Here is a 144,179-nt window from a genome sequence, read left to right as displayed (position 1 = left end):
CTTCCATGGCTGCCCAACTTTCCTCCACCAGCATTTCCCACCACTATCTCCTCCCTCCCATCTCCTTCATCTGTCTCTCGGCAATCAACAGCAGCCCTCGTGCCACAATCCATAAACTCCAGCTCCCAGCTGCTGCACCTTCCAGAGGATCTACATCCCTGTCCAGGTATGTATGGCTGCAACAAGGACTGTCTGATTCTCATTCCATTTAGGCTGCCACAGATCAGCTATTTTACTCTCAGCCTTAAATGTTTCTCCTCTGACTCAGACAATTGCCCTGATGTGGGGCTCGGAGCCCTGCTTCAGTTCCCCAACCTGCGGAGGGCAGGTGCAGTCCTACTAATGCTCCTGTTTTTCCCCCAGTCCCTTTGTCCTACTGAGTTTTGCGTGAGTCTATATATTCTTTCTTTCTGGTCAGGTACTCCTGTCCGCTCTCAGCTGGTGTTCTGCATGCACTCCTGTGTCTGAAGGTGTACTCCTGATGTATCTATGGAGAGAGAAGTACCCCACGTCCACCTTCTCCTCTGCCATCTTATTCTCTTCCTTGGGTCATTTTTTACAGCCTTATGTTATTTGTGTTTTTTCCAAGAATACGGGTTTTGCTTCCTTACATAGAGAGCAGACTCCTTGGTGGTAGGGATCCCACTTTGACCTCTCTGAAAATACAGTAACTGGTTCACAGTAGGTGTGGCAAAATTAATAAGGAGGAAAAATGCTTCATATTTTGTAAACACAAATGAGTTAAAAAGTGATTATAGGGAATTCCCTGGAAGTCTGGTGGTTAGAACTTGGTGCTTTCACTGCTAGGACCTGGGTTACATCCCTAATTGAGGAACTAAGATCCTGCAGGTTATGCAGTGTGGCCAAAAACCAAAAAATCATTGTAGGGATCAAGCCTGCAGGATAGAGAGGGGCTGGGAAGAAATATGTTACCACTTGGTATCTGTTTTTTTCAGCTTTGTTAAAGTATTCAGTTCAGTTCAGTTCAGTCGCTCAGTTGTGTCCAACTCTTTGCGACCCCATGAATCGCAGCATGCCAGGCCTCCCTGTCCATCACCAACTCCCAGAGTTTACTCAAACTCATGTCCATTGAGTTGGTGATGCCATCTAGCCATCTCATTTTCTGTTGTCCCCTTCTCCTCATGCCCCCAATCCCTCCCAGCATCAGGGTCTTTTCTAATGAGTCAACTCTTCACATGAGGTGGCCAAAGTACTGGAGTTTCAGCTTCAGCATCAATCCAACTGACAAATAAAATGGTAAGATATTTAAAATGTACATTGTAATGTCTTGATATATGTATGCATTGTGAAAGAATATTGAGTAAAACAAGTAGGTAATAAGATAGTGTATGGTGTGTGGCAAGAAAAATATCAAGGTGAGTGGTGTGACTTAGATTTTTTTTTCCTATTTGCTCATTTGTATGTTCTACTTTCTTTACAAGAGGCATTTTTTGTTTTTACAAAAGTAGGAAAAAATTATACAAGTATTTTTTAAATTGAATGAAATTCTGCATTCTCATGAAGAATTTGGACACTCAGAAGACTTCAAAATTCTCACCCATCTTCAACGACTCAGAGGTGTTCTTACCTGGGGAGTGGGATGTGGGTACATTCCCTTCAGTGGAGGATAAGCTGCCACTCTTCAAACAGCTCAGGAAGGTCTTAAATGAACAGGGCTCAAGAAGCCAACATAGAAGCCTCTGGGATCCTGGAAACAACCTAACGGCCCAACATTATGGGATTTTAAAAGTAAATTATGGTCCCTCCAAGTAATCAGAATATTTGCAGCCATTAAAACCTGTTGTTTATAAGAATAGTTAATAACATGGGAAATGCTCAAATTTAACATTAAATCTAAAAAGTTACATGCAGTGTTATGCTATTTCAAAAGAGAATTATATGTGTAATTTAATTTTCAAAAGGAAATAGACCCAAATATTAATAAACATTATCCCTGGGTGATAAAAATATGAATAATTTTGGCTTCTTTACCCTTCTGCTATTTTCAAAAATTCTACCAAGACTTACTTTTATAATTAGAACACACACAATATTATTATTATAGTTATTTTTAAAGAAGTTGTCTTATAGAACTGGAGAGTGGTTTATGGCACTGAAGCAGACAACTTGGATGTAAATTCTGGTTCAGCCAGGCTGGCAAGCCACTGTCCCTTTTTGCATCTCAATTTCCTCATCTTAGAACAGACATAATGATAGCATCTAATAGGGTGACTATAAGATTAAATGAGTTAGTTCATGATAAAGTACTTAACAATGCCTGGTAGAAAGCACCTACCAATTAGATACCAATTAATCTATCATTACTACTATTATACATGAAACAATGGAATGGTTCAAAACTGGGAAAGGAGTATGTCAAGGCTATATATTGTCATGCTTATTTAACTTCTATGCAGAGTACATCATGTGAAATGCTGGGCTGGATTAACTGCAAGCTGGAATCAAGATTGCCGGGAAAAATATCATAACCTCAGATATGCAGATGACACCATCCTAATGGCAGAAAGTGAAAATGAACTAAAGAACCTCTTAATGAAAGTGAAAGAGGAGAGTGAAAAAGTTGGCTTAAAACTCAACATTCAAAAAATGAAGATCATGGCATCTGGTCCCATCACTTCATGGCAAATAGATGGGGAAACAATGGGAACAGTGACTGAGTTTCTTTTCTTTGGCTCCAAAATCACTGCAGACAGTGACTGCAGCCATGAAATTAAAAGAGGTTTGCTCCTTGGAAGAAACGCTATGATCAAACTAGACAGCATACTAAAAAGTAGAGACATTACTTTGCCGACAAAAGTCCATCTAGTCAAAACTATGGTTTTTCCAGTAGTCACGTATGGATGTGAGAGTTGGACCATAAAGAATGCTGAGTGCTGAAGAATTGATGCTTTCAAACTGTGGTGCTGGAGAAGACTCTTGAGAGTCTCTTGGGTTGCAAGGAAATCAAAGCAGTCAGTCCTAAAGGAAGTCAACCCTGAATATTCATTGGAAGGACTGATGCTGAAGCTTCAATACTTTGGCCACCTGATGTGAAGAGCTGACTCATTGGAAAAGACCCTGATGCTGGGCAAGACTGAGGGCAAGAGTAGAAGGGGGCAGCACAGGATGAGATGGTTGGATGTCATCATTAACTCAACAGACATGAGTTTGAGGAAACTCTCAGAGATCGTGAAGGACAGGAAAGCCTGGCATGCTGCAGTCCATGGGGTTACAAAGAGTTGGACATGACTGAGTGACTAAACAGCAACAACAACTACTATTATTATTGTAGATTGAAAGTTTCATCCTCTTACCTATTTATGAGTTTAGCTCTTTCAATCAAGGCTATTTTCTGAATATAATCACAGACCTCCAAGACCAAGGGGACTGCATACAATATTTATTGCAAAGAATTATAACAATTTCCTTGAGGATTGGGTATTTAGGTGTTCAATTAGGCAACAGAGAGCAAACTGTGGCTAGAGAGCAACTCCAGGTGCTTTTTCTCTTTCTCTGCGACTTTAATGCTCCAGGTGGGATCACTGAGTTAAACCTGTTTATTCAAAGAGTAGAAGGCTAAAGGAGCTCTGTCTGAATTTTTCTTTGGTAGGCTCTAAATTTAGAGCTGTATCTCTGCCTCTCAGAATTCAGTTCAATCTCACAATCCAAATTTGGGTGAAGAGATTCCCTGCTCTATTACCCTGCTAATAAGAGGCAGATCTGGAATTTGAACTTATGTCTATCTGGCTCCACATGTCAGTATTTAATTTATATATTATACGGGCTACCAACTGAAACATGAGACATTTCAAGAAGGCCACTTTATCCAAGACCCAACAGTGAGACATAGAGAGGATCAGTTTGTTTCCCACTTCTCATTCCTAAATGTCATCAGCATAAAACAAATCAAGATCTAGCATGGCATTTGTACAAAAATCAGCTCCTGACTCTAAAATAGAGCATAGGGCAGAAGGAACCTACTTTATTCATAAAACAGAGAATGGGTTATAAAAGAGGCCCCATGCATACCATGAATTGGGCTAGAAACCTGTATCCCAGTGTCATTATCTCAGGGAAGACAACAACTCAGGTGACAGCTTAGGAAGGGAGGGGTTGCTTGGTGGTCTGACAGCCTGGAGTTTCCCTGGCTCCTTCAGGGCTTACAGTCCGTGTGATCAATCCTCATCTGTTGTCTGTATCTCTGCCTACCGAGTGGTGATCTCTTTCACATGTCTTGTTACTGCTTAAAAACTAGAATATCACCACCTCTGTGAAGCCCACCCCTACTCTCTGAGGACAGCTAATCATGTCCTCCCTACTGAGCTCACTAGTTCTGGGCCTGTTCCTTCACATCTTTGCTTCTCACACTGTGTATTCTTCTTTGTCCTGTCACAATCCCAGTTAACCCTCTGAGGTCAAAGACTACAATATTCTTTTTTAAGGTTGAAGGGAGAATAAATTGAGATGATGTAAGTAAAGTGATAGTGTCTGGTGCATAATAGGTGTTCAATAAATGTTCCCTCACTTTGTTCTCTCACTTGTTGCAGTACTCAGAGAAATTCCTTCAAGGTCATGGTTTCTAAGCATATTTTTCTTGAATAAATGAATGAGTAAATTAACAAGTGCATTCCACCTCTTGCTCCAGAGTAGGCATCACATCTTATACTGACCTATATCTCCTTCCCTATGTTTGTATCCTCTAGAACATCTGTAACAATAATGATCACTTGACTGGGCAGAGTATATAACTTGACTGGCTTTCTCTTCTTGCAAAGGATATTGATAGATTGAACAATTACCTCTGGGGCAGTTGCAGGAAAAATATTTTCTATCGTCTGTTTCATCTTGAATAAGTGAGATTGCCAGGGGTCTTATAGACAAAAACTTTCAATCTTGCTAGTAAAACTCAGCCCACTTGCCAAAGAGCGGGCTGATTTCCTTTCTTTCTTTCTTTCTAAACAGTTAACAACCAGTATAAACTACAGAAGGATAAGGCCTCCAAAAGTAAGAACCCTGATGAAATCCAAGTGTTGACTGTTATGATCCTAAGTAAGGTCTGGAAAATCTCATTTATTTCCATGTCCCCATGCCAACTTCACAGGTACTCAAAAAGTCTTTCTTTAATAAATAAAGTTCCTTTTAAGGAGATAAAGAGAAGGAAAGTGATGATTTTTGCAGTGTGATTTTGTGATGGTCTGTGGCTTTAAAGGCAAATAGTCCATAGGAAAGATGGAAAAACTAAGAATTCACATATCTGGATAGCATTACACAATTGTACAAGCATTTTCCCCACATGTTATATAGTGTTAGTTGCATAGCATTAATTGAACCCTTACTCTACAATAGGTGAGTTAAATACCATTGTGTTTAATCCTGACAACAAATCTTGAAATGCTATGGCAGTGCTCATCTTATAGTTGGAAAAAAACAAGCTTGGACAGACTAAATGATTTGCCCAGGGCCACAGAGGAGTACTGATTACCGTTCTCCCCATTAAAATATGGGCTTCATGAGGGAAGCATCTATAGCTCCTAGAATAGTACCTGGCATATAGTAGATGCTAAACAAGTATCTGGTGAAGAATTAACCTGGTTGACTGACTCCAAAACCTTAAGTCTCTGTAATGTCATCTGTTACTTTGTAAAAAAAGTATTTTTTTTTTTTTGAAGAATCCAGAGGTACCACCCTCTTTACACCCATGAGAAACTGAGGTTCTGGGAGATAAAGTTAATCTGCCTACAGCTAACAAGAATAGCTGTGCTGGGACTGGGCCTTAAGGTTCCAGAGTCCTGGCAGTATTTTCTGCTGGCTAGTCTGCCTGAAGACCATGGGACAGACACAACCTGTAGCCCACTTTCTCCCTCCAGGAAAATCCAAGGAGCCTGGCCTGAAGAGAAACAGTTAAGAAAGAGTTAGGGCAGGGAAAGGATAAATTAGGAATATGGAATTAACAGATACACACTAACATATATAAAATATATAAACAAGGATTTACTGTGTAGCACAGGGAACTATATTCAAAGTCTTGTAATGATCTATAATGGAAAAGAATTAGAAAAAGGAATATATATATATGTGTGCATGTGTGTTGAATCATTTTTCTATATACTCAAAACTAACACAATCTTGTAAATCAACTGTACTTCAATTAAAAAAAAGTGATATTCAAGACTTTCTGTCTAGAAACTGAAAAACAGCTTGATGCTAGAAGAAAATTTTGTCCTCCAATAGATAAATGGACATTTGAGAGTTACTTTCTTATTATACCAGAATTTGATGTTTTGAGATAGGGCTAGTCTCATGGTAATGTCTAGCCTGGTTAGACCTGCCTAGTTAGACAACAAATACAGTAGCTACTTCATCACACAATTGTTTTTTTTCTCTTAATCATATTATTTAAGGCTTCAAATGGTCTACGGGCCTTAAGTTTTTCAAAGAAGAGATATGTGTTCAATTAAACATTTCAAGGTTATGCAAACATCATATAAATATTTTGCCAAATACTTTTTTCTTTTCTTTTTTTATTTTGAATGCCAAAGAAAATGTCTATATGTATATCCCAATGTTATAAGTTAGTAGCACGCCAACTCCTATATTCATTTGTTAAGTATCCAGTTGGGTATGTCCCTATGCTAGATATAGTGTAAAACAAGTAGGTAAATATATACATAAGTAAATAAAAGTTTACAATATTCTATATAGCAATAAAGAGGTCATGAAAAAGGAAATGAACTTATATCAAACCCACAGACAATAAAATAAACCTTTTATTATCTGATATAATAGACAATGAAATATTTATAGCTCTAAAGGTCAAGGAACTAGCCCATCTCACCTGCCATTCCTTTTTTGCTTTCAGGCTATCCTTTCTCTTTCTTTTCCATTAAAACAAACAAACAAACAAACTTTTCAAAGCATCAGTATCAGTGGAGACAAAGCAATGCCTATTCTGGTTACATCCACCTCAGGAATCCCCAAACCTAAGTATCTGGCAACAGCTTGCGGAACAGCCATACAAAGTACTCCTGGTGGGGACAGAAGTCATCGACCTGCTAGCAGCTCATGTGCTGACAAAGCCCCCACAAAGGAGATTATACGTGGGCATAATAGCCACATGGATATGCAGTTTGTAGCTGACACATCAGTCCCTGGATTCTCACACTGTGTCTGCTGTATGCCCTGGCAAAGCTCACTCTGAGGAGACTGTGGAGCACGGCAGCCATGTTTTCCTTGGCTATTGTCCCTTCTCTCATCTCCACATTTAATAACTCCACGTTGCACAGTGAAATCCTTGGCAAGGTAAGAAAGAAATCAAGCCCGGAAGTCACAGGAAGGGATCTGTGACTGTCTCTTGCCCTTCTCTCTTCTCCTGAGTGCACTTTTGCTCTCCCCTAATTTTTCCATCTTATACATCGTTTGCTCTTTTCTAAATATAGACTTGCTAAAAACCACAGTGGAAAGATCATCTATTGAAACCAGAGTGATAGCAAGTAATGCACCCAGCAGGCAAATCGCAAAACAAATAGAGGGTGCACTCAGCACTTTTGCTTCTGCTGCACAAAGAACCCAAATAAGGCTCCTGGAAACACGGGTTGAGTAATCAAGTCCTTTTCCTGGATGTACAACAGCACAGCTTTGGGAGATAACCAATTCAGCTCATGTAATTGTACACTCATCTGGAAGAGCAAAAGGAAGCACAAAAAGAGAGAAAAAGGGAGTGGGCCAAACTTCAACTGCTCACCCCCCTTCTGCACCTGCCATGACTTGCAAGCATAGTATCATGTCCCAGCTGGCCACTTGTCCTGAATTCTGAGACCCCAAGACACCCATTGCCCTTGGAATTAAAGAATTACAAATGGAATTTTTGCACCTGCAAATTAAAAAAAAAAAAAAAAAAGATAGCAGTGAGAGAGCTTAGGAAAGTTCCTTTGAAACATTTCTATCACTCTTGTCAGGCTGTGTTTTCTGCCCCTGGTGAATGCTAGCCAGACATATGAGCAAAGGACCCTTGAGGACCATTTGGCTGTTTCACTGAAATTAATTTTGGTTCCTACAGATTAACCAAAAAGACATGCACTGGATGCAGGTGTGCCAAAGCTTGTGTTAGGAGCAAACCCAGCAAATTTTGTGGAGATGGTTAATGACTCCTGCAAAATTAATTTAAATTGAAATAGGATAAGAACATATGGAAAGAATCAATCATTCCCCATTTTGAGTGAATATTATTTTAGCGTGCATAGATTTCTGGTATAATTTTCTTTCTTTCCCTTAAAGGACTGGGATGTACTCACACATGAAGTCTTTTTGCAAAAGAAAAGATTTTTTTCCCCAGGAAAGAGGAGATATGTGTTTCATAAATCTTTTTCCTTGTCTGATGCTGAAACATATATCTGGGGCTTCACAGGCACTGATAAAAGCCCTTGCAGAAAACACAACTGTTCTCGGGGTAATTGTGCTTTCCTAGTGTCTGGACACTGGCTTTGGCTTCCATTTAGAATAAGATCTGGACCCACTTATTATGCATGTCCACATTAATTGGACGGTTTATAGCATTTAAATGTGAAATGAGGAGAAAGCACAGAGGCAATGGCAATAGAATGGAAGATATAAAAGAAAAATATTTTTCAAGTGTTTGGAAAGAAATGACTACATTAACAAAAATCCCACAGCCACATGTTCACACTCTTGTACTCCCATTTCATGTGCAAAGCCATTTCCAAAGTTTGGCTCCAGTTCTTCTCAAGGGGAATAAGACAGAAGTAGACACACCCATTTTAAGGGATAGGTTCCCAGAGTAGGACTTAACACCAGTGTAGTCTCTTCTTCTCCACAGATATTCTTCTAATACTATTTATATTTTATTTACCTAAATTATTTATGCCTTGTTCCCAAAAATATTTAAGGAAATATTATTTATACAAATCCTCATCCACATCAACCAGATATTTAATGATATTTACTTAATGATATTTATTCATTCTTTGTTCAATAAACACAGATTAACTTTCTGTTCTGCACCAGGTATTGTGTTGGGCACAGGGTAGGGCAGGATTGGGGCTTCCCTGGTGGCTCAGAGGTAAAGAATCTGCCTGCAATGCTGGAGACCCAGGTTCGATGCCTAGGTCAGGAAGATCCCCTGGAGGGGGGCACCGCAACCCACTCCAGCATTCTTGCCTGGAGAGCTCATGGACAGAGGAGCCTGGCAGGCTACAGTCCATAGGGTTGCAAAGAGTTGAACACAACTGAAGTGACTGAGCATGCACACACACAGGGAAGGATACAAAGAAGATGGAAGATAAGTCCCTGGCCTTAAGACCACATAATTCAGGGATGAAATGAACACTTATCCTCCTAAATTTAAATATAGAAACACTGTTCATGCAAAAATGATCTGATTTTTTCTCTGTTTTCACTTTGGATTTATTTTCACATGTATTTATTGGAGGTCAATTATGTGGCAGGAAGTATGCTAGGAACTGGGACTATAAATTTGGATCCAAAAATCCAAAGAACTATAAATCCAATCAACTATGGCTGATTCATGTTGATGTATGGCAGAAACAACAACAACAAAAATCTTGATTATAAACCTATTTTTTCAATTAAAAAAAAATCCAAAGAAGAATTTCAAAACAACATTCCACAATTCTAGGGACAGTAGAAAAGAAGTCAGAAGACATCTATTTGAAATATTGTACCAATGGAGGTAGAGCAGAGAATTCAGAAAATTAAAAAAAAAAATCATTCCTATGTGACTTTGGAAGAGATCCTACATTTTGTGGAGAACAGGGGAATAGGGAGTGGTGAAGGATTAATGTTCATCTAATTCAGCTTTCCTTAGGCTAATGTTACAACTAATCCCTGTTCCCTGAGGAGTCATCAGCTGGGGGTGGGGGAGGGGGATGGTGGCAAAGATGAATCCAGATTCCAGTAACCAGGTTTCAAATATCAATTGTAAAAAACCCACAAAAGACATCATCTGTAATCAGCTCTAGTACAAATAGTTAAAAGTAGGGAAAGAAAGCGGATGTGAGGTAGGCAGAAAAGGAAGTTCTCAAGAGAAAAGGCAAGCTGGAGGAGAGTAAAAGAAAAGACAAAATCAGATAGTAACAGACTGAAAGAATATCACCCTTCTTCCAGCCTTGCTGACTAGAATCCTGGTGTAAGCACTTAACCAATTGGTGTAACCAGTTTATGTGCTTCATCTGCCTAACTGATCCCTTCAGCTGGGGGCTGTGACCACTTTCTGGTCCTCTGTATTGCCAACCTTAGCACGGCGCCTGGCCCATGGATTGGCCAGTAAGTGCTGGTTAAATAAGAAAATGAATCAAGTGAAGGAGAGGTCAGAAGTAAGTTCTACAAGCCTATGTATTCTGTACTCAGTGTGCTGTATCTTCATTTCCATCCATCTCAAAGTAGTTTCTGACTTCTTGTTTGACCCACCTTGGTTATGTAGGTGCATTTTGTTTAATTTCCACATATGTGTGACCTTCCCAGATTTTCCATAGGAAAATGGTAATGTAAACTGCTTTAGTCTGGGAGGCGGAGAGGATATAAGTGTACAGATTAGAAAAAGCACAAGGTTTCCTGGTAACCTCTGCTCAAGATGAACACATCTATATAAAACTGCGCTCCAGCTCTCCACCCAGAGAATCCAGATGTGTTCATCAGGTGCATATGCTTCCAAAATATACATCAATTACATGTTCAATCACACAAGATCCTAGACACAGAAGACGTGGCACATGGCAGAATCAGGATTCTGGGAAGGCCATAGATCATCATGGTTAAGAGTTTAAGTTCAAATCCTTATTCTGCCATGTTCTTGGATGCATGATCTTAGGAAAGGTGCTAACTTCTTCAGGTTTCAATTTCCTCCTTTGTAAAATGGGAAAGATTATAGTACCATAAGATTATTGCAATAATGATAGTAACCACATAAAACACAGCACCATAGGAAGCTTTCAATAAATGTTAGCCAGTGTTACAGTTAGTACTTAGGGGTCTGGAGTCTGAAGCTTTTAGTGTCAAATATGCTGCTGTAGAGGTTTCCCAGGTGGCACTAGTGGTAAAGAATCTGCCTGCCAATGCAGGAGACATAAGAGATGTGATTTTGATTTCTGGGTAGGGAAGATCCCCTGGAGGAGGAAATGGCAACCCACTCCACTATTATTGCTTGGAAAATCTCATGGACAGAGGAGCCTGGTGGGCTACAGTCCATAGAGTTACAAAAAGTTGGAAACGACTAAAGCAACTTAGCAGTCTGCATGCTCCTGTGCTCCTGGGCTCGCACTGAATAAAAGAACTGGAGCCAGATTTCCTGGGTTTGAATCCCTGCTCTCCCACATAATAGCTCTGTGACTTTTATCAGATTACTTAAACTCTCTGTGCCTCAGTGTCCTCATTTCTAAAACTGGGATCAGAAAGACCCTCACAAGGTTTATTGTGAGCAGATGAATTAATGTAAGCAAGCTCTTATAATAGTGCCTTTCCCATACTAAGTAGCCAGTCCCCGCAATGATAAGACTTAAATTTTTGTTAAGGAAACAAACAACAGCAACAAAGAGACAATTAAACAAAATTACAAATTGTGATAAGTGCTATGAAGGCAATAAAATAAGGTTGGACTAGAGAATGGGAAGGGACACCTAATTAAGGTATCAGATGGTCAGGGAAGACTTTCCTGAGGAATAAATGTCTGAACTGACAGTTAAAGGAGGAATATCCCAATCTTAACCTTGTCAAGACCTGAAGGAAAAGCCTCTTAGGTATAAGGAACAGAAGATACAATGGCCAGAAGAATATTTCAAATTGACTTCCTAAAGATATCCATAATCATAACATTCCTTAACATAAATGTGTTATGTTTACAGAAACATGATATAAAATGATGTATGATGAGATGTGAGAACATGTGCCAAATACACATGACTGAACCTTGCTGGGCACTTGCTTGAGTTATGTGTGCTACAGTGTGTACTATTAAATTATGTGTGCTACAGTGTGTACTTGAATTAAGTGTGCTACAGTGGCTTACTAAAGTGCACCATTTTATATAAGAGAACATGTGTAGATCTGAATTTTTATAAAAGACTGATGCAGACCTAAGCCTGCCTGATTAGTAATCATTTAAGACATTCAAATAAAAGTACAGAAGAGGCAGGAGGATTCTTACTCTGAGGTTTGCACAAAACCAGATTTACCTGGCAGCACAAGCTGATGATGATTTATTTCCAGTGTGTTCACAATTTTGATAGGCAACATGTGTGCCTGTGTGCATGTTGTATTTTAGCAGTCTTTTAAATAGTTAGGAAATAAATCCCCTTATTTAAATGAAGAAATGTCTGTGGAACCCCTAAATTCACTAAACCCTTTAGTGCCACAGAACAATTTCAACAGTACTATTGCAAAAATATTCCACGTGGGAAAAAATTAATATATCACTGTTCTCCATTGTCTACTTTTATTCATTCGTTCATTCACACATTTATTAAGCTCTATGCTGGTTATTCTTCTACCTCTGCCCTCTTCCTGCTCTAACCTATGTAGCTTCCACTTTTCTCTGTGCTACTCAGGGCTCTGGAAGGTGCATCGCTCAGCGTCCCTTGCCCTTAGGCTTTAGGTTCCTTGCAGTTGGTGGGAGCAGAGCTGGAGATCAAAGGTGAGTTCTCTCTCTGCTTGGCTCCTGGTTCTGGTGGCAACTGGGTCCCTCTGTAACTAGCGGTGGTGTTAGTCACTGAGTTGTGTCCAACTCTGTGTGACCCCATGAATTGTAGCCCGCCAGGCTCCTCTGTCCATGGAATTCTCCAGCAAGAATACCGGAGTGGGTAACCATTCCTTTCTCCAGGGGATCTTCCCGACCCAGGGATAGAACCCGGGTCTCCAGCACTGCAGGTGGATTCTTTACTGTCTAAGCCACCAGGGATGCTAAGTGAGCCTGAGAGCACTTCTAGTGATCTAGTAACATCATTTCCTCCCCTTCTTTTGTAGGCTGAGTTTTAACTTCTCCCCTCTGTTGCCAGGCTCTTGGTGCTTCAGCCTCTTTTGTGTATTTCTTTAACCTGCCCACACTTTTGTAAATTGTCCCCTCATTAACATCTCTTCAAAACCCAAACTGAGTATATCTTCTTTTTCTTGCTAAAACTCTGACTTGAACAAACTGCTGCTATGTTCCAGACCAATGTTCCTGTCCAATTGAAATATAATTTTAAACTTTTTAAAAGTAAAAACAAACATAAAATTTTAATACTATATTTAACTCATATCCAAAATATTATCATTTTAATGGGTAACCAATACAAAAACTTATGAACTATTTTACATTCTTTTATTCATATGTCAAAGCCTGAAGTGTATTTTACATGTCTCAATTTTAGTTAGCCACATTTCCCATGCTCAACAGCCACATGTGGCTAGTGGCCCCTGTACTGGATAATACAATTCTAGATATTGGGTTGGGACTGGAGATACAGATATGAAAAATTTTTATCCTTCCCATCATGGAGTGGATGGCCCAGCAAGAAAGGTAGACAAGCAAACTGTTACAAAACAATGTAGAAAATCCATAATCTGTGTTATGTACAAAATGCTATGGAAACAGCTCTCTCCACCAGTGGGGTTTAGAGAGAGAAGATAATAGGAGACATGTGAGGGAATCCTGAACACTGATGAGGATTCCACCAAGGAAAGGAGGGTGGAGACAGCAATGCAAGCATATAGTCCTCACCTTTTCATCTGCCCTGGCTGTGTCTGGTGTTTTTGGACTGACATAGACAGTCCCCAAAAAATGGACCTGAAATGGACATGCTGACCACTCAGGGTGCACTTGAATCTCCATAGTTATTCGGGTACAGATTTGGGTAGACCACTGTGGTCTTAGGCTCTGGGATGAACAGTTTTCAGAGGAAACTCAAGTAGGCAATAATGGGGAGGGTGCTGGTGAGATACATGTGTGGGGAGAATGTCTATACACTTTGAGAGAACCTGGATCCATTTTCAGAGGTAACAAAGCTGGCCACTGATTAGCTTAGTTGGTTCAGGTTCCTGGGCACAGAGCCCAGATTTACTTTCCTTAACTGTTTCCTTTGCTTTAAGAGTTGTCACCGGACAGATATTAAAACTCATTGTTTCTATCTTTTGGAGATGCTTTTTTTGCTATTATTGTTGTTCATTATGAACCTCACTTCTTCTTCAGTGGTTCTCAGGACTTAAGGCCCAAAATCAACATGTCTTAAGTCTGTGTCTCATATGAAAATCCTACTGCCTTTTGCTAAACATATCTTTCTTTTTCCATTTCAAAATGCAGACTCCCTCTGAAGTGAAACTGAAAGTCCCTCAGTCCTGTCTGATTCTTTGCAACCCCGTGGACTGTAGTCCGCCAGCCTCCTCCGTCCATGGGAGTTCCCAGGCAAGAATACTGGAATGGGTAGCCATTCCCTTCTCCAGGGGATCTTCCCCACCCAGGGATCGAACTTCTGAGTCACCAGGGAAGCCCAGACTCCCTCTAGGAAAGCTCAAAAAGTTCGTGCTTCCTATCTGAGAGATCCTGCTGGTTCTTTGCCCTTTGAATAAAGGATATAACTTAAGGGACAATAAGGAATGGCCACATCTTTCCTGCCTCAGCATACTTTAGCAGATATTTTTGTAAAAGGATAAAGATTTACACGATCTGAAGAGAAATCAGAGTGTGATCATCAGGTATTTTTGGAAGACTCACCTGACTCTCCTGAATTCACCAACTTGTTTTCCAGCATAAAAATACCTCAGGGACTTTCTTGGTGGTCCAATGGCTAAGGCTCCATGCTCCCAATACAGGGGGCCTGGGTTTGAGCCCTGGTCAGGGAACTAGATCCCACATGCCACAAGTAAGACCTAGTGCAACCAAATAAACAAAAAACAAAGTAGTTTACACATGTAACAATAACAAAATAGAGCTGCTCACCTTTCAAGCCTAGGGCCTTGTGCAATGTTCCTCTGATCCTGTTTGGGATGTAATAAGCACCCCACGGATCTGTGGGTGATTCCACAATACTTAATAGCTGGTGAGGATTCTTAAGGATACCCAAACAGTAATGAGAGAGGAAAGGAGGATAACTATTCTTAGATACTAAAAAAGAAGTATCCACTTAACTCAGACAAACATTCTGGCGCCTTTCTGTGTGAGCAGAGCTCTGATTTCCAAGAGGTTGGAGAGCTATGGCTGTTTATACATCCTTTGTCTGCAGCAGTCAGAAGGTATATATACTGTAGCCTTATTTTCCTTGTCTCCTCCTTAAGTCAACCATAAATCATTTTCAATACCGAGCTTTCCACAAAAATTCCCTGTGGTTTCTTTCGGTCTCACACTCCAACTATCACGTTGCGATTTCCATTGGCAATAATGTCAGCATCTGTTCTCCATACTGGCGCTATTTGCAAATACTTTGAGACCAAGTCCTTGATTACTACTCAAAAGTTCAACTTCTGTCTTCTCAGAGCCAAAACACATACTGTATTATCCAGTTTAAATAGTTTCCAATCCTCATTTGCGCAGTGGGCTTCTTCAGTTCCTCCCACTACTCATATAACTGTTTTAAAATTTCTCTTTATCCTTTTCTTTCAGTTCATTCACTGTGTAGATGATTAACCTGGGTCTTGAACATGGCTAACTTTGCTCTTCTGAGCTCCCTATATCCCTCCTGAGTTCCTTCCCTAGGGATTTCTTCCATCCATGCTGTTGTAGGCTGAGCTCGCGTACTCCCAAAGGCGATTTATTGATGCTGCCTTTTTGTTTTTCCTCGGAGTGGTGTATTTCAGATCTCTGTGTGCCAGGAATCAGGCAATGATTGCACACGGAGAATCAATTACTCTTAAAGAGAAATTTCCATGGCTTACATCTGGCTGTTTTCTCTGGCTTAAAACCCTCACGGTTTTATTTGTAATGTGCATGTATTTACATGGCTTGTTTTTGATTTTGGTTTTATAAGTGAGTGTATGTATGCAGTTTGATTTCACTTCTGGTTTTGTTTATTTGTTATTTTTCTAAATGACTTGGTTGAACAGTTCTTCAGCTGAGCTGGGTGTGCCATTCTAAGCACTGTCTGCAATCAACATTTCTATGAGCTGTCCCTTTTGCACAGACACTGTGTCTGGATTTGTGAAAAAGTACGTATTCATATGCCTGTGTGTGTACACAAACACATGCAAAACTAATACAGAAATTAAAACAAGAAAATAACGAAACCCAGCAGGCCAAAAAAAGTTACATCTATATTACATAAATAGGTTTCCCATTAATTTATCAAAGATAAGTATGCATTTATACAAGGACTAGAAGAAATATTTTAATTTTTGATATAAATTATAAAGAAAATCACTAATATCTATTAGATAACTAATACCAATGCTACTACTAGCTCTAATTCTAACATTTTTTTTGAAGGTCCTCCATGTATCAGGTACTATTCTATATGCTTTACATTTAGAAACCCATTTAATCCAACATCAACTCTATAGAAAGGTACTATTAATTATTAGTCTGTTTACAAATAAGAAAACGGAGCCACAGAGAGGTTAAGTGACTCATCCACAGTTGCACAGCCAGATAAATGGAAAAAAGTACAATTAGACACTTCACAATTAGACCAGTAACGCTGAAGAAGCTGAAGCTGAATGGTTCTATGAAGACCTACAAGACCTTCTAGAACTAACACCCAAAAAAGATATCCTTTTCAACATAGGGGACTGGAATGCAAAAGTAGGAAGTCAAGAAACACCTGGAGTAACAGGCAAATTTGGCCTTGGAGTACAGAATGAAGCAGGACAAAGGCTAATAGAGTTTTGCCAAGAGAACACACTGGTCATAGCAAACACCCTATTCCAACAACACAAGAGAAGACTCTACACATGAACATCACCAGATGGTCAACACTGAAATTGGATTGATTATATTCTTTGCAGCCAAAGATAAGAAGCTCTATACAGTCAGCAGAAACAAGACCAGGGGCTGACTGTGGCTCAGATCATGAACTCCTTATTGCCAAATTCAGACTTAAATTGAAGAAAGTAGGGAAAACCACTAGATCATTCAGGTATGACCTAAATCAAATCCCTATGACTATACAGTAGAAGTGAGAAATAGATTTAAGGGACTAGATCTCATAGACAGAGTGCCTGATGAACTATGGATGGAGGTTTGTGACATTGTACAGGAGACAGGAATCAAGACCATCCCCAAGAAAAAGAAACGCAAAAAAGCAAAATGGTTGTCTGAGGAGGCCTTACAAATAGCTGTGAAAAGAAGACAAGGGAAAAGCAAAGGAGAAAAGGAAAGATACACCCATTTGAATGCAGAGTTCCAAAGAATGGCAAGGAGAGATACGAAGGCCTTCCTCAGCAATCAATGCAAAGAAATAGAGGAAAACAACTGAATGGGAAAGACTAGAGATCTCTTCAAGAAAATTAGAGATACCAAGGGAACATTTCATGCAAAGATGGGCTCAATAAAGGAGAGAAATGGTACGGACCTAACAGAAGCAGAAAATATTAAGAAGAGGTGGCAAGAATACACAGAAGAACTGTACAAATAGATCTTCATGACCCAGATAATCATGATGGTGTGATCACTCACACTTACCTAGAGCCAAACATCCTGGAATGTGAAGTCAAGTGGGCCTTAGGAAGCATCACTACGAACAAAGCTAGGAGGTGATGGGATTCCAGTTGAGCTATTTCAAATCCTGAAAGATGATGCTGTGAAAGTGCTGCACTCAATATGCTAGCAAATTTGGAAAACTCAGTAATGGCCACAGGACTGGAAAAGGTCAGTTTTCATTCCAATTCCAAAGAAAGGCAATGCCAAAGAAGGCTCAAACTACTGCACCATGCACTCATCTCACATGCTAGTAAAGTAATGCTCAAAATTCTCCAAGCCAGGCTTCAGCAATACATGAACCGTGAACTTCCAGATGTTCAAGCTGGTTTTAGAAAAGGCAGAGGAACCAGAGATCAATTGCCAACATCTGCTGGATCATTGAAAAAGCAAGAGAGTTCCAGAAAAACATGTATTTCTGCTTTATTGACTATGACAAAGCCTTTGACTGTGTGGATCACAAAAAACTGTGGAAAATTCTTCAAGAGATGGGAATACCAGACCACCTGACCTGCCTCTTGAGAAACCTGTATGCAGATCAGGAAGCAACAGTTAGCACTGGACATGGAACAACAGACTGGGTCCAAATTGGGAAAGGAGTATGTCAAGGCTGTATACTGTCACCCTGCTTATTTAACTTAAATGCACAGTATATCATGAGGAACACTGGGCTGGAAGAAGCACAAGCTGGAATCAAGAATGCCAGGAGAAATATCAATAACCTCAGATATGCAGATGACACCACCCTTCTGACAGAAAGTGAAGAAGAACTAAAGAGACTCTTGATGAAAGTGAAGGAGGAGAGTGAAAAAGTTGGCTTAAAGCTCAACATTCAGAAAACTAAGATCATGGCATCTGGTCCCATCACTTCATGGCAAATAGATGGGGAAACAGTGGAAACAGTGGCTGACTTTATTTTCCTGGGCTCCAAAATCACTGCAGATGGTGATTGCAGCCATGAAATTAAGACGCTTACTCCATGGAAGGAAAGTTATGGCCAACCTAGATAGCATATTAAAAAGCAAAGACATTACTTTGCCAACAAAGGTCCGTCTAATCAAGGTTATGGTTTTTCCAGTGGTCATGTATGGATGTGAGAGTTGGACTATAAAGAAAGCTGAGTGCCAAAGAATTGATGCTTTTGAACTGTGGTGTTGAAGAAGACTCTTGAGAGTCCTTTGGACTGCAAGGAGATGCAACCAGTCCATCCTAAAGGAGATCAGTCCTGGGTGTTCATTGGAAGGACTGATGCTGAAACTGAAACTACAATACTTTGGCCACCTGATGTGAAGAGCTAACTCATTTGAAAAGACCCTGATGCTGGGAAAGATTGAGGGTAGGAGGAGAAGGGGACGACAGAGGACGAGATAGTTGGATGCCATCATCCACTCAATGTACATGGGTTTGGGTGTCTGGGAGTTGGTGATCGACAGGGAGGCCTGGCGTCATGCAGTTCATGGGGTCGCAAAGAGTTGGACACAACTGACTGACTGAACTGAACTGAACTGACACTTCACAGAAGCTAAAATGCAATCACAAATGGAAAAATGTTCAAGATTGCCTATAATTAAAGAAATGTACTTTGACATTAAATGTCATTTCATACCACACCTTTGGTGAGACTTTGGTTAAACTGTCACTCTCAGATTTGGTGGAAATAATGTAAATCATTGTAAGGTTTTAAGCCACTTGTCATTGCTTATAAGCAACTGTAAAGAGACTTTCTTGAACTCACTAATCACATCTCTAGAATTTATTCTTAGAAAATTATTCAAAAGAAGACTCATATGAATACAAAGTTTGCTGCAGCATTTATCAAACATTAAAAGCAATCTAAATTTACAAATATAGAAATACACTATGGTACATTAATGAAATGGAATATTATGTGGCCACTTAAACTATAATTGTGAGTGATAATGATAATATAAAAATGTTAGATAATGTTGAGTAAGGTAAGTCAAATATAAAATTTTACCTATTTGGAATTATATAAAATTATGTATCCATATATTCAAGGCCCAGAATGGAACATAAAATGAAAACACTTTTAAATGTTGGGATAAGAGAATTTTTTTCTGAATTTTGTTTTTATTTCTGTTATTTTCTACATGATGGCAAAACCAGGAGCTGGGAAAGATAGAAGATGTTGTCTTTGCCTTTTGATAATATATACTTTAACTAAGAATTTATAGAATCACTGACATGTAGAGCTGAAAAGGACCTCATTGGACTCTTGGTTCAATTTCCTGATTTTACAAATAAATACTTTGAGGCAGAAAAAGATTGACTTTCTCAGTTGCTCATATTTAATTAGGAGCTAGAAATTACAACCTCAAAATGACTCACTTTCATTTAGGGTACATTTGTTGCAGAGAAATTAAGATGCTAGGACCCTATCTTGAAACATATCATATCCATAAAAAATGACTATTTTACTAATTCTACTTTCTTATCTGCATTATCAACTGCCTCTTTCCCCACCTGAAATAAGCTTTATGCCAAAGCAAGAGCTCTAATTCTCGACTGTATGGTACACATCATGCATATTTTTGGCATTTCAAAGCATGTCAAAATATTTATCAAGAAGATGAGTATTTCAATAACAATGGAGAAGCTGCTAGTCATTTTCCCCTGATGGTAACAGCATGGATTCAATTAAGATTTGATAAATCAATTAAATTGAATTTCACTTTAAAGCACTTAAAATATGTTTTCTAACACTGACTTTAAAAAATCTATTTAAATATCTTAAAACTAATTCCTGGGATAGGAATGAAGGGTATAGGTGAATATATGTTTACACAGGCCTTGCAAAGAGGCCCCCATCTACTTACCCATGACCACAGAAGAAAAGCATATCTTCAGGAAAAGTAGACGCACCTGGCTGGTGAAGTTCTCTGCTCTCAAACCCATTCAGATGATGATCAATTCTGACTGAGCTCTCTGAAAGGACAAATAAAAATCAAAACACATGGGAAGAGGCTAAAGAAATTTTGGAAGCTGTAGGTTGGTGTGGTGATACTAAAGTTGTTTGTGTGTATGTGCTGGATGGTTATGCTGAGTCCCCACAGCTGATTTGCAAGAAGTGTATATGAGGACATTTGAGGTCACAAGGTCTTCACTGCTGGGATTCTAGCATGCCTGAGCCATGTGCATTAGTACAGTGAGTTTCTGGAGTATTCAAACAAATAGTACCAGCAGCCAAACTGATAGTGCTGGCTGCTCCCCCCAGTACTTTGTACCTGAGCCCTTGACAGCAGCACCAGCTTTGGTCCGTGGGACAGAAGCATGGGCTTGGTGGAAAGCCCTTGAAACATTCTAATGAGAAGACAATAAGACACAAATAAGGAATAAGAGTGTGTGTGTGCTTAATTGTTCAGTCATGTCCAACTCTCTGCAGCCCAGTGGACTGTGACCTGCCAGTCTCCTCTATCCATGGAATTTTCCAGGCAAGAATACTGGAGTGAGTTGCCATTTCCTACTCCAGGGGATCTTCCCGACCTAGGGATCGAGCCCATGTCTCTTGTGTCTCCTGCACTGGCAAGTGGATTCTTTACTAGTGCCACTTGGAAAGCTCAGGAATAAGAGAGGAAGACTTTAAAAGTCACTTATACATACAATCTCTAGTTTCAAGTTAATATACATATATTTAGATTCAAAACCTATTTATACTTTACAGTCTGACTCTACTGTTTTGCAGCTCCAAATCAGTTCAAAAGTCATGGAATTCTCTGTGATATTTTAAGTCATACTCTCAATGGTTTTCCACCCTGGCTAGGCATCAAAATCTCTGAGAATCGAAAATAAACACCAATGCTCATGGTCCCCATGGATGGATAAAATCAGAATAAAGTTGTAGGACCAAACGATCAATATGTTTTAAGAGCCTCCCAGGTGTTTCTAAGGCACAGCCAATGTGGAGATCCATTGCTCCAACAGGAGCAGCTAGAGGCTTTCTAGAACAGTTGTTGTTCTAATATCCATATGAATTACCTGGAGATCTTATTAAAATACAGATCCTGATTCAAAGCATCTGGGGTGGGGACAGATTCTGTATTTCCAACAGACTCCTCTGGTGGGCAGAGATAGTAACAAAATAGTATACATTTTTAATAAAAAAGGGCAAAATAGAAAGTGTATATGGCTTCATTTTATATGACCAAAACTTTTGACTTGGTCACCTAAACATTCTTTAAAGTCAAGAAGATACTGAATTTGATAGCATGTACATTTCTATATTGCATCCTACCTCACAGGGGTGCCATGTATGTCATGTGTGACACTCATCAGGACCAAGCCTTAGGGAGCACAGTTGAAAGGGATCTTTGGATTGAAATAGCAGGGAAGCCAAGGTAATAGGTAAGAAGATGAACATGAACTCTGAAGGGGGATGTAAGATCAGGAAAAGGGAAATGAACATTTTTGTCTGAAGGCAGGCGATGAAGAGTTGGAGTAGAGACAGTGCCTAAAATTCTCATTAAGACCCTCAACAAATGCCAGGGCGGCTTCTTCCTTTTGTGCCAGCACACTGTGTGGGGAAAGTCAACGTAACACCTTTGCTTTAAACACTCTGTTTACCTATCACTTCCAGCCACAAGGGTTGGTGGAAGGTCTGAGATTTTTCCAGGTCTGCTTGGTGAAGGGTTTGATGATTCTAGAGTATTCTTAGTGGTGGGCATTATGAGAAAGTACTGTGGTGTTAGAAGCCCAGGATCTCTTGTACTTAACTCCTCTCTCCATGGAGTGGGCGATGAGAGTGTGTGCAAAGTGCCAGGCTGAGTCCAAGTGGGCTGGGAATAGTAAACAACAGTGGTAGACAGGGTGATGTATATGGAAAGTGGGTGGGAAGAATAGAGCTAGTGATAGAAGGCCGCAAATTCATGATTTGGGAAGGCCAGGCTCAACACAAGGGCTGGTTTTTAACTGTGGTAAAAATACACATAAAATTTACCATCAACCATTTTTAGTGTACAGCTCAGTAGCATTATGTACATTCACATTGTATTACCATCACCACCATCCATCTACACAACACTTTGCATCTTGCAAAACTAAAACCCAGGCAACCCCAGCCTACTTACTCTGTAAACTTGAATATGGTGTCATACTCTAAGAAATCATTGCTATATCCAGTCATGAAGCTTTTCTGTCTCTATGAATTACATGTATCCGTAAGTGGAATCATACCTTGTCCTTTCGTTATTTTAGCTAGCATAATGTCCTCAAGGTTTATCTATGTTGTAGCATGTGTCAGAATTTTCTTCCACTTGAAGACTGAATAACATCCCTTTGTATGTATATACCATGTTTTGTTTACCCACTCATTGCTGATGAATGCTTGGGTTACTTCCACCTTTCAGTTATTATGAATAATGCTTCTATGAATATATACCACTTTGGGCCCCCACTTCTAATTCTTTTGGATATATATCCAGAAGTGGGGTTGCTGGCTTACGTGGTAATGATACCTTCAACTTTTTGAGGAACCACCATACTGTTTTCCATAAGTGGCTGCACTGTTTTTCATTCCTACTAATAGGGCACAAGTGTTCCAATTTCTTCACAGTCTTGCCAACACTTGTTATCTTCTGCTTTTTAATAGTGCCATCCTAATGGGTGTCAGGTGCTATGCCACTGTGGTTTTGATTCGTAATGTTGAACATCTTTTCATATGCTAACTGGACACTTTTCATACCTTCTTTGGAGAAACGTCTATTTAATTCATTTGTTCATTCTTTTAATTGATTTGGTGGTGTTGAGTTGTAGGAGTTCTTTCTATATTCTGGATATTAACCCCTTGTCAAATACAAGGTTTGCAGATACTTGCTCCTGTTCTGTGGGTTGCCTTTCCACTCTGTTTTGTCTTTTGATGTACAAAAGTTTTAAATTTTGATGTGTTCCAGTTGATCATTCTTCTGTTATTATTGCCTGTGCTTCTGGTGTCATATTCCAAGAAATTATTACTAAATCCAACATCTTGAAGCTTTTCCCATATGTTTTCTTCTAAGAGTTTCATAGTTTTAGGTTTTACATTTGGGTTTTTTTTTTTAAAATTCATCTTGAATTAATTTTTCTATGTGATATAAAGTTAGGGTCTAACTTAATTCTTTTGCATGTGGAAATCCAGTCTTCCCAACATAATTTATTGGAAAGACTGTCCTTTCCCCACTGAACGGTCACAGCACCCTTTGGAAAAATCACTTAAGCATGTATGCAAGGGTTTATTTCTGGCCTCCACAGAGGCTAGTTTTTTTAATTTATGTGATCAGGTGATGATTATAGCAAGAGATGAGCCAAATCAGGTTCTTTGGTTAGATGACCAGCTCAGATGAATCATGTATAGGGTGGGGTTTTGCAGCACTAACAGAGGAATACAGTTCTCTTGAAGGCAGCCCAGACCTCATCCAATTGTGACTTGTTTTCCATGCTGTTTGGTTTTTGCTGGGTAGCACATGACTAGATTTATTCATGGAGGGCTTTGAAAAGCGTCTGAAAAATTAGGATGCCAACTGATATTGTTTGGGTTGGGTAGACCATGGTGGTCAAATGGTAGTGGCCAGCTAAAGCCAAGAGACTTTAAGTAGGAGATAACCACATCTCAAACAGATGGGCATCCATCCTAAGTTGTGGGCATCTAAAGAGCAAAGGCCACGTCTTAGTCATCCCAGTATGCCGTGTCCAGCAGTTTCTGGCACATGGTGGACAGATGCTTAATACATGCTTGAAATGAACTGAATGTAAGCCAAGGAGACAGCAATAATTTGAATAAGAAAATTCTTTATAGTTAGGAAAAGTTTCTTATGTCTAATTTACAATATTTATATTACAGGAAGAGTACATTTCTCCTCCTTTCAAAAAGACAAAGACTTGATCACCATCCTTTGTTTTTAAAAATCTATTAATTACCACTTATTAAGGACCAATTATCTCCAGGCATCATGCCTTTGACTTGATGTGCATTGTATTTAGTCCTTGCAACAAGCTTCAGGTAAGCACTATGATCTCCAATTACTGAGGCTCAGAGTTGTTAAGTATCTTGTTTAAGGTTACACAACCAGCAGGACAGAGCTAGGATTTATATCTAAACAGGTCCCATGTTTCTTCTCTGAGAACTCTCTGTTTCTACCTGGAAGCTATCATTCTCATCTTCTAATGTGATGTTCTTCCAGGGTTAATAAACACATTTTCTTCATGGCTCCTATTAAAAAAACTATTAATAATATTTTATCTGTCTCTGGCCTTCCCCCAAGTTCTCCATGTTCTTTGAGTTTGGCATCAACCCAGCATTTAAATACTATTGAGTGGGGGGAAAATATCACAGGTTTTGACTTCAACAAAAGAACTGAATCATCTCTCTTTCCATTTTACATCAGCATAGAAACTACTTTGCACCAATTCACATATTCACAAAAAAGTCAAAAATTTAAAAAGCGAACCAATAAAAACCATATGTAAAATAGATAGCCAACAGGAATTTGCTGTCTGGCTCAGGAAACTCAAACAGAGGCTCTGTATCAACCTAGAGGGATGGAATGGGGAGGGAGATGGGAAGGGGGTTCAAAAGGGAGGGGACATATGTGTACCTATGGCTGATTCATGTTGAGGTTTGACAGAAAACAGCAAAATTCTGTAAAGCAGTTATCCTTCAATAAAGAACAAATTAAAAAAAAAAAAAAGAACCCTGGTGACAGCAGGGTGGTGAGGTGTGGTTTTGTTCACTTCACACAGACAACTTGATGAGAAGGATGGCAGCACAAATCACTGAGCATTGGACCAAACATTTCTAGGTGCAGGAGCCTAGGTCCTGGCACGGTACACTCTGAGGTAAAGAGAGACAATGGGGTTCAGGAGGCAAAGTCAGACAAATACTCTGACATAGGTTTTTAGTCTCCCTGTGGCTTATTATTTTTCTGGCCGTGCCACACGGCATGTGGGATCTTAGTTCCCTGACTAGGGATGGAACCTGCAGTGGAAACGTGGAGTCTTAACCACTGGACCTCCAGGGAAGTCCCCTCCCTATGGTTTACAGCAGGGCAGGTCAAGGGGTGGGTTGTGACTCGGTGCTGGTGTTTCCTTCCCGGTTCCTGATGGGGTGGGCAGAGAGACTGAGTAAATTTGTGTCCATGTCCTAACTTTACCTTTTCCTGTTCACCCCTTCATCCCCCACACCAACAGGGATGCCTGACACATAACTGGTACACACTGGCTGTAGTTGTTCTTGGTTCTTCAGTCGCCAAGTCACGTCCAACTCTTTGAGACCCTACGGAGTGCAGCCTGCCAGGCTCCTCTGTCCATGGGACTTCCCAGGCAAGAATGCTGGAGTGGCTTGCTCCTTCCTTCTCCAGATCTTCCTGACCCAGAGATTGAACCCGCATCTCCTACGTTGGCAGGAGGATTCTCCACCACTAAGCAGGGAAGCCCTCCACACTGCCTGAGCGGGCAGTAACAAGGAGATCGTGGGGAGAGGGCAGGAAGGAACAAGGCAGCAATGCCAGGAACTGGAGTAATTTTTTTTTTCCTATTAATTTACCGTTACTGTGTTTTATGAAACTATGGATCTGGGACATGTGAAAATTGGTAAAATAAAACAAAAAGCAACCAGTGGTTCTTCACCTCAAATAGCTTAAGAAGTGTTGGTATACAGTGAGTCAGTGTAGAAGTGCTGCTTGGCAGAGCTGTGAGACCTCTTGGCCATTTATTTAGCGATGTCTAGTAAAGGTTTAAGTGTAGTGGGGCTCCCAGAATAAGTCACTGGTTATAACTTTGGAAATTCATTTTGTTTGCAGTTCCCAGTATTCTAACCATGTACAAGTGTCAGAGCATACTGTGTAGATTCTACCCATCACTAAGGCAGATGCTTACAGACCAGGTAAGCTGCCACAGCCTTACAGGTAAATGCTGAGCAGATGGCTCAGCAATTGACAAAACAACAAAGTCGAGTCCACTCCACACTGTTCTAGTCTCAGTAGATGTGGGGTATGTTTTATCTCAGCACTTACAAGACGTTGAGGTAATTTCCACTCCTGTTGTTTCTTGCCATGTGGAGGGACAGCAAACGATCTCTTGAGTCCTGTCTTCCTCATTCCTGGGAGAGGTGAAGTGACTTAGATGAAAAGTGAATCTGGGAAGTGAATTAGGCATGTTTAACCTAGTCCTTTTTCACTGTCTCTTGGAAGCCAGGCACTCTGTACAAGGTTGGGGGCATTCACTCATGGGTAGATTCTTGTGGCCTGGCTGTCCAGCTGTGGGTTTTGATTCTGGGGTTCAGTACTAGGGGGACAACTGTTTCCATGCACCCTGAGCCATTCTCTCCAGTATCAGCTTCACGTTTTAATTTTCATCTTTTGGCACTTTGGTCTTTCTCAGTTGGTTTAAAATGTGGGCAAGCAACACAGGGATACTCTGGGGGCCTCTTGAACTTCATCAGATGGGGGTGACTACATATTGTGGTGTTGTATCACAGGCTATTCTGGCCTGTATTCACTTGCCCTCCATTTATTTCCTTGCAGAAGGCCAGCACATCTTAATCATTTGGTGACTCTATTATACTGATACCTAATCTGTTCCCTTCTGCAAAGTAGGAGCTAGACTTTCCTCTGTCACACTGGGAAATGAGGACAATCTTCTGGCTTGGCCAACGTCCCCGTCTGTCTGCACCTTTCTGGGTGTGTTTATTCTAAAGCTGTACCCCATCTTTCCAGATTTATGGATATCAATAAACTCATACTTTGTGAAAACACACACAAGGCTCTGAAATAAAAAGAATCAGACATAAGCAAGTCTTTGTTCTTCTAAAATGTATTAAGAACGAAATGTCTTAATGGCCATTTCTGTGATATAATTCAGGTAAACAGAAAAACAGCTCATGGCCTCTGAAGCCTTTGGTTCTTCCTGGGCCAGGCTAGGAGGCATTTAAGCTTGCAGTCTAGTTCTCTGAAGTTCAATTACAAGTCACTCTTGCCACTATCTTCCCTGGCCTTGCATTTTTCTTTGGGTCACTGGAACAGTATTTGGCTACTCTGCCTGTGAACACTGCCTACGTTCTCTGGGCCAGAGTGCCAGCTGCTTCTACTGGTAGCCTTTCACAGTGGTGACTGTCTGTATGTGCCTGACCCTAGATTCCTTGTCATCATCCTGACACGGTATGCTTCCTTAACTGGACCTTGTCTATGCCAATAACTTTGTCTGTAACTCCCTCCCCATATGGTATTTTATTTGCCATATTATTTTATATTATAGATTAAGTCCTTAAAGACAACACCCACCCAATGTAATGAAGACCTTTATCAGTCAAAGTTTTCTATTTTTATCATTCCACTATTCTAGTTTAAACATCTTTTAATTTAAAAATGCATCAGTATATTTAAAGTATAGGCTCCAGGTTTGGAAAGTTACTGACACCTCATAACAAACTATGGATAAATTCCCCATGGTAGAATGAATGAAGAGTAACTTATACTCATATATAACCGTAACTCTAGTATAGATAAAGATACACAACTAGAATCAAACTTAATGTAAACGTGCCCAAGCGAAGAAAGCACAAGATTTACAAAGCTTACATGAAATAAGAAAATGTAACTGGGTGATAACCAAAGCTTTGTTGACTCGGCAGTCTTGTGGACTTAGAAAGGGAGGTGGCTCAAGCCAGATTCTTTGGGTGTCACAGCTTCTTTCCGAGGTCAGGCAGTTGGGTACGGAACTGCATGCAGTAGGGGTAAACACTGCATGTGTTGTACATCATTTTCATTGTAGGTAAAAAACAGCAAACAGGGAATTCTTCATTCTTGAGAGTTTCCTTGTACCCATGATCAGCTTCTGAATGCACTTGGAGGAGAAACAATCCTACTAAAATGTCTCTCAAAAGCCAAAGCTAAATGACTAAACATCAAAACTTTGAGGAATGGAAAAAAAATCTATGAGGAAAGCATCAGCTTGCTTACCCAGGGAATGAGTAGAATTTTAATTCTCATTCCAGCATGGGGCCACTGGGCACCAAGCTCCTTTCACTCTGGGTAGAAAACAAATCCCCAGGTTGCTACTGAGCCAAACTTTAAAGGCCAGTCAGGAAATGAGCAGCACTCCCCCAAATGGGAAAGCCTGGATCAGTGTTTTTTTCTAAAGCAAACAAAAGATCTGCAGAAGTATTTCCTTGCACTATTTGGCAAGAGAAAGAAGCACCTGGAGAGTGAGTTAGGAAGAGAAAGCCTGTAAGACATGGGAGTAGAACAAGGATGGTTATAATGAAGCTTTGTCTCACTAATCTCCAGAGCCCGAGTGTTCTATTACGAAACAAAGCAGCAAATGAAGAGACGCTTAGAAAGACTGGTTGATTAAGAATACATTCATGACAGGATAAATAGATGCCTTTCTGGATCCTGAATTTCATCTTTCATTTGGATTTTTAAAAAACCTTTAAAAAATATCTTCCAGAGAGTCAAAATGGAATATATACATTAAAATAAATGAGGGCTGTGAAGGAAGATGTATGAGCAAGGAGAAAAGCTATTATCCTCAGAGGCAGAAATTTCCTTGCTTCAATGCGGCATGTGACGCTGGCAATTTCAGCCATTCTCTTTCAGGCAATTTTCAGTGCAAGTTCCAATGCTGCTTAAGGGGACGCTGTCTCAGCTCACCTGAAGGAGGAGGGCATAACTAAAGATGTATGGAGAGCTATTACGTTCTGTTCAGCAGGACAGACTCAGGAGAAAGACAAGTTTCTCTCAAGAGGCTGGAGGTGAGAGAAATGAGGCAGCAACCACAGTTGCTTTTGTTAAGTACACAGGATTAAAAAAAACAAAACAAAACACGACTGAGCGACTGAACAACAAACTAATGCAAGAGACTCAACATCTCATTAATGCCAGGAAGTTACACAGTTTTAGAGCTTTTCACCAATAAAGTCTTAAAAGACTTGAAGGGTGATTGTCCTTCCCTAAAGTGTTCTGAAACAACCAACAATTGATATCTAAAGATTACATAAGAAAGAAAAAATTAACTTCTGCTTTTCCTGCAAAGAACTAGAAGTCTCATGTAAAGGAGCAATGGGTTGAAAACACTGCCAAAGAATCTGTGTTAAGGATAATAAAACTCATAGTTTTCTTGAGTAGGCCCAAGTAGGAGAGACGTTTGGGCCTTTTTTAGGAGGCAATCAATAGCTCACCTAATTTGGCAGGTAACAGCTGATAGAAAAGCACATATTTTCTGGAGTCCAGGCTCTACTTAGTGCCTATCTGCTGAAAAAAATCAAAGGTAAGGACACAAATCACAGGGGTGCCAAGGACACTGCTAACCAAACACTGTGTGTGACTACTTGACATCTATGTGCTCTTAAATATCCTTTTTTGCTCCTTATGTAATGTTAACATTATTTATCTCTTCACCTGCCTCTAGCTCTTCCTGACTGAAGGTTGAGTGGTTGTGAAACCACATGCACCGCAGAATCCAAAGCACCTGTTTTAAACCCTTGGCTAGTGGAGCTGCCTCGGAGTGTGCTTTCGATGAGCTCTGGGAGCAGCTGAGGGTGGGCTGCTTTGAGCCATCTGGAGGTTTTAATGTGCCCCGTGCAGCTCATGCCAACCTGGCTTGCCAGAGTCCGGGTCACTGTGCCGAGACACTTCAGAATGGTGCTCAAGGGAGCCATGCTCTGCCACCACCTGGGCCCTCTCGCAGATGAACTTGCACTTTCAATTTGATGCTGTTTTTCTTACCCTCTGCAGGCACTTACACGCAGAACTATTATTACTTGCTTGTTACTGCATGTTGCTGATTCATACGCAGAGGAAAATGTAATTTTGTCTTAACACCTCTTCCCTGTCATTTAAGGCATATGTTAATGAAAGACAGATTTTGGCACCCAGTCTCCTCTGCAGCTTTGAGGCCACAGTATATATTCATTATAAATGAAGATGCAACTGTTATTTTATTTCTATTTGTATTTATAACTACACCAAAGCCATCTTGCAGGTACCTTTGTGCCTCTCAAATCCCAAACCATATTCCAAGAAATGCTCAGTATTTCATGCTTGAATTGGCATTAATGTGGCATTCATGTACATACAATGTTTTAAATAAAGATGTTTTCACTCATATTTTATTATTGACACTCTCTGATCACATATTTTAGATTATGCTGGAGCTGAGCCCTTGAGGACACTTAAGAGTTTTTCTTTCCACTTGCAGTACAGACTGACTTTTTTTTTTTAAGTGAGGAGTATGCAACTGATGGGTGCTCTGCTTGTTTGGAGGGGAGCCAAACAGAAGTCTGAAGCCCCGAGGGGGTGGGGCCAGAGCAGAAGTAAACATATGCAGAATGCGAAAAGAGCTGACTGCAAGCTTCTGCTTTGTCATTCCTCTCCCTTCCTTTCCTTCTCTTTCCTTCCCAGTGTGGAATGTGCATAAGTGCTACCTACTTATTTCATAGAATCACTGGATCTAGAAGGAGCTATCTCCTTGAAGATCGTCTGATCCACACTCCCCCCTACTGCAGTAATTCTCCGCTTGATTCAGGAGCTCTTTTTCTTCTCCAGCAGCATTGTAGCCTATCAATTAAAAGTGGACTGGTGAGAAGCACAGTTTTTGGAATCAAGACAGTTCTGGGTCCAAACTATGTTTCTGCCACTGACTCGTGGTGATATCCTAGGCAAATTACCCAATACCTCAGTGTTCTAGTCTCATCTGTTAAATGGTTACAATAAAACTAATTTGTAGGAGTTTGAGGATTAAATGAAGGAATAATGTGGTATATAAAAGTGTAGTATATAAGAGACTTAGCACTCAGAACTAAATTAAGAGCAGCTAAATGGTTCAATAGGAACCAGGACCCATGTTTCCTGACAGGCAATACTTCTCCACACATTTTACTGTCTTTCTCGCAAGGTCTCATAAAACCATGGAAAACGTTTCTGTTGCTGGAGTACTCTGTATGCGGCCTTGTAGACTGCAGATGCTGTTATTAATAACAACATCGCACACATATTCAGCACTTTAGATTTTACAGTGCACTTTCACAAGCGGGGGGTGAATAACCCCGCCAACATGTCTACTGATGACTAATAGAGGCAGGAAGCAGAAGGAGCAGAGGCTCTGAAAGAAGTCTATTAATGATGCAAATGTGAAGTTATCTGCACTTGTGAGAAGCATAACAAACATTAACACCAACTGGAAGTAACAGTGCATGATATATTCTGGCTTCAGAACTTGGTTTTGATGAGTTAGAAAAGAGGAATACAGCATAGGAGTTTGGGGGCAAGAATTTAAGTTACCTGAAATTTAATGGTCTAAATGCTTCAGAAGTCCAAGAGGGCAGCTCTTCACAATAGGTGAATAATTTTCACATACAGATGAGTATAGCAATGATTTAGATCACATGATGGTAGAAACCTCAATGTGTTCGTAATTTAGAGACAAAGCATATGGAACTGAGACAAGTAAAACAAAGAAGTTCTCAGAAGTCAGTGTTAACTGGGTGTTTCAATACTACAAACGTGTCACACCGAAAGGCAAAACTTTTAATAACAGAAACTGTTACCTTGGCTTTCTCACAACCTTCTGAAACAGTACTTCATGTGCGTGAAAATTTTTACATTTGGAAAATGCTCAAAAGTGAATTTTTAGAAAGGGAGGAAAATGCAGGGTGCATTTTTAATATAGCATATTTCATTGTTTCTGTATTATAAAATGAATGAATACATCTTTTTGTTAGAAAGAAAACGGTCCTTTTGAAATTTAGCTCCCTCAGCAGATGAATTTTTAAATATCAAACTCTGCCTAACTAGTCCTACCTCTATGGATATGAGGGAAAAATGAGAATTTCATGCAGCTGTCAATTATTTTAAACTAATACCCAAGCAGATATATTTGCAACATTTCATGATTTCTTAATATCTATAGGCAATATTCCAAATCAGGTCTTTTTTTTTTTTCTCTGCCAAAAATCTATATTTTGTCTGGCAGCAAATTCAAGGTAGGGGGTTGATTCAGGTAGGCTGAGGAAGAGAAAGCAGAAGACACTGATAGAAATGGCCTGATAAGCAGCCATGTGGAATAGGAGGTCTATGCTAGACAGAGCCCAAAAGAGCCCAGTTTGTGTCTCACAGTCCAAATTTGGTTTGATGTATTTTTGAAGTTTCTAAAGGTTAACTACATGCTGTAATACATTATAGAAAGACACGAAGCAGAATTTTACTGTGCCAGTCAAGAAGCTGGCTTGAATCTGCTATTTAGGACTGAGAGAGACAGTACAATTTACATGTGTGAGAATGTGGGAATAATTTTACCTTCTGTTGTTTTTAAAACCACCTTGGGCCATGATTTTTAAATTGAGACACAAGAAGATCTGCGGGAGCGGGTGGAGGGGGTGGGGGGAGTTCCCATAGCAACATTAACTTATCTAACTGCCCTTGTTGTATGTAATACTTTCGATACTAGTTTGGCTTTAACATACACACTTTAATTAGGAAAAACAACTGAGTTAAGAGTCTCAGGCAAATTTTGACTTTTATATTTACTGCATGTTTAAACAGAAACCTTGATATTGTACTTCTGAGGATTTGCTACCAAGGCAAATGTATGCAGATACCTTTCATGATTTTCCTTGCCCCCATCTCTGACCTCACTGCATTCCATTCTATTGACGACTCCTCGATCAATCTCTCTATGTATATTTAAAGCAGGCTGTGGCTAGGATAAAACAGAAACAAACCAATCTTGAATGGCTCCAGTCCAGAGGTTAGAACCCAACGCACCCTCTTAATTAAGGCTGTCTACAAGCTGGTGCCCTCCCCATCTTTTCTCCACTATTCTGAACCATGAACAGCCCTATCAAACATACTTGTCTTCTCACCATCTTCTGAGAGCATACGTTCTAGGACTAGTCTGAGACCTACCTCCTCCCACAGCCCTAATTCTTTCCTTCCATCCCACAGCTGATCTTTCTCTCTCTTCAGAACATTATTACTACTGCTGCCACCACGCAATGTCTGACTGGGCAGCATCCCTCCTGTCTTTTTTTTACCACAGTGTCCTCATTTTCCTTCGAGGAACTTTCCTCCATTCACTATGGTCTGGTGGAACCATCAAATAACCTGCCCTGACTCAGTCTGTCAAGAGAAGAATCCATGACCCAGCTTGGATTAATCACCTCCTGCCAGGAAGTTGAATTTTAAGTGAGTTCAAAAAGGAAAAATTGTTGGAATGATCATTCTAGGTCCTTTCAAGAGATTGTCCATGTCTTTCAGATGTCTGTGGCTCATAATCAAAGTCTGTTAGCTGAAAAGCTCCCTATTTGAGTACTTGCTCATATATTATCTTGGTCATGATTTAGAGGCTTGGGATGCACACATTTTGCTTTGCCAGCTAGAGCCTACTTACGCTCTCAAAAGACAGGGCTGGGACTTTATTTATTTACTGTATTATTCCATATAATCCAGCACAAAGTAAGTACTCAGTATACATTGTGTAACAAATGAAAGCCCAGTCTTAGAAACTCCATTTTTACCAAATGCAACTTGCAAGCCAATTTATATCTTTTTTGAGGCAAAGTGGTAAATACATTTTTATTTTTTTGGATGCATGGGTCTTGGATGCAGCTTATGGGCACGTCATTGTTGTGTGAAGGCTTTCTCTAGTTGCACTGAGCTGGGGCTGCTCTCTAGTTGTGGTGTGCGAGCTTCTCATTGCAGTGGCTTCTTCTTCTTGTGGAGCACTAGGGTGTGCAGGTCTAGTTGCCCCATGTCATATGGGACCTTAGTTCCTGGATCAGGGATTGAACTTATGTCCCCTGCATTGGTAGGCAGATTCTTAACTACTGGACCACCAGAAAATAGTAAAACATTTTTAACTGCTACAATTTAAGAATTTTCCTGGGTAAGTAGTCTTCTTAAAGAAGGCTTCCAACTTGTACACCAAAGAATAGCCTGAAAATAATGTTAGCATTAGTCATACTTCCCCAATTTCAGGAAAGGAAAGAGAAATTAAAATTCTGTTTCAGACATTAGTCTCTAAGTTTAAAAAAAAAAGGTTTGGGGATGGACAATAGACAATAACAAAACAAAAAAATAGGCCTTTGCCTTGGTCTTGTGACTTTCCTTGGAAACAAGGCGAGCTGACTCTGCTATCAGTTAACAATGGAGGAGAGTTCAACTGTGTTAAACTAATGTATAAATAAAGGAGATGGTTTTTTTTCACTTCTAAAAAAATGGCAGGCTTTGGTTTCTCAGAATCATCTGACTTATATCAATAATTTACCTAAATGCTTTTAAAACTCAGAGAACAAACAAAATGGTTAAGACATAATAAATCCAAACAAGCTTGCGCATATTAAGTTTTGAAAACACAAAATGTTGTGCCCTCTTCCAAGTCATGCACAAAACAGTTCATCCAGGACAAACAGCAGGATACATAAATTCTCTTCTTCTGACTGTCATTTCAAAAATGAAAGATTTACCGAAGACTCTGAATACTGTAATCCTCTGATTTGTACCTTAACATGATACATAGTTCAGCCATGAGAAAGGACTGAAAATACCAAGTTGGAGCTTTTTTGAGTCAAGTGTAATGGCTTCTGGAATTTGCCTTGAACCCACACTCGGTGCATTTTCACTTTTTTTTTCCTATTAACTTGTAAGCGACGATCAACCAGATTCTGCTTCTCATCTAACCCAGCCTTGCAGAACATGTTGTGGACTTCCCCTGTGAGACAAAAATGGCAATCAAATATGACATGTGATTTGGGGGGCAAGGGGCAGACAGGAACAATGGAACATTAATGGAATGATTGACCACATGAATTTCATTTATACCAAGAAACATTTTCTAGTACAAATTGATGAAGGAAACCTATGAAACCAAGTAGGTTTCCTCTACTTCACACAAACACACCAAGTATAAAACAGCTGAACGCAGTAGGTATAAATAGATACACAACACTACTGGCTGCAGCTTTCAATATTTTGAGACATGCCTTAGGTCTGAATTCTTGCTGGTTTGCAGAGATCCCAAATGGCACATTATAAAAGTACTCATGTAAGTTTGGGGAAAGTACTTGAATGCAGAATTCATTTTAAATGCTTTTTTAAAATGAGAAATTGACAAGGGATAGGTAATTTTCTATGGACTCTTAAAATCAAACTCCCTCTTTTGACTGTGGCATGTCATCAATTTTTTCATAACTGGGCTAATGGTACCTCCAAAACAGAAACTTCATTTGGGCATGAGAATAAAACAAGTGATTCTTTAAAGCAGTTTCAACTGGAAAGAGATTAAAAGGCAAAAGGCCACTTTCAAGCTTTTACACACAACAGTTATAATCACTAAAGTGTAAAGACATCTAATGTTTAATCAGCTCCTGAAGCCTCATTTTAGAGCTTTTGAGTTTCTCCCTGCAAATAATACCCAAGAAAAGTTTCTACAGCTAATTATTTCCTCTTATAGATATGCATACCTTTTGTAAAGAAATATGCTCTGGTGCCATCTCCTCGAACATAAAAATTTTCAGATAAACAATGTCCTAAAAAAAAATTGTGACAAGAGAAACTTAGTATTCCTTAAAAAACCACCACCCACAACAAAACTGACATGAAATGTAAACACAGCATTATTTAAAACACATGAAAATAATTCCAAACTGAATATAACATTACCCCTTTTAAAACGAAGCTGAGTCTTATCATATCTTCCATAGTCCCGAAATAACAGCATTCCCCCAGGTTTCAGTAACTTGGACAGTCGGTTTATAACACCTTGCATCCTTTGAAAACAAAGCAGGAGGTTGTGGAAGTCTTGTTTTCTATGCCACATTTAACATTCTTTAATGATAAAATAAGCATAGCTTGATAAGGCCAAAGAAATCTATGCCACAAACATAAGGGCACCAAAAACAAAAGTATTTTGTATAGAAAGAAAAAAGGATACCAATTTGCTCAATAATCAGATTCAAAAAGTCTAGGATATCAAGAAATCACCCAAATGACTAGAGTGGTAAGTTCACATAGCTTGATGTATGATGTCAAAACTGAACTGCAAAACTATACAGACATTCCTGATATTTACAGCAAATTAAGGTAGTTACAAGGCAGAAAAAACCAAAGTCGTTTCATTTTCCTTGCATGACAAAAAATATGCCAGAGCTGTCTCAAATCAGATAGATATACCTAAAGAGGGACATCTTTTCCTCCAAAACAAGCTGCTTTTCCTTCTGACTTCTTTATTTAGTTCAAAGGTACCATCATTCACTGAAGTGTAACACCTCAGAAAAATCTTTGACCTCTTTTACTTTTCTCTTCTTCTACTATACTCTTCACAACTACTCAGGCATCAAATTGTACGTCTTTTTATTATCGTTATTACATATTTGGTATTTTCTCTCTTTTGTTTCCATTAGTACTTCCTTAGTACAAACTCCAAAGTCCTCTGGCTGGAAAGAGAATTGCTTCCTAACTAGCTTTATTATTTTCCCTGCCAATACTTCCTGTATATTATTGATGAATTATTCTGTTTAAAATGATGGTTTTCTCAAATCATCCCTTTGCTCAAATTTTCATATTAATCCGTAGGATAAAAATCTTAGTTCTCTTAGTTTCTTAGTTGAATCCTTAAGATCACCCACAACTGGGCTCAATTAACCTTTCCAACATCTTTCCCACTGCTTCTTAACCTAAGCATGGCTAGCCAAACTGTTACATGCTTGGTTCTGAGCCGCCCATGCCTGTGCTCGCGTGGCTCCCCTGAAAGAATTCTCTCCTCCTTATTCTCTGCCCATTTAAATTCTATTCACACTCTAATCTCCAGCTCAATACTGGGAAGCCTTTCTTTCTTTTACTGTTTATTCTACCCATCTGGCTCCCAATCAGACATGACCTCTTGTGACTGCTCTTGAGTTAATGTTTTTTGGTTAAGTGTTCAAAGCCTTACGTGTGATTATGGTACAGAGATGGCAAAGATTTCAGATCTCATAACAAGCCAAGTGACTGACACTGGCTGCCAACAGAGCTCTATTAAGAAGGACTCAAGACTTGCTGGGAATGACAATCTACAAAATCAGTTATCACTGTCGGCCCTGGGCAGAGAATGGTAAATGGCAGCCTTTCTGTCTCTGCTTTATCCAAACTACTTAAGGCTTCTGAGCATTTCTTATTTAAAAAAAAAAATGAAAGGTCTGGATCACATAATCTGTAAATTCCTTCCAATTAAAACACTGTTCAGTGGAATAATGGGGTGAAAGAGTATGTCAGGTAATGAAGGAAGTAGGCAGTGAGAAAGTGAAAGTAACTATGAAAATAAGAGACCAAAAAAAGTGGCATGACCAGGAGAAAATCTCATTTAAACAAACTGGAACATAAGTACATGAAAAAGAAAACTATTTTTCCTTGTTTATTTTATTACAGGTTATTTTCACACTGTGCTTATATCCTTAGGATCTGGCAATTAAAACCATATCTAAAGCTTAAAATATTCACTTTTAGGATAAACAGTTTAGGTACAGAGAAAAATCTCTTTCTGCAATTATCAGCAAGACAAGCATGAAATGAAAACACAGAAAAGCAAAGAGCCAAATACTTCAAAATGTAGTCTCCTTTTGCAAACCCTTTGCTCCCAACTGTCCTTTAAAGTCTGCAGTGTGGGTCAAGGCAAGTGGTGGGGAACTGCTTCTCTTATCAGTCCATCTTGGCTCATAGTGCAATTCCAGAGCCAGTTCCTGAGAAATGCAGGTGGGAGTGGGTTGGGGATGAGAAGGACAAGACAAGAATGGGGAAAGCCCCTTTTCTCTTTTTCCATCTGACTTGGGCCAATTCTGCTATCCTCACCTATCTTTGGAAGGAGGAAGATGAGAAAGAAAAGAAGAGATTAAAAAAAAAGTGTTTATTGACAATCTCTGTGTAGATCTTTAGAAAAGATATTATCTTTTTATTTCAATGATAAGAAGGACAGTTACTTCTTGTTTTGTAGCCTTCTATGGTTTACTTCCATTTAAGCTGGGACCCCCCTAGACTCAAAGGCTTGCTGAATTGCTTTTCCAAGCTGGCAAGAAGCTACTTTTCTAGAATTTTCCTGGGGCTAAATCTACTATCACAGTGCTAGATGACCTGAAAGATAACTGCCTCACTTTTCACTTACTATTATACAACTTCTACTCACTTACCTCATTTTTAGATCATTTCCATGTAGGTAAGAAAGTACCTATGTTAATGTACTGACATGATACATCTGAATCTATTTTAAAATAAATAGAATGAATATATGTACTATAAAAACAATCTTTTCAAGACATCTGCTTCCCCTTCTCCTTTCCATTCAATTCAAATCATGAAAAAACACATAATCTATACTAATATAAACAGCCTTCTTGAGGGTTTATTTTGAATTGAAACATTTCCTGTTATACGTGTTAGATAGAAAATCTTGTTCATTATCCACCTCCTCTATCCTTTTAGCTGTGAAACAAAATATAGATGACATCTTTCTACTAGTACCTAAATAATGCCAATAGCCTAAACAAGTTAGCAGAAATAGGTTACAGAAACTGGGAGGAAGTAACTTCACGGAACTGGATAGATCTCATCAGGTGCAATTATATATTTCATTCATTATTTGGAAATCTAATTATTTTTTCTACAAGTAATCAAAGTGAACATCTCTGAATGAGAAGTAAAAGGCCTGTAAAGGATCCTAGTGATCTTATAGCAAAGAAAGAAGTACACAATGCTTGATTTCTCTGGGAAAGAGTAACACTCACCAAAGTGGTTGATGCCAAGTCTGCACCTACTAACCAGAAGATCACAAAAACCCAATTTTAAGACACATTCTGAAGGGACAACTCCAGACATTTAGCACACATGTGTCTTAATACATACAAAGTGGAAAAATTTTAAGAAAAGTGATCATTTTAATTGCTGTAATATCTCTTTGTGCTTCCTCTTTGGAGAAAAGCTATATTTATTATTTCAGAACACTATATGAACAAAAATATTTAAGTCATAAATACTTAAATGATGGCACTAGACCAACCTTAGATTATAAAGGTCCAAGGTTAACCTGAAAAATCTTGATAAACCCTAATTCCCTAGTGGGCTTCCTTAAAACAAGTATTTTAAAGACCTATGTGAAGCCAGATTCACAGCCCACCTCATTACGAACATTCAGCAAGAAGCTAAATCAAAGATGTTTGTTTCTGATCACCAAGTACAGTTTCCCTCTTGGGAGTCTATTAGGCTGTTCTGAATTTGTAATTTTCTTGAAGCACTGTCACTTTTAATAGGTATGTGTCTTGCCAGAAGATGCTCGCTTCTTTCTGACAGTGACAGAAAGCTCACTAATGAAACAGTTTGGCCAGTCTCTTTCTAAAAGTCTGAAGAAAGGAAAAAACTGCATTTAAAAGGCTGCATATTACATGTAATGTAGTTCACTAAATAATAAATTCAAGAATTGTCTTTTTGCTTTGATAGATCTGAAAGCCACTCCTGATAAAGGGGCTGTACATATTTGCTCTGCCCTTTTGTCGTCATTTACCTGTCAGGATGAATAGAAGACAGCACAAAGACGAGGAGAATGACATCCAGGGTCCCATTCGGAAAAGGGTAGGGTAAGCCATGGTCACAAACGTCATGGACAAAGGCACAGCACTGGGATGCTCTGTACGAGGCATGAGACTGTCATGATAAAGGAATGAAAGTTTTTAGCAGACTTCTAGTATTTTTTTTCCAAATCAAAAAGGTTAATTTAACTTCTCCCAAAGGCCTTTCTTCTATAAATTTGATTTTCTGATTAGCTTATTTCAAGCTGTCATAAAAAATTAAGTCTAGCACTTGGAGTTGATAACAAATATTCTTTTGCAGCCCTTCTTTAGCTTTTAAAGTGGAGTAGGGCAATCTTTCTGGGTCAGCAGGCAGCAGTGCTGGAAGCTCACCCTATGTTACTTTGCAGGCACTGAGACGGTCCTCTGCGCTCTCTCTCACTGCTTGTTCCATGTCTCCTTTGGCTTAATACGTAAATATCCTATAGTGTGTAATCAACATTAGGTAATGGTGATGACTGTATAACTCTGTAAATATACTTAAAAAATCACTGGATTGTATACTTTTAAATGGTGAATTTTATGGTACATGAACTATATCTCACTAAAGATGCTATTTTAAAAATGCATTAGAGTACACACATACTGTTTGCCTATAGAAACAATACTAAAAGAATATATACCAAAATTCTGAGTCACTCTAGGACTCTAGAAAGCATGACTATAGGTAAATTTTATCTTTCCCTTTAGGCTTTTCAGTACTTTAGAAAATGTCTACAATGAAAACCTAGTAACCCTTATTACCAGAAATTATGTTCCATGTGTTTACCAAACATTTTTGTTAGCAGAATTTCCATTACTTTTCCATTTTCTAAAATTACCTCTTTTTCCTATGATAATGCTTACTAGAATTTGGGGATTGGTCAAATAAAACCAAGTTCCAACTGTTTTCCTTATAGTCAAGGACATTTTAGATTTGTGATAATGCCTTTTCAGACCTTTTTTTTTTTTTTTTGCAGAATTTTTAATTTAATGAGTGCCTACCATGTGCCAGGCTATGTATAAAGCTCTAGGGACATAAATATAAATATCACCCTGTAGGAGCCACTCCCCTGAACTCTTAAGTCCCAAACAACTTCAGTTGTTTTGATGATATGATTTGCAAAAGAGTAAAAGTTCAGTTAAAAATGGTCACAGAGGTGCTTCCCTGGTGGTCCAGTGGTTAAGAGTCTGCCCTGCAATCACGGGTTCAATCCCTGGTTGTGGAAGATCCCACATGCCATGGGGCAACGAAGCCCGTGCACCACAACTACTGAACCTGTGCTCTAGAGCCTGGGAGCTGCAACTACTGAAGCCTGCGTGGCCTGAGCCTGTGCTCTGTAACAAGAGAAACCACCACAATGAGAAGCCCACGTGCTGCAGCTAGAGGGTACCCCCCACTCTCCACAACTAGAGAAAGCCCATGTGCACAGCAACAAAGGCCCTGTGCATCCAAAAAATAAGTAAATATAAAAAAAGAAAATGACATATCTCAAAAAAAAGGGGGGGTCACAGATAACATTTGATGCAGTTACATCAAAAAAAAAATCACTTCAACAGTAAATAAATTAGATTTTTTTTAAAATACAGCTCTCTTTAAAGAAAATATAAGGCATACCTTTACTAGCTCCACAGCTCCAGAAGCAAAATCACAACAATAAAGAAAGAACTCTGGCACATTCCTATGAAAATGGAAGAAATATTTAAATCTAGAGTTCAGATAAGCTGAAGCAACACAAGAAAGAAACTGTAAGTTGGAATTTGTTAATAAGTACTTAACAGAATTTTGGATGACGCTTGGCTTGTTGTTTCTTCTTTTAAGGTACTGTTCTCTATAGTGGTGTGTGAATGCCTTCATGTTGTTTCTGAACCAACACTGTCTCAAAACACTTATCATTTACAGGGTAACTTTCAAGTTCCTGATCTGGTTTTAAGGCCCTCCCTTTCGTGGGCCTACTTGCCCTATATTCCAGCATACTCTCACATGAGAAACCTCCACAGCCATCCATCAGCATTGCTCAATCTCGCTCCTACCCCTCCCAGGCACTCTTTCTTGTCTGCCTCCAGCTGGCATGGCCTGTAATTCCTCTCAGCTTAGCCAAGTTCTATTCTCTCCAAGGACCCTCAACCCCATGTCCGTTGGCACCTCATTCCTTTTCCTGTGTGTATACTCATTTGTTCCTGGGTCTCTCACAGAGGCTCTAATGCTCCGATGATGATGTATATACATATGAAAAAAATAAAATAAATATATATATTTTAGAAGTTGTAGTTACATGCTATTAAATATGTTTATATTAATACCATGTACATACAACATCTAAAAATAATAAAACATTTGTATATTAATTTTGTTATCTTTTCAAATGATTTTCAAACTTTTACTGAGCCCCATATATGGACCAAGCATTAGAATACAAAGTAGTAAATGAAACTGTCTAATAAAATAGTAAGAGTATGGGATTTGGGAGCCAATTACACGTGTTTTTAAATCCTGGATTTGCCACTTATTAACACGGAATTAGACTTAACGTCTCCAAGACTCAGTTGCTTTATTTACAATATGCAAAGAAAGTGTAAATTAAGGGTTTTTTTTTGAGGGGGTATGTTTATCCATATGAAAATCTTGACTAATTTTAACTGGCCTCCACTGAACTTAGATAAGTTTTTTACCTGAAATTCAGTAAGGATGGCTGAGCCATGGTTACTAACAGGCAGGGACATATAGCTGACCCTTAAACAACATAAGTTTGAACTTCTAGGTCAACTATACATGGATATTGTTCAACAGTAAATACTAAGTACTATATGATCTGTGGTTGGCTGAATCTGCAGATATGGAGGACTCACAAATACAAAGGGATGACTATAAATTTTTGTGGATTAATCACCTGCACTGTTCAGTGGTCAACTGTACTTTGAATTTCGTGGGTCAATAATCTTCCTGATCATATCTTACGTGCTATTATCAAAAGAATTCTCAAATCATCTTGCTTAATTTTGTGTCTGAATGACAAGAGATTAGTATGTCCTTAAACAGTAATTACAGGTATGGTATTGGTTTTTGTGGACTTTATAGCCTAGATGGGGACATAATTTCCATAGAAGTGTGGATAAGGCAGGCACTGTCAGGCCAAAGTTTAAGAATTTTGAAGGGGGAGGATGGCATTGCTAAGTGCAAAGAGGGGAAAGGTTTATAGGTGTGAGTCACATGCCAGGGATGAGAAGCAGAGGTGATTTAGAATAGAAGGAAGGATATATGGGCTTTGAAGCACATAATTAGAACTTCTAATCTGATTCAGGAGGCATATTAGGCAAGGAGGATTTCTAAATAAATATGGAATACAAGCACAAACATGCATTTATTAGCAAAATCTCACCCAGGCTGACATTACTCTCTTAAAGGCTACTCACTGATGAATACTACATTAACATATAGTATTCTCATATACAGTACAGTTTTCACATACAGTGCCACTCTGTGGCACTAGGAATTTTAATTCAAATTAAGATCTGTCCAAATAAATGAACATATGATGAATAGGATTTGGTTATGAAAAGTTAACCAATGCTGAATCAAAGTTAAAGTTATGCTGCTTTTCTTTTTCATTCCACCCATTTAAAAATGCCTCCTTGGTGGCTCAGACAGTAAAGAGTCTGCCGGCAGTGCAGGAGACCCGAGTTCGATTCCTAGGTTGGAAAGATTCCCTGGAGAAGGAAATGGCAACCCCCTCCAGTATCCTTGCCTGGAAAATTCCATGGACGAAGGAGCCTGGCAGGCCACAGTCCATGGGGTTGCAAAGAGTCGGACACGACTGAGTGACTTCACATATAAAAACAGTGCTTTATTGCAGCACGCACCTTTGTTGTTTCCTATGAAATCCCTATATTTGTGACTCGTAATTTCTTGGGTGGTCACACATGTTTGAAATGTCTCAGTAAACACTCAGATACATATATTATTAGTACTACATGATATGCTGGCTAAGGGCAAGGGCTCTGAAACCAGACTGCCTAGGGTTGAATCCCAGTTCTACTGCTTAGTTGGGTAACCATGGATGAGTTACCTAAGCTCTCTATAATTGGTGTCCTCATCTTTATTTTTTAAATTATTTTATATTTGAATATAGTTGATTAACAATGTTGTGTTAGTTTCAGGTGTATAGCAAGGTGATTCAGCTATACACATACATGTATATATTCTTTTTCAAATTCTTTCCTCATTTAGGTTGTTACAGAATATTGAGCAGAGTTCCTTGTGCTATATAGTAAGTCCTTGTTAGCTATTTTAAATATAGTAGTAGTAGAAATGTCAAGCCCAAACTCCTAACAGAAATAAAATATGGCATCTAAGTTGGTTGTTGAGGATAAAATGGACTCAGATAGTAAAATTTATAGAAAAATGCCTGACTCAGAGTAAGCACCTAATAAATGTTAAAAAAATATCATTTTTATTATTCTTGCTATCATCATCACAATCATCATTGTCAAAGGAATATCTGCCTCTGACTTCCAGGAACTTAAAAACTTAAGAACTTAATATGCTTTTGTAAAAACTTCCATATAGCTCAAAATGCTTCTCTGGATACTGGCACATCTAGCTCATTATGACAGGCATGCAGTCTACCCTTGTGCAGAAATTATTAAACAACCACAAGATATAGAACACTCTAGCAGCTAAAGGAAAGCTTGTGCCATTTGCCATGTGTCCTACCAGATAGCAACATGACCTCTGAGACTGAATTCCCACTGCATCAGCAGCCCAACTTGGTCTTGTGACCACTCAATGATTTTCCAGGGCTTTTCTTTAAAATCAGCTGACTGTCTTGGCCCTTCTCCCAGGAAACAGGTGTAAATATCACTACTACTACCACACCATCAAGCACTCTCTTGGCAGGAGGTTTAAGAATTAAATGATCCTTGGAGAATGATATGACCTCTCAATTCAGGGGGTCTAATTATGGTAAAATATTCTGAAAATGTAAAGTATTAATTCTATGATCTCCAAAAGTAATAAAACATAATTTCTTTGGTGGGGGAAAAAAGGTTTAATCCTCCCTTTGGAAGGCGAATCACTAGTTGCCTTTTAAAGATTAATTAATTATCTCAGGTTATTGAGTTACAGTGATTTCTAAAATATGAATATGAGGCCCAAAAAAGACCCAGTCACAAAGAAAGAGTCAGGGGGTGAGGAGGCAAGAGCCTCCAATTATTAGTCAGATGGAGAAGTAGAAGGGGGAAAAAAATACAACTAACAAGTGGGGAATCAGAGATATTAACCAGTCAGCATGTACCAAGCTCTGTCTAACTATCTATATTATATTGTTAGGCTACCTGGAAAACCAAATTAGAATACATTATGCTCTCTTACCTCAAGAAATATATAAATAGTAGCTGAAGAAAGAAGATATAAGGAAATGACTTGCTAAATAATAATTTGAGATGAGTCACAGAGTAACACATAATCAACTACCAACGTAGTAGATTTACGTGTATTACAAGTTCAGAGAATACCAGGGTAAAGGAATCTGGCTATGTGGTATAAGAACAGGAAATTTTGGCCTAGAAACGGGAAAAGGAAAACAAAGAAAATAAATCCTGAAAGAAAAAGGCCATTCAGAACTGCAAATTGGCCAGTATCACTTCTGGCCAGACACTTTTAACTGGTAATTTGATGATATTATGGAATTACTTTTTATTATGTTAGGTTTATAACAGCAACTAGGAATGTCTTGCTTTCTGGAGATCCATCATAAGTTCATAAAAATAATGTGTCATGATGTTGGCCTTATGTAAGTAACTGCTGAAACAAGGTGGTGGCTATATGAGAATTTACGGTACTACTCAATTTTTCTGAATGCGTTTACATTTTCACAATAGAAAGTTTAAAAAAAGACTTTAATAAATTTTAAAATATGCATAGTGAAAAGACTGAAAGGAATTATAATAAAAATTCTGTCAGCAGCTATATTTTGATGTTTTGATGGTGGGAATAACGGGTGATTCCTTCCCACCCACTTTTCCTCTAATGGGAAAGTTCTACAATGTGCTTATGTTAATTTTATAATGGAAAAATGACAATCAGAAAGCTATTGTGTAAACTTAAAAAACATAGGCACTTGACAGACCAGCCATAGGTAAAAGGAGTAAAAGTTTTGTAAGATGTGTCTTCTTCATCACCTACTAAAACACACTGGTGAGGTGTTGAACAGGAAGGGCAGGTCAGGAGAACATCTCTGCTCCTATTACAGACTTCACCCTTTATGAATCTTAGGGTTAGGTGTGATAACTCCAAAAATTTCAACTCTAGAGAGTCATTTCAACTCTATAGGAAGGTTTTATCCTGGGTGTGGCTCCAGAAGTGATGACAAAATAAAATGAGTTTAAAGCTTACACAAAATAAAGTGTAAGCTTTAAACTCAATTCTCTATGTGTAAAATGACACCTAAGTAACCTGGAGGAGTAAATAAATGTCTAAAGTTCAGTAATTCCCAGCTTAGCAGAAGGATCAAATCTCTTGCTCATTTCTTACTCTCATCTACATAAGCACAAACTTAAAAAAATTACTTCAACTCATGGTGGACAACCTATGTCTGTGAAACATTATTTCCAGAGTAATTATCAGTTCACATGAAACTAGATACAAAGACCAAGCCACTGCTTTTGAAATTTGGCTTAGTCATTGTTTATATGGGAACAAGAACACTATTGGTATATATACGACAACATTTTCCAAGTATTTCTCAATATCCCATACATGTGCAGAATTTTGTAGGAGAAAATTCTAAAACTCACTGCAAAGTGTTCAGAATTGGAAAAACACTATTCCCAGCACCGCAGCCAACCTAAAATCAAAGAATAAATAAGTATCATGAAAAGAAAGTTAAATTTTCCTCATCAATATCAGATTTTTACTTTAAAAAACTAAAAGAAATGTTTTGAATCTTTGGCTATCGGAGAGTTGTATAAGCTTAAAATGGAATAAATCACAAAAATAATATGTACTGAGAAATTTGACTAAAATTTTTACATACCAAAACCCCAAATGAACCAAATTAAAAGGTGACAAAAACACTGTGAAAAAAATATTTGAATTAAATATGATAAAGGGCAGAGTTCATTAAAAAAACACAACTAATAAATAAAGGAAATAAGTAGATGACAGAAGAACAAATGGTTTCTAAACATCTGAAGAACTATATGACCTATTTAACAATCAAAGGAATCAAGTTAAAATATGGTTTTTGTCTAACAAAGCAGAAAGCAATAAAAATAAGATTATTCCAATCAATGAGGGTGTGACGACACAGACCTACACTGCTGTAAATTGGTATTAGTACAACTTCTTAGAAAGCAACTTGGCAAAATATTTTAACAATATTAAAAATTTTAGTAAGTTATGAACAAGCCAATTGAACTCAAATAATAAAAGAAAATACAGAGAAGTCTATACCTGAAGATACTTGCTGTACAAAACCTGAAAACAATTTAAATGCCCAGTCAAGTGAAAACAGATAAGTAGAATCAGTATTTCACTTAGTATAGTAATTTTTAGCCATGAAAATGTTTATAGAGAATTTTTAAAGATAGGGAAAACTGCTTATGTTATAATGTTAAATACAAACAAAGAAAAACACTAAAATGCAGATATAGTATAGCTCAACTATATAAAACAGTATAAACAAAAGGAGAAAAAAGTTAAATGTTAACACTGGTTAAATCCTTTGTTTATGGGATTGTTTATTCTTTCTCTTTACCAAATTCTTTGTAATCAGCATCTACTATGTTTATAATCAGAAGGAAAAGTTTTCTTTTTCTAAAATAGAAAATCAAGGTCTACACCAGATTATAGCAAGTTACATACGTCACTTATTTCTATTTCATCTACAAGTGGGTAACAACAGAAAGAGATGGAAATTGAGGCCAAAACTTCACTGGTATTTAAAACGGCCTTCAAGTTAGAAATTAAAGCAGACAAACTTAAGAAAAGTTTTAAATCACAAACTTAAAACCTGACTGATTAAAGATATGAGTCCCTTACGTAATTTTTATGCACAAAAGTACACAGTTATTTGATCATTTTCCCTCTAAAGAATCTGGATCATTAATAAAGTAATATGTGATGTACATTAAAAAATTTTTCCCATGTAGTACCATACCTCGAGGATTCTGAAAGCAGCATTGCTACCAGGAAACAATTCAGTCTTCAGAGGTCTTTCTCTGTATTCTTCTGAGTCCAGTTTAGAAAAGTCAGATCCTGCTTTGCTTTGACCATCTGATGAGCCAGAACTTTCTTTATAATGATTTTTTTCTTCAGGCATAGTAGGGCAGTGCATTTTTGAGAAAAAACTTTCAGTATTAATTTTCACATGATTCCATGATAATTCTTTCACCTTCTCTTCAGTTTTCTGACCAACCGGAAGAATTTCAGGGAATTCCCTCAATAGCCAATTACGATCTTTGAAAAACTTATTCTTATGAATCTTATAAAATGTGTCCCAATATTTACTGGCTTCACTCTCATACTTAACTAAAATAAAGAGAAAAAAACATTTATTTTATTATGAATTATATGTATTATTAGTTACTATTTTAATAACTAAATATATTAAAGTCACTCAGTCGTGACTGATTCTCAGTGGCCCCATGGACTGTGACCCACCAGGCTCCTTTGTCTATGGAATTTTCCAGGCAATAATAGTGGAATGGGTTGCCATTTCCCAAGGGGATCTTCCCGACCCAGGGATCGAACCCGTGTCTCTTGCATCTCCTGCACTGGCAGGTGGATTCTTTACCACTAGTGCCACCTGGGAAGCATTTAATAATTAAATACTACTGAGTGTATTACATATACTATTAATTTATAACAATTATTATTTACTATTGAATAATATTACAGTAATTTTTACTTATCTGATTCTTTTTGAACCTCTTAAAGGTTAGAACTACAAAGTATTAGTCCTCTCAAAATGTGTCAATGTGTGGGGTATTTGGGCTTTTCCTGGTAAACCTGCTTCTGTCTCAATTGTTTAGCTGATAAATTTTTGTGAGGAATAAAATAATTGCAAACTACTTTCTAGAGTCTCTTCTTGAAATCTTAATAATCACATTTTTACCAATAACCCTGTAAGTCTCTTTATTATCTTGGAGAAATGATAACCTCACTTTTTATGTTGCTATAAATGTAGTTTTAACATAACAAGTGTCTGTGCAAACTGGTAATCAAACAGGAAATTGTGGAATAATAAATGATGTAATCTTGAGCTAGAATGGTGCACTGAAATAATCTACTCCAACCTCCTTGTTTTGCATTTGAAGTAAGGACACACAGAGGGATGAACCCACTTGTCTGGGTCCTGGAGTCCTGTCATAGTAGAACCAGGACCACACGTCCTGACTCGTGGGGTTTAGGGGCCATTCCACAACTCCATTCTTCACCCACCTCCAGAGGCATCTCTTCATACTGACATCTCCTAATATGAAGGCTTAAAGAGAATTTCTGATGCAATTTAAAAGGAGATATGCATTTTGTGATGTCATTCCTTAGATCAATCCTGGGTCCCAGCATCAGGATCAGGTCAACAGTCACAGACCTTCCAGCAATTCTTAGCTTTCTGCCTCTTTCTATCTGTATGTTAAATTAACATAATCACTAATTCACTTACTTTCTCATTCACTCATTCAAGAAGCATTCCTTGGATACTATCATGTACCAGATGTAAACCCTGGCTTAGGAATTACTTTCAATCAGTGCAGCAGCCATGAAATTAAAAGATGCTTGGTCCTTGGAAGAAAAGCTATGACCAACCTAGACAGCATATTAAAAAGCAGAGACATTACTTTGCCAACAAAGGTCCGTCTAGTCAAGCTATGATTTTTCTAGTAGTCATGTATGGATGTGAGAGTTGGACCATAAAAAAAGCTGAGCACAGAAGAATTGATGCTTTTGAACTGTGTTGTTGGAGAAGACTCTTGAGAGTCCCTTGGACTGCAAGGAGATCGAACCAATGAATCCTAAAGGAGATCAGTCCTGAACAGTCATTGGAAGGACTGATGCTGAAGCAGAAACTCCAATACTTTGGCCACCTGATGCGAAGAGCTGACTCATTTGAAAAGACCCTGATTCTGGGAAAGACTGAAGGCAGGAAGAGAAGGGGACGACAAAGGATGAGATGGCTGGATGGCATCACCGACTAAATGGACAATGAGTTTGAGCAAGCTCCGGGAGTTGGTGATGGTCAGGGAAGCCTGGCATGCTGCAGTCCATGGGGTTGCAGAGTCAGACACAACTGAGCAACTGAACTGAACTGAGACACATGACATTTTTAAAGTGCTTTCAAAAATTTTAAAAAATATTCTGTTGCTATAGAATAATTTCCAAGACTTAATGTTATGTGAGAAAGCAAAATGTAGACCAGTATGTATACGATGCTATTTTTTAGGGGAAAAAAAACTATTTTTTAGGGAAAAAAGGAGGAAAAACGCATGTGTTACATGAACAGAAGACTTTGGGCAGGATAATCACATCAGTCATACTGGTTGCCTCTCAAGAGTAGAACTGAGTGGTTGGGGACCAGGGTTTCAGAAAGAATTTTCATTTGAATTTTGATCCACGTAAATTTTGATTATCTATTCCCAACCCCCTCCCAAAAAATTAAACTAAAACTTAAACAACAGACTCTATTCTTTCATAATTTTAAAGAAGCCCCTATCCTGAGAACAAGCAGTTGCCTACAGTCAGTTTTGTCTTTGTTACAGAACCCTGTCCTGAAACCCTTATAGTTTTCCTTTTCTTTCCACTTTTATCTTTATGGCCTTGTACCATGGATCTCCACCCATTTAGCCACAAGACTTCCTTCCCATCAAGGCTGAATTGTATCTGGCAGCAGGACTGCTTGAAAGACAGAAACTCCTATCTTTATTTAAGGTCTGAGAAATGAAAGTAGATCTCTGTAACAAAAGAATTATGTGATGTTGAAGTCCAAAACATGCTTGCTCACATCTGTAAGGTGGTTTAGTTGCTAAGTCATGTCCAAATAATGGGAAGAAGGCTATTTATGGTTAATCTAAAAATGTTGTATTTTTAAAAATAGTTCTATCTCAACTCAAAAACACTGGGAACGTGCCTGATATACTCTGTAAGAAAACAAAACAACATTCTGAAAATCAGACTCAGGAGGAATTAGGAAACTGTCAAATTTCCCCAGTCTTTTCATACCTTCTCTTCTTCCTCTTATCTTAAAAACTTGCTTTGTAACTCACTCTGTGCTAATAAAAGATTCTTCTGCTTAATAAAAAGTGACCCACCTAAGAAGACCTATATTTAGTCAAATCTCTAGTATCTGAGTTTCCAATACCAAGCTACTTCTGAAGTGAGTTTGAACCTAACTATTAGTAACTAGAATGTTAACACTACAAGTGATTAATTTGTGGCACTATCCCCCTTGGAATTAACTGGCAGAAGAAGGGATAGACAGCAGGGGAGTAACTTGAAAGAAAAGATGTTCCTAGCAGTATTACTTATAACATGAAAAATGGGAAATAACTCAAACAGCCTCAACACTGGAATGATCAGGCAAACCATGCATGTCAAAACAGAGTAATCTTATGCAGCAATTAAAATTTAAAGGATAATAATATTAAGAGAAAAACTTCACACAGAATGGTCTGCAACTTTAAAATTGTACTGGCTGCACTTTAAAATTTATATTCATTTATAATCATCAGATGGAAATTTGGAGTGTTAAATTGTTAAAATAATTTAACAATTATCAGGTAGTCCTTCCTTGGCAAAGGTTTTTTTGGCTTTTTAAATTGGAGTATAGTTGCTTTACACTGCTGTGTCAGTTTCTGTTGGCAGCAAAGTGAACCAGCCATATGTACACATATGTCCCCTCTCTTCTGGATTTCCTTCCCATTTAGGTCACCACAGAACACTGAGTAGGGTTCCCTGTGCTGCACAGTAGGTTCTGATTACTTATCTAGTTTACGCGTAATAGTACATATACGTCCATCCCAACCTCGCAATTCATCCCATGCCCTGCACCCCTTCCTGCTTGGTATCCATATGTCTGTTCCCTATGTCTGTGTCTCCATTTCTGCTTTGCAAGTAAAAGTATGTATACCATTTTCTAGATTCCACATACATACATTAATGCATGATATTTTTCTCTTTCTGATTTACTTCACTGTGTATGTCAGTCTCTAGGTCTATCCATGTCTCTGCAAATGACACAATTTCATTCCTTTTTATGATTGAGTAATATTTGCAAAGTTTTATCTGCATCTTAAACAAAGATAAAGAATCTTGGTTGAATTCTTCATTCTACTTTCCTAAAGGATATCTCTATGTTCAAGTTCTAAAAAGTCTATGTACTTTCCTATTAAATCCCATGAATTTATGGAGAACATTAACAAATGGCACCCCACTCCAGTATTCTTGCCTGGAGAATCCCACGGACAGAGGAGCCTGAGGCGGCTATAGGCCGTGGGGTCACACAGTGTTGGACACGACTTAGCGACTAAACAACAAACATTATAGTTCTACAAACTGCAAAGTGTTGGATCAGACTGCTGTAATAAATATGAGCTTGTACTACGTTTAATTTCTACAATTTATCATGAAAATGAACCTGCAGTGAGGTGACTAGAATCTGATTCAGATACCAAATATATCAAGCACCTAAATTCAATCTAAGCTTATCCAATCTTTAGAAGGATCTGATTACTATTAAAAGATGATGGTCAGGTCTGCTAATATGTACACTTTCAAGCTTTTTCAAGTATTTCTCACTCAGGAATTAGGAGAAAACAAACACATAAATCAATAACAGCAGCATTAAAAATAATAACAATAGTATATACTGAGTGTTTACTTTGTGCCAGGCACTATGTCAAATGCCTTACTTGGATTTTTTCCCCATTTAATCCTAACAATACCTCTCAGACATACATATTATTATAGACAAAGAAGTTCAAGGTTAGAGGGGATAAAAAATTTGCCCATGGTCATCACCAGAGCTAGGACCTGAACTAAGTCTATCAGACTTTATGCTCTTAACCATTATATTGCCTTCTAACACAAAATCTAGATTAACCTCCTCCAAAATACCTCTGAAAATAACCTGTTTTCCTGATTTTGTACTTTCCTCTTATTATGAAGCATCAAGTTGAAATTAAAACCTCAGTATGACTTAAAATCAGTAAAACAGAACAGTAAAAATAATGCTGATTGGAGTGAACCTACATAAAGGCAGATCAGAAATACAGAATTAATTAAACTTCATTTGAATTATATAAACAATAAACTATGCAAGGTTGCATGATGAAATTATGATGAGCAATGGGAACATAAAATGTTCTATGAGAATAGATGGGTTTGTCGGACAGCAACAAAACAGAAACAAAACAGAATTGGCTGGGATAAAGGCTAATGGACTGGAACTGGGTTTTGGGGTTGTTTTTTTTTTTCAAGTTGTGCTTTCAGCAGTACCTTCAATCAATGCTGGCAATTCCACAGTTCCCAGCAATGTATATAACAGCTTCTGAGACCCTAAGGAAGCTCAATCAAACTCATAATTATGGCTGTGAGACAAGGTAAACACATCCAACATTTAATTTAATTTTGTGAACTTCAAGAGTATCTGTGGTATCAGGGGAACTGGATGAGCAACTTTCCTGACCATGAGAGAAAAGTTTAGTTTAAACCTCTGTTTCGCTCACAGTCAGTCCAATAATGATAGAAGAATACAATGTGGAGAAATCAGCCCTGTCTTTATCTTGTCCAGCTGACTTTCTAAACAGGTATATCAATTTTTCCTGGAGGAGAAAAATTTCCCTTTACTTTCCTAGGTTACCAACTCAGAATTAATTGCTCTATGCCAACGGCGATAAAAGGGGTGTAGTGATCTGTTTAACCACAGTCAGATGAAACAACTTCTCAATTATTCATTTATTAAATTCAATACTGCTGAGGGGAAGAAAGACTATGACACACTAACCATACTTAAATATTCAGAATTCACTCTGAATCACACTGAATATCACAACTAAAAAAACTGAATTAAACCATCTATGTATTTGACATATTAGTACAAATTATGAAAATTTATTCTAAATTGCAATGTAACAAAAGTCATTTTAAAGCTGTTTTTGTACATCAATTACACAAACACCTAAGCTCTCAAAGTTTGAAATTTCCACATGTCATTGATAAAGTTAATTGTCTAATAAAATAAAACTCTTAAAGTTATGAAATTTAAAGTCTGAGCACAGTATGAAATTAACAACCAAAGCTGACCTATAAACAAGTACTCTAAATTTATCAGCACACAAAACTTTAAGCTACTCTATTTTTTTTCTCACATAGGACACTCTCAAGTGGCAAGGTATTCACAAAGGAAGGTATAGTGGGATTCTTTTACTATTTTTCTTGACATAGGCAACTCACTCTAGGTAGATAGTTATTTACAAGGGTATTTTAAAGTAAAAATAGCAGCTGCATTTGTTATTAAGTTTAAAAAACCGAATACATTTGCTAAATTACCAGCTGAGATATAACACACTGGAAATGTTTTTAGGAAATTAAAAATATAATCATATTAACTCAAAAACTGCCAAATGTATCTTTCTCATTTCTCTGAATTAATCTGTTTTAAAAAGAAATCTGAGCTATTATAAAATTTAAAATAAATTACCAAAAGGAAATGTGGAATCACAAATCATTAATCTGAGCATCTAATTGAAAGAAATGTTGCTAATGATAGCCTAGATGCTTTACATTTTAATCACAGGAATGAAAATGTCAGCCACTGTACAGCAAAAGACTGTCTCATCTGTGACGGATAAGTTCTTATTTTCAGAATTGTGAGGGTGTTTCCGGACTTCAGTTCTCACCAACAGCTGAGACAATAGATGAGAAATGGGAAATGGGAGTGACAGGAGAGACTGACATACACAGAGACCAAAAGGAAGGTGCCAGAGAGCTGGTCAGCATGGGAGAACCAGCAGTACCTCCTCCTAGGGGCATTGAAATAAGTAAGATAAAATCAATAAGCAAGGCTCATGCTATATACTATTCTGTAAGTGGAATACTTTGCGATGAGAGAAAATTGGCTTTTTCAAAGATTTAGGACTCTCCTGGATAAGAAGAGATGGTAGGGACTTCCCTGGTGGTCCAGTGGCTAAGACTCTGTGCTCCCAATGCAGGGGGCCTGGGTTTGATCTCTGGTTGGGGAATAAGATCCCACATGCCACAACTACAAACTCATGCAGCCAAACAAATAAAAATAAATATATATTAAAAAACAAGAGAGACTGTGGTTAACAGGGGCAGTGGGAGAAGAACCGGGTCACAGCTTCCTTTGGGCTTTCACAACGTTTGGGAATAGAGCTTTTAAACGGATCTCTTCACCTTGACCCATATTCATCAGAGACATTAAATATCCAATGAGGAGCCTCACCAAGGGCTTCTGCAGACCTGCAGGTTGATGATCCCTAGTGGAGACTGGAGTGGGTAGCTGAGTATGTACCTGGTCTCACTGTAACGTTCTGTCACTCAACATGGTTCCTCAGGACAGAAGTTTTCTCTCTTTCTTTGCCATCCTCAGCAGCTGCCTTGGTTGCTGCTCTGGGCAACCTTGCTTAAGTGTGATGTAATGGCCACCCTCATTGTGGGTTCCTCTCCTTGTAACGGTTCTATGACATGTATAAAGTCCACTGCACTGAGTAGTGTTATGCGGGTAGGGACCCAACAGAAGCCTCGATCACTGGGAGGAATTTTTAAATGAATTCTTTTGTTCTGTGTCTCCACAGCAGCCAGAAAACTTGCTCAGAAAGAGACTGGACATGCTAACAAGCAAACCAAATGCTTCAAAGGAGTATCATCAGTCCTCTCCAGCTTGCTTTTCCTGCTTCTACAGAGAAAGGCCAGTCACCACCTTTCTATTTCAGTCACATTATGGTTCTGTGGGAACTGTCATTTTCCTTTACTGCGGTTTCCAAGGCCCGAAAATAACCTCCTCATTAGCTTCACTCAAGTTCATTGTTAACATAAATAGGCCAAAATAGGCAGCCACATATAGAGCACTTTAAGGGAACATTATCAGCACTGCTCATCTATTTATGTTCTAAACAGAAATACTCAAAAGAGCATGAAAAAAATCCTTGGTTTTTCATATTCTCAGGAAATAAACTATGGATAATTTTTAACTTCCTGGAAAAGAATTAAGATGACTGATATCTTTTAATTCTGTTTAGGCTTGATTCTCTCTGTCATATCCAGGTGGCCACTAGCAGAAGCTTGAGTAATGTGGAAAATATGTCTGTGCAGCTGCTGGCAAAGAAGCAAAATTATACTTCCTCAGAAACAGTGTGACAGAGTTCCTGCAAAGGAATGCAATGTTGGCTGATTTGTAAGCAGAATTGCCACTGGTATGCACTCTCAAATCCAACCCCACCACTCCCTGGCCACATCCCATTCTGGGACTGCATGGCTGGAGCTCATAAAAACAGAATGGTTCCACTGTGGATCAGGTGCTCTTCCCTCCTGTCCATCCTTCAGGACACACTCATGCTTACGGTAAGGAAGGGAAACTAGCTCTGAGGGACAGCAAATGATACCAGAGGATAAGATAGGGCCACACTGCCCCCTTCACTGGGAAAGGGCAGTTAATGAGGGCTATTTCACTAGCTCAGTTTCAACAGCACCCTTTGCTTCAAACTTTAGCCTCAAGTGTAGACTAAAGTCACCAGAACAATAGTTAACTACCAGTGGGATTAGTGATTTTTACTATACTTGGCTTGAATAGAGGAGGAGTGCAAACATTTTTCCCTGGGGAGTTTCAGGACAGCTGATCAATGTGGAAACAAAATTCTATCTCAGGGGCTGGCAAACTTTTTCTGTAAAGGGCCAGACAATAAGTAGTCTGTGTCGGCTATATAGACTCTTTTGCAACTATTCAACTCTTTAGATACACCTCTAAAGCAGCTATGGGCAATGTTAACAAACGAGTATGTGCTCCAATAAAACTTTATTTATAAAAACAGGCAGTGGGCTGGATTTTGACCCATGGCCCCAGTTTGCTGCCTCTTGTTCTATCTAACAGGTACACTGATATTGTTACATGAGTGATTGAGAAATGATGATAACCAGAACCAAGTTGCTCTGGAAAAACTAACTTATGGTATTAGAAGCCAGAATAGTGGGTGCTCTTTGTGGAGTCTTAGGGGTTTAGGAAAGTAATTGGGACACAGCATGAGGAAATTTCTGGATTACTGATAATTTTCTGTTTCTTAATAAGGGTATTGGGAAAATTCACTGAGTTTTGTGAAAACTCATTTATAAATTGTGTTAATTTCTGTGGGTATTCGGTATATCAATAAACTGTATTTTCTTTAAAGAAAACAAAACAAAACAACCTGTTTTAAAGGAGAAATCATTTAAGAAAAACAAAGCAGAAAATCCTCTCTAGAAGAGTGTAAGGGTTGGGCCAACTGTCTGTGGGTTCCCAGCTACTCAGTGAGAAGGACAGAGGCAAAATTTTTTTAGTGTCTTTTTAAAAAAAAAGAAATGTGGTTAAAAAAACACATAACATTCACCATCCTAACCATTTGTAAGTGAACAGTCCAGCAATGTTAAGTGTATTTACATTGCTGTGAAACAGATGCCCATAACTTTCATCCTGCAGATCCAAAACCCTATACTCACTAAACAACAACTCTGTTTCCCATTCTTCTAAGCCCTTGCTAACCACCATTCAACTTTCTGTTTCTATGAATCTGACTACTTTAGATACCTCATATTAGTGGACTCATATAGTATTTGCCTTTTTTGTGACTAGCTTATTTCACCTAACATAGTGTCCTCAAAGTTCATCCAGATTATATGGCATGGGACAGGGATTCCATTTCTTTTAATGGCTGAATAATATTCCATATGAATAGGCCACATTTTATTTATCAATTTATCTGCTGGACATTTGGGCTATTTCTACCTTTTGCCTACTGTGAATAGTGTTGCTATGAACGAAGGTATACAAATATTCCTTCAAGACCTTTTGGGTATCTCTTTCAATTCTTTTGGCTATATATCCAGAGGTGGGGCTGTCAGATCATATGGTAGTTCCATTTTTAATTTCTAGAGGAACTTACATATTGTTTTCAGCAGAGGTTGTACCATTTTATAATTATACCATTAGTGCACAAGGGTTTCATTTCTCCACATCTTCACCCATACTTACTATTTTCTGGCTTGGTGATTACACAATAGGGCAATATTTTAGAGACCATTTTTGAAGGTTGGCAATGCCTTACCTAAATTAAACTCTAAATATCAAAGGCCTCCAAGAAAAATAGCTTAAATCGTTATTGAAACTTTGTGTTCATCTTAAAAGATCAGCAACATTTTGATATGATTTTACCTTCTTTGCTCAAAGTTTTGAATTCATTGAATATTCCCAGCAGTTGAAATGCACAATAGCATACTAAAAGATAAGAAGGAAAATTTTTAAATTGTGTTCTCCTGTGTTCTCTCTCAAACATTTCAAATGTTTGAAATGCCACCTTTACCTATCTCCCACAGAAAGCAATAATATGACTATCAAAAGAGCAAGTACGTATAGGGTGAGTATGCAATTTATTTCATTAACTTTGGTTTCAGTACACTGGAATGACTGGGAATTCTCCTAAAGGAACAAGTAAATTAGCATAGGCAGAAGCTAAGGACTCTCTAAAACGGTGACACAGTTAGGAGGAAAAGAGACTGCGGTGTGAACGGAGTCAGTGGGAGGTCAAACAGAGAAGCAGGCTCCCGGAGCTACATATAGCTGCTTACCTTGCTCTTCCGAAAGGACTCGCACAGCTGAGTTTTCCTCTACTATTTTTCTGGCCGCTTCTTCTTCTTCTTTTGACCATTGCATGTGATCCCTTTCAAAAAAATAAAGATTATAAAATGTGTTTTATAATTGAAGAAGGCAGAAAAAAGAGTGCTAAGGGATACATCTTTCATTCTAGATTAGTCAAAGACAAAGGATACAAACAAATCCCATATCAAATGAATATATTTTGTGTCAGATATTCCTTCTGATAGTGCTGGTATAATCCTGGAACTCCTACAGTTCTGTTTAACTTTGGTTGTGTTGCAAGCCCCAGCCACCTTTTGGAAATGATTGCTGAAGTAATGTCCCAGGAGCACTATGGTGCCTGTTTATCTGGGTGCTGGTATGGTTTCCTGTGTTTTATTCTAAAGCTTAATCTTTTTGTTAATTTATGAACAGGGCATTCTTTAAAAGTTTTTTTAATATTCCTTTTACACTTTTCTTATTAGCTGCCTTAATTTCTGTGTATGGATTTACTTATGTTTAAATGATAGACTATTTGACACAGCATATTCGAAGGTTATCCTTCTAAGATCTGGCACTTTCTAGAAATAAGTATTTTCAGGTTCATAATTTACTCTATATGAGAGAATATTATTTTCTGCTACTAAAATACCTTTCTTTAAATAGAAATAACATCTTTATACAAAAAAAAGGTGATTTTTTTGTTTTGTTTTTACAAAATCTGCATTTTTTTTTTTTTTTTTTGCAATAGGTAAGACTATAAGTAAGTGATGCAGTTTCCTGGAATAAACCACTTTTCTAAGCAATAAAATCACATATGCAAAATTCAAGTCTGTTGCAGTGGTACAGAAGTAATGAGTCTCAGGACTAAGGTGGCAGTAATGGAAAACAGAAAGGAAGAATACAGGGAGTTATGATCTGGAGATTAACTAGATATTGAGGGGAGAGAAGACTGAGAGTCAGGAATGATTCTAAGGTATTAAAACTGAGTACTGAGGAAAGTGCAGGCAACAATGACAGAATAAGGGGTTGCTTTGGGTGGAATGATGACAAGCTTGGTACTATTTTAAGTCATGCTTATACAATTAGATATGACAGGGTATAGTCTAGTGACCTGGTTATAAATACACCTGTAAAAGGTGAGAAATTACTTATTAGACGAATCAGAACCAATATACTGAAGTTCCTAGGAAAAGTATATGATAATGTAGAAATTACAGTTTCACAGACGAAAATTTAACCACAGTTATTTAAAAAACCCAATTATTTACAAACCAACTAATCACTTAACAGCTTTATCACTTGCTTTAATGAATGAGATTGGGACAAATTTTTCCTTTGACTTATTTTAACATATGTGAGCAACATATATATATAACTTGGAGCTGATAAGTACATTTTATATTCTGTACATAAAAATTACAGAGAATATTATTAGATGACAGTTACGACATTAAAAGCAAGAAATCATTTGTTGAAAAAATAGTATTACTAAAGCTGGGGATAAGTTTCTCATCTATAAATTTCTAGGAAAATAGAACAGTCAATTTTCCTGTTAAAGAAATCAAGCTCTGAGACAAAGAGAGTATATGTGGTTTTTATCTTTACACATTTGTTTTAAATTGTAAAACTTGCTTCTTCCAGAGTATTTAATAGATTCAGTTATTTCTTAAATTGCTCTAACTTCCTTACACTGTTTTTTATGTTGCTTCATTTTCTTAACTGCTAAGTGAGGAGAATATTATACCCTAAGCCCCAACTGAACAGATTTTCCACTATATAGTTACAGAATCCCCTCAGAAACCTATAAAATGTTTCTACTGTATTTATGGGGACTTCCTCCAGACCTGCTGCTTTATGGCTGTTCTTATATTAGAAGAGTCTGATTCATGTATACCCAAGCCCAACAGACAGCAATAAGAATCATTCAGGTTTATAATAAATATAATTATAATAGAATTTAAGCATAGAGACAGCTAACTAACAAACAAACTGAAAATAATCAGGTATTTAACAACCACCACCACCACAACTGAAGGAAGAAAATAGTTTATTTGTTTGACTTGCAAATTATATTTCTGGGAATTTATTATAATGAAGCCACTAAAACAGAGAAGTACCTATACAACAGTATTCACTGGAATACCAAATATAATAGCAAAAAATTGTAAACAACCTCAGTGATAGGATAATGGGAAAATTATTGTAACTCAAAGGAATATTATGTAGACATTTAAAATGGCACATATGAAGGTTATTTAACAATATGGAAAAGTGTATATGAAATAACATGAAGTTAAAATGCAGGTCCCCAAACTGTATATGTATTATAATCACAACTACACACACACACACACACACACACACACACACACTGGATAAAATAAAAACAATTATAGTAGAATTGTGGAATTAAGAGTAACTGCCTTACAGCCTGGAGGGGAGAAGAGTCTGGGGGAGAATGGACATATGTACATGTATGGCTGAGTTTCTTCACAGCTCACCTGACACTATCACAACATTGTTAATTGGTTACATCCCGATACAAAATAAAAAGTTAAAAAAAAGAGTAACTGCCTTAAAATTTTCTTAATATTTTAAAGCTGCTTCAATTAGAGATAATTAAAAAATATTTATAAAAAAAACTATACTGTATGTTTAAGATATGTTAATAACAATGGTCATTAAAACTTTACATTATCCGTTGGGGGAAAACCCAGCAATCTTTATAATAAAAAAGAATATATGTTTTCCTAAAAAAGAGAACTGAGAAGAAAATATAAAACATATTGAGTATTTTTCCTGAAAACTTGAAATTGAGAAAAAAAATCTTAAAAAAGACAGGATTTTTAAAAAGAAAAGTTTCACAACATGGCTAGTAGAATAAAATCATAATTTTGGAGTAGTCGTAAGTCCTATGAGTTCAGTTCATATGTGTCCGTGTGTGTGCGATTTTATATTCCTTCTATATACATAGTACAAAGCCTCTGACTGTGTGGATCACAAGAAACTGTGGAAAATTCTTAAAGAGATGGGAATACCAGACCACCTGACCTGCCTCGTGGGAACTCTGTATGCAGGTCAAGAAGCAACAGTTAGAACTGGACATGGAACAATGGATTGGTTCCAAATCGGGAAAGGAGTATGTCAAGCCTGTATATTGTCACCCTGATTATTTAACTTATATGCAGAATGAATCACGCGAAATGCCGGACTGGATGAAGCACAAGCTGGAATAAAGATTGCCAGGAGAAATATCAATAACCTCAGATATGCAGATGACACCACCTTTAGGGCAGAAAGTGAAGAAAAACTAAAGAGCCTCTTGATGAAAGTGAAAAAAGGAGAGTGAAAAAGTTGGCTTAAAACAACATCAGAAAACTAAGATCATTTAAAAAAAAAAAAAAACTAAGATCATGGCATCTGGTCCCATTACTTCATGGCAAATAGATGGAGAAACAATGGAAACAGTGACAGACTTTACTTTCTTGGGCTCTAAAATCACTGCAGATGGTGACTGCAGCCATGAAATTAAAAGATGCTTGCCCCTTGGAAGAAAAGCAATGACCAACCTAGACAGCATATTAAAAAGCAGAGACATTACTTTGCTAACAAAGGTCTGTCTCTTCAAAGCTATGGTTTTTCCAGTAGTCATGTATGGATGTGAGAGTTGGACTATAAAGAAAGCTGAGCGTCAAAGAATTGATGCTTTTGAACTGTAGTGTTGGAGAAGACTCTTGAGGGTCTCTTGGACTGCAAGGAGATTAAACCAGTCAATCCTAAAGGAAATCAACCTTGAATATTCATTGGAAGGACTGATGCTGAAGCAGAAACTAAAATACTTTGGCCACCTGACGCGAAGAACTGACTCATTGGAAAAGACCCTGATGCTGGAAAAGATTGAAGGTGGGAAGAGAAGGGGACGACAGAGGATGAGATGGTTGGATGGTTGGACCGACTCAATGGACATGAATTTGAGTAGGCTCCCTAAGTTGGTGATGGATAGGGAAGCCTGGCGTGTTGCAGTCCATTGGGTCGCAAAGAGTTGGACATGACTGAGTGACTGAACTGAACTGATACATATTACAACTGAATGATGGTTCCTTGATTAGCTTTAAGTTGATGGGAATAACAGTCTAAATAATCATGCATTTGGTTTGGTTTCAAAAAGTTAAAACACACACACGCTCTCCAGTCACTTAGCTGGGGTACTAATGTTTTTGAGGATCCTACTTACAGAAAACTCTGCTGAATGTGGTGCCACTTCCTATTATAATTTTTAACAATTAGATATAAAACAAAGTACCCAGTGTAAACTATGCATATAAAATGTTTTTGTCTTTGTCATTTACTGTGTATGTAAAAGTGTTATTACAGAATAGAATTTAAAGATAAATTTAAGGAATGTATTAGGTGCCTAGTGAAATTAAAAATAAAATATTCTAAAGTAAAAGGAAGAAATAAAGTTAAATAATTTCAACCTAAAACTATTTCAATAATCTTTAATTCCATAACAAAGTCATTTTTATTACACAGTCACAATTATGGTAACAGAAAAATCTGAAATCTGACCTTTGGTTTAAATATCCTAATCAATTAACAATTCTTAATTTTTCAAGTTCCCTTCCTGTATGTTTGGATACACACACACAAACACTTTTCTATATAGCCAGAAAATCTTCATAATTATTAATAGGACTTAAAACTGTTGTATAGAATCTGTGATTTGGACCATGACAGAGTACCTAGAAATAGGCTTATCCTTCTGCCATAAAATACAATAAATCTGGATAAAATAGTATATGAAGCAACTCTTTTTTAGGCATTGGACTATATACTTCAGACAGCACAGGACTGTGATCCTTAAAAGAAGAGAAACACAAAAGGTCATTCCCCAATTTACTCTGGCTTTCTGTCTAGGACATGTTCTAGACTCTGGTGCAGAGGGGAGTCCAAGAAGAGCCTGGCTGTCTCACTGAATGACAGCTTTGTGAGTTAAGAAGGCAGAAATCAGGGTTCAGAGCCACTGAGATGGTGAGGCTTTGTGTGGCGGAATACTGAAGAAGAGAGGGTTGGACAAAGAGGAGGGCCACTGAAGTCTGCATAGATTGTGCAGTGCAGTGCTTGGAGATGCTAGAGTTCTGGCTAAGCCAGAGATCACCCTGAACACCTTGGGCATTCAGTTAAGACCTCCAAAATGCCATGCTATAGAAATAAGAACCACACTAGATTCAGAACAGATTTAGAAAACAAACTTTTATGGTTACCGGGGCGGGGCGGGGGGGGGCGGCGGCGGGAGAAGGGATAAACTGGGAGACTGACACATACATACCACTGTATATAAAACGGGTATCTAATAAAGACCTACTATACAGCACAGGGAACTCTACTCAATACTCTGTAATGACCATGACCTATATGGGAAAAGAACCTAAAAAAGAGTGGATATATGTATATGTATAACTGACTCACTTTGCTATATACCTGAAACTAGCACAAAACTATAAATCAATTATACTCCAATAAAAATTAAAAAAGAAAAAAAAATTTTAAATGCTGAAAGAAAAAAATATGTCAACCTTGATTTCTATATGTGGTGAAGATATCTTTCAAAATTTAAAAACAGAGATATCTTCAGGTATATAAAACTTGAGATAATTTGTTACCAGCAGAATCTATATGACAAAAAATTTTTTCAGACTAAAGGAGAATGGTACCACATAGACACTGAGGTAGACTAAAGAGACCACAAGCGATAAATATGTGACTAACTATAAAAGACAATATTAAAAAAAATTCCTTCTTAATTTCTCTTAAAAATTACTACCTATATACAGCAAAAATAATGAATTACAAAGTTTATAACATGTATAGAAGTAAAAGTGTGTGTTAGTTGCTCAGCTGTGTCTGATTCTTTGCGACCCCATGGACTATAGCCCCGCCCAGGCTCCTCTGTCCCTGCGATTCCCCAGGCAAGAATACTCGAGTGGGTTTCCATTCCCTTCTCTAGGGGATCTTCCTGACCCAGGGATTGAACCCACATCTCCTGCATAGCAGGCAGATTCTTTACTGTCTGAGCCACTAAAGGGCTATAGAAGTAAACTGCTGCTGCTGCTAAGTCGCTTCAGTCGTGTCTGACTCTGTGTGACCCCATAGATGGTAGCCCACCAGGCTCCCCTGTCCCTGGGATTCTCCAGGCAAGAACACTGGAGTGGGTTGCCATTTCCTTCTCCAATGCATGAAAGAGAAGTGAAAGTGAAGTTGCTCAGTTGTGTCCGACTCTTCGAGACCCCATGGACTGCAGCCCACCAGGCTCCTCCGTCCATGGGATTCTCCAGGCAAGAGTACTGGAGTGGGGTGCCACTGCCCTCTCCAATAGAAATAAACCATATAACCACAATAAAGCAAACACTGCATGAATAAGTAGAATCACACTGTTGTAAGGTTTTTACATTTTACTGACATATAATGTTAGCTGAACTGAACAGAATGTTGTAAAATATTAATTCTAAGTGGACTTGTATCAAGTTGAGGAAGCACACTGCAATGTCTAGAATTGTGGTTCTCCAAGTGTGATCCATTTTCAGATAGTTCATTAAGTCAAAACTATTTTCATAATAATACTGTTATTTGCATTTTTCACTGTGCAACATTTGTATGGATGGTATAAGAGCAATGATGGGTAAAACTGCAACTGCCCAAGTATGAAACGAGGCAGTAGCACCAAAGTGTATTGATGATCTCTGATTTATGATGGTTCAATTTGTGATTTTTTGACTTCATGATGGTACAAAAGTGATATGCATTTAGTAGACATCATACTTGGAATTGTGATCTTTTTCTGGGCTAATCATAGTGCTATAATACTGTCTCATGATGCTAGGCACTGGCAGTGACCTGCAGCTCCCAGTCAGCCATGTGGTCACAGAGATAAACAATCAATGCACTTACCATTCTGTATGAATACAACCTTCTGTTTTTCACTTTCAGTACAGCCTTCAATACATTACACAAGATACTCAAGAATTTATTTAAAAATATGTGTGGTATTACATGATTTTGCCCAATTGTAGGCTAATGTAAAAGTCCTGAGCACAGGCTAAATTCTGTTTGGTAGGTTAGATATTATTAATTGCATTTTTGACTTACAATATTTTCAACTTATTTGTACATAACCCCATTGTAAGTCAAGGAAGATCTGTACTAGCAGTCATCAATTCTATACCACCAGTCAGGGGATGATAAAGAATATACCAGTTTTTGTTTTAAAAAATTCGATTCACTGGAGAGTGTGTTGGTAAGCATGCAAAAAGCTGCACACTGAAGACAGATGACTGACTCGTAGAAAAGCACTTGTACGACTGTTTGCACTGTGAACTGAATTAGGTGCTTTTTTCATGGAAAGCCATTTTTACTTGAAAGAGCAACTGTAGACAAACTACAGCTATTCAGACTTGAGTATTTGGCATCTTAAAAGTAAATGAAATGAGCTTATCTATCACTTTAAGGAAAAAAAATGACAGTATTTGCTGTCAAAGATAAATTTTGTGCTTTCAAACAAAAATTTGAATCTTGGAAAAACTGTGTCCACCACCATGCGTTTGATAGCTTTCAATACTTAAGAGATTTTTCCTGATGGGAATAATGGTGTATTAATAAATGTAATTTCTGATTATTAACGAAATGTGTCATTTGGATCTACATAAAACAGGGAGCTAAACTTTCCAAATTATCCATGTGTGATATTATAAAATGATACCTAGGTTTAAAAAAATATTCATTCAAAGTATAAGGTGCAACAATGGTTTATAATATAGCAGAATATCAAAAGTTCACTGATATGGTTTCATATTCCATATTTGCTACTAAGAAACTGCTACTAATAAAATTATCATGCTTATAAACTTATCATAAAAGGCTATTATAAAACTCTTCTCCTTTACAAGTACATATTTGTGTGAGGCCAAATTTTCTTTATATAATTCAACCTAAACAGCATGACATAACAGACTGAATGAAGAAGCAGATATAAGAATCCAGCTTTTTCCATTGTCAGATATTAAAGAGACTCTCAAATATTTAAAACAATGCCATTCCTTGCACTACATTTTTTGGGAGCACATAGATATTTTCATTAAAATATGTAATTTATATGAACATGTAATGAATTTATTCTTGTTTTAAAATGAATTAATACTTTTAATGTTCAGTTTCAATGTCTAATATGGAACATATCAATATATACAGTCCACATAAATAAAAAGTTTTGGGGTCCTCAATAATTTACAGTGTACAGGGGTCCTAAGACCACAATGTTTGAAACTGTTGCTCTAAAATAACATCTAAAAAATAATTTTAATATGTATAGTCAAAAAGTAGAGAAAAATAAAAGAACAGATGAGTCAAAAAATAAACAGAAATATAACCAGATTGTATCAACTTACAAAGCTACCAGGATTGGGTGTAATCTTAAATTTCTTGCTCTTTTTCTTTCATTTTTGACATTATTTTAGTAGATCTAAAAAGATACCAAATTGTTTCGATTTGTATTTCTTTTACTGTTGTATATTTTCCCATATGTTCACATGTACTTCTTTCTGGGTCAACTTTCTATTTCTGTTGCCAATTTATCCACCTAACAAAAGGTTTTCATGCTTTTCTAACAATATAACAAATACTCAAATGTTAATCTTGATGTATGGCAGTGGAAAGTAATTTAGATTTTCTGTGTCTCAGTTTTACTATTAGTAAAATAAGTGTAATAGTTCTCAAAACAGTATACAACTAAGATTATGTACTTTGAAATTATAATTATCCTATTTCATCAAATCTAAAATACCATTATTTTCTGCTTAAAGCTCAACATTCAGAAAATTAAGATTATGGCATCTGGACCCATCACTTCATGGGAAATAGATGGGGAAAGAGTGGAAGCAGTGTCAGACTTTATTTTTTTGGGCTCCAAAATCACTGCAGATGGTGATTGCAGCCATGAAATTAAAAGATGCTTACTCCTTGGAAGGAAAGTTATGACCAACCTAGACAGCATATTAAAAAGCAGAGACATTACTTTGTCAACAAAGGTCCATCTAGTCAAGGCTATCGTTTTTCTGGTGGTCATGTATGGATGTGAGAGTTGGACTGTGAAGAAAGCTGAGCGCCAAAGAATTGATGCTTTTGAACTGTGGTGTTGGAGAAGACTCTTGAGAGTCCCTTGGACTGCAAGGAGATGCAACCAGTCCATCCTAAAGGAGATCAGTCCTGGGTGTTCATTGGAAGGACTGATGCTGAAGCTGAAACTCCAATACTTTGGCCACCTCATGCGAAGAGTTGACTCATTGGAAAAGACCCTGATGCTGGAAGGGATTGGGGGCAGGAGGAGAAGGGGACGACAGAGGATGAGGTGGTTGGATGGCATCACCGACTCGATGGACATGAGTTTGAGTAAACTCCAGGAGTTGGTGATGGACAGGGAGGCCTGACGTGCTACGATTCATGGGGTCGCAAAGAGTCGGACACGACTGAGCGACTGAACTGAACTGAACTGAGGAAAGAAAAAACACTTCCAATTACAATGGTAAGATGCTATCAATTTTAAGAAATATCCTGATTTCAGAGATGTTAATTGGTGAAAAAAATGTCTCAGGCGGATAAAATATAGCTGTTATAGATATATCAGACAATAACTGAATTAACTTCAATTAAATCTTTTCTACTACTGACACTAATTTGTATTTCTGACTCCTGGATTTCCACTTATCTTTTTGACTGTAATAAACATTTAAATTGATTGTTTTTTATTAATAGGTCAGTTTCTCACTTAGGAAGGTGTGACTTACAAAAGATACACAAAAGAACCAATGCCTTCCCATTTCTGCATAAAATGAAATAGAGCTCACAGTTGCTGGGGAAAAAAAATTCACTTCTCTCATTAAACATTTATCGACAACCTGTATCTATTAGCCTGTGAACTGGGGATTTGAAGATGAAGATTTGGTATAACTCAGAATTGTTAAGATGAGGAGCTGTAATTGATTATTAAAGAACAAAGACCGTAAGATAGACAGTAAGATGGGAATAGGTATGGGGGGCATTCTTTTTAAAAAATCAAAATGCAAATAATACTAATGCTTATAAAGTTTCATCTCTACCCTATCTCTTATCCCCATGCCCACCCCTGAGATAAACACCATTATCAGTATGATGTGGACCTTTTCAGACATTTCTCTGAGTATATAAAAACAAAGATATGAATATACATGTAGTACACATATAGAAATTCCTTAATAAAAATGAGGCCATACTAGAGATACCTTTCTGCAATTTGTTCCTGTTTAATGACATATCATAACCAACTCTTGATATCAATACACATGGATCTTTCTTATTTTTATTAACTGCTACATTATTTTCCAATGTATGAATATAAATCATATTTTTAAAAGCCTTATTGAGATATAATTGACATACAGCATATATTTAAAGTGTACGATTTGATAAGTTTTGACAAATGTAATCTTCATGAAACCATCACCACAACCTAGATAATGACTATTATCCATCACCCTCAAAAGTTTCCTTGTGCCCTTTTGTAACTCCTCCCTTCCACGCTTACCCTTCTCATCACACCCACCTCCTGCTTCACCAACAAACACTGATCTGTCGTCTGCCTGTACAGATTAGTTTGCATTTTCTAGTCTAGTAAAAGTAAAATACACATTATTTATTTCTATCTTCTTTCACTCAATGCCCTCCTCCAGGGGATCTTCCCAACCCAGAGATCGAACCCAGGTCTTAAACACTGCAGGCGATTCTTTACTGTCTATTACAATTTGTTTATTCATTTACTTATTGAGGGATATTTGCATTGTTTCCAAATTTGGTTATTAACAAATAAAGCTGCTATGAACAATCATGTAAAAGTATCAGTATGGATATATGCTTTCTTTTCTCTTGGATAAATATCTAGGAATGGAATGGCTAAATCACATACAGGGTACCTGTTTAATTTTTAAAGAAGCCGCCAAGCTGTTTTCCAAAGTGATTATATTGTTTTATGTTCCCACAGCAGTGTATGAAAATTCCAGTTCCTCTAAATCTTCACCAACAGTATTGGTACAGTATTTTGAATTTTAGTTATTCTAATAAAAATGTAGTAGTATTTCACTGTGATTTTAATTTGCACCTCCCTAATGACTAATGGTGTTTGAGTATCTTTTCATATGCTTGTTACCTGTGTATGTTCTTAGGTACGGTGTCTGTTCAATATTTTGCCCATTTTTATAAGGTTGTTCATTAACTGATTTTTGAGGGCTTTTTATATATTCTGACTTTATTAGCCATAAAATGAACAGACTGTTGATATATGCAACAACATGTATAAATCTACAAACATCATCCCTAGTAAAAGAGGTCAGACAAAAAAAAGAGCATATATTGTGATTCCCTCTACATAAAATACTGGAAAATGCAAACTAATCCATAATACATGCTATGTTCTTTCTCCTTCATTCCTCCTTTCCTTTCTGTTTTGCTGGCAGATAAATTCTCTTTTATCTTTCTCAGTAAGCTTCAGTTTGAAGGCTAGGTATTATGTATTTTCTGCACTCTTCTGGTACTCTGAGGGTGTCAGAGGTGGGGGAGAAGGGGAAACGCTACTGAGTAGTGGGCAGACTTGATGAGGGTCTGGGTCTGCTTTCTTCTTTTTTGAGATTAAGTCCTATGCTAGGTCTCACTTACCTAGTTAGGATGTGCCCTATTCCTAAGGTGGTTTCCCCTGGGCTTTGGACAGTTCCCTCAATTCAGCATGGAACTCTGGAAAATGGTGAGACCCACAATTTCCCCTGCTCTGCTAAGACCTCTTCTTCTCTAATAGGTAAGAATGTTTATTTTCAAGGATTTTTTCTCAAATTTTGCCAGGGTTGCCTAGTGAGTATTAGAAACGACTTGTCAGCTGATCTTTCCGTAGTATTGCTTCTGAGGGATAGAGGTAGGTTAGGAGCCACTCTGAGCCACATACGAATCTACACTTTCCTTCCTTGGTCACTAATTGTCCATGTTCCTGAACTCTTAAAGTTGCTGTTGGTATAGTTTTTGCTTTTTTTTTTTTTTTACTATTTCTTCTCATTTTGTTGGAGGAGAAATACTTTGGTTTTCAAATTCAACCAATTTCCTCTCCTGGAGGACTCAGGCTTATTCCTGAAACAGACCAGAGCTCCTTTAGAGCAATGATCATCTCCTACTCCTCTCCTGAGTACTCCTTAGAATCTAGCCCAGTGATGGGAACATGTGAATATTAAAAAAATGGGGAAGAAAGATACCACTTCATGTTTTACAATGGTAATTCTAAGTGTCCTGAACAACAGAGCTTTAGTCTCATAAAATACTCCTTTTGTCACACCATTTACCCAGTTTCAAAATGTGAAACCTCTCTTCCAAGTGGGCTGGTCTATTTTTTGCTTTGAAAAACACCTTGTGTACAAGACAGATCTTTGCTTGTGCTAATGTCTAGAACAAAAGGATTTTCACTGTTTAAATCTTCCTCCTTTGGTGCACAGGTTAAATCCTACCTACTCTATCAAGTCTTATTGACTCTTCTATATCCCCATCTCAAAAATCTCTTCCAATTCTTAAGACTATCCCTATGATCTTTACTGTCTTCACTATATGACCTTGCATAGTCCTCTATACTGTTTATGTATTCATTGGTATATATCTCAATTCTTATATCAAGAATGATGCCTTTCAGTGAGCACTTATTCCTACTAAGTGTTTTATATATTTATTTCCTTTAACACGCACAACACTTGATGAAAAAAAACTTGCTCAAATTCCTATAGCTGGAAAGGGGTAGATTCAGGACTTAAATTGAGATGTTTTTGATTCTAAAGCCCATGTTTAGCTACAAAATTAACTCAGACTAGCTGTAAACTTCAAGTACACATAAACTGGATCTCCTGTTTCTCTACATTGATTCACTTATTCAAATATAATTATTAACTGCCTATAATATAGAGAATATAGCAATGGGACAGATAGAAACTAAGATCTTCTCTGAAGAGTCATATAATCTAATAATGAAGATGAAACAAACATATAAGTAACTAAAGTGAATGTTAGGAAACAGTAATAATAATATAGCTAATTCTTACATGCTGCTTACTTGTTATACAACTACATACTAGATTCAATCCTCACAATGACTCTATGAGGTAAACATTACTATTATTATCCCATTTTAGAGATGAGGAAACTGAGGCACAGATTAACTTCCTAAAGTTATATACGCAGACTGTCTCTTTCAACATCTAGATTGCCTCCCATGATAAATTACTGTATAAGGAAAATTCAGACTATATAATAAGAATTTTTTATATCTAAATTCTAGTGGGATTCCAGAAACAGTCAATTATTTAAATGAGTTTCATAATAGAAATTCATGTTGCAGGATATAGATCCTACCTTGGACCTATAGAGAATTATTTAGTTCAGTGTTTTAAACTAAAGGTCATGACACTTGCAGTCAGTCATGAAACCAATTTAGTCTACCTACACTTAAAAAGAGAAATAAACAGAAATGGAGTAGAAAAGAATAAATGGAAACTATAAGTACATTGTAAAATTGTAAAGGAAACTTCTGTTCCTGTTTCATACATATGCATGTGTTATATGTACATGTACTGGCCCATGATGTAAACTATTCTCCTTACACTGGATCATGCCAAAAACCTTGAAAGCTGCTGGCCTAGCTGATTTAGTTATATGACAATACAAGTGTTTACTGCTTCCTTATAAATTTTAGGGAACCCCCTGAAAAGTTCCTATACCCTTAAACCAGGAATAGCATGGAATAAGAAATGATTTTTCCAAGTAACTGTAAGTTGCTCAATATAGACAGATGTCTGAGCCAATTCTCACGAGCAATCTGAATATAGTTTCATGTCAGTGGCTCCCAAATGGATAAATGTAATAAACATAATTAAAAGACTATAAGCAGAACATAAAATGGTTTGGTCACTGTGGAAAAGTTTGGTCGTTTCTCAAAATTTAAATAGAGAATTACCACATGACCCCACAATTCCATTCCTAGGTATTATCTCTAAGACTTGAGAACAAAGACTCAAACAAGTACATGTATACACATGTTCACAGCAGCTCTATTCACAAAAGCCAAAAGGTAGAAACAATTTAAATGCCCATCAGTGAATGAATGGATAAACCAATTGTGTTGTATGTGGAATATTTTTCTATCATAAAAAGGAATGAGGTACTAATACATGCTACAATATGGATGAACCTCCAAGACTTTATGCTAAGGGAAAGAAGCTGGACCCAAAAGACCACTTGTTGTATGATCTCATTTATACGAAATATCCAGAAGAGGTAATTCCGTAGAGACAAAACACAGATTGGTGATTGCCGGGGGTTGGGAACTGTAGTGCACGTATAAGCTGCTTAATGAATCAGGAATTTTACTTTAGAGCGATGGAAATGTTTTGGAACTAGACAGAGATGCTGGTTGCACAAAATCGTGAATGTAATTTATGCCACTGAACTGTTCGCCTTAAAATGGTTAACTTTGTGTTATGTGAAATTTACTTAATTAAACTATTATTAAGAACCTATAGGCAGATGTAAATACTAGTTATACAAATTCTAGAATCTGGAGGGCAAATATTACTCAGGATATAGAAACTGAAAAAAAAAGGGCTATTTTCATTCTGTCTCCAAAAAATTTTTAAAAGAGGTTCATATAGAGAGTAAATAGTTCTTATTAACTAAATCAGAAGCTAGAGGAAAAAATAAAGTGTACACAATTCTGAGCCACATCTCTGAGAGAAAATTGACATGTATTTTTTAAGAAAAATCTTAAAAGGACTTCCTGGTGGTCCAGTGGTTAAAACTCCAAGCTTCCAGTGCAGAGGGGCCTGGGTTCAATCCCTGGTTGGGGAACTATATCCCACATGCTTCAACTAAGAACTGGCACAGCCAAACAAATAAATTGTTAAAAAATCTTAAAAAGATAAAAATTCAGCATGAGAAAACATTATTCTTAAATATAAAGAAAAAAATAAGGAAGGAAGCGAGAACTTTTAGACAGAACTTTGTACTTAAAGTAAGGAGAAAGTAAACCAGTCTTCTGATTTTCAGTTTAATTTATGTATCTTCTCTTCAAGCAAAAAAAGGTGGGGGGCTCGGGGAGATGTGGGGAGATGATGTGAAGCAACTACTTCTCTCTTCCCTTGGAGGAAATTATTATTATTATGTTTATTACAGTACATATCTGCCTTTGGAGAGAGTTCACTAGAGGTATCATGGCACAGGCAGGATAACCTCTTTCAGGGGTATGCTATGGAAGAGGATGGCTATAGAGACCAGATCAAGGTTTTTCAAACTTTCTCTAGGCTGCTAGAGTGAGGGAGCAGTGGGAGAGAAAAGGGGAGATGGAGCTGTTGATGTCCCAAGCCTCTATGCCCACTTCACTCAGAAGAGGTTTGTTTTTTACCTTTTAAATATTGGGGTTTTACATTAAGATTTCACTTGGAAAAAAAAATTCGGCTGCTGAAGAAATATTTGAAAACCACTGGACTGGATCACGGAGAAGGCAATGGTAACCCACTCCAGTACTCTTGCCTGGAAAATCCCATTGGCAGAGGAGCCTGGTGGGTTACAGTCCATGGGGTCGCTAAGAGTCAGACACGACTGAGCGACTTCACTTTCACTTTTCACTTTCATGCATTGGAGAAGGAAATGGCAGCCCACTCCAGTGTTCTTGCCTGGAGAATCCCAGGGACGGCAGCGGAGCCTGGTGGGCTGCCGTCTATTGGGTTGCACAGAGTTGGACATGATTGAAGCGACTTAGCAGCAGCAGCAGCAGGACTGGATCAAGGATTCCTAAACCTGGTAGCTCAAAAGAATGACTAAAAGAGCTTTTTCAAATTACAAATTTTCGGGCCATACCTGCAAAACTAGTGAAATAACTCCCAAGGGATTCTTGTGCAGTAGCCCTAAGCTAGCCCATAGTGTTTGAGAAGCACTGAACCAGATGACCTTTGCTTCCCTGAGAGCCTATGACAAAACAGAACTTAAAAGGGCAGGCGGGAATCTTGGGCAAAAGAGCTGATGGTAGAAAATAGAAAATGAGATGTAGACAACTAAATAACTAGAGTCTACTGACAAACACAAATACAAACAACCAGAAACATTTGGCAGACAAAGAGCTTGCCTAGTACCAGAAGTTCCTCTGGAGGTTTAACTGCTTGGCAATTATTTCATAGCCTATTATAACTGTTCAAATTGGTGATGATAGTCAAAATGGTTTAACTCAGCAACAAGAAAGTATAATGTCAGCCAAATATATAATTTAAAATTTTTTAGTAGCCATATTAAAAAAAGTGAAAAGAAATAAAATTAATTTAAATAATATACTTTAGCTCAATACATCCAAAATAATATCATTTTAACATTTAATTAAGTACAAAAATTACTAATGAAATATTTCACAATTTACTTGTATTCAGTCTTCAAAATGTTACAGCACATCTCAATTCAGACTAACTAGGTTTCAAATGCTCAACTACTGCATGTGGGTAGCGGCCACCATACTGTATAACGCAGGACTAATTAGTAAAAAGTCAATCTATTTCTTTTTAAAATTGATATTGTTTCAATATAGAAAGTCCATTAATTACTTTCCTAGCCCTAGAGGTCCTGCACCCAAGGCTGAGGTAACAATTTTGTCTGTAAATGTTATACCCAGCCTCTTATCTTCAGACCTGACCCCTCTCTCTCCTCCTAGCAGAGGAATCTGTGTTCCGGACATTTTTCTCAGAATGTCTGGCTCCCAAAACCTATTCAAAATATCTAAAACTAAATGCAACATCTTTATTCCAAAATAAAAAATCAATTTACTGTTATTTTGTCAAATTCCTCTATCTGTTATGAGTATTCATACGTGGACATGTTTTCCTTTATTCTGGTAAATACCTGGGAGTGGATGGAATTGCTGTGTCATACGGTAAGTGTATATTTACCTTTATAAGAAACCACCTGTTTGATATAGAGAACAAACTAGTGTTCTAGTGGGGGAGTGGTTACCAGGGGGGAGACAGAAGGAGGGGGAGGATTAAGAGGTACAAGCTATTATGTATAAAGTAAGCTACAAGGATATATTGTACAACACAGAATAGAGCCAATGTTTTATAACTATAAATGGAGGATAACATTTAAAAATTGTGAATTGCTATATTTTATACCTGTAACATATAATATTGTACATCAACTATACTTCAATTTTAAAAAAAGAAAATAAACCATTTGTTTTCTTCTAATATATATATATTTTTAAAAATCAATTTACCTCTTGATTTTCCTATTTCTGTTAGTCATTTGGGATTAAACCTTCAGAGTCAAATGTTTCCTTTTCCTTTATTACAAAAGCACCAAGTTCTACTTTTTCTTTCCTTACAACCTCTCATTGGCCCTTTCCTGCTTCTAGTTATACCTGCTGATCTCTGGATATACTGTTAACCAAATACTTAATATACCATGTATAATGAATGCCATTTCTCTTCAGGGACTCTGTCATATCTTTCACTTCAGGTGTGAATTTAAGACCACACAATCTTGCTCCCACCCCTACATCTGGTCTATTATCATTCCAACTTTATCATTTTCCAATCTTCTAAAAAAGCCTTTATTTTAGGCAAACTATCCTGTTCTCCTAAATAGGCCTTATACTTCCTCATCTAGGTGGGTATGGCTTTCCACCCACCTGGAATGCCCTTACTCCTGCTTTATGTTAAGTCATTATTCCACAAATATTTATGTGCCTGGCACTGTACTGGGTACTGGAGAAAGAATAAATATCTCAGTTTCTCCAATTAAACCTTCCTTAATATGTCAATTATACCTCAATAAAGCTGAAACTAAAAAAAACTGAATAAAAAAAACCACAACTTCCTGACTATGCCAAAATAGAAGTGATTCTGCACTGTTGAGCTGTTCTTATATGGAACTAGGCCTGGTAAGAATACACTGAGCCCTTATAATTTGCTGCTTTGTATTCCCAATTATCAGTTTTCTCTATAAATACCAGCCTATCATCACAAATAGAGGAGTGGATTTCCTAAAAGCACAAATTAGGGTCAAATCAGTGTGTTCTCCCTGGTGCTTAGCTGTAAAAGAGACAAGTGGAGGGCTCTACATAGAAAAGAAGCCCCTTCAGTGATATGTTGCAAAATCAGGATCAGAAGTGAGCAGGGAGGGCCTGCAAACACCCAGAGAAACTCAGAACGGGTAACACTTAAGCAAGGATCCAGATCCTTACGTGCACTAGTGGTAAAAGAACCCAACTGACAATGCAGGAGATGCAGGTTCAATCCCTGTGACGGGAAGAACCCCTGGAGGAGGACCTGGCAACCCAGTCCAGTATTCTTGCCTAGAAAGTCCCACAGACAGAAAGGAGCTTGGCAGGCTACTATACATAGAGTCGCAGAGTCTGATACAACTGAAGTGACTTGGCACGCATAGAAGTAAGGATCAATTACCCTGGCTTTTAGACTTCAACAACATAGGGTTGAGTTTTAAAAATCTTTTTCTGGAACTAAATGAAAATAATAACACTGGTGACACTTAATGTACATACATTATATCACACCTAAAAAGATAACTCACCACATGTTATGTTCAAAAACTTTTGTTGGATCAGTTAAAATCCTTGATCCCAGAGGGGCCACTGGGTGACAACCACTTTGGTATCTGTGAGGTACTTTTCTTATCCTTGGACAGGAAATATAATTTCTCCAAATCACATTCATCCTAATCAGTACCTGGAAAGTTTCAAACAATTAATTAGTCAATATGGATTAAACAATGTATTATTTACCTAAGAGCCAAAAACTGGTGTAAAAGAATGACAAACAGAAAAAGGACATGAAAACGAACCACTTTTAAATGAAAGATGGGCACAGTAGCTTTTCTCCTGAAGCATTTAGACTTAAGAGAAAGGAAGAGAGTATCTGGAGTGTGCAACACTGTCTGGCATTCTTTATAAGTCACAGCCTTGACCAACTTCGCTTTCTCTGGTATTTGCTTATATAACTCTTAGCACATGGCCAAAGCATGAAAGCCCAGAATCTGGATTTGTATATTAAAAAGTTTTTTAAAGTTATTATTTTGCTTTGGGACTTCTATGCAAATGTATTTCTGGGAAATATTGGATGACCACTAGACCAAAAACCCAAGTAGAGGAGCAAAATAAGAAAACAAACATTAATCTCATTCTCTGGGTTGAGCTGAATAATATAAACACTGGTAAAATAAACAAGTAAATACTATATTAAGATCCCATCAGTTAATTCTAACAATCATAACACATACGTACATTTTTAAAGAATCATCATCAATCCATCTGCAAAATAGATTTCCCTGTACAAAAAACATGCTTAAATCCCAGCTCAAAAGGAGAAATATCATTTGATTAGCCAGATCTATCTCCATTTCTGGAGAATAACTTAAACATTTAAAAAGTATGTTACTTTAATTATGTACCAGCATATATGTCAGCTTAAAAACCTTTATGGAAAAGTATTAAAATAAGCTCCAGAGAGTTTATTTTTTCTAGTAAGAATCCATTGTAACACTGCTTGGCATTTCACCCTCATTCAGTTGTTCATTACAACATTCAGCCAAATGCTGTAAGCTGTCAGGTAGAAACAGATGTTAAAAGGTGTGTATATATAATATGCATTAGATACTATTCAAAGTGCTATTAGGCATAAAAATGACATGTATTGTACACCCTTTACCACCTTATGAAAGTCAATAGGTTTTAAGACTGCGAATTCCAAAACAAACTGCAGAGTGTCAAAAATATCTCATAGTGCTTTTACACATAAAATTCAAGATATTCTTTCCAGAAAAAAAAGGCTTAGTTATACACACCAAAAAGACTGCAATGATTCCATTTAAATGCAACTAACAGTGATGAGAAATGAAACATTCAATAGCTAGTGCAGATTTTCTGTTTCTTATTTGTTTTTCCTTCTCTAAATACAAGCTCTTTGGTGGAGGCAAATGAAATCAAATGCCCCGCCTACCACTACCTTTCCACTGCTGTGCCTTTGTTCTTTTCTCTTGCCACTGCTCTACAGAAGACTAACAAAACCCTACCAGCACAATTATTTTTAGAGCTCTCTTTCTGCACTGAATATTATTCATAAAATCTTCCGTATGCTGAAGAGCAAAAATGGATTACACCTAGAAAAAGAGGCAATTCATGTTCAAAAGTATAAAATGATGTAAATGTTTCTGCCCAGGAAAGCAAAATCAAAATGAAATTTCAATCCTTCAAATAATCATGTGATACTTATCTGTATCTACTATATATAGAAAAGGAAGAGAGGGGGAAAAAAGATATGAGTTTCTCTCACTATAAATGACCAGGAACCTCTATAGACAGCTGGAGACAAAAAGCTATAACCAGATTGGGTATTAGGCAATTCAGGAAAATGTCAGAGAAGCGTGTGCCTTGCAGACTGCTAGTCCATAGAAAAAACATGATGTGGCCAGCTCCTAAACATGTGGCAATTTGTCCTGCTTAGGCAGCTGCTTCTCTGATTAACCACACAAACATCTATCTATTTCATTTATGTATTATCTGCAACAATCTTGCATTGCTCTTTATCTTGATTATATAAATATACAGTGCATGCATGTGCATGCTGTCACTTCAGTCGTGTCTGACTTCTTGTGACTTGATGGGCCACAGTCCGCCAGGTTCCTCTGTCCAGGGGATTCTCCTATCTCCTTAGGATACTGGGAGTGTGTTGTCATACCCTCCTCCGGGAGATCTCTTCAACCCAATGATCGAACCTGTGTGTATTACTTCTCCTGCACTGGGAGGCGGGTTCTTTACCACTAGAGCCACCTCAGTTCAGTTCAGTTCAGTTACTCAGTCGTGTCCGACTCTTTGCAACCCCATGAATCACAGCACGCCAGGCCTCCCTGTCCATCACCAACTCCTGGAGTTTACTCAAACTCATGTCCATCGAGTCAGTGATGCCATCCAGCCATCTCATCCTCTGTCGTCCCCTTCTCCTCCTGCCCCCAATCCCTCCCAGCATCAGGGTCTTTTCCAATGAGTCAACTCTTCGAATGAAGTGGTCAAAGTACTGGAGTTTCAGCTTCAGCATCAATCCTTCCAATGAACACCCAGGACTGATCTTTAGGATGGACTGGTTGGATCTCCTTGCAGTCCAAGGGACTTTCAAGAGTCTTCTCCAACACCACAGTTCAAAAGCATCAATTTTTCGGCGTTCAGCCTTCACAGACCAACTCTCACATCCATTCATGACCACTGGAAAAACCATAGCCTTGAGTAGATGGACCTTTGTTGGCAAAGTAATGTCTCTGCTTTTTAATATGCTAAGTTGGTCATAACTTTCCTTCCAAGGAGTAAGCATCTTAATTTCATGGCTGCAATCACCATCTGCAGTGATTTTGGAGCCCAGAAAAATAAAGTCTGACACTGTTTCCACTGTCTCCCCATCTATTTCCCATGAAGTGGTGGGGCCAGATGCCATAATCTTAGTTTTCTGAATGTTGAGCTTTAAGCCAACTTTTTCACTCTTCTCTTTCACTTTCATCAAGAGGCTCTTTAGTTCCTCTTCACCTTCTCCCATAAAGGTGGTGTCATCTGATATTTGATATTTCTCCCAGCAATCTTGATTCAGGCTTGTGCTTCTTCTAACCCAGCATTCTCATGATGTACTCTGCATATAAGATACATAAGCAGGGTGACAATATACAGCCCTGACGTACTCCTTTTCCTGTTTGGAACCAGTCTGTTGTTCCATGTCCAGTTCTAACTGTTGCTTCCTGACCTGCATATAGGTTTCTCAAGAGGTGGGTCAGGTGGTCTGATATTCCCATCTCTTTCAGAATTTTCCACAGTTTGTTGTGATCCACACAGTCAAAGGCTTTGGCATAGTCAATAAAGCAGAAATAGATGTTCTTCTGGAACTCTCTTGCTTTTTCCATGATTCAGCGGATGTTGGCAATTTGATCTCTGGTTCCTCTGCCTTTTCTAAAATCAGCTTGAACATCTGGAAGTTCACGGTTCACGTATCGCTGAAGCCTGGCTTGGAGAATTTTGAGCATTACTTTACTAGCATGTGAGATGAGTGCAATTGTGCAGTAGTTTGAACATTCTTTGGCATTGCCTCTCTTTGGGACTGGAATGAAAACCGACCTTTTCCAGTCCTGTGGCCACTGCTGAATTTTCCAAATTTGCTGGCATACTGAGTGCAGCACTTTCACAGCATCATCTTTTAGGAGTTGAAATAGCTCAACCGGAATTCCATCACCTCCGCTAGCTTTGTTCGCAGTGATGCTTTCTAAGGCCCACTTGACTTCACATTCCAGGAGAGCCACCTAGGAAGCCCTAAATATATAGTAAATTGATATAATAAACATAAACACATAATAAAATTACATAAATGCTTTCTCAACTAAACTGCAAACTTCTAAGGGTGGTATCAAAGCTGCTCACAAATTACTTGTTTGATTACACAAAAATGATGCTTGTCTGACACAAATTTAATTGGAAGAAAGTTACTTCATATTTCTCAAGGTGGCTCCTTATATCCTAGTAGAGAGGAAGAAGGAAGTGACTGAAGAGTGTGACAGTATACAGGCTATACTCCCGTTAGAGTCACTGCAATGACAAACAAATATGTACTTTATGTCTTGACTACTGTGCTGCTGCTGCTGCTAAGTCGCTTCAGTCGTGTCCGACTCTGTGCGACCCCATAGACAGCAGCCCACCAAGCTCCCCCGTCCCTGGGATTCTCCAGGCAAGAACACTGGAGTGGGTTGCCATTTCCTTCTCCAGTGCATGAAGGTGAAAAGCGAAAGTGAAGTCGCTCAGTTGTGTCCAACTCTTAGCAACCCCATGGACTGCAGCCTACCAGGTTCCTCCGTCCATGGGATTTTCCACGCAAGAGTACTGGAGTGGGGAGCCATTGCCTTCTCCGTGACTATTGTGTTAGCTTAACATTTACTGGGTCATGGTTCCATTTTGTGATGGAAAAGAAGTGTAGGGTCAGCTTCCAAAAGAGTTTTGGTAGGAACGTTTGTTTCTGCCACCAGAGAGCCCCACTCTCATTATGTACCCTCTATTAAGTCTCTTTTGGCAACCCTAAACTGAATACAAGTTTAACTAAGGTATTATTTGCGTAATGAAATTATATGGATAAGTGGTATTTTATTTGAAGTAGCACAAATAAGCACAGCTAAAAGTATTCTAATTACCCAAAAGAAGTCAGGAAAGGAAGGAGAAACTAAAGATCTAAACTAAAGATGGAACAATTAAAAAAACAAATAGCAAGATGCCATATTTAAATCCAACCATATCTGTAATTATATTAAGTGTAAATGGACTCCAGTTAAAAGACAAAGGTTGTTAACTTGTATGAAAAAGCAAGACTCAACCATATACAGGTCTCCTCCACTATCCGAAAGTAGAGCATTCCTGTGAAAACCTTTTGTAAGCCAAAATGGCATAAAGCAAAAAAGCAATTAGCACATATCTTGCTAACAGATGCACAAAATAAATCAAGGTAAAGCAAGGTGCTCAAAGCTATGGTGGCTTGATGTTGAGTGCAGTTCCCAGGGAAGGAGCTCAGAGGTGCCACTCTCGATGGTTAGAGTTTGCACTGCCTCTCTACAACAGCTCACTGCAAAACAACCACTGAAAGCTATTTTCACTTTTCACCTCTTTTTGTATAAGTGAAAATCCTCTTCAGATTTCTTTGATTTAGTAAAAACAGGTACCAATATAGGTCTTTCATCAAAGTGAAGTAGGTAAAGCAAACTTTCAAAAAGCAGGGCATACCTGTACTGTCTGTAAGAGAAGCACTTTAAAGATACAAATAAATTACAATTAAAAAAGAGATACCATGAAAACACTGCATGAAAAATACCAGTGGAGGTATAATAACAGACAAAGTAGACTTAAAAAAAGACTAGTACACTTAATAATGATGAGCCAATTCATCAAGACACAACAATCCTAAATGTGCATATACCTGATACCAGAGTTTCAGAATACATGAAGCAAAAACAGGAATTTTAAAAGGAAAAATTAATTTCACAGCAATACTTGAGACTCCTAAAAATTTGAGTATAAATGCTTTACAATATTGTGTTAACTTCTGCTGTACAACGTGAATCAGCTGTAAGTATATATATATCCCCTCCTCTGGAGCCTCCTTCCCACACCCACTTCCATCCCACCCCCCGCCAGGTCATCACAGAGTACGGAGCTGAGTTACCTGTACTACACGGCAGCTTCCCACCAGCTATCTACTTTACACGTGGTAGTGTATATACGTCAGTGCTACTCTCTCATCTCCATCCTCTTCTTTCTCCACTGTGTTCACAAGTTCATTCTTTACATCTGTGTCTCTATTCCTGCCCTGCAAATAGGCTCATAAGTACATTTTTCGAGATTCCACATATATGTGTTAAAATACAGCATTTGTTTTTCTCTTTCTGACATACTTCCCTCTGTACGACAGACTCTAGGTGAGGTTAATAGCCCTCTCTCAGTAATAAACAGAACAGCACTCAGAAACAAATTATCAAAAAATCAATAAGGACACAGAAGATGTGAACGTTATCAACTTGACCTGAATGACATTTATAGAAAGAGCAATATAACTAATAACAGCAGAAAACACATTCCTTCAAGTGAACATGGAACATTTGCAAAGGCAGACCATATATGGTGAGTTATAAAAAAAGCCCTAATAAATTCCAATGTATTAAAATCATATAAACTATGCTTTCTGACCACAATAGCAATATAAATATTAATATTTTTGATGAACTGACTCATTAATTCTCATTAATAAGTATCCCTCCTTATTTTGAGTAATAGTCATTTTCTTGAAGTCTATTTTGTCTCATATTAATGTAACCCCACCAGCTGTCTTGTGCAGTGTTGTGTAGGGTATATCTTTTAAAAAATATTCTGTTTACATTTAAAAGAAGGAGATTATTGATTCTTGCTTTTTTATCCAAACATAAGATATCTAGAAAAATTCTCAAATGTTTTGAAGTTAAGCAATGTACTTCTATACAACCTATGAGTCTAAGATTTACATGAGTTAGTAAATCTTAAGGCAAATCAGAAAGTATATTGAACTGAATCATAATCAAATCTTAAAATATCAAATTTTATGAACTGTATCTAAAGCAATGTTTAGAGGAAATTTTATAGTTTTAAATGCTTTTATTAGAAAGGAAGAAAGATCTCAAATCAGTGATCTCACCTTCAATTTCAAGAAGCTAGAAAAACACTAAATCTGATGAAAAGTATGTAGAATGAAGGAAATAATCAAAAATAAAAGCAGAAATCAATGAAATAGAAAATGAACAGGAAAGATCAAGGCCAAAATTTGATTCTTTGAAAATATGAATAAAAGTGACAAACCTCTGGTAAGACTGATACCAAACATTTGTGTTTCAGAAAATAAAAATTTCTAATAACAGGAAAGAAAGAGGAGACACCACCATAGACCCTATAGACCTGGAAAAACGTAACAGGGAGATATGGTGAACAATTTTATTTTTATTAAATGGGATTAACGCCTTGTAAAATACAGTTTACCAATTATAACTTATATAGTACAAGAAAAAATTGAAATAGCCCTAAATTTATTAAGTAAATTAAATTTATAATGAAAAGCAAGCAAACATCACACCCATTAGAATGGGTATATGGGCTGCAGTCCATGGGGTTCCAAAAAGAGTAGGACCTGACTTACTGACTAAACAAAAACACATTTTAAAAAGCTCAGAAATTAACAAGTGTTGGTAAGGATATGGAGAAACTGGAGTCCCTGTGAGCTGCTGGTGGGAATGTAAAGCGGTACAGTTGCTGTGAAAAATAGTACAACAATTCCTCAAAATATTAAATATGGAATTACCATACAATCTACCAATTTTATTTCCGGATATATACCTAAACAAAGTGAAAGTGGGGACTCAAAGAGATAACTGCACACCACATTTATAGCAACATTATTGACAATAGACAAAAGGTGGAAACGATCCAAATGTCCATCAAAGATGAATGGACATCCTTTTATGATATACACATGAAATAGAATATTACTCAGGCTTTAAAGAAGGGAATTTGGAACATGCTGCAACATGGATAAGTCTTGAAGGCATTATGACAAGTGAAGTAAGCCAACTGCAAAAAGACAAATGTTTTATCATTCCTCTTATATGAAGTTCCTAGAATGATCAAAAGTTCATAGAGACATAAAGTAGAATGATGGTGTCAGGCACTGGGAAAAGGAGAAAAAGAGTTCAGTGTTTAATGGATATAAAGCTTTAGTTGGGGGAAGATGAAGAAGTTCTGGAGATGACTGGCTGTGATGTTTGTACAATAGTGTGAATAGGTGAGTGCCACTGCACTGTACACCTGAAAACAGCTAAAACAGTAAATTTTATGTATATTTTACCACAATGAAAACAAACCAAAAAAACCTTCCTACAAAGAAAACTGGAAGCTCTGATGGCTTCACTAATGAATATCAAATGGTTAAGGGAGAAATAACACCAATCTTACACAGACTCTTTCAGAAAATAGAGGAGAAAACACTTAGCAATTTGTTTATGAGACCAGCATAATGTGGTGGAAAAGCAGTATCCCTGTATGAAATAAGGCTTTGAATACTGGCAACATTGTTACAATTCAGTTTTCACACAGACTTAGGACTTCTCATTATAGTTCCGAATTATCTAGTGTTTGTCAGGAATAAAACTTGCAGATATTCCAAAGGGGGAAGCCTGGTACGAGTTTTCCAGGCATGTCTTGGTGTGCAATTTTAACTGCTAAGGCTTATATTCAGTTTGAGTTACAAAAGTCCGGAGCAGAGAAATACAAAGGCAACAAGAATCTCCACAAATCCTTGTCGGGTGTTTGAGAGTGTTTTTATTTACTCTTGGAAGCCCTTGAAAAGGTTTGTGGTTTTGACCTTTTACTTCACTTCGCTCAAACTAATTCTGCCATATCAAATTCTTGGCCATATATAATCAAGTGGTATGTCTCTGACGTACTTTGCCTATAGGTGCTCACGTTCAGCTTACCATCCTGTAACACAGTTCTTCCTCCCACGTCCTGTCAAGGTCAAAATGAAACACAATCAAGAAAGAATATGGCTTTAGGGCCATGACCCTCTGAGATCTCAACACCATGACTCAAGTATGAATAGTCAAGTGGCTAAAGCAATTACTAAGGAACAGATCCAGAAAGGAACTGAAGCTCATACAGGTATCAAAGTGACAGAATTTCATTATCAGTAGCATTTATTATGCTATAACTACATTGGTATGCCATGAAGAGCTGACAGACTTCCTGCCAGCTATCAGATGTAGGTAAGAGTGCACCCATTTTAGAATGCAAGGAAATGACCAAACACATAAAATGACTTGGATTCCACATATATATATCATATGACATGCCAAGGAGAAGATGGTTTTAATACAAGTTTTCTGAGTTCACCATTAACACCATATTACACTTGGCACAAAAGCAAGTGTAGAGAATAGATCTCTGCCCTACCTCCAAATTGTGGCTAAATGCTTTTTGCTTTCCACTAAAATGGAGCCCTTTTCACAGAGACTGACAGCCCTTACCGTACCAACAAACTATATTGTATTCTTCCAGTTAGGTAAGATGTACACAGGATATTTCATGTTACAAACATGAAAAAGTGTCTAAGTACTTGAAAATATTATTTTTGTAGAGTAATTGTTTTAAGTACTTTTTAAATAAAGAAAATGATTTTAGTAAAGGGAAATACTCCATACCATACTTTGCAATTTGAACAAATATTTGAGGAAGTAAACCAGCAATCCCAATTTATCTTTCATTTAAATTTTAATTTTAAAAAGTTAAGCATTTACGATGCTTGAGGCCCTGTTCTAAGCATTTAGTATTATCTTAATCTCTATTTACCTATCAAAGTAGTTCTACTTTTATATTCATATTGCAGAGTAAAACCTCATACAGAATGAAATAAAGGAACATGCTTAAAGTTACCCCACCAAAAACTAACAAGGCTTCAACTTGAACCCAAGCAGATGAATGAGAGAGCCTATACTCTACCTTTTATTTTTTTTAAATCTTTATTATGCATATACATACAATATGCATCCTAGTTTTGTATACTATACATGCAAGAAGCATCACAGTACTCATTCCCCAGTCTTTATTGGGGTTGCTAATTTGTTGTACTTGACATAAGGAGGCCCAGACTGTCTTTCCTCCATCTTTCTCACTTCTGTTTTTTCTCTTGGGCCTTAATCAAATAGCAAGCAATGCCACTGGCAAACACCAGTGCCCTGATATAGGAAAGCAGAGTCATTCTCTTTTCAGTACTCAAATCTCAAGATATAGGCAAAGAGTGCTTCTATCACCTAAATAACATAAGATTGTTAACACCCAGTTCTTCTCACTGGCCCTCTACTTTTACCCAGCTGAGGAGTAGAAGCAAAGAAGGGCTTCTTTCCTTTGCTCTCAGGCTTGAGCCTAAGATGGCTTTCTCCGTCTCAATGCTATCGGGAGAGCACCAAAGACCCAGAGCGAACAGCGCTGCTGTCTGTGCGACTCTGTAATGGTCATCCTTGGCGCACCTGGCTGACTCTGAGTTGCCTCCCTGAGAATAATTCCCTGTAGTCTCAGCTCACTGAAATCTCAAGGAAAGAAACTGCCGTTAATCATACACTAAATGCTTGCCCTTTGTTTAAAAGTTAACTTCCCTTGGATGTTTCCTGGGCTCTGAGCATCCTTTAAATGAATAAATTAGTGAGACATACATGTTTTTACCTCCGTTACTATTTAGCTTTTCTTCTCAGCTGGGAAGCTGGTACAAAGGTTTCATTCAGAGGAACAAACATCATCTAGATAAACCTGTGCTAACATTACCTGAGAGGTTACCATTAATGAAAGCAAATTAAAGTGCTATTGTTGTACTGTTTTAAATAGTGAAAGCCGACAGGTAAGAAACATTAAAGTATCAACTATACCTGAGTGAAAACTGAAGCTTCAATTAACCCTGGCAATTTCAGGGAACTCTTTAAGTGTGACCATCTGTAAGGCAGAGATCAGGCAACACATACATCTTGTTTTAATCTTTCTTTGGATGATTATAATTTCAAAGTATAAATAAGGTTATTAGCAAGAACAGAACAATTACAGTAAATATTTGCAGAGCACTTTGATCACACTATGACGTCAGTCACGCTGCAGCTTCAAAATGAGAATCTCATGCTGTGCTTGCTCTGCATGGCCACCCTTGAACGTGTCACTATGCATACACGCACACACAGAGGTTACGGGACTCGCACATTGTATGAGGAACTTCATGTAAACCCATCTCAAAGCTGTCCTTATACTCAATATCTGAAGGATATACTGTTCTAATTGCTCTGGAATTTGTCTCCCAAAACATTATGCTGGACCAGAATGAAATCTATTTTAACTTACCCGCCTGGCATTTCACATTTTTGTGCACTACAGTAACTTCTGGAAGTAGTAATCAGACTTGGTGGACTGAGAAAAGGTATTAAGTTACAAGCATACTTTATGTGTTACCAATCCTTATGACTATTAGTAAAAAACTCACATGGATGAAGTTAATGGAATTCTACTCTTAGTGAGGCTTCTCCTTTCTGATTCATTGCAAATGTCTCTAACCCTAAGTACACTAGATAGCAGGAGATGCTTATACCTGTAGGCAAGATTTACCCAGTCATGTTTGGACTAATGTATCAATAAGGCTGTCCTGGAACAAAATGGAGCATTATAAAGAATTCAAGTCATAAGTGAATGTTATCCATAAAAAAAATCTGAAATGTAATAAGAATAAAAAGCACCCAAATGAATGTATTTCCATAATTTCAAAGCAATGTGGGGTTTAGGTAGGCAGAGATTATAGCACCATGCAAACTCTATTTTAAAGAACTATAATTAGCTATAACTTGAAAAAAATCAAGGCAAAATGCACCATAATCTATCAGGTAAAATTTTGACTGTCACATCATAGGAGGCATGACACAGTCAGTAAAGGCGCCAGAGAATGGAAAGTAAAATTCACAAGAGTGATACAACTTCTACATGAAAACAGAAAAGCTGAAAGTTTCCAGGGAGCAATACAGAAAGCTATAGATTATAGAGTGGGTGGACAGAGTATGTTAGATTCCTCATTAGGTGCGCTTGCGATTTCCACCAATTAAAGTTAGATGTTGCTCCCACGGGGATCACCCCCTTTTCTCCTTTTGTTTTCAAGAGTCTTCTCAGCCTGGTCGTCTTCTACCCTCAGGCCTTTTATCAAACAGAAAACAGATCCCTGATTTCCTTGTAGCCTTGTGATTACCTGGAGCTTAATTCCTACATCTTGATCTTACTGAAAAGATTAGCCTTCCTAAAAATTCACCGTCTCATCTGCTCTTGCAGTTTTGTTCTAGATGACAGAAATCTGTTAAATGGCAAAAGTCTTGCTTCCATACAGAAGAGAAAGGAGTTGAAGGATAGCTTGCTGGCATCCTCAACTCTGCCTTTTTCCTGAAAAGAAAGTGATGCTGTGACAGGAGAGAGAAAGGGCCTAGTTCTTGATGGTATCACTGAACAGGGAAACCAATGATAGTTACGACTTTCCTCTGGATTTCCTACTAGATGAGAAAAATAAATCCTTATATATTTTAGCCACTATTAGGTTTTCTGTAATTATCACCCAAGAGGAGCTAAACATAACATCCATTACTGGATCCATTAGAAATTCAGGGACAAGTCTTCTTGGTTCCTACCCTCAAGAATCCTACTACCATGTGAAGAAGAAAAAGATGCAGAGTCCTGTTAAATGTGTAATAGAGGTGAGTATAAAGTGCTATTAGAGTACAGAGGAATGAGTGATTAAGTCTCTTGCTTGTGGTTAGGGAAAGCTTCTTGGTGGAGTCAACATCTGTACTGGGTCTAGAAGAGTGAGTAACAACATTCCAAGGAGATAAGAATAAAAGCCAGGGCACCTCAGACAGAGGGACTAGCAGAAATAAAGACAAAGAAGTGTGAAAATATGTGGTATTACATATTCAGGGAATCAAAATAGTTTGAAAAAAGATGCTAAGTAAGTCTGGAAATGAGTTGAACCTGTTACACTAAGGGCAGTATGAAGAAGCTACAATACAAATATACTGGAATTGGACTATTAAGAAACAGATGGTAGGAACCAGGTTTCTCACCAGGAGTGAAAGGTTACAGATAAGTGAGGGGAGAAAATCAGAATAATTCACATGGTGATGAATTAGAATTGGAAGTCATCAGTATGAATTCATATTTAGGTAAATCTAAATATAGATGTTACATACAGAACTATTTGGAGATCTGTGTATAAACCAGGGTTAGCATACACACATATATTTCCTTATTCTGCTAGTTCTGAAGCAACGAGCACACCAGGGACCCAGATCTTGGTTTCTAATACCATTCTCTAATAAAAGCAATCAGGGCTCCTTGGAGAAAACATCTGATGCTAGAACTGGGGCAGGGAATATATGAAATGAGCCTGTAGCATGGTGCCAGAAAGTAAGGAACTGCTCAAACACAAACAAAAAAACAACCCACAACAAAAAGGATGTGTCAAAGGGACATATAAGCCACCTGAAAGTGCTCCCAAAGGCCAAAGCTGAAATACTTTGAGCAACGAAATAATTTTGACTTATAACCCAAAGTATAAAGTAAACATCCATGTGTTCATATTGACAGAAATGACTGAATAAATGAATAAGTAAATGGGGAAGAAGAGACAAGCCTTCCGAGACTTTCAAAATAATTGACGTAGACATTCCACTCTCAAGGAGGTGGAACATAACTCCTCATTCCTTAAATGCGGGCTATGCATAGTTACCTCCGCTAAAGAGCACAGTGTGGGATGTGGGGGAGTAACTCTGCAGTGGAGAAACTTGACGACTACCTCAGTCAGGTGATCGAAGTTAACATCAACAATAAGTCAGGTTGATAGTATATATTCTTTATATGGTGTTTCCCAGGTGGCGCCAGTGGGAAAGAACCCGCCTGTCAATGCGGAAGTTTGATCACTGGGTTGGGAAGATCCCCTGGGAAAGGGCACGGCAACCCACTCCAGGATTCTTGCCTGGAGAATGCCACGGACAGAGGAAGGAGCCTGCCAGGCTACAGGCCATAGGGTCTCAAAGAGTCAGACATGACTGAAGCGCCTTAGCACACACACATTCTTCACATGATATGATGAGAACAGCACTTTGCCTCCAATCTAATCTGAGAAAAACATCAGACAAAGCCCAATTGCGGAACACTGAACAAAATACCTGACCATATTCCCCCAAGCTGTCAAGGTCATCGAAAACAAGTTGAATCTGAGAAACTGCCAGAGCCACAAGGTGTCTGAAGAGACATGATGACTAAATGTAATATAGCTTCGATGGGATCCTATGACAAAGCAGGTTATTAGGTAAAAACTTTTTAAAAACCTGAATAAACAATGGAGGCAGATAGAAGAATATCTGTTTAGACACAAAGAATCCCAAGTATCTTAGTAGGATGAGAGAAAAATAATCCAATGTTTGAAATAAAACAGACTGGAAGATACTGGAAAGAGATGAATTGATAACAAACAAGTTTCAAGAAGGGGGAGGCAGGGAGAAGTACACAGAAAACAAGTTACCCATGTAAGTTGTCAAGCACATTCTCATCTTCTGATGAGTGAGAACAGGTGTGTTTGTAGTGGAAGGGCAGATTGTTAAGAGAGCCCTTTCCCAAAGCTCTCTTCTCTGTGAAGTAAGAGGCTAGAAGGTATGGGACCTTGAGAAAAGAAGGAACAGTAAAAAAAAAAAAAAAAAGAAAAGAGAGAGAGAGAAAGGAAACTAACAACACTTGAGTAAACGGATGTTAGCAACATAACTGGGCCATATGAAGTCTCAACTCAAATTATGATGATTTATTGTCTGCCTCCTGAGTACTCACTCCCAATGCCAAGAGCTCGTGGACTTGGGATCTATGAGTTTGCAGAGAAGCCACAGTGGACCTGTCGAAGCCAGAGACGGACTGCACAACCTACACTAAGCCAATCAGTAGATTCCAAACTTGTGGGCACTGAGGCTGGTTCAGAGGTCAGCATAAGACTAAGTCTGGCCAACAGAGTGCATCTTTTAGGTCTAGTTCTAGAGATTTCGGGACAAAGACGATTTCTCATACCTGTTACACATAAAAGAGGAAGCATGAAGCCCTGGAGCTCTTGAAAGCTGTATTAGTCATCTCAGGCTGCCTTAAAAAAAATACCAGACTGATTGGTTTAAACAATGGAAATTCATTTTCTCACAGTTCTAGAAGCTAGAAGTCCAAGATCAAGGTGGCATCAGGGTTGATTTCTGGTGAGGTCCTTCTTGCTGTTTTCTTGCTGTGTCCTTACATGGCCTTCCATCTTGCATGCTTGTGGAGAGATTTCGGATATCTCGACTTTTCTTACAAGGACAGGGTTCTATTGGATTAGGGCTCTACCCTTATGACCTCAACTTTTATTTCCTCTGTAAAGGCCCTATCTCCAAATAGAGTCACATGGCGGGTGTGGATCTTCAACACCTGAATTTGGGGGGAGGGGACACAATTCAGTAGATAACAAAAGCTATCTTGAAGCTATGTGGCCTAAGAATGATGGCATGGTACAAATTTAGGATGAAGCCAACTCTGAAGAAAGAAAACTGGGAAAATTAAAAGAAGTTAGGTTCCACTATTAGAGTAAGTTTCATTTGAAGCCAGTCCCACATCTGGCTTTTTCAGTTATTGAGCCAATATATTACCTTAATTGTTCAGGCCAGTCTGAATTTTCTGTTATCTCCAACCAAAATTAACCTAAATAATAAAGCAGTGTGTGATTTCCCCTACCACCAGGCGGTCTGAGGGAAAATACTCAGTTTTAACTATATTAGGCCTGTCTAAGCTGGTAGTACAGAAAGCAGTGGTGATTTAGGATGTGAAATTGAGGGAGAATATAACTGAGGACCATAAAGTAAGTCCAAAATGACTGGAAATTTAAAAATAAAGAGGAGAGAAGAAGGACTAGGGGTAGGGGAAGGTTGATGGACTTGATGTGGCTGAAGTCTGGGTCTAACAGGAAACAAGGTGAAGTAAAGACAGATAGAAGGTACTGGTTAGTAATCAGGCCTTCTGAGTTTGCTAACCAGTATCACCTAGTAACAAAAACAGTAACACTGTAATGAGGAGATGGAAATCTTGCTTTGAATGAAAGTAATGTGGGAGAACCACAGGTCATGAACGCCTAGGGGAAAAAAAAACTTCTTAGCATGGACAAAAAGCTGAAATACAGACTCCTATCCACTACCTCATTTTAACATTTAGCAGATCATTATAACAAATCTCCATCCTTTGCTCCTCAGGATCAATCCCCCACCAGACACATCTAAGACTCTATGACAATTTTTTTTAATTGTATGATAACCCAAAAATAAAATCAATACGAGCAAATGTGTAAAAGCTACTTGATTTCAGGGCCTATATGTGCATTTATGATCTTGTTGCAACAAGCAACACAGATGGAAATGATACATCTGAGTACACGGCACACTGTAAAAGATTCTGCAGTATTCGGAATCGAGACAAGTGGTGAGGGAATTAAGAAGACACACAGTGCACACAGAACAGATAAGATGAAGTCAAAAGAGCCTACGTGGTGGTGGTCAGTACCTTGTTTATAATGACAGCTGCAATTTAGTTTTGGTAAAACATCAGCAGTCACATTAAAATGTTGCTAATTTGAATTTTATTGGCTTTGTGGTTGTATCTGTGCTTATTTTGACTTTATAGTTGAAAATGAGCTCTGCACAAGGAACTTATATCCAGATTTATGCAAGACATTAACTCAGGGAGAATATTTTTCCTTTAAATGGAGGCTTATATATTTTTCAACATTGAGTAATACAGTATTAGAAGATTCTGTTCTAGAAAATTCTTCTCCCACTTCTTCTTAACAGCAGAAATGCTCCAAGTCAGGCAGAATCACCTCAATTCTCCTTTGAAAACCATTTCAGATGAAGAGAAAAAGGGTTTGGATTAAGTTGAATCCAGGCTCTGCCACTTACTACCACATAACCTCTGACATGACACTTAATTTTGTTAACCTCAATTTCCTCAATAACATGTGACTAATAAGTTTACTGCAAAATATGAGAAGGTCAATCAATTGGAAAAGTAAATGGCAACCCATTCCAGTATTCTTGCCTGGGAAATCCCATGGACAGAGGAGCCTGACAGGCTACAGTCCATGGGGTTGCAAAAGAGTTGCACACAACTTAGCAACTAAATAACAACATAGGAGGTGATCTACCTAGCATATATGTAGCACACTGCTGGGTGATGTAAGTGCTCAGTAGTTGATACTACCGTTGTTACTGTTAGTCTGGCTCTTCTTACAGTCTCCATATGGCTTTATGAATACTACAGGGTCAAGTCTTCCACTATGTTTATTATACAGCCCTAAAGTATCCCCAACTTTCCAAGAAAGTGAAAGACTAATTTACCAGCGAAGTGGGGTAGTAGAGTAGAGAGTGCTGAACTGAGAACAGAATAAGCCTCAAGTTTAAATCACTGGTCCAACCAATCCATTAATTATGATTTTGGGGAAAGTCACATAATTTGCCTAAGGCTCATTTGTAAGATGGAGACAATTCCTAAGTCAAAAAGTTTATACAAAGAACAGTGAAAACTCCACTGTGTTTCACAAATGTAAAGTCAAATTGAGTGAATTCCAGAAACACTTCTAAAGGGCGAAATAACGAAATAACAAAATAACGAATTAGGAACACCATTCCCACTTTCCACTGTGAAGCAGGCAGGTATTGAGGTGATCCGTTAGAACAAAAAGACAAACTGAAAGTAACAACCAAGTCTTTTACTTACTGTAACAGTGCAAGCAAGAGGAAAAAGAGTCCCTAGCTTCCTTCCCAGTGTGGAACGGCACTAGGAAAGGATCAAGTGGATGCAACATGATGGGAGAAACTGTCTCACCACCCAGGACCCCTGAAAAAGAGACTAATGCCTTTCTGTGGGCCCATGGACAGTGAGTGGGTGGGTCAGGAAGAGGGAGAGAGTCCAGAGTGTCTCCTCTGAGGCTCCCAGTAAGGAGTCCTCTGAATGCAGGCATCTGGTCTAGGAACTGTCAAATCAAAAAAACTAAAACAATTCACTAATGAGATTGATGTCTTTTTTCAAAGGAAAATCATACATGGATTGGGGGGTACAGTGCCTCACAAGCACTTCTGTGAGTGCTTGCCCAAGTTGTTCTGGGCAAGAGCTGGTTTTATAGCACAATAGAAGAGGCAATATGGAAACAGGGCATGATTGCCTAGGAGGTCAGGGATTTTGTATAAGGCTAGCAGGTCCTGTTTTCTAGTATACAGCAAGCTAGCTAAAATTTAATTCAGTTCAGTTCAGTTCACTCAGCCTCGTCAGACTTTGTGACCCCATGTACTGCAGCACAGCAGGCCTCCCTGTCCATCACCAACTCCCAGAGTTTGCTTAAACTCATGTTCTTTGAGTTGGTGATGCCATCCAACCATCTCATCCTCTGTCGTCCCCCTCTCCTCCTGCCCTCAATCTTGCCCAGCATCAGGGTCTTTTCCAATGAGTCTGTTCTTTGAATCAGGTGGCCAAAGTATTCAGCTTCACCATCAGTCCTTCCAAAGAATATTCAGGACTGATTTCCTTTAGGATGGACTGGTTTGATCTCCGTGCTGTCCAAGGGACTCTCAAGAGTCTTCTCCAACATCACAGTTCAAAAACATCAATTCTTTGGCTTTCAGAGCTTTCTTTATAGTCCAGCTCTCACATCCATACATGACTACTGGAAAAACCATAGCTTTGACTAGAGGGACCTTTGTCGGCAAGCTAAAATTAGGTTGGAAGATTGTGATTGGAGTATGTTAGGTTTCCTCAACAGGTGTTTCCCATAAGTATAGGCTGACTGGGTTTAGAAACGTGACCTTAACTAGGCCACTGAAGCAACATACATGAATCAACTTAATCAGAAGGCAGATGTACATAAGACAATGGCCACACACACGAGGTGAGTTGGGGGACGGGGGCGGGGGAGGGGTCTTGACTGAAATCCCTCCAGAAAATGGCAATGCACTGGTTGTGTACTGATTCTGGTGTGCACACTGGTATGCACCAATTCTTTCAATGAGGCCTTGCAGGAAAAGACTTATAATTGCTTACAGTCAGGTCTGAAAGATCACACATCCAATTCCAACCTAGAGCCAGACTCCTCACCCACCCAAAGGAAAAAAAAGAGAATACAAGCATTCTTTACTTAACATATAATAAACTTATTCCAAGAAATTATATATAAACTAAAACATCAATACAGGGACTTCCCTGGCAGGTGAGTGATTAAGATTCCACGCTGTCAATGCAGGGGGTGTGGGTCTGATCCCTGGGCAGGGAAGTAAGATCCCACATGCCAGCAGGGTGCAGCCAAGAAAAGAAAAAAACAATACATTTAAGATGATTAAAACAAACAGCCCATGAATAATAATGCCACAGCAAGTTGCTTTAAGAATAAATGAGAATCTTAATTATAGTCTTAACTTTTAAGGACCACAGCATGTAGAGAAACCTCAGTAATCTTCAACATACAAAAGGTCTTATTTCTAAGACCATCTACAAGTCAGTTGTTATGAGCTCAGAATCACATTTTCTACAGGAGCATTTTAATTGATGATTAAGGTACCAGGTTAGACTACACATGCTTTTGAAATCCATAATGTGGATGAAAAAAAATTTGTTTATTTTAAATGATCTTAGAAAACAGGCAAATTCCAAATTCCATTTTCCCAAACAGCTGAAACACTGCCAATCCATAATGCCTGGGGCAACTGAATCTTATTTAATACAGAAAAACAATCTGATTAAATGATTCTTTTACAACAACAACAGCAAACACATAAAATCTGTCAACCATCTCTGACACCTGATAACATAAGGCATATCTACAAAGTTATGTTGCTTAACTAAAAATTACAACTCCACATCAAAATAAAGGTTGTCCTTTCAAATAAATCATGTTAAGAGATTACTATTTATTCCAATAACAGTAAAATATCTTTGAAAACATTATTTCAGATAACGTCCTCATAGCAAGTTAATTAATTCTTTCTCATATTCTCAGCAGTGGTAATTTTTCTTACAAGAATATATATCCTTTGTTGTCTTTAGAGTAAATTGTTCTTGTTGTCATAAATGTATAGATTTCCAACATAACCAGCTTGGAAGGATCATATTCATTAATATATAGTTTCTGGTATGTTCTGTTTCCTTAAACAGTCATACCTCATAAATCACATAGTCCACACTATACTACCACAAATGATAGTATCCTTTCTGTTTATTCTGTTTTTGAGAAGCCAAAACTATCTGGAAACATTGAACTAGATTTAAGGGTTTTTTTTTAATTGATAATCAAAACAAAATATACAGAGGGAAAGATCCTTCTTCTGATTGTAACAAAAAAATATGAAATATCTAGGAATAAATTTATCCAGAAATGTACAGGAATGATAAGAAGAAAGCTATACAATTCTACAGAGGGGCATGGAAGATAATTAAAAGGAAGACAGTGGGTTTTTGGAATTGAATACTCAAGATTGTGAAAAATGTAAATTCTGGTCAAAATTAAACTAATTCCAATCAAAGTTCCAAAAATGTTTGGGGAACCTGAACAAATAGTTTAAAGTTCATCTGGAAGAACAGACATATAGGAAGAATCAGGCAAATACTGGAGGGAAAATGAGTGTTGCTGACTGTCGTGGGGTAGGGTTAAGGAGGATGGGAGGAGTCCTTGTCCTTTCAGACACTACAAAACTCTACAAAGCAAAATGGCCTGGCCATGTCTACAGTGCCAGGATACACAGTCAAAGCAGTGGAAGAGATCAGAAAGTCCAAAAACGAGCCAGAATTTGTGGTTCAGTTGCCAAGTCATGTCTGACTCTCTCAGACCCCATGGACTGCAGAACGCCAGGCTTCCCTGTCCCTATATACAAGAATTCCATTTGTAATAAAGTTAGTTTTCAAATCAGTAGGTTAAGGTTGGCCTATTCAAAGAAGTGCATTAAGAAAAGGGGCTACCTGGGCTTCCCTGGTGACTCAGATGGTAAAGAATCTGCTTGCAATTCAGGAGACTGAGGGATTGAACCAGGAAGATCCTTTGGAGAAGCAAATGGCTACCCACTTCCAGTATCCTAGCCTGGGAAGCCCCATGGACAGAGGAGACTGGTGGGCTACAGTCCATGGGATCACAAAGAGTCAGTCACAACTGAGTGACTAACACACACACCCACACATTTAGAAAAAATAAAGTTACATCCTTACTCCATCTAATACCAAAATCAATTCCAGATGAATTAAAGTTTTCAATGTAAAAATACTTTTTAATAGACCTAGAAAAAATATGTGAACACTTACTAAAAAGTGGGGTAGAAAAGACTCTTTTAAACATGATACCAAAGCCAACATAAAGTGTAAAAGAAAAAAGACTGATTGCTTATAAGAATGACATACTATGCAAGACATTAGTGGATGTAAATACAAAATGTTATAATGTGTTAATATGATTAATATGTAAGGAATGTTTAGAAAATAATTAAAAATGACCTCTGTAGAAAATGTGCTAATACCATCAGTAAGCATTCACAAAAGAAATGCAAATGGCCACTAAAAATGTTAATTTTTGACACTTAAAAATGTTCATCACTCATAAATATTAATACCTTCTAGGGATGCTTTTGACTGCAAGTAACAGAAGACACTATTCAAACTGGCTCAAATAATAAGAGAATATTCTCTCTCTTAACTGTAAGTCCAGAGGTTGGGCAAGTTCTCGGTATGGCTTCAGTTCTATAATATCATCAAGGACCCAGGTTCATGTCATTTCTCCATCTTGCTCTAAACGGCATCACCTTCATTCTAAGGCTGGTTGGCTTTGTCAATTACAAAATAGTTGCAGTGGTTCCAGGCATCACACTGGCATGACAATATGCACAGGAAGAAAAGGACCATCTCTTTCTTATGTCTCTTTAGCAATGAAGAAACCTTCTCACAAGCTCTTCAATAGACTTGCTCTCAGATTTCACTGGCCAGGATTGGATCACAGACTATCTCTAAATCAGTCTCTGGTAAGAGAAAGAGTTCCTATGACTAGTACCTTAGACCAGAGGTTCTCAGAATGTGGTCCTCAGATCCCTGTGGCTCCCAAGACACTTTAAGGGGGTCTGCAAAAAGTCAGAAATATTTTCATAATACCATCAACATGTTATTTGCATTTTTTACTGTGGTGACATTTGCACTAACAGTGTGTAGGCAATGGTAGATAAAACCGCTAGTACCTTGGTCAGAATCAAGGGAACAGCACCAAACTTTAGGGGAGGTCATGCCTTCTTCACCAACCACACATTTGAAGAGAAAAACCCAAAAGGCCAATTTTACTTAAGCATATCCTTGAAGAAGCAATAAAGACTGTTTTCGTGGAACACCATTTTTACTTTAAAAATGTATTTTCTCAGAAACAAAGTAAGCCTGTCAAGAAAACAATGGACAGCATTTGTTGCCACTGATACAATTCAAACTTTCAAGCAAAAATTAGAATTTTGTAAACCCTATGTCCACCACTGTGAGCTTAAGAGCTTACTGACACTTAAACACTGTTCTTATGAGAATAAAGTATTTTTAATGTTGTATAATGAAACGTGTCAACATTTGGAAGACCTGCACAACTCAGTGAACCAGTATTTTCCAGATGGCCAACATATGATGTCACAAAAACATGCATGGGTAAAGGATTCAAAGTGCAAGGTAGACCATGGATTTTAATGTAACAGTATTAAAAAAATGCACAGGTATGATTTCAAATATTATATTGCAATTAACATTTAAGAAACTACCACTTACTGGGATCAGTATAGGATCAAGGGAGATTCTTCATACTTATCTGAATAGACTATTCAAGCACTCCTTTCTTAACTAGAAAATTATAGATCTGTGTGAGATCAGCTTTCCTTCATATATATCAACCAGAACAACATAACAGACTTAATGCAAAAGCAAATATAAGAATCTAATCATCTTCTTTTAAGCGATACATTAAGATTTGCAAAAATATAAAACCATGCTACTCTTCTAATTTTTTTCTTTTGAAAAAAATAGGTACTTTTAATAAAAAGGGTATTCATGCTAATATGCAACAGGCTTATTATTGCTATTTTAAAATGACTTAAATATTTACATTTTTTCTTAGGTTTAATTTCTAATACAGTAAATAACGATAACCATGATCCACATAAACAAAAGCTCTTGGAGGTCCTCTATACTTTTTCAGAGTGTCAAGGGGTCCTGTGACCAAAAAACTTGAGAACTACTGCCTTAATTTTCTGGGGTGACGTGGAGAGTGGAAAGTTCACCAATTTTTAAAAAATGGTGCAATGTGTTATTCACTATCATTCTGGCAAAGGTAAAATGTGGTGATCAGTAGCATGCAGTAAAAAGCATCCTCAAACATTGTCAGGGAGACTACCCCAAGAGACCTTTCCTGAGAGAACTGTGGCAATACATGAACATTTTTAAATAAGAAATCTGATAGACACTCTACTTCTAGAAATATATCTTAAGAATATAATCAGAAGAATATATTAAGGATTTATCACAGCATTATACTGCAAAGTTGCAAACAATCCAAATACTCATCTTTAGAGGACCGACTATGTAGTTACTTAAAATGTTGGTAAAAACCTAAATTTGTTGATATAGAAAGAAGTCCATGACTTATTAGGTAGGGCTAAAAAGGTACAAGATTCATGGGGTCGCAAAGAGTCGGACATGACTGAGCAACTGAAATGAATTGAAAAAGGTACAAAAAAGTACCTATGGTATAACCTCTTTAAAAAATTAATATATATATATTAATCAGTGTGTATATATATATGTATACACACATATGCACACCAACACATACACATATGTATGCACAGAAAAAGTCTGGAAGAGTTTACAGGAGTTTCCTCTGATTCAAAGGTTCAAGGATATCCTTACATTTTCCTAATGTGTCTAAATATTCTTTTCAAGAAAACTCAAAGTACTTTTATAATCAGAATAAAAAATTATTTTTAAAACCATTACGTATATACACGGCCTTCCCTAATAGCTCAGTTGGTAAAGAATCCGCCTGCAATGCAGGAGACCTGGGTTCGATCACTGGGTTGGGAAGATCCCCAGGAGAAGGGAAAGGCTACCTACTCCATTATTCTGGCCTGGAGAATTCCACGGACTATACAGTCCATGGGGTTGCAAAAAGTCAGACACAACTGAGCAACTTTCACTTTCACTTTCAAGTATATACATTCTATGTACTATCCACGTTTGGGAAGGAAGAGGAGAAAAGATGATACGGGCAGTGAAGTAACACTAAAAAGTTAACAAATTTTCTGACGGTCACCCATTTCCATGGAGGAAAAGATGCTATGGAATCTGTAAGAGTTTGGTCAGAGGGACCCTGACAGGATGCTATAGCTGACTGGATTCAGGACCCAAATACCTTAGGGTCAAAGAAGTCCAGGGAAAGGTTACTTTTTAAAAACCCCAACTTTTTAGACCAGGTGAGGCAGATAATTACAGATGCTGAGAGGGTGAGGCAAAGAACCTGGAAAGAGAAAGAAGTTCTGAAATGACAAACAGTAGCAGGAGGAGGTGCCAATCAGACAAATAACCCACCTTAGAATATCAAATTCCAATTATCCAGAAACTTCCTATTCACCAACTAGGGCAGGTACTTCCTACATTGCTGTGTGACATTATGGCTGCTGTCTCTTTCCATTTGGTAACTGTGTTTCTGATGTGCTAGAACCTTTTCATTTATAGTACTTGTTAATCATCACACAGATGGCTCCAGTCAGGTCTGCCCAGCCTAGCTTCTGGGAAAGCTCGTGCACCCTCTACTGGTCAGCTCCACATCAGGACAAGAAGGTCTCTATCTGGAGGAGACAACTTCCTAAATTACAGGGACACACTTTTGTGTTCTCTATATAGGCAATTTCAGTGAAGAGTTTGGAAATCATTTCCTCAAACTGCCACCTTAAAGAGACAACTCCAGATTAAAATAATGCCTTCCTTTGTTAGGCCAAAGAAAAACATCACAAAAACTAAAGTCCTGTGAGAAAATATACCATCTAAAGCATTTTAAAATCAAATGACTTCAGTTTACTACATAATAAGTAAGTAAAGGTATATAGATGACTGCCAACACTTAATATGACTATCAAGCTCCATTAGAGTTGAACTCTGGTTGAAAACCTGAGATTATTATAACAAATAATACTTGTACAGGTTTTACAACTTACAGAAGCCCTCACATTCATTTTCACACCTAATCCTTACAACAAATCTATACGCTAGGGAGGAAGGCAGGACGCATTCCTGTTATTATTGTTTTACAGATGGGACTAGAGGCTCAAAGGGATTAATGAGCTGCCTTGATCACACAGCTACAAGAACCCACACTCCAAGTTGGTCTCCTGATTCCAAATTCTATGTTCTACTCAAAACTCTATTCTACCTGAACTGCTGATCTACAATGGGTTTTCTGAAGGGTTCATATGTATTCTAGGCAGAGAAGTAAAAGGCCTAAAAACATGTTTCTATAATACATTCATTCCATTTTGTTTCAAATATTACCAAAATTTTAGCTGCTGAAGCCTAAATCTAAGGAGTTTGTGCTGTAGGCAGTGCTTTGTAAAGAACACCAGTTTAACAAGGGAAATGGATATTTTAATAAGGAATCTTACCATCTTGATGATTTCCCCCTTACACACAAACTATGAATAATGTTTTGTCAGAATGCCAAGCTAAAACTCAGTATGCTGATGGATAATCAGTGAAATTCAGCTATAATCAGAAATCCCCCAAAATGAAAAGTAAAGAAGTAATGATATTAATAAATACACTCAAACAATTACATAGTGCTGAATGTGTATGGCATTACTCTAAGTGCTTTACATACATTAACTCACTCAGTCCTCTGAAGAATCTAACAGATAAGTAAATTGAGGCACATAGAGATTAAGTAATTCTAGTTAATTAGGGTAACCAGGTTCACATAGCTAATGAGTAGTGAGACTGAGATCTGAACCCAGGCAGACTGGTACCTGAGCTCATCTTCTTAACCACTAAGGCAATGTGGCCTCTATTCAGTGGTGGTCAGTGCTGCATTTTTAAAGTAAACTTTCAATTTTAGAATGGTTTTCGATTTACAGAAAAGTTGCAGATAGTACAAAGAATTCCCATATAGCTGACATAGTTTCCCCTATTATTAAACTCTTACATTAGTATAGTGTATTTGTTACCATTAACAAGTCAATATTAACATATAATTATGAACTTAAGTTCATAACTTATTCAGATTTCCTTCATTTTACCCTAACATCCTTTTTCTCTTTCGGGTTACCATCCACGACACCACACAACACTTCGTCATCAGGTCTCCTTAGGCTCCTCGTTGGCTCTAAAGTTTCTCACACTTTGTTTTTGAAGACCTTGACAGTTTTGAGAAGTATTGATCAGTTATCTTTAGAATGCCTCCCAGTTATCTTTAGAAAAACATCATCAGATGCTTTTCCTCACGATTAGACTGAGGTGACAGGCTTTAGGGAGGAAAAAATGTCATTCTTATCACATCATATCAAGGGTACATGATATGAACATGACTTACCACTGCTGATGTTAACCTTGATAAAGTGGTGAGTTAGTGACTGACAGGTTTCTACTGTAAAGTCACGTCCCCCACTTTCCACACCATACTCTTAGGCAGGAAGTTACTATGCACAGCCAACCTTTAAGGAGGAGAGAGTTATGCTCTGCCTTCTTAAGGGTGGAGTGTCTACAGAAGTTATTTGGAATTTTTTTGCACAGATTTGTTTCTTCTTCCCATTTAATTCAACCACTTGTTTGTATCAGTATGGACTCACAGATATTTACTTTAAACTTTGGGTTATAACCCAATACTATTTGATTTTGCTGTTCAAACTTTCCTGCTGTGGCCATGAAAAACCTCTTTCAGTTGCCTCCTATATCCTTTTGACACATTCTCATCAGTGTGTTTTTGAGCACTTCCTTACTTTCTGGCACTACAAGATGTTGTAGACTCCTGTATATTCCTTGACCCAGTCCTAGAATCAGCCATTTCTCTAAAGGATGTTTGTTACTTTTATTAGAGAATGGTCTGGGCATTGGGTGTGCTCTTTGCTATTAGGTTGTCCTCACTTCTGGGCCCTCTCAAGTGACAAAGCAAGGAAATATGTGTGTGTATACTACACCATGCATACACAAATATCTTTATCTACAAATGTTTCCATGTATATCCATCTGTATCTACAGTTAAGCTAAAGTAGAGTTTATACTTATGTCTCCAACTCTAATCCATTACCACCTGATCATACTAGCCTTCCACTCTTGGTTGTCCACAATCTCCTACACCAACAGTAAGAAATCTGGCTGCCATCATCCACCAGGCAGTTATTAATTGTTCAATTCCAGTACACATGTGAAGTAGTTTCAGAATTATTAACCCGTATCTGTGGGAACCTTTTATCGACTAGAGGACAGTACTTATGCAGTTCCTACTGCTTTTAGTCTCGCAGCCTCAACGTCACTTAGGTCAGCAACTTTCCCTGACCCCTTTCAGTGAGGTCACTGCATACTTTTGTTATACCGCTAGATTCTTTTGTCTCAGTATGCGTTATATCCTGGAACCCCCTCTTCCTCTTGTTTTTAAAATTTTGCATATATTAAATTCTACTCTTTGTGTTATAAGGCTATGTTGTTGTTGCTGTTTAATTGCTACGTCATGTCCGACTCTTTTGTGATCCTATGGGCTGTAGCCTGCCAGGCTCCTGTCTGTGGAATTCTCCAGGCAAGAACACTGGAGTGGGTAGCCATTTCCCTCTCTAAGAGATCTTTCCAATCCAGGGATCGAACCTGCATCTCCTGCAGTGGCAGGTGTATTCTTTACTGCTGAACTACCAGGGAAGCTCACTGTTAAGCTATATGAGTTTTACTAAATGCATAGTGTGGGACTTCCCTGGCTGTCCACTAGTTCAGACGCCACACTCCCACGGCAGGGGGCACAGGTTCAGTTCCTAATTGAGGAACTAAGATCCTGCAAGCCATGTGCGGCACAACTGGAAGAAAGAAAAGCGTGGTGTTATGGATGTACCATCACAGTGTCACACGCAATCTCCACCCTGAAAAACCCTCTGTGCTACTTAATCAACACCTTCTCCTCCCTAAACTCTCTACAACAGTGTGTTCATGTTTATAAATAATGCGATTCTCACTTCAATCCTGTTTCCACTTAGCAGATGACTGAAGGATATTCAGAGAGAGTAAGTGGCTTGGTCAAGACTTCAGTAACTGATGCTGCTGGTGCTGCAACTTGTGCCATCTGACCCTCGATGTCAGGCTCTTTCTACCGTACGATTCCCCTTCCTTGTTTTCAGCAAGGAGGGGCATGACTGTGCACAGAGTCAAGAACGGAAGACTGAAATGGTGGTAGGTGATCACATTTTACATTAATGGAAGCTTTTTACATTAAAAATATGAGGAAGTGGAATTCTAGTTCTGGTAATTTGGTGAACCTGATACCTCCAAAATCTTTCTGCTATTAAATATTCCTAAAAGGCTGGACAAGTACATTAGATACACCAGTAAACCAGCTAGATAGAAAGAGAAACCCTCAGAGCCAGCAAAGGTCCAAGGAGCCAAGAGAGCAATGAAGCCAGTAGTTGACCAACTCCCACAGTGTTTAAAAAACAAAATACATCACAAAAACTTATCTAAACCCAACTTTGGTTTGACATTAGAAAATATATTTATGTGATTACCACATTATCAGACTACAGGAAAACACTATATCATCACCTCAGCAGTTACAGAGAAAGTTTTTGACAAAATTCAATACCCATTCATATTTAAAAATAAAATGAACAAGACTTTTAGCAAATATGGAATGGATGAGAATTTCATTAACCTGACAAAAGGTAGCTATCGAAACCCTCTGATGTCATCCTTAATGGTGAAATATTAGAAGTATTCCATTTATAAACATGAATAAGACAAAGAGGTCCACTATCACTGGTTCTATTCAACACTGCACTGGAGGTCCTGGCCAACACAGCAAAAAAAAAAAAAAGAAAAAAAAGAGGAAAGAAGGTAAAAGAATTGAGAAGGAAGTTAACAAAACTGTCAGTTTCCAGAGGACATGATTGGCTATGTAGAAAAATCCCCCAAACCTTACAAATAACAATTATTGCTATTAAAGATAAACATTGGCAAGCAAAAGATCAATATACAAAAACAATGTTGCTAAATATAAGATCAATATACAGACAACTGCATGTTTATATACTATCAAAAATATAGTTAGAAAACCTAAACTTAAAAATATACCATTTACAATTTTGACCAAAAATACACTGTACTTAGAAAGCTGCAAATTATGCAGTAAAAAAATATTATAAAATTTCATTAGTGAAAGTCACTCAGTCGTGTCCGACTCTTTGTTACCCCATGGACTATACAGTCCCATGGAATTCTCCAGGCCAGAACACTGGAGTGGGTAGCCTTTCCCTTCTCCAGGGGATCTTCCCAACCCAGGAAGCGAACCCAGGTCTCCCACGTTGCAGGCAGATTCTTTACTAGCTGAGCCACAAGGGAAGCCCAATAATACTGGAGTGGGTAGCCTTTCCTTTCTCCAGGGGATCATCCTGACCCAGGAATTGAACCGGGGTATCCTGCATTGCAGGCGGATTCTTTACCAACTGAGCTAAGACATTAAAAAAGATCCAAATAAATGGAGAGATATACTGTTTTCAGAGATAGGATAATTTGATATATGGTAAAGATGTCAGTTCTCCTCAAATTGACAGGTAGATTTAATGTCATCCCAACCAAAATTTCAATAAGGTTTCTGTAGAACGTAAATGGATTTAAAAATGTATATGAAAGGGCAAGTGCAAATGGCAAGAAAAAAAAAAAAACCTAAGTAACACCCTCCTAAAGAAAAACAATAAAGTAGAGGTCTTGCTCTACTAGCTCGAAAGCCTAAAAGTGGTCAGGTATTCATTAGCCTGGGGATAGAAAAACAGACCAGAAAATAGAGCCTAAAAATAGACTATGAATGTAAACTTGATAAACAGAGTTAGCACTACAGATCTGTGGAGAAATGAGGACCCCCTTCGATAAATGATACTGACAAGTAGTTATCGGTGTTATGAGGAAAAAAAAAGAAGACAATAAATGGGTGTTAGTTAAGGTGCTTAGTTTGGGGTAATTTGCTACATAGCAATAGAAAATGAATGTGTGTACCAAAAGACAGGTTTAAGGTCTATAGCAGCACTTTTCTAGGAATAAAAAGCCCAAAAGAAGCAAAAGCCCGGCCAATAGAAAATGGATAAATAAACTGTAGAAAATTCACACAATGAACTACTATATATTGGTAAAAATAAATGAAATTAACCAACAGGTACTTTGTCAAGTATAATATTGAAAAAAAAAAAAAAGACAACCTGTATAAGAGTACATATATGCAGTATGATTCAATTTACATGATGCTCAAAAACATTCAAACCTTAATGTTTTATTTATATTAAGAGAAAAGAGGAATCCAAGAACCAGGATTGGCACATAGATGTCAAAATTTTAGGTAATGTTCTGTCTTATTAAGGTTAATAATAGTTACCTGGGTATTCACTTTATTTATTATTTATATGTTATGCCATCTTAGCTATACATATTCTTTTTAATAAGTAAAATACTTTTTAAAATAAATAGCTTTCAAACTTCAGTGTTTGAAAGCCAAAGGTCTCCCTGTTGGCTCAGTGTAAAGAATCCGTCTGCAATGCAGGGGACACAGGTTCAATCCCTGGGTCAGGAAGATCCCTTGGAGAAGGAAATGGCAACCTATTCCAGTATTCTTGCCTGGGAAATCCCATAGACAGCGGATCCTTTAAACCTAAATCTTTCTGGATTTTGCATATGAATGAATGTACCACATATTTGTACTACAATTTGTACTATGTACAACTATATCATTAAAATATACAGAGAAAAATAAAAACCAAATTTAAAGTTAAAAGCCTCAATTAATTTCAAAATAAATTTCCAAAAATGATTCACTCTCACCCAAACTACACAATTAACGTGCTAACTGGTCTGCTTCACTCTTGCCCTGATGCTGTACACAACTATCTCTTAAAGGGAATATCACATCACTCTACAGAGATTTTTTTCCATCACGTTGCCATGGACCAACAAGCTCTGACCCCTGTCTATTTCTGGCTTGATTTTGTTCCTCTCTTTCCACATGCCCCAGCCATAGAACAGATCCTAACATTCTCCAGCATTAATGTCTATAATGCTAATGTGTTAAGTTAATAAAATCTTTGTTTCCTTCATTGACAGCACATCAAGTATTTCCCTGCTTTCCATTTTTTCTTGGGAGTTTGGGATGCTTGTGGTTCTGCTTGCTGAAGCTGAAACTCCAATACTCTGGCCACTTGATGTGAAGAACTGACTCACTGGAAAAGACCCTGATGCTGGGAAATACTGAAGGCAGGAGAAGGGGACAACAGAGAATGAGATGGTTGGATGGCATCACCAACTCAATGGACATGAGTTTGAGCAAGCTCTAGGAGTTGGTGATGGACAGGGAGGCCTGGCATGCTGCAGTCCATGGGGTTGCAAAGAGTCGGACATGACTGAGTGAGTGAACTGAACTGAACTTGACTTTTTATTTAATATCTTTAATATTTTTTATTTAATACCTTTAATATTCAAATCATCAGAAGTCCTGTCAATTCTACTTTTAATATAAATATATCCTGAATCTGTTCCCTTCTTTCCATCTCCTCCTACCACTCTAGTTCATTTACCATCTTTTATCTGGACCAGTGCAACAGCCACCATCTCCTTGTTTCCATTCTCTTGCCACTGCAGTCTATTCTCTACACTATAGCCACAATGATCTTATTAAAACAAATTAGATTATGCTACTTTCCTTCTTCAGAGCGTCCTATGGCTTCCCTTCACCACAGAATAAAATCCAAAACTCCTTACTCCCGACAAGGCATACTAGCCTTACGATAGTTTTAGAATAATCCAACGTTGTTATTGCCCTGGGGACCCTGCTTTGGAACATCCCTCTGCCTGAACTACTCTAACTGTAGTTCTGTGCAGATTGCCTCATCCTTATTTCAGGCTCAGTTCAAAACTCCACTCTGCAGAAAGGCCTTTCCTGACCATTCTGGGTACAGCAGGGCTCCCGACCATTCACTATCAAGCACATCCCCCTGTTTTATCTTCTTCACAGTACTTTATCACTACCTGAAAATATTTTTAAAATCTATTTACTGTCTATCTCCCTGGACATGTGAGGATCTTGTTCTCTGACCAGTTAAACCCTATGCCAGAATAGTTCCCAGCACATTGTAGATGAAAATAATTACATGTTGAATGAATGACCTCTTGTGGCCTTGGTTCAAATTTTTTTGTCTCTGAGCAAATGTTTAGGTTTAATAACCAGAGTGCTTTATATATTTATTCTGTTATCCCTCTTTAAACAAAATATATGAACAAAAAGCATTTTATTAACTTCTGAACTCTTATTGCCTCTTCTTCATCTTGAAAGTATCATGGCAAGGATGGTTAAGTATTCTCAAAGCATCATATAGACACAGAATAAAAAAAAAAAGAATTAATGTTTGTTCTATGCCCCAAATTAAGAGAAGTCATTTCCTAATCTTAAGCTAGGGGTTTATGCCATTTTACCTTCAACAAGAAAATATCCACTTTATAGGGAGAACTGTTAGGGATAAAAGTTTTTTAAAAAATTATTTCTTCTTATTGGCTGGGTCTCCCTGTTGGCTCAGTGTAAAGAATCCGTCTGCAATGCAGGGACACAGGTTCAATCCCTGGGTCAGGAAGATCCCTTGGAGAAGGAAATGGCAACCTATTCCAGTATTCTTGCCTGGGAAATCCCATAGACAGTGGAGGCTGGTGGGCTAGTCCTTGGGGTTGCAAAAAAGGCAGACACAATTCAGCGAATAAAACATCATTTCTTCTTACTAATATTGTGGTTTCCTACATTTAAAGGATAAAGACTAAATATAATTCTATGTTAAAAGTACTTCAGTTCAGTTCAGTTCAGTCACTTGGTCGTGTCCGACTCTTTGAGACCCCATGAATCGCACAGCACGCCAGGCCTCCCTGTCCATCACCAACTCCCAGAGTCTACCCAAACCCATGTCCATCGAGTCGGTGATGCCATCCAGCCATCTCATCCTCTGTCGTCCCCTTCTCCTCCTGCCCCCAATCCCTCCCAGCATCAGGGTCTTTTCCAACAAGTCAACTCTTCGCATGAGGTGGCCAAAGTACTGGAGTTTCAGCTTCAACATCAGTCCTTCCAATGAACACCCAGGACTTATCTCCTTCAGGATGGACTGGTTGGATCTCCTTGCACTCCAAGGGACTCTCAAGAGTCTTCTCCAACACCACAGTTCAAAAGCATCAATTTTTCGGCGCTCAGCTTTCTTCACAGTCCAACTCTCACATCCATACGTGACCACTGGAAAAACCATAGCCTTGACCAGATGGACCTTTGTTGGCAAAATAATGTCTCTGCTTTTTATTAGTTAATGATAATAGAATCTATACCTACATTGTTTTTAGAAGAGCCCATTCATTCAACATGGGCTTCCCTGGTAGCTCAAACGGTAAAGAAACTGCCTGCAGTAGAAGATCTGGGTTCGATCCCTGGGTTGGGAAGGTCCCCTGGAGAAGGAAATGGCAACCCACTCCAGTATTCTTGCCTAGAGAATCCCATGGACAGAGGAGCCTGGTGGACTGCAGTCAATGGGGTCACAAAGAGTTGGACACGACTGAGTGACTAACATTCATTCAACATACATATGCATCCATAGCACAGTGCCTAAAATGTGGTTAATGCATATGGATGTTGAATGAATGGACCTCTCTAAACAAATGTTGGGAAGACAGACAAACAATTCTAATATAGTGCCACAGCCAGTGAATGCAGAGAAACATGAGAGAAGAGGCCACTAAGATGGAAGGGTCAGGAAAAGTGTCTGAGAGGAACTGAGATACCTGACATGTGTCTTGAGATAAATGGATAAGAGGAGAGGAAGGGAGCTCCAGATAAGGAAAAATTTAAATGTAAAGGGACCCTGGCGTGAGCAAGGAGGAAACATGTCAGAACCACAGGAGCAAATGTGAAGGATGGGCAAAGCTGAGGCTGAAAATGTGGGCAAGATGCAGATAACAGAGTGCCCTGTATACTACACTGAGACTTACAGACTTTGTCCTATAAAGCACCTATACAGACCTTGAGGGATTGGTACATGTAGTCTCAAGATGATATTTCCCTAGGGATACTTTTTATTTTTTCAATTTGATAAAAATCTAAACAAAATTTTTTTGAACAAAAGGATACTCTGGATCATCCCTTTGATTGATTACTGTCACAAGATTTCAAATCACGTTTGTGTTTAGCACTGCACTGGCTAACAAGTAGGACTATTTGTCATTGGCACAGGTTAATGAGAGACATGGAGACTATTTTATGTAAGTGATGTCTGTCAAGTGAAGGTCAAATGAAATCTTGACACAAGGAACAAAGGAAGGTTTTTACAGTGGTTTAAATAAAGAAAAGAGGTGAAGTCACTGGGTAATCTCTTAGCCAAGGGCAGTAAGGGCAGGTCTTTCTGTAAGGAATTTATGCCCCCAGACCAGTGAAGCATGGCAGGTCGGGCAAACAGTCTCACCAGCATCAATGAATAAGCATTGTTTCATAGTTTTGCTTCATTTAATGTACAACTGTTTGAGCATTATAGTTGTTCATAAGATACAACATAAGGAGTTTATATACAGTTTTATATTTGCATCTATCTAAGGTACTGAACATATTTTAAGTTCACCATAGAAAATCCTAGGTATCTACTTAGGTTTGAGAAATTCTGCTCTGGGTGACTGGAAGCCACTGAAAGATTTAATAGGGAAATGACAGATTTGTGCTTTAGAAAAATCACTCTGGCAGCAGTGTGGAGGGTTGGAATTGAAAGTATTTAAGGCAGGCAGAGAGAAGGCTACTTAACATAATAATGTGAAAAAATGGTGAGGCCCTAAATTACTTGGGGGGGGGGGTGGGATATGAAGAGGGGATAGATAACAGAATCAAAAGTACTTGGTTGAAGGCGATGGAAAAGAAGGCAGCTAGGACGACTGTCCCTTGGGTGGCTTGGTTGTGAGACCACTGAAAGACAAGCAAATGGGGGTGAAGGGAAAGCAGAAAAAAAAGATGAATTCAATTCAGCAATGATTTGAATTTCATTTCAGCCAAAGAAAATCCAGTTATCTTTTCTGGGTCTGTTTTCCCAGTGACAGCTGCATTCATGAATTACCAAATTAACTATTATAGCGCGCTCTAAAAATATACAAAGCACTCCACAGTATGCTGTAAATAAGTCATGAAAAATCAGCAAAAGCCCAGGCCCCAAAGGAAATTCAGCAGGGTTAAAAAGTTTTATCCTAAACGCTTAAAAACAGCGCATTCACACAGTACTATACTTTTTGCCCTGTCAGTCCGATGCAATCACACCCTAGCCCATGTCTGAACAAGAGGCCACGTGGGAGTCGCAAAGGCACCACGCTCACGGGACTTACAGGCAAAGCAATGGGTCTCGTCTGGGACATGCTTACTGAAAACTTAGTGTGGCGAGAATGGCACATCCTCAGTGACACAGCCCCTGAGGATATGACAGGAAACCTGACCCGACCGGGACGGCCACTCACAAAGTTATCTTAGAGGAATCAACGTGGAACATCTTAGGCAGTCTACCAGCAATGTAAATATTTCATATTTCATTCCCCAATAAAGAGGAGGGGAAAAAGGAGAGAAGGAAGGAAAATGCAGCAATTATCGCAAAGCCAGCCTGAGTGTCCACGGGCCACGGAGGGGCGGGCCTCTAGAAAAGAGTAATTCAACTCTGGTAGTAATGCCAGCATTTTCACCACTAACTCATAATTACAAAGCATAGTGTTCAAAGACCCAAAATGTTTAACCATCCACAACATCCAACGTTATGACTGAGGGGAAAGCCGAGGGCGTACCTTTCTTTTTCACAGGACGCTGCCTTGCGGGGGGGTGGAGGGGCGGTCGCACACGACCCAGCCCCACTCTCGGCACCCAGCCAGGGCTCCCAGAGCGAAAGTCGGGGACTGAGAAGCGTGGGGGTACAGGGACGGACCCCTGAGTGCACAGAGGGAACACGGAACAGAGACCAAGAGGTGGCAGCACAGCGCCCCCACAGTCCTCCCCAGGCTTCGCGAACAGAGCCGGAAACCCACGCCAACGCTACGGCGCAGCCTCCGCCCGGCCAGAAGAAGCGGGGTGAGGCGGGGTAAGGCGGGGCCGCGGCGGGCTGGAGGCGGGGCCGCGGCGGGTTGGAGGCGGGGCCTGGGCAAGGGCTCGTTCCCCCTTGCCTGATGGGGATTGTAGTTCTGGGTACAAGCCAGGCTCCCTCTGCGGACACTGGGAACTACGTTTCCCGGCAAGAGAACGGCTTCGGTAGACCGCGCGTTAAGTACGTTGCAGTGTCTGCAGCTGGGTCCGGAGCTTGGAGAGCGTTAGCGGGGCCAGCCCGGAAGGGGGTTTCTTTTCCTGCCCAATCTCCGCTCTCCGGCAGCCCCGGCTCTGTCTTTCCTCGCCCCACAGTTGTGCGCTTCCGGCCCCGGCTCCCGGTGTCAGTTTTTCTGGGTTCCTCGAGGAGTTGGGGCCAGGAGGTTCGGAGATAGTGGCCGCTTCCCGGCGCGGGAGTAAGGGGCGCGCCCCTCTTCCGCTCTGCCAGTCCCGCGCCGGGCCCGCGCCTCCATGGGCCCAAGCCAGAAGCCCAATGTGTGCGGCCGGCTCAGTCGCCGGGCGCTGGGCTTTTTCTCGCGCGACGCGGGCATGGTGCAGAGGACGAACCTGGGCATCCTGCGGGCGCTGGTGTGCCAGGTGACCGCCTGCCGGCCGGGAGGGCAACGAAGGACAGCGGGGCGACGCGGTTGGGGGGCGCAGGGGAGGGTCAAGCTTACTGCTGGGGTACAGTTTTTACGCAGTATAGTTCCCTTTTAAGAAGATAGCAAGTGACGGGCAGGGCGATCGCGGCCTTGAATCTGGGGGATTAGTAAATAGCCATTAGCAGAACCGTCACATGCTTTTAGACTTTCTTATATCTTGCAAACAATTTTTCTAAAAATTAATTACCCCACTTAAGCCAAAATGTGAGGGCAGAGTGAGGAAGAATTGAACATACTATTTTTTAAGAACGTACTTGAAATTACTTTGAAAACTGTAAATTTAAATATACAATTTAAGGTTGGTGCACAGAAACTTATGAGTTATTTCCTAAACCGAAATTCATTGTGTTTTTCAGGAAAGTACTAAATTTAAGAATGTTTGGACAACTCATTCCAGATCACCTATAGCCTATGAGAGAGGAAGAATATATTTTAACAATTATCGGTGCTGTGTCAGCAGGTATCTTGGTGAAAATTTTTTATGTAATTCATTTGACTGTTGACCTTTAATTTTTATAGAAACACATGCCTTCATTAGTGCTTAGTGTAACAGAGAATGGAAAAATGGGTTCAAATAAGGGTAGGGTATAAAATGCATGTAATTTAACATCTTGTTAAACCTAAAGGCTGAGGTTTCATCTGTGTAAATACCAATTTAAAGAGAATTTATAATGCAGGCAAAATGACAGATTGCTGAGTACAGTGTAGTATTTTATTCTTCCTAAGGGATACCAGATGTCAGAAAATCCAAGTACCTACTAATTAGATGCTGTTTTAGAGAAGAATTTCTGTATTTTGTTTTGAAAGTACTTGCCTTTGTTTTAAAAGAAAATTTTCAGACTTGCTCATGTAGTATATATATAGTACATATATAAATAGTATAGTGAACCCCCATACATTCATTATCTAGACTCTAAACAAGATTTTGTCACATTTGCTTATCTGTCCCCATCTCCTTTTCCTTTATGCCTTTGCTAAATGTTTTAAAGTATATTCCAAACATGCTGTACTTAAGGTTGCTCCTCTAAAAAAGTACAGTTATTTTCTTTTTTAACAGCTTAATAATTCACCTATTTAAAGCATATAATTCAATTTTTACATCCTTGAAATTCATATTCAGTGAAAATGATTTGATGAACCATTGATGGTTTGGAAAAGACCCTGATACTGAGAGGGATTGGGGGCAGGAGGAGAAGAGGACGACAGAGGATGAAATGGCTGGATGACATCACCGACTCGATGGACATGGGTTTGGGTAGACTCCAGGAGTTGGTGATGGACAGGGAGGCCTGACGTGCTGCGACTCATGGGGTCGCAAAGAGTCGGACACGACTGAGTGACTGAACTGAACTGAACTGAACTGATGGTTCATATAGGCAACCGTCACTACAGTTAATTTTAGAACATCTTCATTACCTCACAAAACCCCAAAACACTCTACCCTTTAGCTGTCACCACCATACCTTCACCACCCTCAGCCCTATGCACCTGCTAGGCTACTTTGTTTCTATAGGATCAACCATTGTGGACATTTCAAAAAAATTGAATAATGTAATACTTGATTTGTATGTGTGTGTGTGACTTTTTTTTTGGTGACTGGCTTCCTAGTAGATAACCAGTTTATTGTAAAACTTTATAACACAGGAACAGCCAGATGGAAGAGATGCATAGAAGCAAGGTATGTGGGAAGGAGCACAGAAATTCTATGCCCTCTGAGCATGTCACTCTTCCTGAATCTTCAAGTGTTCACCAGCCCAGAAGCATTTCTCCTTTTCTAAAGTATATATTAAATGCCATACATTTCCCTCTAAGCACTGTTTTTCCTGCATCTGACAAATGTTGAAACATTGTATATTCGATGTAAAATTTCTGGAGACATTTTTCTACTTTTTCCTTTGTGCACGCTCAGTCCCTCAGTTGTGCTGTCTGCTCAGCCATGTCCGACTATGCAAGAATACTGGAGTGGGTTGCCATTTCCTGCTCCAGGGGATCTTCCCTTCCCAGGGATCAAACCTGCACCTCCTTCGTTGGCAGGTGGATTCTTTACCACTAAGCCAGACCCCTGTGTCAATTAGAAATGTGTCATTTAAGCTCTAAATATTTTGAGATTTTACAGCTATCTGTTATTGGTATCTAACCTAAATCCATTGTGGTCTGAGACCATATTTTATATTTTTTTCTAGTCTTTTAAATTCTAGTATTTTATGACCCAGAGTGTAGTCTGTCATGGTGAACTCTTCATATAGGCTTGAGAAGAATGTATTGTTGCTGAAGTAGTCTAAAGATGTCAGTTTGAGCCAGCTGATTGTCAGTACTGGTCAGTTCAACTATATTCTTACCGACTCTACTTGTTGGATCTGTCAGATACTGACAGGTTGTTTTGAAGTCTCTAACTATAATGGTGGATTTGTCTGTTTCTCCTTGTATTCTATCATTTTTGTCTCAATATTTTGACATTCTGTTGTTAGATGCATTCACATTATATAATTCTATTCTTTATCCCTGATAATTTCCAGTGTGGAAGTCTACTTTGTCTGAAATTAATATGGCTACTCCAGCTTGCTTTTTTTTTTTTTCTTAAGTTAGTATTTGCATGGTATATCTTTCTCCATCCCTTTGCTTTTAATGTATCTGTGTCTTTATATTTAAAGTGGGTTACTTGTATATAACATATATTCAAGTCTTGTTTTTTATTCACTCTATCAGTTTGTCTTCTGACAGGTATATTTTAGACCATTCACATTTAAAGTGATCATTGATATAATTGGTTTGATACCTCCCACATTTGTTTTGTTCTCTTTCTTCTTCTTTTGGTATTCTCATTATGTGTACATTACACATTTTCTAATTATCTCACAGTCGTTAGATGTTCTATTTTTTTTAATCCTTTTTTCTTTCTGGTTTGGGAAGTTTCCCTTTTTATCTTTTTCATCTACTAGTTTTCTACTACTAGTTGAAAGAAAGGATCTCTAACTAATTTTCATTTCACAATTTGGAATAACAGATTATGAAGGTGGAATTCAACAGTTACTGGTAGTAAATGTTAAAAGGTAAAGAAGCAATTCAATATGCTCTGATTTTGGAAAATGATCGGCAGGTGGGTATAAGTATATAAAGAAAAAGTAGAGTGAAATGAGTCAAAATATTAATAACTGAACCAAAATATTAATATTGGATAGTTTTGTGCTTTTATAATTTATTACATATTTGATATTTTTTCTATGAATGTGTATTATGAATTTTGTGATTAAAAAATAATGTTGACATTTAGTTAAGAAGAGGAAAGCAAAGCAGCAAGTTGTATTTTTGGTGTTCCAAATCTCTGAATTAAAAAAATCGCTGAAATCCAAGCAAACGCTATCTTATTTATGAAGAGGAATAATCTTTTTTCCCCCCCAGTGTTGCATCAGAGCCACGAAAACTTTATGAAATGCCAAAATGTTCCAAATCAGAAAAAATAGAAGATGCTTTATTATGGGAATGCCCAGTGGTAAGATTTGCTTTTGTAGTATGTTTCTAAAACATTTGTAGTCTAGAACTGCTTATTGTTAATATATTGTATAAAGAAATAAAACATTTTAAGTATCATAGTGATTCTTAAACCTTGAAAGGAAGCGAAAAGAGAGCATATTTTTTATTTTTATTTTTCCTCATGAAGTAACTTCTGTCTTAAAAAATTATATGTTAATACTATGAATATACTTTTAACTTTTAATACCATTTTTAAATCTTGAAAACTAGAAAGTGTTATGCACTGATTAAAGGTTTCATAAGCAATATATGCTAATTTGTAGTTATTCTCAGTGTTTAAGAGATTATTCTACTTAATATATTGAGACAATAAAATATTTAGGGCAGCAGTTATGTTTCATGACTCTGAAAGTGGATTCTTATGTGTTTCCTCTATTAATCTTCTTAGGAAATAATAAGATAAAAATGAAAAATAAAATAATAGATAAGCTCATTCCATCAGATCCGTATTGCCCCTGTGTGTATTTTTCAGAACACTTTTTTCATAAAATATAATGTCTTATCCTTGCTAGAAGAGTTGGGAAGCAAATTTATTTATAGAATTACTTCACAGAGCCTTTAATACTATTAATACTTATAATAATACTAATGTGCATGGTTATTGTCAAACCATTTTCCCAACTCTTTTGATCATAGAACTTCCTATTTTGAGTTATATTTCTAAATATTAATTTTCCATGGGATCAGTGTTGTAAGAAACATGTAAGGAGTACTGCAGCAAGTTAATCAAGTCTTTCAATCTGGCTGTTTTGTTTTTTAGGAAAAATAGAATATATGACCAAAAATAATGTTTAAAGTTAATAGACCATGCTTTGCATTTATTATTAAAATTCATTAAAAGGAAAAAAAAATTTGTTTGTACATAAAATTGTAGTTTTTCCCTGGATAGTTATTGTCTTTTCATTGAAATTTTCCTTTTTAAAATAAGAAGCTTTAAATCGACATTTTCTTCCCCAACTCCTTATTGAAAGTTAAAAATAACTATTGTGCCCCCAACATCTAAAATGTTCTAATCCACTTTCATTGATGAGGGGAAGAGGATGACAGATTTCTTAATTGAGAAAAATTTTGAAAGACATCAATGCAAAGCAACACAAATTTAGAGCAATCTTTACAAAAATAAAGTTTCTAGTAACCTAATTCCTAATCTCACTTCTCTTTGAACGTTTTGTTCTTCTTTGAAGTGAACCAAGATTTTCCATTGAGAAAAACAACAAAGCATATAGTATTGTTGTTAATATACTGATTGTGAAACTAAATTTAAACTAGCACCCTGCTCTTCTGAGACAGTGTGTGAAATACAACTTGCAGTTTAGGAAAATAGCTCAAACCGATAGGTTTGCTACCTAATTTTTTTTTTAATAGGCAAGATATAGGTGATATATTTTTTAAAACTTTAAAAATTCCTTGAGATAATACTTATGCAGGACATCAAAGGATAAAAAAATTTACATCATTGCCTATGATTTTAGTGTAAGACTTAAGTAGCTAATAAGTTTAAACACACACACACAACCAAGAAACAAATGCACACAAAAACCTTGTTTCTTTCCCTAACATTTGAAAGAGGAGACAAATCTTAGGGCGTGTAAGTAAAATAAATGTGCCTGCATTCTTTTCTATTCACTTTTCAGCCTAAGGAACATTGGATTAGTTTTAACTTCTCTATTCTTAACTTTCATCTTTGAACTTACTTTTTATTCTACAAATCAAAGTAGAACACTTGGCTTCTCTTTCTCTTCCTGCCTTAGACTTCCACCCTAAGGCGGCTCCTCAGTGGCAGATGTGCCCTTTTGGGGGGTAGTTCATTGGAGTCAGGGATTATTTTTAATACTAGGTCCATCTCTGTTCTTCTTTGGCTGCTTTGATTCTGGATGTTAGCTTTCCATTTGGAGTTGGAGTAGAGCCACAGTGACTAGTGGGATAACTTGCTTTTTCCCCATTTGAACTTCTATCAGTAAGAAAACAAGTCTCAGAATAAAGAAACATCTGTTCTAGGAAATGACTCTTAATTGCTTATGCTATCTAATGTTATACTTGGTTTTAAGAACTGTTGTCATAGCAGCATCATTAGTATTACTTGTATTGTTATTATGATGATGATTGACTAACATTTGTTGAATACTTAATGATTAACAATTAATAAATAATAATTATTTCTGGAGAGGAAATGGCAACCTATCCAGTATTCTTGCCTGGAAAATCCCATGGAAAGAGGAGCCTGGCAGGCTACTTTCCATGGGGTCGCAAAAGAGGCACAATTTTGGCGACTAAATGAAAAATAATTATTTCAGGTGCTGTTTAAATACTCTGTGAATAAGATGACTTAATAAATTAATAATGAAAATCATTTTTCACAATTTTAATCTTTCCTCATTTATTTTTGCATTTACATTTCTTTTTAAAATTTACTTGTTTGACTATTTGTTTAGCTGTTTTCTTTGGATATGGATTACTATAGATTGTTCATGATCAAGCAGTTGCAGTTTTATCTCTTTTAAGGGAGAAATGCTTCCCGATCCATCAGATTATAAATCCTCACTCATAGCACTGACTGCTCATAATTGGCTACTTCGTATATCAGCAACTACGGGAAAAGTCCTTGAGAAAATATATCTTGCTTCATATTGCAAATTCAGGTATTAACTGTGACTCTATTGCTTAAAATTTGATTATGAAAAATTGAGACTTATGACCTAGGATATTTCAAGATTTTTTTTTTAAGTTTTCCATTGTATATGTGGATCTCAGTTTATAAATCTATTTATCTCTCCTCATGACTGCTTTTGAAAATCTAAGGATGGAGACCCTCTGTCATTTATCTTTGTATTCCTCATAAGTAACTAACCTCTAGTAGTTGTCAGATACCCTTTTTTAAAACAATTTACTTTTTACAAATAGTATTTTTTATGTGGGATGTATTTTTTGGTAGATTTTTCTGAAAACTAGTCTGTTGCAGTTAAATTACCAGCCTAGTATAATCTAAGAACTGTTACTTATAAACTCATAGTTTTATAAATTAGATGTAATTTTTTGGAATGAATATAAACATGCAAAATGTGAGTTTAACATTTTTAATGTTTTTTGTAGCTTCTGTTTTACATCAGGAATGGTTTTGGTTTTCTAAGTTTTGAATATTGACAGATCAAGCACAATTTTTATTCATTGAGACTCCAGAAGGATTAAAATTATTTATATATATAAATAGGAATAAATGAGGAATATATGAGGATCTTCAAGGAATTCTTTTGTTTATTTTTTAAAATAAATTACTTTTATAATTTAAATAACTGCAAAACTGTTCACTTATAAAATATATATTTTATTTTGATTTGAAGTGTAAGGAAACTGACCCAAATGAGTAAACTTCTCTTTATTCTTTTAAAAGATACTTGAGCTGGGACACTCCTCAGGAAGTCATTGCTGTCAAGTCAGCTCAGAACAAATGTTCAACACTGGCCCGACAGGTAGACATCTTTAAAAATTCAGTAAAATAAAGAATTTGTTTCCAGAGGAACTTGTCTGAAAATTTGTTATGAGAGAACTAATAATCTTTGATTTCTGAAGCATGCTATCAAAATTGTTTACCACAAATTTAAAATATTCTCTTCAAGCCACTCTGGGGAAGTACAACAGATTACTTTCCGTTCCATAGCAGAAAAATATTCACTAAACCTTATTCTACAAAGTGAAGAAGCTACCTTCTTCAAGCAGAGAAATCACTCAAGTTTTAACTGTTGATATTTTTTCTATTTCATTTAGCCATGTTAGTGTAATCCTAAATGATATGACCATGATAATGCTGTGTCTTTTGATTAGGCTCTTGATGATTAGAATTCCAGTTTATGATATAAATTAAATTGTGTTATAATCCAATCTATTAATATATATTATAACATGATCTATTACATAGTACATACATACATTTTGTTATATAGTATATAAATTATGTTTTTTACAAAATATATTATGTTGTTAAATGTTACAGGTATGCTTGCTTTAATAGATTTTTGAGTGTATGTGTATTTTGTAGTCTCTGAAGGGCTAAAGGTTTAGTGGACATATTTTGAACATGTAGGCTTTCCTGTTTAAGTAACTTTTCAATTTGATAGAGGGTGGTTTTCACTTCATGAAAACAGAGTGTTTTTATTTTTTTAATTAAAAATTTTTTATAAAAAATTTTCATAGAAGTATAGTTGTTGTACAGTATTATAGGTGTACAATATAATGATTCATGATTTTTCAAGGTTACATTCCATTTATGTGCTCATACACTCAGTTGTGTCTATTTGTGATTCCATAGACTGTTTAGCCCCACAGGGGCCTCTGTCTGTGGGATTCTCCTGGCAAGAATACTGGAGTGGGTTGCCATTTCCTCTTGCAGGGGATCTTCCCCACCCAGGAATTGAACCCAAGTCTCTTATGTCTCCTGCATTAGCGGGCAGATTCTTTACCCCTAGCGCCACCTGGGGAGCCCATATCCCATCTATAGCTATTATAAAATATTGGGTTATTCCCCGTGTTGTACAGTATATCCTTGTAGCTTGTTTTAGACACAGTAGTTTGTACCTCTTAATGCCCTAATTCTTGTATTATCCCTTGCCCGTTCCCTTTACCCACTGGTAACCACTAAGAAAACAGTGGTTTTAATATATTCTTGAGAGCTGTCTGTGATTTTAGTCTTTCCTTTTAGGCAGGCATTCAACAGCCTGTTTTGCTGTACCTTGCAGTGTTCCATGTGCTACCTTTTTCACTCATAGGGATTCTGGAGATCAACAAAAAGGTAAGAACTCATTTCTGATTTAATTATATTATTAATTCTTTGACATTAAGATGTAATATTATTGTTTAATTGTTTATTAGGTATTTGGTAAAGTTTTTAATTAGGAAGTTAAAAGCAGCTGCCCAGATCCTAAAGGCAGTAAATGGAGAAACTGGAAGTTGAACTTATATTTGACTCCAGAGATTAAACCAAATTTTAGAATAGAGTGGCTACTTTATTTTAGCATTCATTATTTGAAAATACATTTGAATTGCACAAATCCTTCTTTACAAAGTGGGGAGCAAGGATCAGGGAATAGAAAGTCCTGGGCTAGTCAAAAACAAAGCAAACCATAATTATCCTTTTAAGAGATGACAAAAAACACAACTCGTGAATGTGATTGTTCTCTTTGTGCTTGTGGATTAATTGTGTATACTTGTAGTCATAAATTGTTTCTATTTATTCTTACATGTTCAAAATAATCATCTGAGGGATTTGATTTTGATTGTGGTTATTTGAAACGAAAGTACATCTTTCACTTACCATGCATAGTAAGACTACCCAGGGACCAGGTTCAGAATGTACTTTAATCTCTTTGCTGGGGTAGTAAACCTTTACTAAGTGATTTATCGTGAGTAGAAACAGAAACAGATTTTCACTTAATTTCTACTTGTTCTTTCCTTGCTATGAATATTTGTCTATGTTGGTTGGCTTTTGTTAAATATTAAAAGAGGCACAGATCGAGTTCTTTATCAGAGCTCTGTGGACATCGTAACAGGATCCAGTGCACGGAACAGACAGAGAGGGAGCAAGGAGCCAAAGCCTTACTCAAGATCAGCTAGGTTAACTGTCTCTGTATGTATTTGGTCTTTAACATGTTTGGTTTTTATATGACTAAAAAATCAAATAGTATTAAATGTTCAAAGAACAAGGTAATGATAAAATTCTTGAGTTGGCTGTTTTTTATTAGAATTACTTTCTTAGATCCAAATCTTTTACCGCTAGCTAAGAAAGGTCCCTCTATAAATAATATTTTATGAAGAATAGGTCCCAGAATTTATTCAACCATGCAAATATTGCATGGTAGAATTAAATGGGCTCAGTTTACACCTACGTCCATAAGGAAAGGGGTTTGTTATTAAAAGATTTTGACACAACTGAAATAAATGAAAGCTGCTGCATCATTTTGAAGGATATATATTAAATGCCCATTAGTACTTCAGTTTGAGACCCTAGGGGGTTACCACTCACCCCTAATAATACCTTAGCTGCAAGTTCCTAAATTATAATGAAGTTGGAATGTTAGGCAGCAGTGTTGTAGTGGTAAACTGGATATTAAACAGATACACGTACCACAGTGAAAACTCAGAGGATTGGCCTTCTGGTCTTTTCTCAGGTGATGTCTACCTTTCCCCTCAGATTTTCGGGAACATCACAGATGCCACCTTGTCTCATGGAATACTGATTGTGATGTACAGCTCGGGACTGGTCAGACTTTATAGCTTCCAAGCCATCACCAAGCAGGTAGAGAAAATTCAAATTTGCCATATTCAGATTAACTTGAGATTTGGATGGAGGTATGATTTTTTTTTAATGAGATGTTTTTAACGTAAGGCTCTAGTGTAGATTTCAGCTCCACAAAACTGTACAAATGCAGAAAGGCAAAGTAACCTTTAACAGAGGGGTGGGGAGATAAATAGAAAGGCCCTTGAATAAATAAAGACATTTTCTCTGTCATATACATGTGAATTTGATTTTTTTAATCTCTCAACAGACAGCAAATAAGTAGGTGCTAAAGCCACCATTTTTGTTTTGTTTTGTTTTTAGTTCATGCAACAGAAACTTGACTTAGGGTGTGCATGCAGATGGGGTGGGACTACTGGAACTGTAGGAGAGGCTCCCTTTGGCATTCCTTGTAATATTAAAATCACAGGTATGGCTACAATATAGTACTTTTTTCACCTTAAAAATTAAGTGGTCGTATTAATAGCGATTAATTGTAATCATCCAAATGTTTTTTTCCTAAATTCAATTCATTTTGCTCCTATGCAGAGTATTTCTTGCTATTGCATAAATGTTCACAGAAATCTGTTATTCACTGAAATAAAGGCCTGGGGATGCTGGACCTTGCTTGGCCAGAGATCTGTAACCTTTGGCAAGTGACTTTACCTTTCTGGTCTTGATTTCCTTATCTATAGAATAATAAGTTGCAGCAAATGATGATACCTTAGCTCCTTTAGAACTTCAAATTTTACAATTCTGTGAAATTTACCCAACTTAAAGATCAACAAGGCACAAAAAAAGAAAATTATATACAATTTTATAAATATAATAAAAATGTTCTACATTTAATTAGCTTATCAAATTCAGCAGTTTGTTGAAAAGAAAACTGCTACAAAATTGAGCAAAACCATAACTGACCAGAGTTAATCTCATCAATACAAGGATTACTTAATGCAGATAGATGTAAAAATCATGAGTAAATTTAAAAAGAAAATATATTTTGTTATCTTAATATTTGTTTATCTTTGTTCTTAGTTCATTAAAAATTATTTTTTATCATGTTATTTTTTATCATTTACTTCTAACCAATAAACATCATATATTTAGGTAAAACTTCAAAGGTTTTTCTAATATGGATCAAAATACAATTTTTTTCTATTGTTATATAACATTACATCATCAACAGAGCAAGAAACAAATGAAAGACTTAATTGTGAGAAAGGAAATGTTCTTTTTATTAGTAAATAACAAAGTATGAGGACTGAGAGAGTTCAGTATAGCCAATTTTCCAAGAAGTTCAAAATAAATATTTTAAAAATTACTCAAATTTTTGGCGTCTTGGGCGAGCTGAATTAGGCAGTTTTGTAAAAACTCAGCCTTAGCAATACTTTCTATGTGTGTGTGTGTGCTCAGTCACTCAGTGATGTCTGGACTCTTGTGACCCCATGGACTGCAGCCCACCAGGGTCCTTTGTCCATGGGGTTTCCCAGGCAAGAATACTAGAGTGGATTGCCATTTCCTACTGTGTTTGATACAAATACAGAAGGCAGGATTCTGTTAAGTATTTGAAAACTACAGACTCCAGTGATAACTAATATGTATTATTTTGAAGAGAGTTTCCCTAAATGGTAGCATTGTTCTCTTTGAAATGCAGATAATAAGCAAGTAAAACAAAGAACAGGGTGATAAAGAAAGCTGATGGAGCCTCTGATTGTGCTGTGATTTTGGTCCCTGTTTATAGAGAGAAGACTGGATTTGGGATCACAATCTTGGTCTGCTCCTATGAGAATGAAATTCCACTACTAATTGGTGGTATGGTAGTGAGCAATTACTTAACCTGTATGGGCCTCACTTTTATCAGCTTTAAAATAATAACATTTGAAAATATGATCTGTGAAATCATGTGCCATTGTAAAATAATACAGTGATTGTTAGACATTTAGCTTAGAAGAGTAGCATATTATATTGGAAACTTTGTGTATTTTTTCAGACTATGTTGACCAAAATCCAGTTTATTTCTCTAGATTTGTTTTTCAGGATCAGTAAAACCTATACAAATAATACTCATTTTAACTTTAAGTAACTTTTTTAAGACAAAGCAGTTCATTTTCATTATAGAAGAATTAGGAAATAATGATAAAAGAGAGAAAGTTTAAAACACTCATGGTCATCCTGAATGGCATTAGTTGCTATCACCTCTGTGTTTTTTGGGTAATCTTATAATGTATGTATGCCTAAAACCAAAAAAGAATCATACTGTGAACACTGTTTCATAACTTGCTTTTTCAAAAATCAACTCTGTTGAAGTGTAATCTGCGTGCACTTAAATGCAGCCATTTAAACTGTATAATTTGAGTTTTGCCAAATATTTATATCCATGAAACCACTTCTACAATCAAGATTTGGAATACTTTAATCACTCCAAAGTGTTCCCCAGTACCCTTTTCAGTCAGTTCCCTTCCATCCCCAGCCTTCGGCAACCAGTGAATGTACTTTCTTTCACTCTAGATTTCTGGAGTTTTGTCTAAATGGAAGCATATGATATATAATTTTTATCTGGCATCTTTCGCTCACCATATAATTTTTGAGATTCATTGCATATAGATATCTGTAGCCTAACCCACTTTTAAATGTTAATATATTACAAATATTAATTTCCATTGGGATTATTTAATAGATGGTCTTGTGAAAACAATAAAGTTGGAGTCCTGTCTCTTTACATCTGAAGAAACAATAGGTGGATCAAAGATTTTAAAGTTCTGTGAGAAAACTTAGAGAATCCTTTTATCGCAGAGTTGAGAAGACCTTTCTGACACAAGCACAGAGCCATTAAAGAAGAGATTGCTAACTTTGGCTACATAAAGACAAAGTGCTTCATGGTAAAAGCAAAAACAAAAGTAAATAAAAGCGCACATACAAACCAACCAAAATTCAAACAACAAATAGGGGACATATTTGCAACATACACTGTAAAAGGGTAGTTCTCTCATTATATATGAGTTCTGCAGGGCAATAAGGAAAAATGACAACGTAGCAACAACAACAAAATGAGCAAAGGATATTGTGCAGAAGAAGAGGAATATAAGTGACTTTTATTTAGGAGAAGACAAAGCCCAATGTCACTGATAAGAGAAGTGCAAGTTAACACTACTGTGAGATACTTCTTTGTAGATTCTCAAATATCAACAAGTTAGGTAACAGGATTGGTGAAAGTATAGAAGAGACACTGTTGTTTATTGTTGGAGTCCCGTGTGGAGGACAATTTGTCAATATATTTCAAAAATTTAAATACATGTATTCCTTGAGCAATTCCATTTTTAGAAATTTATCTCAGATATATTCACATGTGTACAAAATGACAAACATATAACATTTTTCTAACTACAAAAGATTGGAAACAATATATATATTGATAGGTGACATTGGTATTCTTTCATTGTTTGGCTGTCATAAACTTAATTATTAAAAAAAGAATTCTTTTTGCCCCTTTATAGAGAAGTTTCCAATATATATTAGTAAGTGAAAAAAGGAGTGCAAAACTATGTGTATAAAAGGCCTCATTTGTGTTAAGTATTCATACGCATGTGTTAAAAATACAGATGTGAGCACATGCTTTCAGGATTGCTTAAAGTATCTGGAAGGACACACAGAAAAATGATAAATGATAGTTACTTCTGAGGGAATCAAATAGAAGGAAAACTTAGTTTTTATTCTGTTTTTTTCTGATACTTTTTGAATGCAGTGCTAGTATTATCTTTGCCAAAGAGTAGTCCTCTGTATATGTGTGCACATGCTAATTAAGCTCCTCAAGGTTTAAGAACTTGATTTATGTACCATTATATGTATAACTTTCCCTTGTGGCTCAGCTGGTAAAGAATCTGCCAGCAATGCGGGAGACCTGGGTTCGATCCCTGGGTTGGGAAGATCCCCTGGAGAAGGGAAAAGCTACCCACTCCAGTATTCTGGCCTAGAGAATTCTATAGACTGTATAGTCCATGGGATCACGAAGAGTCGGGCACAGCTGAGTGACTTTCACTTTCATATGCATAAACTGTAAATTTATTTAACCAGTTTACTATGGACATTTAGATTTTTAAAATTTTCTGTGCTTATAAAAAAGTACAAGAATATTCCTATAATTATTAATAATACTGATATTTCCTCATCACAAGGTGTGAGATCGGCCATTCTTTGCAAACTCCTAGCCCTTTCAATTGAGAATAGAATTAGAGATCAAAATTTGGGATCTTGGGGCTAACCGTGACACACCAGCATTGTAGTGAGCCAAGTCCTGATGCTACTTTGGGGCCATTTTTAGCAACTTCTGGGAAAAGTATTTCTTCTTAAATACATTTTTTTGCATTAATTTTTCTCCCATTATGAATTCCTATTGTATATTCTCTACAACTTCCCTACTTAAATTTTTAACCCCCAAATCAAACTCTAATTATACTTTTTTCTCTTCATAATTCTTCTTTTCCTCATCCACCATCATTCGGTAGCCACCACGTTATCACATATGATGTTTGTATATCTTTCATAATTTACTGACTGATGTCCTTTGCCCATTTATCTATTGGGGTGTCAATAGTTTTCTTATTGCTTAAAAAAGACCTCTTTATATATTAAGAATATCACCCTTTTCTTGAAAGGTTTCTTCAAGGGCATTTTAAATGTACTTGATTTATTTGTATCTGTCTGTTCTTTCTCCTGAAGACTTCAGTTTGTGAACTCACGTTTCATTATTTGTTTTTCTCCTTTGTATAGCTTTAAGTAGTAAGTTGCCCTTATGCAGAGGCCTAATCAGGCACACGCTTCTGTATGTAACATGTGACTCTGTAGTGAATGCTGTCCCTAAGACAAGTCCTTTTACAGACGGTGGTGGCCTCACAAACCAAAGATTAGACTCTGAAGTTAGAGGGAAACAAAGGACTCAGATTAGCCACCTTCCCAAACAAGCCAAGCGGTATCCTCATAAGGGCTGTCCCCAAAGAATTCTGGTCTTCAGAAGCAGCAGCACCTTCTGTTTATGCCTGTCTCCAAAAGTAAGTCTGTTACACTCTGTATAAAATCAAGTATCATCAAAGAAGAGGACTAGGAAGCACTAACAGATAGTCCTTTTGTGATGTCAGCCTCCAAAAGACAGTGGCTGACAAGATATACCTAAATTACCTTAAAATTAACTTGTCTAATACTAGTAGTAGTGGCTCTCCTTTGATAAAACTTCCACTGCGACAACACCCATCCTAAGTGGTTACTTTGTTTATGACTAGTATCACTTCTACTGCATAAACTTAAGCAATACTTCTCTTGTAAAGTTTGCTAAATAAAAACCTGTTAGTCTAGAATATGAAAGATCTCTTCCTCACATTTGAAGGAATTATTAGACCTAATACCTGGTTGGATTGTTATGAGAGTTGGAAATAGTATCTAACCGAGGTACTTATTAAAAATGGCAACTGCTTTTATTAGGCGTACCTTGTCTTTTTTTTGCCATCATAGGCATCTTCAGCCCACTTTATCACTCTCCAGCTGCATGTCACACATATCCTGAAAATGGATGTCTAGAAAGTTGACTCATAACCTAACAGCTGTTTCCTACTTGCCTTTTCTTATCAGTAAGCCTCTTTCCAGACTGTATTTTATTTCCTTGAACATAGTCATTTTTCATTGGTAGAAATTAATAGATGATACATGCAAAGAAAGGTTGAATTCAGTTAATGAATGTTCCAAAGCTACCAGAACAAAGAAGCTAATAAATTCCTTTTGCCCATCTCTGCAGATACACCGCCACTGCTCTTTGAGGTGTCCTCGCTGGAGAATGCTTTTCAGATTGGAGGCCATCCTTGGCACTACATCATTACACCCAATAAGAAGAAACAGAAAGGAGTTTTCCATATTTGTGCCCTAAAGGACAATTCCTTGGTAAATCATGGTGGTCAGGCTTTAGTAGTAAATTAATATCAGAAATTCTTTATTCTCTACTTCTCTAATGGGTCCACATTCCCAGGAATTACTTTTCAATTTGTATCAGTAATTTGTGAACAGTGTAAAGTACAGGAGAACACAAAGAATATAGCAAACACTTGTGTGTACTACCCAGAATTTAAAACATTATTAACATTTGAAAATTCTCAGGGCACCAAAGATTTATTAGTTTTTCTTCTTACCATCTCTTTGACCTCATGTAAAGCATCTCTGAAGCTCCATAGTGGGAATCATTGGTGGAATATGTTCAGGCTGCCCCTGAAATTACTGGTGGAATGTGTTGTTGGTTCTGCTTCTTCACAGTTTGTTGCTCTTGGTTTTTCAGAGCAGAATTAGCTAGTATTCTGTTGGTCACAGTATAAGCATTGAAACACCAAGTTTTCAAGGATATTTTAAAGTTATATATGGCAGAATAGGAAGAAAGGGTATATAGCAAGACAACAGAAATTTTTACCCTTTGAATTAATTTTGTTTATTTTCCTTTTAGAAATGATTTAGACATTGATTTATCATTTAGTAAACATTATTGAGGACCTAATATGTGCCTGACTTGGCTGGAGACAGTCCCTTCTCACAAGTTGCTTATACTCTCAAAAGAAAGCAGATGTGTAGATTAAGTAAAATGCAGTCCATTCAGTACAGTGGTTGAGATGAGTACAGGAGAGGGAGTGCACAGAGGAGGGGGTTTTATATTTTTGTTTATATATTCTTGTTTTATATTGTTGATTTACTTTAGTTCTGAAACCTCTTGATATATCAAATTAACTTTTTGTGAGACAGACTCAGCTTATTCCACACCCTTCTCTTGCAGAATCTTTCTCAGTCAGTCTCTGTAGGACCAGTGGCTTTGAGAGTCACCGGTCACCTTTCACCACCCTAAAGATTTGCACAGTCTTGGGTCTATTTATCTATTTCCCTTTAGATCATGGCCACCAGGAAACATTGTGTATAGTATCTTTGAATTTTTTTTTGCAGAAGCATTCTTCCCTTCTGTTTTCTCATTAACCTGTCACATGTGGCACCTCCTGTTTGGCCCAGCCCAGTGACATCCTCTTTTCCAGTGGATTCTGGGGACTGTTTACCACAAGTTTGTGGTTTGGTTATTCGCCTCCCAGCAGTGGACATCCTTCAGCCACCAGGACTCTGTCACATTGCTTTTTCGTTGAAATTTCTATCCAGTCAAACCCTGCATAGTTCATATTCTTCCTAAATAAGAACCGATAATATATTCTTTTATGTGTGTGTATAAAATGGTCTTCAACATCTACATCAAGCATGCCTATCTAGTACTCTCTTTGTATAATTACTAATTGTAACATTTAGTCAGATCTGTATTTTAGTATATTCATAAATAATTGCTGAATCCAGGGGAGTTTTCAGTACTTTGCTGGACAACTTCATTGCAGTGACATTACCTTAATGATGCATATGTGTGTTACTTCTGCACCTGTCAGTCAGAAAAGTTGGTAATCCAAAAACATATGTGCAGGGGAACTGAAGAATTCAGAAAATGACCTGTAACTTTCTATTAAACTGAGCCTTAAACTAGCATTCAAGCAAATAGTAACTCCAGAAGCTGATAATAATGCTGCCTGGTATTTAACACAGAGAGAGATAATGTTTCTTTCGCATGTTGTGTTTAGATATTATAATAAAGAGAATAGTCTCCTAAAGAAAGATATGGGTTATGTGTGTGTTTTATTTAAAAAAACATTTAAAAGTTTTATGTTACACGAAAGAGCATTTGGAGCTAATGTCAAAATGGGCACATTAACTTTTTTTTGGCCATGCTGCGTAACACAGGCAAGATCTTAGTTCCACGACCAGGGATCAGACTCACACCCCCTGCAGTGGAAGCACAGAGTCTTAACCACTGGACCATTCGGGAAGTCAGTGGTTGCAACCAAGATGTTTAATTTCATTGACGTTCTTATATGTAAAATGCAATAATACAACCATTTCTCTTAGAAATCATTAGGTTCTTGAAAAATTAAAATACCTGTGCTAATTTGATACATAAAATGTGCTAAATTCCAATTTTTAAAAAAGCATGGCATACAAAGCACTTGTGATGTAGCCCTAGCCTGCCTCTCCAGTCTCATGACTGGACACCCTGCTTCTCAATTCAATTTTGTCTGCTACTCATGTTTTTGCATATGCATGCTATATGGACGAACACATCTGTGCTTTTGATTGTGTTATGTCTTTTCAAGCCATTTTCTCATTTTAAGGCAGAGTTCAAGCTCCTGAAATTCTGCTTACCTGATTTAGATGCTTGATAATATCCTGTGTATGGCTTGGCTACTTTATTTTCTCCACTGCCTTATTCTGTTTCTGTCTCCCTTCTTGAATATGAGCTTCTGGATAACAGAGATTATGTTTAGTGCATGTCAGGTATGAACACCTGGTATCATACCTTGAACACAGTGTCCTATCAGTATATGCTATGGCATTAATACTTTTATATGTCAAAAACTTTGAGTATCTAATAAAAAAGAAGGTGTCATTTCATTTTACATTGGAGAAATTAAATGACTTGGATAAAGCCAGTAAAGTTAATATATCCATGCTGGTATTAGTCCCCAGTGCTCCTGTGTGTAACGTAAAACATCTGTTACATATGTGATCCATATGGCAGTATCTTTTTCTTTATTTTAATGTTTAAATATACTACTATGAAATAAATCTCTCTACTTACCTTAAGTGCTAGGTAGTATTAGACCATTTCCTTAGCATTAGTTTAATATCTGACTTACGCAGGAAGACTGTCTGACCTGTTTCATTGCATGTTTATTTTTATGCTGTCTACTCTTCTGATTGACAATTTGTTGAGGATAGGAAAGGGAGAAAGAAGTTGCGGGAGACTGAAAGTGAAAGTGAAGTTGCTCAGTTGTGTCTGACCCTTTGCGACCCCGTGGACTGTAGCCCACCAGGCTACTCCGTCCATGGGATTCTGCAGGCAAGAATACTGGAGTGGGTTGCCATTTCCTTCTCCAGGGGATCTTCCCAACCTAGGGGTCAAACCCAGGTCTCCCTCATTGCAGGCAGACACTTTAACCTCTGAGCCAACAGGGAAGCCCATGTATTTGTGGGAGACTGCAAGCACATAATTATGACAGTTAAATAAGGGAAAATCCATGTACCTTGAAGGCTAATCTGCTGTTTATTAATAGTAGGTGCAGAACGTTATGCAAATGATTTTTCCTTTTTGTGCATCAGTTTCCTCATGCATACGATGAGAATAGCAATATATGCTTCAAGAATTGCTGAGCTCAAAAGAAATAATGAGTAGAAAACATGTAATGCAGTGCCAGACACAAATTAGATGCTTGAGATATGGTAACTTATTATTTGTGAGGCATAATACATGGTGCATGGCACATCTGTAAAATTTCTGTATTTAAATGTTGTGGATTTCTCAAGCCTGAGTATCCTAATTTATCTCTAATATACATCCCAGTTCAGCTGGTTAATATTTTCTCTTCCCTTACCTTTGACTTAATGACCTATCACTGATACTGGTTTTGAAAACTATTTTATTTTCCTTTAATTTTTGTTTTCAATATTTTGTCCCAACTTCAGGCAAAAAATGGGATCCAAGAAATGGAATGTTGTTCTTTAGAATCTGATTGGATCTACTTCCATCCTGATGCTTCTGGCAGAATAATACATGTTGGCCCAAATCAGGTCAAGTGAGTATTTTCCTTAGTTACTTTAAAGTTAAAAGTAGCTTTTGGTAGTACTTATTGGCAACTTTATTTTTGCCAGCTAACTACTGAGCCAACTGTGGAAATTACTAGCTGCTTGCAGGGTGCTTCCTCAGAAAATGGCATCTAGATAATGTTACTTTATACTTTCAACCTTGTGTTACTCTGTAAATACTACATTTGGGTAAGTTCTTTGATGAATAAGGGATGACATAAGAAGGAAAGGAGATCACGGATTGGTTCCTTCACATCAGGTCTTAATTCATTTCTCCAAGATTAATGAGAGATGATTTATCTTTGTTCTAAAAGACAGTCTTACTGCTGGAGAAGTAGCAGGTTGTTTGAAGTAAACCTTATTTTATTTAGTTTACCCACATCTTTCATACAATCAAAACACTCTTCATTTAGTTTCCCTGACTCCACAGTGCTCCTGAATATTTTCCTCCCTCTCTGATCTTTCTTAATATCCTTTCATGTTCTTCCTCTTCTCACCCAGACTTTAATTGTTAGATGTCCTCAGGATTAGACCCTCTTTCCCCTCTTTTTTGTTCCCTTTCTGCTTGATTCTTCTGTTTATTCCCTTGGCTTTGAAGATCATGTATACACCAAAACTCTAACAAATTTTTATGTTTGCCTAAACCTCTCATCTAAGCTTACGTCATAAGTCCAGACTCATTCTTAACACTTTCTTACCTTCTTGTTTTTCATTAGTTTACATGTACTTAAACACTCGGTTGCATTTGCCTGTATGCTCTCTCTCGCTCTCTCTCACACACACACACACACACACCCCATATATCCCATCAATCCCATTTATTTTGCTACTAACATTTATTTTGCTAACATTTCTTAAGTCTGCCTCTTTCTGCCCTTGGCCACTGACACCATCTTGGCTAGACCACTGTCATCACTAGCCTAGACTATAGTAATAGCCTTCTTACCAGACTCCAAGAATCTACTTTTTACTCTTGGAGTCTGTTTTCTTCTTAGCAGCTAGGATTTTTAGAAACATTAACAAACACAGAAACCTAACCATGTGAATTCTGCTTTAACCTTTTTATGGCTTCCTGTTGCACTTAAGATAAAAGACCAACATAGGAGCCAATCTAAAAGATTCCTCCCACTCAGTTTACTTTAGTCATGCTGTCTTGTCAGAAAGCTGAGGACCTGTTCACTCTGCTTGGAGTCTGTTTCCCTTATCTGATGAATTTCTGTTCATCTTTTATGGCCCTTTAAATGTCCGTTTTTCAGAGAGTCCTTCCCTGGTACCCTTCATTAGATTAGCTCCCCCGTCATATTTTCACTGTGTCCACTATGTAATCTTCTTCTGTAGTACTTACAGAAATTCAAACTAATTATTTGTTTGGCTGTCTGTTTAAACATCTCGCTTTGGAATCATGAACTCCATAATACAGGGAAAGAGTCTGTCTTGCTGACACCTGTAACCCTGGCATGGAGCACAGGTCTGAGTGCAGAGTAGGTGCTCGATGAGTATCTATTGAATAACAAGGACCGTGTCTGCATTCTTTATTTTGTATGCCTCATGATAATTAGTCTACTCTGGATCAATTTATAGGAGGATGAAGGAACTTAATGAGAAAAGATTACTAACTTTTACAGAATGTCATAAAAAGTATAGTTCAGCTTTAGTAAATCTTACTCTTCCTGTTTGTTACCACCCATCTTTTATATTAGTTTAAGAAAACAAGTTTCACAACGAGTGTTGTCCTTTTGCCAGGTTTTAAAAGATAGGCACTGTTAAATATTGGCACTAATTAAGATAACTAATTAAGAAGTTTAAATATAATCTGATTTCTTTGTCTCCGGCAAAACTCAAAGGCCTTCAGCTCTCCTTGGCCACAGGGGCTGCTCCTCCCTGCTCTGTCTTCACTTGCACTTGAGACTCTAAGATTTGAGGACATTGTGCTTTTAATGCTTGTTAATGCTGTGAAAAGATTTGTGTGGGTGGTGCGAAAATTATTTTGTTTTCACTTGCTTAACAAGCTTGATCTGTGAGGCCATTTATACTCAGAAAACCCAAATCTTTAAATATAATGCTAAGACAAAAAAAGTATGAAGTCATTTGCAGTTTTAAAATATTACTCTATCATGAAAACTTAGACTAAGTTGCTAATGCAGTCTGTATTGTATTTAACATTTAGTGTTGTTCATTGATAACTAATTCTATCTTCAGAAATAAAAATATAAGTATCTACTGTAATGCCACTGTTAAAGCTGAAACATTAAAGACCTACTGCAGAATGCAGAGAGGAAGTTCTTTAGAACGACTTTCAGTGTGGAAGCTAGTGTAAGCCTCAGCAAGCTGCTTCAGTAGCACCTGTTGCCACAAGTCCAGTGTTTTTTGTTTGTTTGTTTAAAAAAATCTCTATAAATTTGAAGAAAGTTGTGGACACTTAAGTTATCAGATATTAATATTTTGGAGTAATGAGGAGAAGAGAACTGACTCCGTGTTGTTAGTATAAGTTTCATTTGTTCAGTTTCTTTTCAGTAGTTCAGCTTTGACACTTTGATGCTGTGTTGATGTCTTAGGTTCTTAGAATCCTTTTTACCTTTTCAGAGTTTTAAAGCTAAGTGAAGTAGAAAATAATAGTGCCCAGCATCAGATCTCTGAAGATTTTGTCATTTTGGCCAACAGAGAGAAGAACAAAGTAAGTCAGCAGTACTTTAAAATCCTTTGTTTATCACTGTCTATAGGAGAATATAATGTGCAAATGTGTTTGCCTTTTGGTGTGGCTGAAAAGAACAACACAATCCTGTAAAAGTCTGTTCATTTTGTCTATATGGGTAGCCAGTCTTAGCCCCATGTACCTATGAGGTTTGAAAAGAGCCAATTATATTGACTTTCTTTTGCTTATTTCTGTTTCCTTTCTGGGTTTCTCTTTAAATTTTTTTGATAAGTTGTTGACCTCTAGGTTTAATTAATTGTGCAAACCTAGGGTAAATTGGGTTAAAAAATCACACACCACTCTTTAATTCCAAATGATTCTTTTTCTTTAGCATGCAAATTAAGAACATGAAGAAAATCACGCAGAGAAAAAAGCAGATCCACTCTTTTATTTGCTGTACTATCAGTTCAGTTCAGTTCAGTTCAGTCGCTCAGTCGTGGCCGACTCTTTGTGACCCCATGAATCGCAGCACGCCAGGCCTCCCTGTCCATCACCAACTCCTGGAGTTTACTCAAACATGTGCTATACTATACTAAGGCAGAAATCAGAAGGGCAAGTCACATACTAAATCTGTAACCTCTGTGTTTATTTTTGCCTATTTTGGAATTTTATTATAATAAAGTATTTTTACTAAGTGGAGGATCTGGAACCCGATTCAGAATTTCCTCAACTGAGGAAAGACTTATGGATGTTGGCGAAGGATTGGTTAGTTTTAACAAATTTGTTTAGTCTTGCCATCAACTACATATAACGGTACTTGTCATAGCTTTTTATTTCTCTCCATGTGATAGAATGAAAACCTACCCACTGTTACAGCTTCTGGACGAGTGGTAAAAAGAAATTTTAGCATTCTGGATGATGACCCAGAACAAGAGGTATGATGTTAGCCAGAAATAATAAACCAAACTAGCATGAACTTGCCCTGGGATAGAGGTCGGGAAGCTCCATGCAATCTTAGTCAGTAGAATTGTGCAAGCTGTTTGAACCAGGGCATCCCCATCATCTTCTCCTTTCATACTGAAATTATTCATGAGATTTTGCTTGTAGAAGTGTTCATAAGACCAAAATAATTTGAAAAAACAATTATTAGCTTATTTTTTTGTTGTGTTGATGTGCACGCTTCCTAGGGAAATCTCTTCTAGGAAAAATCTTGAGTTCTATTCTGATGATTGTGACTTTTGCCTTATGTTTCACTTACTAGACTTAGATGTGTTTGTTAATGTTCATGGCCCAGAGGAAGAAGGTGTGAGGGTGTGGTAAATCAGCTCAGCCTTTGGAGATACATTTCTACCTATGCTCCCACCCATTCATTTTTCTTTCTACGTAGTTTTATAACGTTAGAATAGTTAAGCCCCAAGTGTAGAAATAATCAAAACTGGATTTTGCCCCTCTTTTATTTTACTTTGTCTTCTGTTCCCTAAGACTTTCAAAATTGTCGACTATGAAGATGAGTTGGATTTGCTTTCTGTCGTAGCTGTTACTCAAATAGATGCTGAAGGAAAAGCTCACCTGGATTTCCACTGTAATGAATATGGAACTTTACTTAAAAGTATTCCACTCGTGGAGTCATGGGATGTGGTGAGTAGAGTCCACAGAATACAAAGTTGTAAGAGTTTTCTTTATAGGTGACTTCTGTTGGAACAGATGTCACTGTTTTCATGTCAGTCCAGGTTCACCTATACCAATGACCATGTGGAAGAGATTTTCCTACACACATGACAAAATGAGTTCTTTAGCCTTTCTCCCCTAGAAAGTAGAGGATGCCTGCTGACCAGTGGTCTTAAAGATAAAGCTTCATGTTTTCTCCTGAGACATGCTATCTGACCATAGTCTGATTTTCTCCCATTTTACAAGTTTGGCAATGTTTTGAAAAATAAAAATTCTGTTTTCTGTATTGAATCCCCACAGTTACTTAGTAGAGACTTCTAATCATGTAGGGTTTTCAAGCACTCTTGGAAGCATTTGTCTGCTCTTTTGAGTAATATGGAATATAAAAGTTGTAAGGATCAGTAGATGTTACTTTATCCAATCATTGTTTTATCAGTGGAGAATGTGAAAGATTTAGCAACTTGCCAATAGTCACAAGTGAAATAGTAGCAATGTTGGCAATAGACTCTGGGTGTTCAGACACCTAAGTCCAGGACTCTTCATTCTTAATATTTTGTGTAATGCTTTTCTCTAAGTCATCTGCATATCCACAAATAATGAAAAATAAACTATTTCTGGTAACTGTTTTGCCTTCAAGTATATATTTGAGCATCCCTAAAGATGCTGTGACGTCTTAATGAAACTGTATTGAACATGGTTGTTATGTGAAGAGGAAATCCCATTTGCCTGTGTTTTCATTACAGACATACAGCCACGAAGTCTACTTTGACAGAGACTTGGTGCTACACATAGAGCAGAAACCAAGCAGGGTGTTCAGCTGCTATGTTTACCAAATGGTATGTGACCCTGGGGAAGAAGAAGAAACCACAGACAAAAGGAGTAAAACAGATCACAATAATTTTAAATTTTGAGACGTAACTTATTAAACTTCTAGCCAACCGCCCCAGGAGCCATGTCCAGTCCTCTTTTTTATTATCTGCATAGTATATTCTCCAGTGTTTTCCAGAAAAGGTCTTGTGTTGACTTCAGATGATTGTGGCTTCTTTTTTAAACTCCGGCCGTACAAGGTGGTGAGGACTTCACTTTATATAAAGGTTTTTACAATAATATCCCAAGAAGCCTAGCATTTTGCAGTTTTTTAGGTGGGTAGTGATGCAAATATAAAATACTGAAAGTCAGAGAAGGAAAGTTAATTCTAATTATTTGGAGGTCATTGATTAGGGAGTGTTTAGCATGGTTATTAAAGGATGGCATGGAATTTTGATTGGTGAAACTAGGAGGAAGAGACAGAAGGATACAAAACATATAGAAGGAGATCCTGTATCCTGTCAATCAGACTTGAAGGATGGAAGATGAGATCTATAATATGAAAGCATACTTGGAAACAAAACTGTGTCATCACGGTTTTTAAAATATATATATGTATGTGTGTTTTATATTATATATAGTAGCAGAAGTTGACTTTTCCATGGTTTTTTTCTCTTTGATGTTCCCATTGGTTTTTTGTATTTCTGTTAAACTAATATAAAAGATTTCAAGCAAGCTTTAAGTGATTTTTTTTTTCTCATACATAGCCTGTTTAGCTGTTAATACATCTAAGAATATTGTACTCATTTCACCATTCTATTTATTTGGTGAATCTGCCAGTTCTGCTTAGGCAATATTTTTATACCTAAGCGGTAAGATAAAGGTATCCTCGGTTATACCAGCTCTGCTCCCTGTGGGAAGAATAGATAAAGTCCCAGGAGTTCTTATTAGCTTGGAAACTGACTGACGGCTAGAGAAAGCTTTTGGTTCTATCTTAATTGTGAAATGAGTATTTTTTTTCTTCTTTGTTAGAACTGATGGAAATATGATTCTTGAACTCAGATAATCATTCTTAAGAATATTAAATAAAAGCAACCCAAGTAAGGGGAGAAAATGTTTCTTTGTGCTTCCTACTTGAGAAATCCAGTTGCCTGCAATCCACATGTTTAGCACATTCTCTGATTCAGACTCAAAAAAAAAAAAAGTGGTAAAAATAGAAGGGGAGAAAACAGCAGTAAAAATCATTGCTGATTCAAATGTAAAGTTAAAATGTGGGATTTTAGCTTGGATGATTTATATTAAAATTATCCAGTTCTTCCTTCAGTTTTGGCTTGGTATGTTAAGAATAATGTGAATTCTGCCCTGCCCTTGAAGTCTGCAGATAAATTTTAAGCTTATTGTTCTCAACAGGGCTGATGAGAGAAAGGTGTTAGCTATTCAAAAAGTCAAGATATTAGTAAAAGAGTCCATAAACTTAAAAGAAATAAAGGGAGCAAACTTAGAACTGTCATTTGTGCAATAGAAAAGAAGATTGCCAACATTTTGGAATAGGGGTAAGTATTTATATGTTGGCTAAAAATAAATCTTGGCGAATCTGCATCTATGTATAATAACCATTTGGAAAAGTAGAAGTGATTACCTCATGAGCAAGATAATAAAACTATCTTCATCTATTAAATTCTGATCATTTTATATCTACTAGTTGAAAAATTCATTCTCAATAGCATACTTAGTAGTACTATTTAATATTTGAAGCTTTCAGAGTATTTTTGAGATATAATTGTGATTACAAAGAAGTTGGATAGTTATAATGTGCTAGAATATTGCCCCAAACTCCCAACTAAAACATGAACTATATCTAAACAGTCCTGTCCAATGAATTTATATCTTGAAAAACAAGCCTGGTAAGAGGAAATAGATTTTAAAAAATCAAAGAAAAGAAAAACCAGTGTGTGTGGGTTTTAAAGCAGGTGCAGTGCTATGTAAAAGCAGAAAGCCCGCTCTCCATTTTCAAAAGTATTTCAGAAAAGGATGTCTTAAAACTTTAGTCCTGTCAGATTTTTTTAAAAAGAGGTTTGTTGAGTTTCTCCTTTGCTTAAGTCAGTGCCTTCTTTTGAGGAAGTGATAGAAATTCATCTATTCACAAAGGCATCTGAGAACTATCTAAAGATGATACCGCTCTATTTAAACAAATTAAGGTATTCTACATTTTCCATCAACTGAATGTTTGGTTTCTTGTACATGCGTTATTCTTAATGGTAACATATTTACTCAGTGTTTTCTGTCAGTCGGGCTTCCCTTGTGGCTCAGCTGGTAAAGAATCTACCTGCAATGCAGGAGACCTGGATTTATCCCTGGGTTGGGAAGATCCCCTGGAGAAGGGAAAGGCCAGTATTCTGGCCTGGAGAATTCCATGGACTATACAGTCCATGGGGTCTCAAAGAGTCGGACACGACTGAGCAACTCTCATTTTCACGTTCTGTCAGTCACTGTGATACATGTAAAATGAATTGTCTCACTTAAGATTCAGAATAACCATATGAGATATGACCTATATTATCCTTCCTCATGTTACAAATGAGGAAACTGAGGCTCACAGAAGTTAATTTGCCCAAGGTCCTGCAGAGATGGGAAATGCATTCAGATTTGTTTGATGCAACCTTACACCAAATTTCCTCTAAAGCTCTCCAAAGGCAAAGGATGTTATTTTATCCCATATATAGCATGTTAACAAGGGTAATATTAGGTATATAGGAAAACACTCTAAAGTCTTTTTTTAAATGATGATTAGATATCCAAATTCTGGACAAAGTCGGACACATTGACCTATTCATATATTGTTGTTCAGATGCTCAGTCGTGTCTGATTCTTTGCGACCCCATGGATTGCAACACGCCAGGTTTCCCTGTCTTTCACCATCTCCCGGAGCTTGCTCAAATTTATGTCCATTGAGTCAGTGATGCCACCCAACTATCTTGAACTCTGTCGTCCCCTTCTGTTCCTGCCTTCAATCTTTCCCAGCATCAGGGTCTTTTCTGATGAGTCAGCTCTTCTCATCAGGTGGCCAAAATACTGGAGCTTCAAGCTTCAGCATCAGTCCCTTCAATGAATATTCAGGATCGATTTCCTTTAGGAAATTCATATATATAACTTGACATAAAAGATAGCTCTTCCTGCAATGGTTGAAAAAAGTCAGTTTTTTTAAAAGTACAAAAAGGAATTCTCTCATTTTGTGGTGATAATAAACACCAGTATTAGTAATTACTCTTAATGTAACTTGGCTTCCTTTTCAATAATTATTATGTTTTCTTACCTTTCTTAAAATGTTTACATGTATAACTTACCTTTTAGAGTCCCAGAAAGTTTGCAGGGGCTAATTTCTGGTCCCTAAGTTTCTACAGAGTTTCTATCCTATGGAAAGAATAATTTATTCCAGTCCAAGGGTATATAATAGGAAGATAAGACCTGGGGATTTTCCCCCATTGTTTTATTATAAAAATGTTCAAACATACAGCAAAATTGACAGAATTTTACAGTAAATACCCAAATAACCAACCACATGGATTATTCATTTATTCTACATGGTTTATTACTTATCCATCCATGTTATTTTTATGGTGCATTTAAAATAAATTGCAGACATCAGTATATATCCCCCAATACTTCAAAATGCATATCATTAAGTAGAGTTTATTATAGTTCAGTTTTTAAATTTTTCAGTTTTTAAATTTACATTTACATGCAATGTAACGCACAAATGTTAAGTATATAAATTTGCTGATTTTTTTCACAAATCCATATACCTCGTGTAACCCAAGCCCTATTTAAAATTTAGAACAGTACAGTCATGCCAGAGAGTCTCATGCCCCTACTGAGGCAGTCCTCACCTACCTCTCAGATATAACTACTGTTCTGATTATTTTGCTTCACAGATTAAATTTGCCTGTTCTAAAACTTCATATAAATGAAATTATACAAAGTATAGTGCTTCTTTCACTTAGCATGTTTTTGAAACTCATAATTCAAAATGAAATAATTCATGTTGCCTGTATCAGTGGTTCATTTCTTTTCATTGCTGAGTATTGTCTTTTTTCCACTTTCCTGTTGATGGATATCTGGGCTGTTTCCACTTTTTTTTTTTTTTGGATATTATGAATAAAGCTACTGTGAACATTCTTGTACAAATTGTGTGTGTGTGTGTAAACACATGTCTTTATTCATCTTGAGTAAACATCTAACTATGAAATCATTGGGTCCTTGATTAGGTATATGTTTAGTTTCATAAAAAACTGCCAGACCTTTTTTCCAAAGGATTGTACCATTTTACATGCCTGCATCCATGGGGACTTCCAGTTGCTCCACATTTTCTCCAACCTTTCTGCTTGTTAGTCTTTTTCATCTTAGTATTTGTGGTGGGTGTATTATTTCCAGTTGATACTTTGACTATTTCTACTTGTGCCTAGTAGCCCTCTTGTCAGATCTACCCCTTTATCCTTTTTAACACCACCTCCTGCTAGGAACTGCTGAAAACATTCTTTCTTTGTGATAATAGTTAAGAAACCCAAAACTCAGCTTGAGTTATTCTTTCTCAAACATGGAATACATCACTCACCAAGGAACTCTTTTTCCTATAATGAAGACCAACATCTGAGAAAAAACCTGAGTTGCTGAAGAGATGTTTTAGACTCTTCCACATGACTGCTGGTACTGATCAGGATGGCACCAAAACACTGTAACAAAACAGAATATGAGCTTTTCCTGTAACAGTTACAAGTTCATGTTATTTCTAAGTCAGGTGGATTTTTGATGCTAACATGAAAGCATATTAAACAAGCTGTATGCTTTCCCCAACAGCTAGATTTGGTGTGCTTTAATTCGTATTTCCTTATTAACTAATGATAGTAAGCACATTTTCATGTGTTTGCCCATGTGTAAATTTTTAATTTTCTAAACATTTATTGAGGTATAATGTACATACAATAAATTATACATATTTGAAGTGTACAATTTGATAATTTTTACATGTATGTACCAATGAAACCACCACAATCAAGATAATGAATACATCTATCATCTCAAAAAGTCTCCTCTTGCTTCTTTGTAATCCTTCCCTTCTGCCTCTCTCTGCCCCCTCTCCCTTCCAAGGCAACCAGTAATCTATTTCTGTCACTTGAAAAAGAATGAAACTAGAACACTTTCTAACACCATACACAAAAATAAACTCAAAATGGATTAAAGATCTAAATGTAAGACCAGAAACTATAAAACT

General features: G+C 37.5%; 2 protein-coding genes across 7 annotated transcripts; one reads left to right on the top strand and one right to left on the bottom strand.

Moving 5' to 3' along the window:
• Positions 1 to 33,118: 33,118 nt before the first annotated feature.
• On the bottom strand, positions 33,119 to 113,601 carry METTL8 (methyltransferase 8, methylcytidine). 3 transcript variants are annotated; one of them, XM_043894321.1, is made up of 11 exons: positions 113,367 to 113,601; positions 77,696 to 77,850; positions 59,014 to 59,105; positions 58,601 to 58,663; positions 48,341 to 48,711; positions 46,977 to 47,026; positions 41,800 to 41,863; positions 40,139 to 40,278; positions 36,274 to 36,380; positions 36,075 to 36,140; positions 33,119 to 35,323 (listed from the first exon to the last, which is right to left on the bottom strand). In XM_043894321.1, exons 2-11 carry the CDS (start codon positions 77,836 to 77,838, stop codon positions 35,133 to 35,135), a joined length of 1,287 nt encoding a protein of 428 aa, XP_043750256.1. In that variant the 5' UTR covers positions 77,839 to 77,850; positions 113,367 to 113,601; the 3' UTR covers positions 33,119 to 35,132. The 3 variants fall into 3 exon arrangements, with proteins under 3 accessions (XP_043750256.1, XP_043750257.1, XP_043750259.1); XM_043894322.1 differs by lacking the exon at positions 113,367 to 113,601 and adding an exon at positions 101,904 to 102,249; XM_043894324.1 differs by lacking the exon at positions 58,601 to 58,663 and having other exon boundaries at positions 113,367 to 113,599.
• A 105-nt stretch (positions 113,602 to 113,706) lies between these two features.
• Positions 113,707 to 140,139, top strand: DCAF17 (DDB1 and CUL4 associated factor 17). Of its 4 annotated transcripts, none has more exons than XM_043894319.1 (15): positions 113,707 to 113,839; positions 114,674 to 114,777; positions 115,962 to 115,995; positions 117,717 to 117,807; positions 120,351 to 120,487; positions 121,237 to 121,315; positions 122,542 to 122,631; positions 124,030 to 124,134; positions 124,438 to 124,543; positions 129,896 to 130,038; positions 133,684 to 133,793; positions 136,387 to 136,477; positions 137,287 to 137,370; positions 137,918 to 138,073; positions 138,847 to 140,139. In XM_043894319.1, exons 2-15 carry the CDS (start codon positions 114,729 to 114,731, stop codon positions 139,012 to 139,014), a joined length of 1,443 nt encoding a protein of 480 aa, XP_043750254.1. In that variant the 5' UTR covers positions 113,707 to 113,839; positions 114,674 to 114,728; the 3' UTR covers positions 139,015 to 140,139. The 4 variants fall into 4 exon arrangements, with proteins under 4 accessions (XP_043750254.1, XP_043750255.1, XP_043750252.1 ...); XM_043894318.1 differs by lacking the exon at positions 113,707 to 113,839 and adding an exon at positions 114,115 to 114,252; XM_043894320.1 differs by lacking the exon at positions 115,962 to 115,995 and having other exon boundaries at positions 113,789 to 113,839.
• The last annotated feature ends 4,040 nt before the right edge of the window (positions 140,140 to 144,179 follow it).

Source organism: Cervus elaphus, chromosome 33 (genome assembly GCF_910594005.1).
Source record: "Cervus elaphus chromosome 33, mCerEla1.1, whole genome shotgun sequence".
NCBI classification, from domain to species: domain Eukaryota; kingdom Metazoa; phylum Chordata; class Mammalia; order Artiodactyla; family Cervidae; genus Cervus; species Cervus elaphus.
The sequence above is the reverse complement of the archived record's forward strand: the minus strand, read 5'-3'. Positions and strand labels throughout refer to the sequence as shown.

Bases quoted from the DNA above. Each gene is read 5' to 3' on its own strand.
- METTL8 (XM_043894321.1), bottom strand. From the start codon at position 77,838: ATGAATGTGATTTGGAGAAATTATATTTCCTGTCCAAGGATAAGAAAA. The intron at 48,712-58,600 runs GTAAAATCATAT...TCTTTATTTTAG, and splicing joins CAAAACTTTGAGCAAAGAAG to TTAAGTATGAGAGTGAAGCC. The intron at 36,381-40,138 runs GTAAATGACGAC...TTGTTTTCAAAG, and splicing joins TCTTCTATTCATCCTGACAG to GATGCAAGGTGTTATAAACC.
- DCAF17 (XM_043894317.1), top strand. From the start codon at position 114,127: ATGGGCCCAAGCCAGAAGCCCAATGTGTGCGGCCGGCTCAGTCGCCGG. The intron at 120,488-121,236 runs GTATTAACTGTG...TTCTTTTAAAAG, and splicing joins GCTTCATATTGCAAATTCAG to ATACTTGAGCTGGGACACTC. The intron at 130,039-133,683 runs GTAAATCATGGT...TCCCAACTTCAG, and splicing joins CCCTAAAGGACAATTCCTTG to GCAAAAAATGGGATCCAAGA.